Raw genomic sequence first — 144,179 nt, forward strand, 5'->3', positions numbered from 1 at the left:
TAATTTGGGGAAATAGCGTAGGAATTTTCCATAGCAACGTGAAAGCATCTCAGCCCCTGGTTAGGGTTGCGCAAAAGGTGATTATAACAGATCACGAAGGTATTGAAGGTCAGGACACTGCACGAAGTGACCTGCACGGAGATAGGCACAGTTGGACTAAATCAACACCTCAGACATCTCAAGGGTGCAAAAACTTGGTTCCAACATCCCCCCATACTACTTCAGGTGAGACTTTAGTTCGCGCTCCACGGGCTGATGTCGACAAGGCCAGTAGTGTACAGATTTCTTTGGCTAATTAACTCCGAACTTGGGTTAAGCCCCCTCAAGCAAACAAATGGTTCCGTTTTCAAGACTGAAATCTGCATAGAGATGTCCGATGTCGTATCATTGGAATCCAACTAAGAAGGAAATTGAAGGCTAGTTGGATAGAAGAATTCATGAGTTCGCAGCATAGGAGAATAGGAATCCATGACTGATAAAACAAGAGACGTTAGACTACTACCTGTACACAGAGATCCATGAAATCTTCTTTGTGTCTTTCCCTATTGAGTTGTACAAGTGGATCGCGAATCTGGCAGATAGCCAAGGAAGGTGGAAACTCGACAATCCTATTATGTGGACCCCATAGTTAGTGCGAAGGTTGGAAGCATCAGAGGATAAGATTGTGTGCGTCGTTGATCATTAGCTCGATTGGATTATAGGAGGATTCATTACTGAGCTCGCGGTCGACACCTCAGTCAGCTATAGTGAGGCAGAGCGATGCTTTCTCAAGGGTGTTATAGACATATTTGGGCACTGCAATCCCAATCTCATATGTCCATAAACCAAGGGCTTCTAAGCCCCTAAAAGTGTTGTTACACACCCTAAAGGAACAAGGTCAACTGATTACATCATCTCCCAGAAAAACTACTCAGAACTGGTCAAAACTTGACCATACAGACTGCTCAGTGCTAAGGGTGCAATGCATCTCACTTACTACATGCAGAAGGTGCGATACATACTGAAAATCCCTTCTGTAGGGTGCGATGAGCGAGAGAAGACAAATGGCAGAGGCAGTTGGCTAGGTGGAAACCTAAAGAATCTTCTAGAAACTGCTCATTTGACACTTGCCTCTCTGAATTCACCCAGGGATGAGTAAGAGATCATGAAATCTCCAAGTGGAACCAAAAACTATCATAGAAATGACAGTAATCAAAAACCTAGAAGCTGACTCACCCACCTGCAAATATCTATATATGGATCCCTCATCCTAGAGATCCAGAGGCTGGAATTTTGTATCTTGTAAAGAAGTGTTGTTGGTTTCTCTATGGAACATCATAGTGTTGGGTGATCTAGCTTTTCATGAGGTGAAGAGGGCTTTCATGTTGGGAAGGTGGCTCTGGGTCAGATCAATGGGTTGTAATCCTCTCTTCTACTACTTCTATCAATAAAGCTATTTGAATTTTCCTCCATATTCTTGTATATCTCTGAATCTTGTATTGATATATGCATTTGTATGGTTAATATATATCTGATCCTATATTTTTTATGGTTATAGATCTCTATGCTTTGACGATATTATGCTGCTTTGAATCTACAAGTGTTATTTGAAGCGGGACAAGTAAGGAAGGGGTGGCAAAGATCTGTCAAAGGGGAGAGGAAACAAGAAAGGAGCCAAGCGAAAGACTGAGGTTGGTACTCTCTGCTTCTCTCTCATCTATTTCTCATAAAGGAAAACACAAGTGACTTTAGTTTTTTTGTTTCTAAGATAGCTACCCGTGTTAGTGGGACTAATAGCTCTGAATGGACACTAGTTTTCCCTATAACAAAGGGACCGCGAGGTAAGACTTTGAACACTTGGATTAAAATGCTATTGTGCGAAAAAAGGGTTATGCAGTTACCTTGATGTTTGGGGCTACGATAAGTGAAAAAGCTTACAGGAATGAAGGAAGTAAGGGACCTGAAACTAGCCCCTTGATTTACCTTCGCGAGGGTATGAGGAAGAGCTTGCGAAGGTCTCACCGCGAAGTGTGATCATTCTGATAAGGCAAAGAATTCTGAGAATACCACCTCCACCCACACTGCCACCAGCTTCACCACTATCACCTCCATCTTCACCCGTACCACCTCCTCCACCACCGTGTTCAATATGGCAAGCACAATGAAGTTGCCTGTGTTCAAGGGTTTAGGAAATGAGGATCCGGACCAATTCTAGTTCATGGTAAGGGTTGCATGGGATGCGCAAGGAGTTACAGATGACAATATAAAGAAAGTGACACTGGTTAGCACCATGTAGGACTGTGCGCTGACCTGGTATATTAAGCACTCCAATGATAATCCAAATGCGGGAATCACGGATATCAAAGTAGTGCTAAACAGAGAATTTAGCAGGCCAAAGTCTGAAGCACATTCGATCATTGGATTCAAAGAGATCATGATGCTACCAAGTGAGACTCCTTGGGAGCTGGATCAGAGGATGAAATGTATGATTCACGAGGCCAATATGAATCTAATGAATGGACAACATCGCGAGTGGTTTGAAGCTTCGCTAACACCACATCTAAGGAGTGCACTATCGCAGCAGAACTTAACGACTCATGCATAGGCCTTAGAGATCGCGATGAGGCTGTATGAGACTCCGATGCAGGATCCTAACTTGGGAGTTCACACGATCCATGCGTAGCTGAAGAATTTATGCCTTGAGATGCAGAGTCTAAAACAGGACATGACAGCTCTACCAGAAGTGCATGAATAGGTGTGGTGCGTAAAATGCAAGGGTTAGGGTCATGATAAGGACCACTGCCCGGTTTTCGCAATTAACTTGCAAGAGGAGGACAGATGCCCTTAATACCGAAAGCACAAGGGGGACCTAGCGCAACACCTAATTTGTGGTACACGATCTGTTAAATAGTAGGAAAACATGCCACGGACAATTGTCACTTGTTACAAAAGTATATACAAAATTTGCAACAGTTGTTCTGCAAATTTTGTAGGTCGGTGGGACATGATGAGCATACTTGTAGAAGCTATGAGTTAATGATGGATAGAACTCCCACCTACAGATTTCGGGCCGAAACGTGGCCCCTTGACCAGAATGCAAGAATGGCGTAAATACGATTTCAAGGGTGCAGACAAGGCCGAGGCGGGGGAGGACTTGGAAGAGGTTGGCGTCAGTTGATATGCTACAATTGTGGAGGGCCAGGACATTATTCCCACGATTTCACAAATTCAACGCACCCATCATGTTTGTATTGCAACTTGTTTGATCATGAGACATAAGATTGTCCTACACTGATAGCTAGGATACGCGACAAAGGAGCGCTACCGCCTCCCCCAACTCAGAACCTGCAGATGATGAGGTCTGAGCCGTGTGAGGATGATCTGAATGTAAACATTGTGCTCCGAAGTGGAATTGCGACGAGAGATGACAAAGGAAAACAGCCAGAAGATGGTACTTGGGTTCGCAAAGCTCCGGTGAAAGAAGGGGAGTTTGATTTGGAGCGCACTCAGGAAACCTTCATGGAAGCTAAGAAGAACTTTGATGATGCCTCCACTTCAGGAATCAAAGATAGACCGGAGCCAGAGATGGACCCATCCATGCTCACAACGTTCTTTAAAACATGTATGAAGTTATTGCGCGACAGTAAGGCGGTGAAAGGGTTACAGGAACTCATTAACAGATGCGCTTGGACTGCACTAGGAAAACCAAGCGTAGTCCGGAAGATTGGAAAGCATAAGACAAAAATGGGAAGAGAAATGAGACTAACCGTGCAGATCGGAGAATATGAGATGGAGCAAGTCATCCTGGATTTAGGATCAGATGCGAATGTTCTGCCAAAGTAGACATGGGAGCAAATGGGGAGACCTACGTTGCAGTGGTCTCCTATTCAACTGCGAATGGAGAACCAACAGAAAATAATACCCATGGGGCGATTGCAAGGAATAACCGTGGACATTGAGGGAGCGAGTGCACTGGTAGACTTTGAAGTGATAGAGATTTTTGATGACATCAATCCCTACCCCACTCTCTTGGGAATTGATTGGGCTACTGACATGAATGGGGTGATTAATCCGAAAAAGAAAAAAATGATTTCTGAAAAGAAGTCACTACGCGTAATTATACCCCTGGGCCCTACTGAAGGATCACGCTATACGGAGCCAGTGCGTGACAATGAAAGTGATGATGATTTGGACTGCATCTATAAGATAACATCACCAAACCAGGACTGGGTGAATCCCACCATCGATGGGTAGATTGCATGTGAGCACGAAATCTCTTGTACTTTTGATTCAGACGAGGAGATGGAGCAATAGAAGAATCGTTTACATGAGGTAACTACACTGAATTGTAATATGATGACAAGGTCATTGCTATGTGTATCGATAGAATTAAGAGACCTACCTACTTATGATGGTCTAAGTGAGGTAGACACCTTATTGAATAAATTTGAAAGGAAGGTTCTGGAAAAGAAATGCTTCCATGCCTTAGATTGGGCATTGCGCGCTACGCCCTCGAGGTGGTGGGGTACGCACAAAGGGAGATTTGACGACTGGCGCGAATGTAGAAGAATGATGTGCACACAATTTGGGAAGCCTAGGGTGAGACTGACAGATAAATACAATGGATGGGATGATCCACACGCGTGTCTGGCCAAGTGGGTGCAGGCAAATCGAAAATGGCCTTCGCAGATGTGCATGAACTTCGCGTTGAACTGTATGGTCAATAAGCATGTGTTTGGGGGGGGGTGTGCAAATGGCTCTTAATGTTGGGGAAACTTTATGTAGGAAGAACAATTGCGCAGAAGGTTATCCATGCAGAAGCATTCAACAAGGTGTGCAATGTACTGAACAAGGTATGCAATGCGCAACGAAGTGATTGGGACATGTGCGTACCCGCAGTATTATGGGCTTATAGGATGACATGCAAAAAATTGATGGGACAGACACCTTTTAGGCTTGTCTATGGAGTGGAAGTTGTAATGCCTATGGAATAAATTGTGCCTAGTCTGCACATAGCAGCACTCACAAGTATGATGGATCACGAAGCCCTAGAGGAGAGGCTCGCGCAATTGGAGGAGCTCGAGGAAGAACGATTTTTGGTTGGATTTCACCAGCAGGTCCAAAAGCAACGCGAAAAGGCTTGGCACGATCGACATATTAAGTTGCGCAACTTCAAGGCAAATGATTTGGTGTTGTTGTATGATAGTAAGTTCGATAAATTCCCAGGGAAACTTAGAATGCATTGGCTGGGACCATATGTTATTAAGGAGATCACATATGGTGGCACGGTGCAGTTGGTAAAGTTAAATGGAGAACACTTCCCAGGAAAATTCAATGGCAGTCATTTGAAGGCATACATAGGTGGCCCGACCATCTGACTAGCTGACAGAAGCACAGTCTTAGCACTCCAGGCAGCTGAAAGGAGGTGCAGGACTATAAACTACTTTGCCCAGGGGCTGCGCGATGTCAGGTCTACGCACAGTAGCGAAGTGTCGCAGGGTCCGCGATAGCATGAGGGTAGTTGCACTGCCGTGTGGGTCAGCTGGAAAGTGACCGTTTCAATCACTATTCACAATGTGATTCTTGGTTTGAGACCACATGGAGCGGGCAGCAAGCATTTAAGGCGAACTTTATGGGCCAAATTCTTGAAAATCTGCCACCAAGTGAGCATTAATGGACCAAATTTGGGGGGAACGGTCAAATTCAAATTCAAAAGGTGCTATAAATTTCAAAGGGTTGTCCAACAAACAACACTTGGTAATTTAAGAACTGAGTTGTTGCGCGCCCATACATTCATGAACCCAGACTTGTTAGATTTGTTGAAGGCGAATTCGTTGTTTGAGAACTTACCCAAACCATTGAGAGAATTGTGGAATAGCACTATGGTCGCGCCTGAGGAAGCCATGGATACCGGATAAATGACCGTTGAGGAGGCTAAGCCGGCCATGACGGTAGGAGAAGCCCTAGGAAGTGTCGGGATAGTCACAGAAATCCCTAAATCGTCGCGCATGCTGAGACCCAAGAAAGACAAGCAGCCTATGGTATTGGTGCGCGTGTCCCCTAGGAATCCGTTAAGGACTAAAATTACCATAGAAAAAAAGCGGAAGGCGATCAATTTGGAAGCTGATGAGGAGGAAGACATTGAAGAAATCTTGGTAGAGGAGGAGGAGGATGTAGAGATGGAGGTAGGAACGCAGGGTGTGGACCCTCTAACCAGGGTTCTTGCATATGTTCCTCTGCGGAAGGGAAAAGCAAGGGTGCCCAAAGATCTCAACGAGAGCAAAAGCTCTCTGTAGACTCTGCTACTTCCTGACAACACAATTTTTGACAGAGCACACTTGGGGCAAGTGCCTGCGCTAAAATTTGAAGACTGGGATCTCGTGGACCACGAGAAGTTCCCACATTTGGCAACCGCGCATCTCATGTGCCAGAAGAAAGATGCGCCAACAAGAGTTATATAGTGGGAGCCGCGTAAGTGGCTGAGAGGTGTAGAAAAGGCTAGATTGTTAAACCTGCTCTAGGTGTCGCATTACCATTGCGCCCCAGTTACTATTTTTGTCATCAGGCAGCTGCTCTGCCTCGTGCATGATGGGTGCTTGTGGTTGGAGGAGCCCATCCCCATCACGGACCACTTAATTCACATAATTACTCAGTTCCCTTGCAAAGGGGAGGACCCAATGAACATCTCGGAGGGTAAAAGTGATGATTTGGGGATCGCGGAGACCATAGAGAAGAAGTTCAAGCTGGAGAAGAAGAAGAGAGAATACGTGATTTCCACCATCAAAAACACTGTGATCAAAGTAGCGACGCAAATATTGGCCAGAAAGGTTATGCAGAAGTGCGGCCAGATGAGGTTCCCGCGCCGGTGGTTGCACTTGCCGCATAATGCATAGAAGGGGTCCAGTTTAACTAGGCGAACTACTTGTGTAGAGAGTTCCTTGAGAACTGTCGCGAGGCACAGGAGTAGGGGAATACTTTTCATTATGCATGGTTTTTGTTGTCCAACGTGCCGGTGGCATGGGAATTTCCCGAGGACATCTAGTTCCCAACAATTGCGAAGGACCTTCTGGAGGCAGTGAAGTACGCTTCACTGTGGGAAACTAGAGATGCGCAAAGAATCAGGGACAGTAAGATATTATGGGTGTTCATGGAGATGAACATCAGAATGGGGATTAATTGCAAGCCGCGTTATCGCCCACAGCCTATAACAATCTGTAAAGCCTCACGGAGTTCAAGGTAGATTTCCACCATGTGTACATCAGGGCGAGGAAGGACCCCACAAAGACTTGGCATGAGCTCCCTTATCTGGCGACAAACAATGTCATATTCTTTGTCCTTGAGTCATGGCCATCGGAGTGGCATGCTCCAGCCAGCGTCGCGGTGGAAGCAGATAATTCCTCCGCACAGACGAAAAAGGATGAGGCAAAACTGCGGATGGTGCAGTTGGCAGAGAAGCGAAGGAACGAAGCAGCAGCAGCCAAGGCCTAGGAGGTGTGCGACACAGAAAAGGTGGCAGAAGAGCAGCAGAAGGCAGCAGAGGAGGAGCGCGAAGGCCAGAAGTTTCCTTTGCCCAAACTGGAAATAGATATAGAGCAAGGTGGCGTGGACCCACAGACAATATCCACACAGCTGAAACGACAACACCGAAGAGAGTAGGTAGGGCCGCAAAAGAAGTCAAAGGCTTCAAAAACTTCCTTCGACCCAATCACCCTCACTGAGGAGGATCTACATGACATTGGGGAGATGGTGAGGGACATCACCGCGAAGGCCCTCCAGCAGTTTGCGGAGGAAAACCAGATGGTGTTGGGGGCCCTCCGGGAACATATATAGGAGTTTCACATGCGCACTCCACAAGTTGGCACTCTGTCAACCAGCCTCGCAGTAGGCAAGTCCACGGCTGAGGAAATGTTGCGCGCCAGAATGACCAATGCTATAGTGCTGCCAAAGGGAGCACTCGTTACAGAAAATGAGGCCGACAGGCCTATGGTCAGTGGGCTGAAGGGGATCAGGATAAATATGGCTATGCTCCCTCGAGAGACGCTCTACATTTTGCAGGATGGAGTTACTGTAGAATTACGATCCAAGGAGGGCCGCGCACTCTAGGTCATGAGCGAGTAGCACATCAACATTGAACAGTTGAGCCTGCAGCGCGACAAGGTAGTCACATAGAACCGACAGCTAGTGTAGGTGGTCGAGGAAGCCTGCCAGATGGTCCCGGAGGTGGCCATCCAAGCAGAGGAACCAGTGGAGGCACGCATCCGGAAACTAGCAGTAGGGGTGCGCGAGGCAAAGGAAGAGATGGCTAAGGTTTAGTTGGAGTTGAACCTTCAGATAACGGAACTACAATTGAAGGCGCAATCTTAAATTCCACTAGAGGTTAAGGAACAGCACGCTAGCGCGATTACAGCAACAATAGCGAAGATCAACAATGCAGTGAAAGACTCCACAAAGCTGTTCGAGGAGTTGTTCGAAGTTGTCACCAAGCTACAGGAGGACCCGAACATACAGCACCTAGAAACATAGGCGTGTGAGCTACAACAAAAATATGATGAAGTAAAACAGATCGCGCAGATGATTTCCCTTACACAGAGGCTCGCACGGATGCAGTAGGTGAAAGCGCTCAAGGAGCAGGTGGATGCTGCTAGACATAAGGAAACAGTTTTGAAGGCGTGCTTACAACCTTGGATTGATGAGGCGTATGTCATTACAGCCTCTATTGAAGCAAAGCTCATGCAGATGCAAGGAACACAAGAACAGGTTCACGGAAGTAGTTCAGCTAGAGCGATTTCTGAACAATCCGTCCAAGAAGTACAACAGGTAGCCGCTCAGTGCGTTGTCGATCTTGCAGCGATCTAGGAAAACTTGGGAGGTCCTCACGTAAAGATCTCCACACCAACAGAGTGACTCGAGGGTGAGTCTCGATGTTTGTGTTGGGGGCCTGTTGGGTGCGGGATCCCCCAAGGGAAGTTTTGGGGCTTAGAGCCCAGATTTTGGTCAAAAGTTGTAACCCCGATGTAAAGACTCCACATTTTGTGGGCACGAAGCGCGTAGATTGTAAAAGAGTCATAGGGTTGTCCACCCTCAATTTTGTAATGTAATGTCGGCTGTAGAGATCTACCAATGGTCCGCGGACCATGGGATTGTATAAATAGAGTGAGGCTCTAAGTAGATCAATAAGAAAATGGAAGAATAATGATAAGGATGAAGAGTTGAGTCATATATGAACTGTAAAGTCTAGTTTTGGTTCGTAGAGTAGGAGAAGGCTCTGCAACTGAGTGCGCAGAGGCATGGTAATCTGCAGCTGACTGCACGGACCCCTGTAGCTGAGTGCGCAGGGCGAGTCGAGTCTATAACAGTTGGAGCATTAATAAAGAGAAGTTTCATATCCATTCTGCATATTTATTTCATGTTTTATGCATCTGTTACATTAAATATACATTGCACTTTTAATGCTTATATGATGCGCAAATATGTATGAATGTGTTGAATAAGTGAATGCAAGATAGAATATCTATTTACGCGAAGTTAACTAAGATATTTAAGAAGATAAGTAATATACGAGGTGTAATTTGGGGAAATAGCGCAGGACACTGCCATAGAAGCACTAAAGAATCTCAGCTCCTGGTTAGAGTTGTGCGAAAGGTGATTATAACAAATCGCGAAGGTATTGAAGGTTAGGACAGTGCGCGAAGTGACCTGCACAAAGATAGGCACAATTGGACTAAATCGACACCTCAGACATCTCAAGGGTGCGGAAACTTGCTTCCAACATCCCCCCATACTGCTTCGGGTGAGACTCCAGTCCGCGCTTTGCGCGTTGATGCCGAAAGGGCCAGTAGTGTATGGATTTGTTTGGCTAATTAACTCTGAACCTAGGTCAGGCCCCCTCAAGCCAATAGTACCTAGTTCTCATTTTTTTATAGGTTGCAAAAAATCATCTGATTTTGAAAAATGTTGATGCAAAACCAGCCATTTTTTGGAGCATATTTTTGACACTTACGATGTATTAAGTATGTACAATTTTTTTTATAGTGTTAGTGGTTGTCATGACAATTTTGAAAAATGTTGATACAACATCAACTCCTTTTTTTGACACTTATGATGTATTAAGTATGTACAATTTTTTTTAAAGTGTTAGTGATTTTCATGCCAATTTTGAAAAGTGTTGATGTGGCATCAACCCCCTTTTTTATGGGCTTATTTTTTACACTTTAAATTTTTTAATATATTAAATATGGATAAAAAAATTTAAATGTTGGTGATCTTCATGTGGATTTTGAAAAGCATTGATGCAACATCAACTTTTTTTTTGAGGGCACATTTTTGATACTTCAAATTTTCTTATGTCCTAAGTATACACATTTTTTTAAATGTTGGTTATTTAACCATTTTTCAAGTTGTCTTATTCATCTTCTTGTTTTTTTCTCTAAATGTTATGTTTTTTTAAGGTTTTTTAAAGCTTGTTCCTTTTGTTCTTCTTTGCAATATTTTTTTATAATGAAATTTTATTTTATTTTGCAAAGTTTAAAATAAATAATAAAATTAATATTTTGAAGTTATGAATTTTTATATATTCATATATCATGAATCAATATTTCAATACACTTAAAATAGGAGTTGTCTTTAAAGAGACTTTTTGGAAGCTTTTCCGGTGGGTTTTTCCGGTTAAACTCCGGTAGCAATTTATTGAAATCGCAAGTTTGATAGCTAATTTTTGCACAAGCAAAGCGTCCCAAGGGTTTTTCAGGGTGCTGAATCCAAATATGTAGTTAAAAAACCATTTTAAATTATACAAATCAATATTTAACCTCAATATTTTCCACCGGATTCCGTCACCGGAATCTCCAAAAAGTCGCACTAAAGACAACTCCCTTAAAATATTTGTCACTAAAAGAAAATAATTTTAAACATTTGAAAAAAATACACATTTTGCATATAGATATAATTAAAAGAGTGCATATCTCAGGACCTTTTTACTAAAAATGATGTTTTTTTTGTCAAGTGGTTTGATTTCATCAGAGATTACATCAGGCTTGACTTGTTGCTTGAGAAACTGCGGTCGAGAGTTATCTAAACCCGTCAAAATCACCCAGGCATTGCATCCAGCCTAGGCAACACCTGCCCTTAACATGATTGGATTTTTGCACACAGAGTTTTGAACCAGAGACCTTCACATCAATGAGTGACTTAACAGTACACCTCATCACTGTCTATTATATGCCCCATGGGCTGCTAAAAATGACATGTTAAATAAAGTATTTTTATGAAAAAAATAATGAATTAAAAAAAAATTGATAAATATCAAAATATATATATATGAATTTTATGTCCAAAGAAAATAAAATTTGAAGTTTTTTTTTTCCAAAAATAATGATTCACACAAAGTTTAAAGTAAAATAAACAAAACAAAAAAATGGGTCTGACCCCATATATATATAAAGTGGAGGAAATAATAATAATAATAATAATATCTAACAAAAAGGAAAATTATAAGTAAAAAATTAAAATATTATAATTATGTTAAAATCCAAATTTAATTTAAAAAAAAAAATGAAAGTTTAAAATATATATATATATAGATATATGTTAAAATTTGCATAAAAAAATATATTGATTAAAAAAAAACAAAAACAAACAAACTTAAAAGAAGACCATTAAAAAGGAATTAAAATAAAAACATTAAAAAGAAAAAAGAAAACACCCTTACCGCCTTACCCGCGGCCCTTTAACGTAAGGCCAAGGCAGCCACTCCGCCAAAACATGTTTCTAATATTTTTTAATTTTCCTTTTATGTCAAGTTGATTGTGTTCTTCCAGGGTTGACCTGTGGCTTGAGAAACTACGACCCACGGGCATCTAAGTAATCAAAGTCACCCAGGGATCGCACCCACCTTGGGCCACACAAACCCTAAGCTAACTGGATTTTAACGCGTCTTCTCCCCCTAGCACAGGTGCAAAAACTTCAATTAGGTTTGAACTTAGGTTGCCTTGTTAACGAGGCTCATCCTCAATTAGTTTTGCTAATAAGACTTAACTATATATATAGAGAATTTTAATTATTTTTTTCTTTAAATTTTTTAATGTTTTTTATAATCTATATATATAGATATATATAAAACATAAAACGTTTATGTTAATTAATTTTGATTTTTTTAATTAATTTTTAATGGTTTTTTAAATAATTTTTTGTTTATTTAGTTTTTATTTTAATGTTTTTTCTTTGAATTTTTTTAATGTTTTTTTTATTATTATGTTTTATTTATTTATTTTTATTTAATTTGTATTTTAATATTTTTTCCTTTAAAAAATTTTAATGTTTAAAAAAGTAAAAAAAAAATCATGTTTATATATTTTATTTATTTTTAAATGTTTTTTTTTTAAATTAATTTTTAATATTTTTTATTTTTCATTTGTTTGACTTCCTATTTATTATATTTTAAATAAGTGTTTTGTTATTTTTTAATATGTTTTTTATTTCTTTTGTTTTTTTAATTATCAATTTTGTTTTTTTTTTTTCTTAAATTATGTTTTTTAAGAGATATTTTCTTATTTATTCAATTATTTTTTTTTTTGTTAAGAAAATGTTAAATTATGTTTTTAATAGATAATTTTTTGTTCCCCGATCAGGATGCAAGCTTGAAGGTCCATGTCTCATACACACCAGTCTGTCATGATGAAGGTTGAAAGGCATCAATCCACCAGCCTCCACATGCACGAGGCACATGGAGCAGTGACCTTACGCATGCAACCATTTAATGTCAATAAGGAAGGTGGCAGGGCAATAACAGTGGCGAGGTTCTCTGGATTTTTCACTGGTGAGGTAAGTCAGTCTCCTGTCTGCAAAGGTAATTCAGAAAGGGTGTGGTTTGCGACAAACTGCAGCTTTGGGGAGGAACTCCTCTGGTCCTTCACCGAGTCTTGGTCGACGTACAGTCTACTCTAGTTGATTTTTTCAGGTCCTCTTGTCCATTGTGGTCCTAGGAGCATACAACTCATGGGTGTAGGCTTGCCTCGGGTCTGCTATCGGGGTTTGAGTCAGTTGCTGCTATCATTTTCAGTCACTCTCAAGCCATGGCTCGTGCTGCCTCTGGGAAGGGAAATCTCTCCAGGGGTTCCCACGGTCATGTTAAGCAACATATGGCATCTCCAGAGAGTTGTCAAGCCAATTCTCAGACTCATAAAACTCGTGGTTGAAAATCAGCCTCACGCATCATAAAAGAGGTTGCCACTACTAATCACAAGGGAAGCTTTGCCTAAGTTCGTCAACTTATAACCGAGTGGGAAGCATAGCTCAATCAGAAAGTTGGTGTTATGAAAATTGACTTAGGTGATTGGTAGGCCCTAGTGCCTGACCTCAGTCACTCTCGAGGTCGATCACCTCAGTATAAGAAAATTGTCCATTTGTATTGGATGATGAAGAACCTTCTAGCTAAAGCGTTGGCGTACATCCCTTCTGGCTCACCCTCATCCTCCCAAGGGCTCCCGAATTTTAGCAATGATCTACAGCAGATTCAGTTTCAACTTCAAATGCATAATCATTGTCTCATCTGCATCGAGCAACATATTCCTTGTATCCCGCAAACTGAACTTCCAGGCTCTAGTGTGAAGGATCCTACTCCCGTAGACTCAGCTAATGATTAGTAGTTTGATGGTTTAATCTATGTTTTGTATTTTATTATATGCAATAGTTACATACTTTATAACATGTTTACAGTTATAAGAGTATAGGAAGTATAAGGACACACAGACTTATCTAGCATGGTTTGACAGGCTTATAACATTTTTCTTTTGGCTGGCTAATCATGTAGTAGGTGGCCAACAGATTTAGTTTCCCTCTGGTCAAGTTGAGGCCACCTAACCATTTGATTCTGGTGTTAACTTGCCATTTTTTAAAGATAATGAATAGAAAGCTCCTGCCAAGCTTACAAAAAAAAAAAATATTTTTTGTTTATTCAATTATTTTTTTAATATTTTTGTTTGGTTATTTATTTAAATTTTTCTCCCTTATGAGTTGTTTTTTGTTTTCTTTTAAATTTTTATATGAATTTTTTATATATAATTTTTTATGCTTAATTTTATTTTTTCAAATTTTTCATTTGTTATTTTATTTTTAAATATTTTTTTGATGTTTTAATATATTTTTTATTTACTTGTTATTTTTTTTAAGTTTTTTTTTTTCTATTTTTTAAGTTATAACTTTTTTTAAATTTTTATTTGATTATTTTGTATTTTTCATTTGTATTTATTTATTATTTTATTTTATTTTATTTTTTCTGTAGGACCTGTGTCGATCATTGACTAGCTACTCAACCCCACTATGTGTCAATTTGATCATTGGTTTTAAAGTTTTTGCTATAATGGATCAAGTACACCCCCACAGTGTTCCAATTTTATGGTTGATTTTTAAGTTTTCATTCCAACGAGATCGAGTTCACCTCGACTATGTGTCAATTTGATGGTTGTTTTTTAAATTTTTATTGCAATGTGTCAAGTTGTCTTAGGCTAAGATTTTAAAATAATTATACTTTTAGCATTTAAAAAAAGAAATTACTCTTGGTTTAATGGCTCTTTCGATCAGGTGTCCATTTTTAAAGTTTTTTTAAGTCATAATTTGTCCATAATGTCATGGTAGAAATATGTTGAAAACTTAAGTTTTTTTGTAGTTGTGATATTTGGTTTTAATTTTATAGTTGAAAATTTGTCAAAATTTTAAGGTTTCCCTGAGTCGTGATATTTTATCTTTAATGTAATGGTTGAAAATCGTTATAATTTTAGGGTTTTTAGAGTCGTGATACTTTATACCATGGCTGAAAATTGTTGGAATTTTAAGACTTTTCAGAGACATGATATTTTATCTTTAACGTCATTGTTAAAATATGTTGAAAAATTACCTCAAAAAATAACATTGTTTCAGCCTCAACACTTTTTGTTTTCATGGTGTTTTTTCATGTTTTTTGCACACAAAAAATTGGTTTTTTCATGTTTTTTGCACACAAAAAATTGGTTCTCCAAAACAGTGATGTTGTGACTTGTTGAAATCTCGTAACCAAATTACTAAAAGCTTGATAACTATAACGCTCACTATTATATACAATGTTTGGGAAATTGAAGCCATGAGGAATATCTACAATAACTAGGGAATACTCCCTTTTAAGTATGAGTTTTGCAATGTCTTCACAATCACCTTATATTATTTGATATTGGATAATCTGGAGCCCATTCCAAATGAAATTATTAAGACTAGGGCAAAGTTCAACATTCCTAAGACGTCGTTTTCTCAACCTCTCCAACTTAATATTTTCAATAAAAGTTTTGAAACTATATAGTACTCCATTTGCACCCTTCTTCAACATCTTTAATGAAATAAACAAATATATGTATAAGTAATAAAATAAAAATAGTATACATATGAATAAAAATGAATGTATAAATCAACATACATTTTTGAATGCAAGATAAAAATCTTTTATTGTTGATTTAGAACTTGAATTTTGGTAATTACGTACAACATTATTCCAACTTTCTTCATTCAACAATTTAACCATTTGTTCTTGTATTTTCATATAAATCTTACGACTAAATAAATAAAGTAAAAAATGTTAATATAGTGATATGTATAACAAATACTACCAACAATATAAATATGTTATATTTAAAATAAAATTATAAACCAAAAATAAGTAAAAACAGTTCAACAAACTTACTTTTGAAATTTCTCGGACATTTATCTAATGATAATTCACCTGACTTCACACGAGATAATATTTATTTGAAATTTTGTCATCCTTCACTCCTTGCATTTTTCTCCAAGGCGTGATAGTCATATCATCTGAAAGGTGTTTGATTTCAGTATATGTCTTACTATTGGTACATATTAATGGTTTAGACATTTGAACCTTCTAGTTTTTTATGGCAATGTTCTCCCACATGACGAAAATATCATTAATCAATTCTCATATCTCTTCAGTTCTAAATGCCAACTGGAAAATGTTATCTATACCTCTGAATATAGCTTACATTACTTTGCCACCTTTTGAATTGATTTTTTCCTCAATTTGATAACCTATTTCCATACAGCATTCCTTCAAAAAGTTTAGAATAACCTTTGTCTTATCCCCACCACATTTTCTCCAAATTCACTATGAATAAATCTGGCCATTTGGATGAAAATCATAGACATCTTATACTCATTATCTGTTTTATGATCCCATACTAATAACTCTTCTTTTGTATCTATTAAACCAACATAAATGATACATTTCACTATTTCAAAAATCCAGTTATTGAGATATTCCTTTATTCATTGTCTTCTAGCCTCCGCATAATGGTTCCCCCCAATTACATAATATTCGTATTCAGAACATCTTGACCTATCAAATGCTTCTTTGTTGGGAACTTGAATTGGATCAACTAGAAGAACATAATCAATCATATGTGTATATGGATTGTACCTGATCAATGTTTTCAAGTTATGAACATGTAGGTGGTGTGGCTTTCTATTTTGATATCTAGATTCTCCTTCATTTGGCTTATATAATTGGCTAACATTAAGCTGAAATGTACAGTCCCCTCAGTTAAGTTTGTCTTCATCAACTGATTTCGAATAGAATTTTGTTTTGTTTTAATAATGTCATCCTCTAAATCAACACATGGTGTTATGATTTCTTTGTTGCAATTTGAGCTTTCATTATGATCTTCACTGCTACCCATGATTTTTCCAGAATGACCAACTTTTTATTTGTTCCTCCTATCGGTTATCATATTTTATTCTGTATAAGTAATCTCCTCGTCGTCAACTAGAAAAGAGACATTCTTGGACATTTTTGTTTCTGGTTTTTTATGGATTTTCTCCATTTCAACAATAGTTATAATCTCATTCTCAGTAATGACAACATATTCTTTAGATTTCAGCTTCCACACCTTCAAAAGTAACATACCTAGCTTTACTAGATTGATCCACCATAGGCATTCTTTGTTGATCCCTTGTATGTACTCTTGTAATTTCATGAAGTATTGTTCTTTACTTCTTTCTCTTATCTTCTTCTATCTATGTGTGGAAATAGTTTATCACATTCATAATATCTCGCTCTACATAATAAATTCCCTCAACATAATTGAAGACCCTTAGCAAAATTCTATCAAACAACATATAATATGTCAATAATAAATAATTTATAAAAATATAATGATACTTACAATAATGCAAAACATATAAATATAATTAAGCAAACTTGCAGTTCTTTCTGCAATGTTGTTTACGATTTCTTCACACATCTTTGTAGAATATTCATATGTGTCATACTTGATCATTAAGAAACGATATCTAACATTCTCACGTGACTTGGGTAGTTTTATAAGAACATAAACAATATCTGTATTCAACAAACATATGTCTTGTAGCTTGTCTGTCACCTCATAATTTCCACCATTGTAAATCATATTAGCATATAAATATATGTGCACATTTTCGTCGTTTTCTCAGTTCAGTTTCGTTCATCAGTGTTCATAGAGAGTCCAACTACAACTTTAGATAATATAATTGTTTCCCTTATTCCAAAAGCATTCACAAAGACTTTATTTGATAAAAATCCATATCTTAATTAAGCAAACATAACAAAAAATAAATAAAAATTAAATATATCCATTATAATTTAATTTTTTTTTAAACTCCAAATGTAAAAAAAACAACAACAAAAACAAATATAACAATTAAAATAATATTATAAAAAATAATTAAAATTTAATCTTGAAATTTTGAAATTAAAAATTTTAAAAGATAAAATAAAAGAATTGCGTCGGGCAAGCGCACTTGTGGCTTGCAGGCCCTTTGGGTGCAAAAAAAAATTTACTTTTTTAATTTTGAAAAAAAAAACTATTTTTTTAATATGTGTGTGTGTGTGTGTGTGTGTGTGTTAAAGGAATAATTGTTTTTTGGTATCCTGGAGGAGCCCAGCAGCCCGCCTCACACATATCTACTAATAAACCTTTGTGAGTTTACGACATGTCTTCCTTGTCGTAAATCGGTCACTTAAGGAGAATTTGAAACTGGGTTTGTCTTGTTTCAATAATTTCCGAAATTTTGAATTAATGAATTGAGCTACCCCCCATGACAAATAAAAAAATAAAAATAAAAATGTTGAGCACTGGTTTTTCCATTTCAAAACCCTAAACATATGATTTTTCTTATTTTTGTCCTAAAAATCCAACAAATATGAGCTTTTTTTTCGTATTTTTCCCTATAAAAATCTAAATAATTCGATTTTTAGTGTGGTTTTTCCCCTAAAATATATTTAAGAAAAAAAAAACTTCAAAAAAACAAAGAAAAACAGTAAAAAATTTCAACATAAAAACAACCTATTTTCCCCAAATTCATCTTTAAATGGTCAAAATAGAAGGAAAACTAACCTTTGAAGTGCGAAAAATCTCCTATTGAATGTCTTGTCATTAACAATGTAACTCCTCCACAAAATTTCTCCAAACTTTTTAATGAAACCTCAAGGCTTGATGTGATGTAACGAATAATAACAATGAAAGTTATTATATAGCGAAGATTATGACATTACTTTATCATTTCTTAAATGTGAGATTAAAATTAAAATTAAGAGAAAATAATATATATTTAATATTATAAGTTTACACTAACTTTTTTAAAAGTGGAATAAAAATACATTATACATTATAAAAATTAATTGATTACCTAGTTAATGTTAAATAATTTAAGTAAAAGATTTATTTTAATTTCAAAAGAATGTATTAAAGGAAAATTTGAATAGAAAGTACGGTCAAAATTTTCAAGACAAAATTTTAGTAAAATATTGTCAAATAAATTTTACAGAGAAATTTTGGAGGGAAATATTTCAAACGAAATTTTTGGAGGAAAAAATTTTGGGGGGGCATTTTGGAGGGAAATTTTCACTCTAAGCTAAAAATTGTCATTGAGAAAGTGTGCATTTGTATCATTCAACATCTTCTATTTGAAAGTCATGGATTCTTTTGATAGTCAAATTTCTCTTTTTGGAGCATCAACATCTTCCTCATGTAACAACTCTATTCATGTTGATGTAACATGAATTCTTTCGCTATGAATAGAGAGTTAAATCTTCCACTTAGTCCTAATCCTAAGGTGATCCGAACTTAAACAGGAACGCAACAAATTATAGAGATAACCATAAACATAGAGATGCAGCGGAAATAATACTTCATTTCATTAATGTAAAATATTGAAATATGCTTACAAACAGTGATGGAAATAAACCAGCTAAGGCGATGGTAGCTTATCTCTGAGAAGAGATGTGGTGGCTACATGCCTCTGAACTGTCTTACAATGAGGCCAAGGGCCTTTTTATTATTGAACAATAAGAGAAAACCCTAAACAACCAAAACCCTAACCTGAGGAGATGTAACACCAAGAGTTTGTGGGCCCCGTTGGGGTGAGTTAGACAGTCAACTTCTCGGGGTCGCGAATTGATCATATTATCTCCATTTGACGTGCATGATAGCCCATTGGAAAGATCTCTCCGAGGACTACGACGAAAAAGACGATTTTTTGATAGAAAAATCGTTGGGCGGTAGATTTCCCAAAAAACGTCGTTTAGGGCCTCAAAATGGCTCCAGAAGTTTAGGACCCGAAAACTGCTAAAAATAGTAAACTATGCTATAATTAAGGAAACTGAAAAAAAACAGAAAGAAGCACTGGAGGGGATCCAAGTGGAATTAGTGGGTGGCCACCAATATCCACCTAGATCATTCCTCCCCCCTTAGGAAGCAATGGTCCCCATTGCGTTGAGTTCCTCCATGAGATGAGGGAACTTCTGCTAAACTTGGTCCCTGGTGAGCCACTTGCCCTGGTGAAGGAGTTGTCCTGCTTTGACAACTCGATACAGTTGGTTATTCTACTGGCGAGTGTGCTTGATCTGTGTGTTCATGATCCGATCAGTTGTAGCTTGTTCCATGCAATGTGGATTTAACTTTGTGGGTGTGAGTTGTTCTACAATGTTGGACGTGTCTAGTAATGGTGGAAAGTATGGCCGAAGGCGGTCCACATTGAACACCGAGTGCAGGCCAAGGAATGGGGGAATGTTGAGCTCAAATGCATTGTCTCCCACAGCCTTGGTAATGGTGTAAGGACCATATCGAAGTGGTCTGAGTTTTTGATAAGCTCCGGTAAGGCGTTCCTTTTGCAAATGCAACCAGACTTTGTCACCCACCTGAAACTTGTGTGGCACCCAATGTTGTTCATGTCATTGCTTGTACTTAGCATTTGATTTCTCCAAAATGTCATAGACCTGCTGGCGAATATGTTGGATATGCTCAATGAAGTTGTTTGCCTTAACTATTTCGGACTGGACATGAGCAGAATCTGCGTGAGTAGCTGCAAATGGCATGGCCATATCGATGGGACATAGTCGCTGGAATCCCAAGCCCACCTGAAAAGGGTTGTGGCCAGTCGAGCTGTGGAGAGCCCGGTTGTAGCTGTGCTGAACATAGGGGAGGCTCTCGTCCCATGTGCATGGATGCTTTGAGTTGTACATGCGCAGAATGTGTACGATCATCCTGTTGACAACCTCTGTCTGGCCATCAGTTTGAGGATGGAAGGCTGTGGACTTAGTGAGTTTGGTGTCCAGCATCGACCAGAGACTGGACCAAAATGTATTGAGGAACCTGCTGTCCCGATATGAGATGATAGACTGTGGGATCCCAAAGTGTACCCACACTTGTTCAAAGAAGAGTTTAGCAGTGGCTTCTGTTGTGATATTCTTCTTGCAGGCCGCCATAATGGCCATCTTTGAGAACCTATCGACGACCACAAAAACACAGTCATTTCCATGCTTAGTGGAAGGAAGGGCTAACATGTAATCCATATAGATGGATTCCCAAGGTCGACTAGGGGTAGGCAGCGGGGTATAGAGGCCTTGCTTCTTGATGGTCGGTTTGGCAATGGCGCAAGCAGTGCATGATCTGATGTACTTCCCGACATCCTGTCGAAGATTCGGCCAATAGAAATACTTATGCAGTACTGCCACCATTTTTTCGACCCCAAAATTCCCAACAACCCGACTGTAGTGTGCTTCCCAAATCATCTTGGCACGCTCGCTTGAAGGAACACAAAGGTGACGCAGGTGGCATAACAGGTCGTCCTAGAGGTGAAAATCTGGAACATGCTGACCCTCTAAGAGGGTCTAGTATGTGTGGCCGAATTCCGAGTCGCTTTTGTAGAGCAGTGGCCAATCATAAGTCTCGTGCCCACAAGAGTTGAGCACGGTGGTTAACGCCATGGTCGGTGGTCGACTAAGGCAATCTGCAACATTATTAGTGCTGCCCTTCTTATACTTGATATTCAAATGGAACTGTTGCAGGTATGTGGACCACTTTTGATGGCGATCATTCTGCAATTTCCCTTGGGTCTGTATGAACTGCAGGGGTCGGTGGTCTGTGTGGATGACCGTTTCCTTCCCCAAAATGTAATGCTTCCATTGTCGGCAGGCCTGCACAATGGAATACATCTCTTTATCATAAGTGGGATACTTCCGGACTGTGTATGAAAGTGTTTCACTGTGATATGCCACTGGATGCCCATGTTGAGTAAGGACTGCCCCAATAGCATAGTCAGAGGCATCTGTCTCGACCTCAAATGGTTGTTGTAAATCTGGTAACTCGAGCACCGGTGTCGTGCAGAGGCGATCTTTCAATTCTATGAATGCCTTCTGTTGAGATTCAGACCAAAAGAATTTTGCTTTCACTCTTCCCTTGGTGACTTGACTCAAAGGCCAAGTGATATGAGAAAACCCCAACACGAACCTGCGGTAGAAGTTGGCAAGACCTAGAAAGCTGCGGAGCTCTATCAGAGTGGTTGGAGATGGCCAATCCCGAATGACTTGGATCTTCGCTGGATCCACATGCACTCCCTGTTCATCAATAATGTATCCCAGATACTGAACCTAGGTCATGCCAAAAGTGCATTTCTCCAAATTGGCACATAGCTTGTGGTGCCGCAGTGTTTGGAGAACCTGTCGGATGTGGTGGAGGTGCTCTTCCCAACTCTGGCTGAAGATCAAAATGTCATCCAAGTATACCACTACAAATGAGTTGGTGAATGGCCGCAAGATGTCATCCATTAGCCTCATGAAGGTTGCAGGAGAATTCGTCAACCCGAAAGGCATAACCAACCATTCGAAAAGGCCCTCCTTGGCTTTGAAGGCAGTCTTCCACACATCATAGGGTTCGATTGGTACCTGGTGATATTATGACTTCAGATCGATCTTGCTAAAATATTTTGCCTCCTTTAGTTGGTCCAGGAGGTCATCAATCCGTGGGATCGGGTACCTATTATGGACAGTGATCTTGTTCAGTGCCTGATAGTCAATACAGAGTCTCCAAGTCCCATCCTTCTTCTGTACCAACACAATTGGGCTCCCACAAGGTGATGAACTCGGATGGATGTGACCTTTCTACAGCAGCCCCTGAATCTACCTCTTGATTTCATCGTTCTCCAGAATGGAGCGCCGATAAATTGGTCCATTGGGTAGCAGCGCACCTGGGGTCAAATCGATGGAGTGCTTGACCTGACAGTGCAGAGGAACCCCTGCGGGGGAGGTGAAGATGTCCTCGTACTCCTCCACGACCTCGTCCATCTGTACTTGTCGTGCGGAGGGGCCCTATCTGGAGGCTCTGGCCACCGTCTTCTTCTTTCCTTGAGGGTGTATCATCAGAAAAACAAATTTCCCAGTTTTGGAAATGAGCTCACTGCATTGTTTTGCAGTAATCAAAGAGATGGCCGTAGGCGGTGCTACCTCTGGTATCCTGTACAACTTATTTCCCAATGTAATAATAACAGCACGGGGCCTTGATTCATACACAGCATGTCGCTTCCACAAGTCTGGTTGTCATAATAATAAATCACAAACTTCAAGGGGAGAAATGTCACATAATACCTCATCTGTGAAGGGCTTGATGTTGTATGGAAGGCGACACTGCTGGCTCACGCGAAGATCCCGTCCTTGGTGAAGCCACCTGATGGTGTATGGTTGTGGATGTGTTGTGGTCGGTAAGCCCAACCACTTCACGACCTCTGCCGAAATGAGGTTCTTTTGGCTCTCACTATCGACAATGAACTGTAGAGGGGAACCCTTTACCCACATCTGGGAGTGGAAGAGACGCTCCTCCTCCTCTGGATCTTCTGGTTCATTTTTCTGGATCTTGGCAGTAGCAACAGTGGTGTTGGGATCCACATCAATGATCTGCTTCCCTTTGTCATTCCCATTTTCGGGTTCGGACTCAAAGTTGGAACATGCATCTGATTCTGAAACCTTTAGCTCGGCCACCAGTGACTGCTTAGCCCGACACTCACTTGTGTTGTGAGTGGAGCTCTTATCGAACTCACACCATTTTCTCGTGTCCTTTTTCGGCTTTGTGGCACTGTTCTTTGCTTGCAGATTTGGTGGGTTGTCTTGGGCTGCCCCACCTTGGCTTTGTCCTTTGTTCTGTGGTTTAGGGGCACCTTTCCCTTGCTTCGGATTTGCAGATCCAAAGTCTCGCTTCTTTTGTTTAAACTTTTGCTTGATCTTGATGGCATATCGGTATGCTGTGCCGAGCGAGGAGATGTTAAGGAATTCTATTTCTTCCTGGATGTACTTGTGTAGGCAGCCGCGGTATTTGAGTATCAAATGTTGCTCTGAATCCTTGATACCCAACTAGTGCGAAGGGTATGGAAAAGATTGGTGAACTCCGGCACATCTTGGTCCCTTCCATGTCGCAGCATGGTCCACTTTATGTATTCATCCTCATAGCTTTCAACAGGGTAGTACTGCTCCTTAATGGCATCCTGGAATGAATTCCAGGTGGGCGCGGCTGAAAATAGTGACCCGGTATTTTCATCCTTCTGCTCGCAGTAGGTTTCCCACCAGTCCTTGATGTGGGGGGCTGCTTTGAGAAGAGCGAAAACAATCTTTTCCCGACTCGAAAATTCATGAACAGAAAAATAACCCTCTAGCAGATTTAACCATTTATCTATGGCATCTGCGTCTATCTGACCCTCGAATATGGGGATTTCAAAATTAACTTGTACCTTAAAGGGCGTGGCATTTCCAGAGCAGCTATTGGAAGCCGATGCTTCGCTTCTAGGTCCCCGCTGAAGGATCTGGGCAAAGTTGTCCATCATCGCGTTCCTTTATCGCTCGAGGGCTTCTTCGAGCAATATTTTGATAGGATCTCCTGCCCCCTCGTCTTTCTTCTCATCCGCCATGGGAGGCCGTTGAGATTTGCGAGGCTAGTCTTGCAAAGGTTCAACCAGTTCAAGCCCTAACTCCTTATATCCCAACCTCATTGGGGACATGCAAAGAAAAACAAAGAAAAAGCAGACCGCTCTGATACCACTGATCCAAACTTAAACAGGAACGCAACAAATTAAAGAGATAATCATAAACATAGAGATGCAGTGGAAATAATACTTCATTTCATTAATGTAAAATACTGAAATATGCTTACAAACAGTAATGGAAATAAACCAGCTAGGGCGATGGTAGCTTATCTCTGAGAAGAGATGTGGTGGCTACATGCCTCTGAATTGTCTTACAATGAGGCTCAAGGGCCTTTTTATTATTGAACAATAAGAGAAAACCCTAAACAACCAAAACCCTAACCCGAGGAGATGTAACACCAAGAGTTTGTGGGCCCCGTTGGGGTGAGTTGGACAGTCAACTTCCCGGGGTCGCGAATTGGTCATATTATCTCCGTTTGACGCACATGATAGCCCATTGGAAAGATCTCTCCGAGGACTACGACAGAAAAGACGATTTTTTGATAAAAAAATTGTTGAGCGGTAGATTTCCCAAAAAATGTCGTTTAGGGCCTCAAAATGGCTCCGGAAGTTTAGGACCCGAAAAACTGCTAAAAATAGTAAATTATGCTATAATTAAGGAAACTGAAAAAACTGAAAGAAGCACTGGATGGGATCCAAGTGGAATTAGCGGGTGGCCACCAATATCCACCTGGATCATAAAGACTATTAGATCAGCATTGACGAAGGGCGAGATGGAGAATTTCTTGTAAATAAAGATTCAAATTTTCCACTTGGGTCCTAATCCTAAGGACTATGACAGCAGCAATGATGAAGGGTAGGATGAAGAATTTCTTGTAAATAGAGAGTCAAATTTTCCACTTAGTCCTAATCTGAAGGACTATGAGAGCATCACTGACAAATGTAAATAGAGAGTCAAATTTTCCACTTAGTCCTAATCCTAAGGGCTATGACAGCAGCACTGACGAAGGGAAAAATGAAGAATTTCCAATAAATAGAGAGACAAATTTTCCACTTAGTCTTAATCCTAAGAACTATGAGAGCATCATTGACGAAGGGCAGGATGAATAATTTCTAGTAAATAGATAGGCAAATTTTTCACATAGTCCTAATCCTAAGGACTATGACAACAACACTAACGAAGGGCGGGATGGTGAATTTCCAATAAATAGAGAGTCAAATTTTCCACTTAGTCCTAATCCTAAGGATAATGATAGCACCACTAATGAAGGGGATGATGGAGAATTTCCAGTAAATAAAGAGTCACATTTTTCACTTAGTCCTAATCTTAAGGATTATGAAAGCACCATTGACGAATGGGAAGATGAAGAATTTTTTGCAAATGATAATTTTATTATGAACAGAGAGTTAAATCTTCCACTTAGTCCTAATCCTAAGGATTATGAGAGCACCACTCACGAAGGGGAGGATGAAGAATTTCTTCCAAATGATAATTTTAGAGGCACATATGTGAATAATGCATTTTCTTTGAGTCAGGATTTCAAAGGTGCTCATGGTGATGATGAATTTCCTCCAAGCGAGGATTTCAAAAGCAACGATGAGGATGGTGAAGAATTTCCTATAAGCAATGATTTGAAAGGCAAAAACAATGATGATAAAGTTCCTCCGAGCGAGGATTTCAAAAGCACTGATGAAGATGGTGAAGAATATCCTTCGAGTCAGTATCTCAAAAGCACAGATGATGGTAGTGAAGAATTTCCTGCAGGTGAGGATGGTAATGAATATTTTCCAAGCAATGATGGTGATGAATTTCCTAACTATATTCAAAATTATCATAGTGAGGATAATATTCCTCCTAATGATGATGAAAATATTTATAGAGAGGATGCTAAAATGATGGAGACATTGCCAGCAAATATTGTATCTAGGAGTAGGAGTAGACATTTTCATATCAATCCAAGATATTCCAATTATACAAGGGGTAGGGCAGAATATCTCACGAGAAGAAGTTTTATCAGTGATCTGATTTCAAGTGAATGTTGTCAAAATGATTGCTTGAAACATATGGATTTCAAGTTTGCATTTGAGAAAAGGAAGAAATATTTGTCAATGAATAAAAGCATGCAAAATTCGTATTTAGTGGGGTGCATACAATCTACATTGGCAGGTTATGATTATCATATTGGGAATTTATTGCTCTGTAGAAAGGCTTTCAAAATGTTTCATTCAATTGGACATTTTCGTCTATCAAAAGTCCAAGAAAAATGGAAAAATATCTCACATTTTATTCAGAAGTACGTCATAGACGAGAGTTTGGGCCATTAACAAATACTGCAATGTCGTGAATGCAATGCTTGCTTTCAAAGCATGAAGAGTGTATGCCAAATAAAGACAGAATACATATTCCAGATAATTTCTCAAGACGAGCAATCTACAACTTATACAAAGAATATGCAGAAGGTGTTGAAGGAGATGATAACTTTATTACATATCAATAGTTTGTGAAGATATGGAGGAAACAATTCAACAATGACTGTGTTTTTAAGAAGACAAAGATGGGGGTTTGCAGTACATGTGCTTCTTTTAAATCAAAAAGGGAAAAATGTCAAGGGGCAAAAATGGATATGCATTCTTAACATTATTTTTAAAAATTGTATAGTTATCAACTGTGAAAATGTATTTATTAATAGATTTCTTTTATGTTATGTGCATATTCCATTGTCAAAGCACTTCAAGAGCATCGCGGTTAGCAAACAAGTGAAAGGAAAAAGTTGTATAAGCATCGAAATAAGTATTATGATAATCCAAATAAATATTTGGGTTTGATAAATGATGGTATGGACCAGAGGAAAACACTTCTACAATATTTTGTCTGCACATAAAAAAAATAATAATAATAATAATAATAATAAATAAAACAAAATAAAATAAAAAAATAAAAATAAAATAAAATAAAATTATACAATTTCACTTGGTCAGTTGTATGGTCTTTAATGGGAAAATGTCGTCAAGGGTTTACTTCACAACTCCAAATATTCATAATGATACAAATCTAACCATAACCATAATCATGATGTGTTTTCTCATTGGTTTGGTAATCTTCCTGAAGTTTTGTATCTACAACTAGACAACATTTGTCGTGAAAACAAAAATCAAATTGTTTTTGGATATCTAAACATGCTTGTTGAATTGGGAACTTTTCAAAAGGTAAAAGTTGGTTTCCTTCTTGTTGGGCACACTCATGGCCATAGTGATCAAATGTTCAATCGTTTTTCGGTAACATTGAGGAGGAAGGATGTTTGGAGCTTGCCATCATTAATTGAATGTATTAATAAATCATACATTCCATAGCCTATTTTTCATATGTTAAAAGAAACTATTGACATGCGAAGTTTTTTTTTGGGATCGCGTGGTGAGGAGAAATGCATTGAACAACTTAATGACATTAGCTTCCAACATCAATTTTGTATCAAAAAATTGATGGGAAAACACTTATATGGGCAAGAAGTATTCAACTGCTGCAGAATGGGGGTTGTCATCAAGTTTGGAAGTTTTGAAATTCATTCCATATCATCCAATATTTGCATCAAATATATTGTTATTACAATCAATTGCTAAAATCCATAATGCACGAAGGCATGAGAGAGATAAATTATTATGAATGTTTGAAAGAAATTAAAAAATCTATTAGAGATACATATGAGTACTTTGATGTTGTTGATTCTGTTTGGTGGGAGTCTTTTTTCAATAATCAAAGTGATATCATTTCAAGATCAAGAAATGAAGATATATTTTTGAAGACTCCATTTATTTGGCTACAAAATGTGTCAAATGAACATGAGGAAATAAACATTGTTGAAAAGCAACAATCTCAAAGTATTATTAATTCTTCACAGGTAGATGAAAGAGAAACGTATATTGGTTCTAAAATATCATGTGAACAATGTGAAGCCATTGAAGACCTTTACAGGGGTTTTGTATAGGACGTTAAGGAGAGTTGCATGATCACAGTGTTAGCATATGGAGATCCACATGGCTATCCATTCTGGGTTTCCAAGGTTATAAAGGTCATTAAATAGAATGAAAATGTTACAGCTATTGAAGTACATTAGTATGCCACAAATACACACTCATTCAATGGTGTGTATAAGTCATAGATGGTAGTTGATAAACAAATTAGCAAAAAGAGAAAAAGAAAGGGTACAAATATAAATCGTCACTGCACAGACTTCTTAAAATTGGAGGATGTTGACATACTTGTTTATGACTTCAATTTAACAAAAAGATAAACTATTCACTTCAGGACCATAGAGATTTTGAAGAGGTTACTACCAGAAGAAGCAGTGTTAAGATGGGAGTCCGTTGAACCTAGTCGTAGATCTAAAAGAGTTTTGAAACCTAAAATGGTGGGCATGCATGTTTACTCAGATGGGGCACTAGTTGATGAAAGAGAAGAATATGGGTCATCTTCGTCTATATCCAATCCTTCATCTGAAGATTTCGTAGACTTTGATGGTGTGTGAGAACATCTGAGTGATTTTGAATAATTGTCTAAGACATTTTATGTAAATGATGTTTGCATGGTATCTTCAAATAAATATTTGAACTTCCTAATGGTCTTTGATCCAAATGGATCATAAAACACTCTCTAAAGTCTTCGAAACATACTTAAAATTGTTTAAAAGACCAAAAAAATCGCATGAGAAAACCTTTCAAAAAGGCGGAAAACACTATCGGCAGCCAAAATTATGAAACAGTGGAAAATGGGTTATCAGCAACTTTGCACAGTAGCCGTCAAATCTGGCCGATCAACGGTCCAGATCTAATCGGAGAATTGCAATCGGCGAATATCATATGTGTGTTGCGATAGCGATCGGCGGGGTTAACGAGGACAGTCGATCAAGCGCGCAGATCGACGGCCCACGTTGCACCGCCATATCGCAGCGACGGGTTCCAATAGAAGCACTTACCACGACCCGGGGCCCATGCGACATGCGACTGTGACTAATCGCATCACAAAGTCGCATCAGAGCCATGCAAAAGGGCACACACACACACACACACACATATATATATATACGCGACAGCCGAACCCGATAGAATTACAAACGGGATGCGATAAAGTTTCAAATCTATAGAAAGGGCATTTTAATGTATTTTCGCATGTTTCATTTATTAAACGAAATGCGAAGGATAAAGCGCCGATGCGATAAACCGGACCCGAAAGGGTTCGTGAATGAAAATTTATATTGTTTCAAGTCCAGAGGAAGCCATTTTTTACGTTATTTTCATAATTTTAACGTATTTTTTTAAATACAAAGGAACAGACCATTATGATATGCGACAGCAACTTGTGGGTGGACCCGATAGGAGTATAGACTGGATTTGAGGACTTTTGAAGTATGATACATAGTGTTTTGGCAGATTTGCTCAGTTTTGAATACATTTCTCTGTGTTAATAGAGTGTGGTTGGTTCAGGGGTTCCAAAGGCTCGAGGCACTCTTATGTTGCAGAATAGGTGGCCACCTCCCCTTTATGCATTATGCAATGATTGTGTAACACTGGAAGAGGGACTCGAGCGGACAGAGGCCGGGAGATAAAAAGCCGAGATGGAGAAACGAACAAGCAGCCCAGATTGGCTTTAAAGCCATAGACAGAGAGCAAACAGAGGGAGGCAGTATTACAAGCAGTGCCAAGACAGAGAACAAAGACAGACACAGAGAGTGATTGAGAGAGTCTGTGTACTCAAAAAAGCTTGAGAGGTTCAAGCAAACTCTTATTGTGTATCTGTTGTGTGTTGAGACTCAAGTTGAGCTCACACTGTTTTAATACTCTGTTCCGAAGACATAATAGAGAGGTCACCACTGAAAGCTGGACCAAGGGATGTAGCCCAGGAGTATTGGGTGAACTCCTCATTAAACTTGTTGTGTTTATATGTGTTTGTCTATTATGATCTTTTACTGCTTCATTGTCTATGTATTTCGCAATCTTATCGATCCATTGCATAAAATAACATAGGCACATCCAAGCACATGAGTCTGTAATACCTTATTAATTGTCTTAGATCTCATTTTCATATCAATCTTACATGAAGTTATGAGTCATTTCTATGTTTGTTGGATTATATGTTTTAATTATGAAGAATTCATTTGTTTAGAATATCCACAATGCAACAATAACTTAGAGAAATAATTTATGTTTCATTCAATCTACAAGTATTGATATTTTGATTAAAAGTAAAAAAATATTAGAAATTAATGTTGAATTTTTAAATTATACAATGATATCATCATGATATTATGTATTGTTATCATTTGATATACCATAGCTAAAAAAAATGTTGCAATTTTAATGCCTCATTAAAAGGGGATACTTCATTTAGATGGTTGATTTGTAGGTTTTTGTTGCAATGGGATAAGTTGTCATAGGCTAAGATTTGAAAAAGCTATACTTTTAGCCTTTAAAATAAAAATTACTTTTGGAATAATGACTCTTTCATTCAGGTGTTCATTTTTTAGGTTTTTTTAGTCATATAATTTGTTCATAATGTCATGGTTGAAATGTATTGAAAACTTAAGGTTTTTAATTCCATGGTTGAAAAATTGTCAAAAATTTAAGGTTTTTCTGAGTTATGATATTGTATCTTTAATGTTATGGCTGAAAACAGTTAGAATTTTAGGGCATTTTAGAGTCATGATATTCTATCTTTAACAACATGGATGAAAATTGTTGGAATTTTAAGGTTTTTCATAAACATGATATTTTATCTTTAACATCATGCTCAAAAATTATTGGAATTTTAAGGTTTTTAAGAGTCCCGATATTTTTTCTTTAACGTCATCGCTAAAAAAATGTTGAAATTCTACCCCGAAGTAAAAAAAACAATATATATATATATATATATATATGGCATCAACACATTTCGTTTTCATTGTGTTTTTTTCATCTTTTTTGCATTAAAATTTTGGTTTTTTACTGTCATTTTTAAAAAATGTGGAAACTTTACCCTAAAAAAAACATCGTTCTGGCATACATATTTCTCAAAATGTTTTTCATGTTTTTTAAGGATTTTTTTCTAGACTCAATTCTCGTTTGATAGTTTACTTTGTTTGATTATCATGATAATGACAAGGATGATAAAGACGAAGGTGGTTAGAATGAAATTGATGATGATGACGACGCTAATGACTTTGGCCAATCTTCCCAATTTTTAAATGTCGTCATTGTCATAATCATAATCATTATATTTGGCGTCGTCATTCAATTTATCATCATCTAGTCGTCATTATCATCATTCTCATCTAGGTTATTATCAACAACAATAATGGCATGAATAATGTGTTAAGTTTGTAGCTTGGAAACTACTTATAGCCTTCTGCCTTGACTAGATGGACCTTGATTTACCTCTTTAGGAGCTTGCATGCGACATGCAGAGTATGCAAGTGAGTTGCGTGCATGTGAATGTGTTACAAGTGACATGCATGAGATGTGCATGTAAAGTAAGATAAATTTATGACTTGTACTTAAGTTAAAGTAAAGAAAGCTAAAGATAGGATAGTTAACTAAACTAAAGTCACTTATCTTCAGTTAACTTAACAAGCTAATTTTGGTCGTCAATCTTGGCTTAGGAAAGTTATAAATTGAGTCTAAGGTGAGGAGCTAAGACACAACAACAACACAAGGTTGAGAGAGGCTTCTTAGTGAGTGTGTGTTGCATCTGAGAGAGTGTTGTGACGCTGTTGTTCAGTTTTGTATTTTCTTAGCTAGGACATTATTCTTGTTACGGGAGCCCAAGTAAGTTCTACGATTAATTTATTAATGAATAATTGTTGATTGAGCATAATTTTGTTTGTGTGTGTGATTCAGATCGAGTAATTTTTGCTTCCACTATATTTTTTGTGTTAGAAATATAGTTGTGTATTCATTCCGCTAATAATTGTTGGGAATCAAATATAGAGTGTTGGGTTCGAAAATTCTAGCATGGTATCAGAGTCAAAACTTTGAATCGATCTCAGAATTATAGGTCAAGATTCCTATCAAATCACCAAAGCTAGGTTGGTTGGAATCATATGAGCGGATAAAAAAATAAAATAAAATAAAATAAAAAATAAAAAAGTTGTGACAATTTTTGTTTATTGGGGCCGAGAGAAGTTTTTTTTATGGGCAATTTTTTTTCCGAGTTGTGAAAAAGAAGGAAAAAAAAAGATTAAAAAAGGCAAAAACAAAAGAAGGGGGCTCGATGCAGTATATATATATATATATATATATATATATATATATATATATATATATATATATAATTTGGTTTTCAACTAGCAGGGCCAGCCAACCGCCAGCGGACCCACTAGCTATCAGTGGTAGCCACGAGGGGCAATCGGGCAAGCCAACCGCTAGTCGAGCCACTAGATATCGACAGTAGCTGCGAGGAGCAGTCGTCGCTAGGTAGTTGGTTGTCAGTCAACTAACCGGCACAGTCTCAGTCGTGGCAGTCAAACAACAAACAAACCTCGCACAAAGAAACATGACCAAACCAGATCGAGGGTTGTGGATTGGGACACATATAGTTCGAGGCGGCAAGGTGACAAGATCGTTTTTTGCAGACAATCGAGACGCAACGAATCGAGGGCATGGACAACGAATGGGCCTAACATAGAGGTCGATAGGAACAGTCAAGCCAGGAAACAAAGAGCAGGGATAGGTGGAGTTTGAAGTTGGGGCCGAGAGCTAATAGCACTCAATGGAGACCGAAAAAAATAGAGCTGCCAGAGATAGTCGAGCCGAGAGGCACCCCAATAGTGGACAGTAACGCAAGCAAATGATCATGAGAGGGCAGAGGCAGACTGTTGGTTAGGGTGAAGGAATTTTTTTTTAACTCTAGAATCGCAGTTTATATAGCCTACTATGAGGCGATTGCAGTAAGTCGAGGCCATAGTTCATGCTTTTGTGGCTATGCCAAGCGCTAGAGCCGACTGGTACAGCATAGAGCCTATAGTTGTGTAAAGTGTTTGAAGCCTATGAAGTGACACTGAACTGGGAGTGGCTCATAAGCTGTCGTCCGGATCGACGAGAGTGCAGTGATTGGGTCAGCATTGGATGCAGAGGGCATCAAACCTAGGCAGCGTACAGAAGGTGAAAATTTAGTTGTTGGTCAGTTTGACAAAGATGGCTACTGGCTACGTTACAAGGACAGGTTGGACGGGGAAAAAGAATTAACTCATGGAAGGAGCGGAATGTTTTCTTATTTGAGGAGGAGTTGTGGGACATCGTGAAGAAGGCCATCCCAATTCCTGCAAATCCTACACAGATGGTTGTGTTTAATAAGATAAACATGAAGGCCAAGAGAATAATCCTCGACTCCATTAGAGACCATCTTATACCTCATGTGACAAGGAAGAAGTGTGCCTATGAGATGTGGGCATCCTTGACCAAGTTGTACCAGAGTACAAACCAAAATAGGAAGATGTCGTTGAAGGAGAAACTGAGAAATTCCATGTCTAAAACTGACACAGTTGCATCATACCTAACCAAGATTACTCGGGTCATATATTACTTAGCAGCAGTGGGGAAAACTATTGACAATCAAGAGTTGGTCAGATCGTCCTTAAGTGGATTTCCTCTTAAGTGGGATGCCTTTGTTGATAGGATCGTCACATGGGAGACTCTGACCAATTAGGATATATTGTGGGATGACTTCGTACATGAGGAGACAAGGAAACGTTCCAAAATTGTAGGCCAACATGATGGAAAGGATGATGAGGAGAATTTGGCTCTTGCTGGAAAGGGAAAAGTTAAAGTAAAGGGAAGTGGGGGATTTGTTTCTATGAAGGACATCAGCGAAGTGGAGTGTTTTGCATGTCACAAGACTAGTCACTATGTGAGCCAATGTCCACACAAGGAGGAGGGGGAGGAGAATCAAGTGGTTGCATAAGCATCAACTAAGATTGATGACTTTACAAATAAATTCGAGAAGGAATTTTCTCTAATTCGTTGTGTTTCTAACAATTGCATTGTTGTGTATGAGGACGGCTAGTGGATAATAGAGCCTCCAGTCACATGGCAAAGATGAGGTCAATGTTTCGCAACATTTAACAGACAGGCTCAGACTGCAGTGTGTTTTGTGGGACTAGTACCATGTGTATATTGAAGGGGGTTGTATGTGTCAGGGTCCAGCAAGAGTCAGAAGGATTTTTGGAGGTGACAGGGATGTTGGATGTTCCAAGGTTGATGGTACATTTCCTCTTAGTATCAACCTTGGAGGATGTTGGATATAGATTTAGGGAACTACCTTGGATGCAAATGTAGTGCTTGGCATCGGACAGGGGCAGTCATACAGGTTGTTGGAACAACGTATAGGTATATCCAAGGGGATCTTGGATACGAGAACAGTGTCAGTTACTAAGATGGAGCATGTGGCAAGGAAGAGTGACTCTTCAGATACTGCCAAGAGCCTCAATTGGTATGATATGACATTTTTAGATGCTTGGGAGCAGGATCCCAGGAGCATAATTGGAAGGAACAGGGCTTCAAAACGAATTTTGAAGCAGGTAGCAGGGAAGTCTTCTAATTCAGAGGGAGTGACTACCGCAGCAGATGACATGTTGATGTTGGAGATAGATCGAGGTGGAGGAGGTTCTTCCAGAAGTACCTCCCTCGCTAAGAGGGAGTGTTGAGTTTTGTAGCTTGGAAGGTACTTCTAGCCTTGTGTGTTGACTAAAAGGACCTTGATTTGCCTCTTCAAGAGTTTTCATGTGACATGCAAAGTGTGCAAGTGAGTTGCACACATGCAAATTTGTTACATGTGACATGCATGAGATGTGCATGCAAAGCAAGCTAAATTTATGACTTGTACTTGAGTTAAAGTGGAGAACGCTAAAGATATGATAGCTAACTAAAGTAAAGTCACTTATCTTCAGTTCACTTGACGAGCTATTTTTGGTCGTCAATCTTAGCTTAGGAAATTTATAAATTGAGCCTAAAGTGAGGAGCTAAGACACAATAGCAGCACAAGATTGAGAGAGGCTTCTCAGTGAGTGTATGTTAGGTCTGAAAGAGTGCAGTGAGGTTGGTGATAAGTATTGTATTTTCTCAGTTGGTCCATTATCCTGGGTACGGAATTCCAAGTAAGTTTCATGATTAATTTATTAATGAAGAATTGTTGATTGGCCAGAAATCGATGTATGTGTGTGATTCAAATCATGTAATTTTTGCTTCCGCTATATTTGGTGTTAGGAATCTAGTTGTGTATTCGTTCTGCTAATAATTATTGGGAATTGAATATTGAGTGTTGGGTTCGGAAAGTCTAACATGATGATGACGATGCCAATGATGACGGTGTCCATGACAACGATGACAACAATGATGATAGAAATTACATATAACGATAATGACGATGATAATGGTGGTGATGTATAATTCAAACTTTAAATATTATTTTTCAATTTGGGAAGCCCAAAATTATATAGTAAATGATTCTAAAATGACTACAATAATAATTATTTTGCGTACCAATTACTTCTTGAACACCATTAGTTTGAGGCTTTTCTACATCTATGATATCGGATGCACATTCTTCATCCCAAAATTGTGGACCATCTTCAAAATCTTTATCAAGGAATTCACATAGGAAGAAAAATGTTTCATTTAGTACATACCCTTCAGTCATGCAACCATCTAGATTTCTATTCTGTCAGACATATTTTTAGGGTTTTCATGTATCTCTCAAATAAAAACATCCATCTCATTGAAACGATAATTGCCATTTCAATGTCATTGACTAGATGTATAAGTAAATGGACCTATAGGTCCATGAAACTTGTAGGGAGCTCCTTTTCAAATACAAAATTCCCATGATTTCTTTCTTCCATCTTGGCACTTCATACCCATGGATCTCTTTAGAGGTCACTCACCTAATTTGATATTGTCACTAAGTTAGTACGAATTTTTAGTGGCATTTAGAATGAGATATAATATATCATTGTATAACATAGAGGAACATTTCATACCACGTCAACCCTTGTAAATATCAACGAACCACATACCTCATAAATGTTGACAATCAACATAAGGCATTCCTCAAGTCAGTTGTAAGGCATGAATTCCCTCTAATTTCCAATGGCGTGATATGTTATCAAACCAATTTATTATAGTTCATTTTACATGAATTCCCTCTAATTTCCAATGGCGTGATATGTTATCAAACCAATTTATTATAATTCATTAGTACTGATTTATAATATATTGAAATATTTTTTAACAAGTAAATGGTAAGAATAACAATTAATTGATGTTAATACCTTCATAAAATTATGATAATCATGTTTTTGAATCCTATGATATGTCCCTCCACTGTAAAAGCTTTATTCAGTGACGATCCATCGCTAGTGGGTGTTCTTATTGAATGAGTCACATTTTTTAGTTGATCTAACTCTTTCTTTTTAATATCCATGAAACTTCTAGATATTATTCATTTTCCTTATTTGGCCACAACTGTCTTCTATCAGATTTGGTACGTGAAATAGCAATATCTCCTCTTGATGATAAGGTTTCTTTAACTTTGTTTGATAATAAAATCAAAAACATTTTTGAAGTTATGCATAGGATCTAATAAATGAGATATTAATAGATCCTTCCAATAAGGGAGATCATAAATATGGATTTACTTTTCATTCTTTTTGGCATTTCAACCATAACTTGTTCTAGTTCCTCAATTGAATGATTATGACGAAAAAAATGGTTCCAAGCTTTTGATTCAACATCTTCATACATTTTAAGCCATTCAATTGGACCCATCACCTTGGGAGGAGCTTTATTTTCAATTTTTCCATCAAATTGATTCTTTAGGCAATTTCTGAACTTATGTTCCGATAGTAGAAAAATCTTGTTGTTTACATAAATAACTGTGTAAGTCTTTAGAATATCACCCTTGAAATTGTTTTGTGCATCTTGGACACGCAAAATTTCCTTTTGCTTGAAGCCATGTAATTAAATAGCTAGTTTACATAAGAAAATAATAATGTAATATTTATATACAAGTTGAATTAAAAATAAATTATGATGTATTGCAAATATGTAGATTATCTGATCTCTTACCAAAACAAACACCAAGTCCTGGGAAATCATGAATTGTCCAACGTAGTATGCCACAAAACATGAAGGAACTATTTGATGGAGTGTGTGATATGTCATACATTTTTATGTCTTTCCATAACAGTTACATCTCATTAATAAAAGGCGCAATGTAAACATCAAGTTTTTTCACTTGATGTTTTCCTGAAAAGATAAGAGTTAGCATAAGGTGTTCATTTTTAACACATCCATGGGGAAATATTGTATACTACCAGTGCAACTAACCAAACACTATAATATGAACCTAGGAAAGAGAAAGGGCACACTCCATTCATTGCAAGTCCTAACCTAATACTGTGAGGTTCATCTTGAATTTCTTGGCCATTTTTCTTCTATATGTTTCATTGCTTTGGAGTCCATAGGAATTTGCATGAATCCGTCTTTATTCTTGTTCTTTGTGTGTCAGTGCATTAATTGTACAATAGATTTACAACGAAACGTTTAATGTAGTCTCAGAATAATTGGCATGCGCCATAAAACCTTATTTGGAATGGTAGGACCTTATACATATGTACGATATCTTTTCTCTTTGCAAAGAGAGCATTCTTCATTGTTTTTATTTTGATCTCTATATAAGATAGAATCATTTTTACATGCATGAATTTGCTTATATTCAATCCCCAACTCAACCAACAATTGATGTGCTTCTCTACAACTTGACCACAACACATTTTTCAAACCCACGTGTTAGAAATGTCATTTATAGGCACTGTTTATAGACCATAATTTAAAATCCACCAAAAATAAATTTAATTGAAGTTAATACTTAAATTCTAATTGAGGACAAAAATTGACAATGCAAAACTAGAAAAATAATTCAAATTGCTTTAGCAAGGTAGTGAAGCTCTTGCCTGACCAACCAAATAATGACTTGATTTCCAATGTGCATGAAAGCTTGGACGTTTTACTCGCCCCCAATTTGAGCACGATTGACCAACCAAATAATGACTTGATTTCCAATGTGCATGAAAGCTTGGATGTTTTACTTGCCCCAATTTGAGCACGATTGTCTTGTTGCTTGCTTAATTGATTCATTAATGTTGATATCATCATAATTATGTTGATGGTACTTTCCCTCTATCTACATCATCATTATTATGCATAGGATCATCACCCTCATCATTGTTTCCTTCCCCAAATAAACTTGTGAGCATTTCGTTCAATCCTTCTTCATGCATTACATTTCCATCAGCATCTCCACTATGAACCATGTATGGCATGTCATCAATGTATGTTAATTTCATCAATTCTTCAAATATTTCATTTCGTAGTGCTTTCCTCAATGCTTCTCTTCTTCTCCTAGTATGGTTTAAAGGATGAATTGGATCATCCCGTTGTATCCTTAACAATCCAGTTGGATCTTGATCATAAGTAGGTGTATCATCAACATTATTGACCTATAATTAAATATAGCCATTATTTAATGTTAAATAGCAATTATTGGATAAAACACATATCGTTTTCAAAGATATATGCAATAAATTACTCAACAAAACAACATTAAATATACATTTATACAATAACTAAAAAATGTTATTTTTAAATAAATTGTTATAAAAACATGCCACAACAATTTCATATTCTTGGATTTTCTACCTCAGGAACATCCACAAACAACAATTCTCTCAAAGTATTCATCCAAGCATGTAGTATGATTCATGTAGTATAGTCATGACCAACCTCTTATTCATTGTGTTGATTTTTTATTATATCTACAAGCTCCATTGCCATATCCTTTTCCACCCATTGCTTTTTGCATGATGTAATTACATAAGGTAGGCCACGTCCATATGCAGATATTTGCATTGGTCTATCAAAATGACTAAACTCCTCATTTGTTCTGATTGCATTGTCAACCTAAAATAATTGATACATGCATTATTTTTTCAAGGTTAGAAAATAGACTATATATCTATGGTTGAATTGATTTATAACACCCACAAGTTATAACAATTGTATCAAAGTATTCGTCCTATGTTTTATCATCATGACTAATCTCTTGTTCATTACCACCCGTTTCTATTGAATTTTCAAACTCAACTATCATTTCTTCCACCCACTTTGTCATGCAACGTGCTTTAATAGTATGAGGTCCACCCTTGTGTACATATTTTGGTTGTTTTCTTGTAAAAAGGTTCAACTTTGTATTTGTTGCAAACCATTTTCCACCTAAAATACTCAACCTATAATATTTTCTCTCAAGTTTGAATAATAAACTATATATAAACTACTAGGTTTATGAAAAAACAAATGGTACACTAAATTTCATTTGATTGATATTTCATAAATTAATGTGATATTTAAATACTTGACCTCCCAAATCATATTGTTTGTCTTCATTGGAAATAACTTCATTTGTTTCTGTGGCATCCCCTAGCTCTAGGTCCTACAATACACAACAATGATAGCAATTTTTATTGAAGTCATCTATAAGATTGTTATAATTTTACTTCATTTGTTTCTGTGGCCTCCCCTAGCTCTAGCTCCTACAATACACAACAATGATAGCAATTTTTATTGAAGTCATCTATAAGATTGTTATAATTTTATTTCTTATTCTGTTATTTTAATCATTCTAATTCTAATTTTCATGTTAGCCATTCTTCTGACACTCTTAAGATAGGACACTCTTAAGATAGGAGACCATAGTTGATCAATCCAAGCTATTTTGGGGAATTAGGGTTGTATATGGACAAAAAATTCCCAAAATCCTTGTGATAGATTTAGACACAAATAAGCATAATGTTTTTTAGTACATAGGCATCCATATAACATTGACATCAAGGAAAGAAGGCATATAAACAAATGAGCAAGTAATGGCTTCAGTTATATTAAACAATGTAAACCAAATGAACAAGGCTCAAAAAGTTCCTAAGGCTTACTAGGGCAGGTGCCTTATCAAGATCAATCCCAATCTCGTGCTTGGATACAATGAAACCTAGTAATCTCCCCGCTTCCACCAAAAATACACCTTTGTGTGGATTCAACCAAATGTTGTAGTAACGACACCGAAAGAATATATCACAAAGATAAACAAGATGGTCACCTCGATGCCGTGATGAGCTCGAGATCGTCGACTTGATACAACGAAACCTAGTAATCTCCCCGCTTCCACCAAAAATACACCATTCAACCAAATGTTGTAGTAACGACACCGAAAGAATATATCACAAAGATAAACAAGATGGTCACCTCGATGCCGCGAATGAGCAAAGAGATCATCCATGTAGGCATGAACAATATGTTTTATCATTTATGTCGAGGAAAGCATAGGCCATAGCCTACTGGAAAATCGCCCCAGCATTTTTTAGACCAAAAGGCAACTTACAATAGGCAAAAGTACCTCAAGGACAAATGAAAGTCGTCTTATGTTGGTCACTTGTTTTGATCGTTATTTGATTATAGCTAGAGAAGTCATCCATAAAAGAGAATGCCCCTTATACAATGCAATCATCGATAATTTGATCGATAAGGGGGTTGGATAGTTGTCTTTTGGACAAGTTGCATTTAAATCCCTATGATCAACGTAAACATGTAAGGTCCCTTACTTTTTGACAACTGGGACTAAATTGGAGACACAATCAGCCAGAAGAACTGAATATATAGAACCAACTTTGAACGGTTTTTAGACTTCAACCTTGGTGGCTGTTGCTTTTCGAGGGTGGACTGGCCAGAGTTTCTATCGAAATGACTTGGCTCCACGTTAAGTCTTAATCTCATGTTTGACGATTTTAGGATCAATGCCAGTGATTTCTTTGTAGGACCAGGCAAACATATCACAGAATTCCCAAAATAGATGCTTATAACTAAAAATCTTAGTAGTATTGTCACCCATATCGACATTTTCCATGATACATGGTTTAACTGAGATATCAACAACAATGGTCTTTGAGATATTCCCCAAGTTCCTTTAAACTTCGTCAGATGAAATAGGGTTCGAGGATGGACTTATTACTTGATCTATATAGCTATATATAGAAACACACACAATCCACGTTGGATCTTAAGCAAACACAATTCATCCTCTACAACAAAATCTTTTTTTACCAAATACAAGACAAGTTTTTTATGATCTTAACTCGGAGAAAGCTATACATATTACATAGCTATACCTTCCTGGAATGTTCTGGTTATGCTAGCATCTAGGTCGCGGCAAGAAACTGTGCCATCTCGATTTCTGCTCTTAACACTGTAGAGTGGAAAGTCACACTGGGAAATTTTCCTTTACAATGTGTGTAATGCTACAATTGGTTCAATAGTTAAAGTTTGGTAATGAATGAGATTAACATGAGGTACTGGAAGGAAAATATGCAAAAGAAGGAAAAATTAAAAATGTATTGTCATAGCAAAATCTACAACATACAATGCAAACGATCATTTTTCCTGTTAAACAAAAGTATTATTCGCATGGGCACATTAATCTCTCTAATTCTCAAGCTTCACGCTATTCTAATACCAAGTCAAATGGATATACAAAGTAAAACAATCATTGTTTATCGCTTACTCTGGTGATTACAAATAGAAATTTTCTTTTAGTGCCTTACATTTCCTCTATGGTCAATTTTTCTGTAAACAAATCAAGCTCACTTGAACCAAAACATCAAGCATAGATCTCTTGGATATTAGGCCAAAACATCTACTATCAAATCAAAAAACTGATCATTAGAGCTTTGAAATAATAGCTTACTAAAGTTCATCGCAACTGAATTTCTGCTCCAACTCTAGTGTTTGTTTTTCTTCACTCTTGGCATCCGGCCTATCAATCCAACTGACCAGTTTGCCATCCATCATATATGATCTTCAGTTTGGTTTGCACACAGATAACCGCATCTCAACCCAAATAGTCTCTCTAACTATTTGTTCTTCTCTCATTTGCATTTGCGTCAATGGAACTATCTAAATTATCCGCAACTTCTAAACTTTAATATACACGGACCTTTTCCCACCATTCCCTTCTATACATAGATCCCCTATCTCTTGAATTATAGAATGTAACTTACGATTACCATATTTTACCAGAGAAATTTTTTTCCTGAAGGCCTTCTCATAACTGGATGCGATACGTTTAAGGCATAACTTTCCTCCGTTCATAGAAACAACCCTCACGATCTCATCCTTAAAAGCATTGATGTCCTCGGTCTGCCTTGGGGACTCTGAATCTATTATTTTTTCTTCAGAGCACAAACCTTGTTTATCCGCATCTGCAAGCAACAATTTCTGAACTGATCACATAAACAAAGATTAAACATGACAGTAATTATTTTCTGTTTTAGGTCTATTACAATACTAAACATATTTACCTAGTAATATAGAACATCTATTGAAACCGCAGAAGTTGAAACTTCATTGAAACCCCCATTTTATAGACAAGATCCTGGGAGCAGATTTGAAAACTTCTACTCTACCTGGTAATTTACCTATTGTAAAACAGCTGTAGCCTTTGATTACTTTGTCATTCAAATTAAAACCACGCTATATTTTTTGGGCATATTTACAAAATGTTTCCTTGAAAGAACAGTGCAATTTGTTGTAGAAGACTGTTTCATAACTAGCTCAATTAACCTCTAAATTTTGGTTCCCTAATACACAGTTCTTGTTGTGAAGCCTAAACATTTTTGTAGTCGTCTGAAAACATGTTCAAAACTCTTAAGATTTATAATGCTTATCTGACCAAACAATACTTCAAATGGACATTAAAAATTGCTGTGTTGAAACTCAGCGGCTGAAATTGTTCCCTGGATAGGGTTGTCAAAACTTCTGAAAACAGTGGCTGACACTGTTTCCTGAATAGTGTCGTCAAAACTTCTGAAAACATATTCTATACATCGCATTTTCCTTTGGTATTTATGTGAATGGGCATTCCTTGTGGTGGTCCCCTGCCATTCTTGGTGCAAACCTCTATGGCTTTCACCCTTTCACCTTGGTATCTTCTCTCCTAAAGCCAAGGACAATATTCCCTATAATCAACTGAAGCAAACTTTTAATCTGAGTAATTCAAATAAATTATTTTTGTAAGATTTAGACTTATTTGAAACCATTGTTGCAAAACTCATACTTGGGAACAACTCGATCAAGGTCAAAGAATGATTCCAAAAAATGACAAATAATAATAAAAAGCAGAAAATCCCAAGTCACTGGATTTGACACCCTGGGGTGGTAAACCAGTTTCAGGTGTAAATTAGAATGTATATTTGTCAATCTACATTGGAATCTCAAAATCTTAAGTTACCAAATTCGACACCCTAGAGTGGCAAATCGACTTCCAGTTCAGATTAAAATTGCAAAAATGTCAATCTACTTGGAATACTCATGATCTGACAGCATTTGTTGCCCTATCCACTTTGGGCATCTCAAGCAATGTTTCCTTTAACAAAGAACAACTCATGCAAAAGAAAAAATGCAAGAAAAAATCTTGCATTTTCAAGGGGAGAGAAAGGGGGAGTCACATGGCCTGACCACAATCAATGGATGCTTGGTATCCCTACTGTTTTCTCTTTTTAAATCTAGCTCTCTACAAAACCACATGAAAACCCTAATTCCTCTCATTTTGCAGTTCCATACTTTGGAGAGCAAAACTTTGAATAGCAGAGCAACACTTCGGAGAGAATATTTGGAATGCTCCATTGTTAAGATATAAATAATGCGTCAAAAAATGACCCAAACAATTAGGTCAATGAGATTGAAAGGTATATCAACAACGATGAGCAGTGAGATTACTAAAGCAACTCTTGAAAGCTTGAAGCTCAAAGCTGGCAAGTACAGAAAGAAGCTACATAATAGCAGAAGCACAAGAAAATGACTATATCCATCAATACAATGCAGGAGTGGCCTACTCCATAGTCGCAATAGTAGCAAAGATAGAGGAAGAAGAAGAAGCCGCCTCAAGACCTTCATCAGGTGAAGATACCATTGTATCAAAGAAGTAAACTCCAAACTCTATGTCTACCACAAAGATGAGGCCTGTGCACTACCAGAGAATATCCTCGAGAAAAAATCCAAAGGTAAACCTTCAAACAACTAGATGAAACTCTCCTATTACTTGAGGCTACTAGGAGACATTTGGTGATAAAGCATTGAGTGCCAATAATAGGTCAACCAACCAGACTCGTCGACCTCATGGCATTGTTTGGCAACTAAGAGGAAATGCATAGTCTCATTGATCCAATGCCAAATGTGTTTAGGGCCTCAACATGCCTCTTTGCCACAAACAATAGTTGTGATAATAAAATACAATGAAATAATATGCTTGATACGATTAGGCCTACGAGGGTAGTTACATCAAGCGTAAAGTCACCTTCCATACAAAGGAACCATGCATCTCCAATCAAGACATTATAAGACAGAAGTGAGGGAATCCTATGATACTTAGTATAAGGAATGACAACATGCTCAAATCTCATAGTGTAGACAAACCCCTTAATAAAGTGCTCCTTTGATTAACCTCATACAAATGGCATAACTAATAAATCCTATCAAGGAACAAGATGTGATGGACAAACCTATAGTTGACGAAAGAGGAATATAAAAGCCATGTGCTCAATGCTCTCAAGTATTCACAGGTTAGACAACAAGACCATCCCTCAATTACATGAAATGCTCTAGGTAGAAATATATCCTAGAACTAGGGGCAATCCAAATAACTAAAAAGTATCAATAGTGATATCTTCTTTGACCCACCCAATTCAACACATGCTTCGGAGGTTAAAGATGATCAGGAGCATTTGAAGTAACAAAGGTCTAAAAATCAATATCGACTTCACCCAGTACTATTGATTTGGTAGCTTCGAAAGGTCGTTTTCATAGGCTTGCGTCTAGCATGCAGGAGAAGAAGTCCTCTTTAGGTGGTTGTTCAAGAGGAACAACTAATATGATTTCTTTCCTAGGTCTAACTTAGGAAAAGCACATAAATTAATTGAATTGATTAACGCTGCCTAATTGATTAGTGTTGGCTGATTGGGGAAATTTCCAAGGATAAATATTTAATTATTTAAGTGACATAGATCTAATTTCAGCCATTGATCTAAGTGGGTTAGGAATTAATCATAGTCGTCTATCAATTTGGAGATTGAGAGTTAGGGATTTTGCTCAATTTGAAATTATAAAAGAGCCTAAGGGAGAGGATGACGACACAATTGTTTAGGAGAGAATCCAACAGATTTGCAAGAACTTATTGCATGTTTGTGACAAGCTGAAGAAATCAAAGATGAGAGACAAGGGAGAGCAAGGGTTTTTTGAAAGGGAAATTAGTTGAGGCCGATATTTAGAGAGAGGCCAAGTTCTCAAAGCAGGCCGAATTCGTGGAGTGAGGCAGAGTTTCAAACCAGCAGCCGCGTGGAGAAAGGGATGTCGAATTCTCCCAATGCACTGGCCATGTAGGCGAGGGGGACTGAAATTCACAAGTGGAGGCCGAGATCTGCTAGGGCCGAGTTGACTCTAAGGAGGCTGAATTTCTCTTGGGCCAAGAATCCAGTGGGATTTTTCCAAATTCTATTATTGATGTTTTCCTGTATATTTCTAAGGGCCACTTTCTCATGACCGAAGCCCTGAATTTTCCAAAGAAAGTTTAATGAAGGAAAATTTGCTTGGGGCAAATTTACTGTATTTTTCGTGGCTGTTTTTTGACTAATTTTTTGAATATTTCCATTGCAAAATTAGTGAGTTAAAAGTACCAAAGTATTGATGTTTTATAATTTGCAAATTTTATGTTACAACAGAAAATTTAATCGCTGAGTTAAACTAATTTCTAGGGATAGAGTAGTTGTAGGAAACTTAAATCTGAACCTAGTACTTAGAAATTAACACGGTATCAGAGCATTAGAAACTCTAAAGAAAAAATCAGTAGCACAAGCATTATGACAACAAAGTCTATTTAGCAAATTCCATTTTCAGCAAGGGTTTTGTGGCTAAAAGTTTGATTTGGACAAAATGATCTCGAGTAGGTTGAGATTTGAAGACCAGCTCGAAAGGGCATTCTAATTTCAGTTCATGGAAGGAAAGGATCACGATAATTCTCATGGAGAACAGCTTGTGGGAGTTTGCTAAGACCGATACCCAACCTCTTTCTAATGCTGCAGCACAAACCGCTCCTAAATTGAAGGATGTGAAAGTTAGATGCATCACTTTGGATGCCGTGAAGGATCGCGCGATCCCTCACATATCAAGCAAGAAGACAACCCATAGCATGTGGACAGTCTTGACAACATTGCACCAAAGCAATAACCAGAACTGGAAGACGGTGTTGAGAGAGAAGTTGAAAAACACAAAAATGCACAGATCAAACATAGTGGCTTCATACCTCACCAAGATTCAATGAGTTTGAGATGAGCTTGCAGCTGTTGGTGAAGTTGTGCAAGAGGATGAACTTGTTAAGATAGCCTTGAGTGGTTTCTCTAGACAATGGGCTACCTGTGTGTCAAGAATCCTTGCACATGACAAACTTCCTGATTGGACTAAACTATGGGACAATTTCACCCAAAAGGAGATTTAGGAGGAGATTTAGCAAGCAAAAAAGGCAAGGCGAAGGCCAAGAAGAACTCAAGTGGAGGAGCATCTTTAAACAAGAGGAAGGACATAGGCAAAAGTCAAGTGCTTTGCATTTCATAAATATGGATACCATGCAGGTCAATGTGTAAATAAGAAGAAGGGCAAGGGGAAGACACCTATCGCTTCATCTGCATAGATGGATGAGTTAGCCAATAAGTTTGAGAAGGAATTTTCCTTGGTGTCTTGTCTTTCTAGCACCATTACATGTGGGATGTGGTTTGTGGATACTGCAGCATCTTGTCACATAATAGGATCTCATGACCTATTCACCAGTATGGCCAAGGAGCACAAGGACCTACATGTGGAGCTTGGTGACAATGCCAAGTATGCAGTAGAGGGTGTGGGAAACACATCATTTAAGTTGGAGGTGAGTGAATTGTTGTATGTACCAAGGCTTGAAAAGTACTTACACTCAGTTAGCGAGGGAAGACAAGGGGCATGAGCTCAACTTTACGAGAGGACAAGTACTTGTCAGGCCGAAGGGATCTGATCCTAGCATGAGATGAGTAATTGGAGGCAAAGAGGGTAATTTGTATTTACTGAGAGGACAATCAGTAGAAGCCCAAGTGCATGACAGTGACAACCTTTGTGCACTATAGCACAAAAGAATGGGTCACTTGCACTATAGAGCTTTACCATTGTTATGGGAGATGGTCATTGGTCTTCCAAAGTTCAATGTAGAGTTTGAGAGTGCAACGGATGTGCACTTGGCAAGTACGCCAAGGCCGCTTTTCCAAGTAGCAAAAGTAGGTCCAAGGGTGTGTTGGACTTGATTCATTTCTATGTGTGGTCCTATGTCAATGGAATCTATGACTAGATATTGCTATTATGTGACATTTATAAATGATTTCTCTAGAAGGACATGGATATACTTCCTAAAGGCCAAGTATGAGGTCTCTGGTCGGTTCCAAGAGTTCAAAGCTCTTGTGGAGAACGAGATGAGGAAGAAGATCAAAGTTCTCAAATCAAACAATGGGGTGGGAGTATACCTCCAACAAGTTTAAGAATTTTTACAAGGAGGCGGGAATCAAAAAGGAGCTGGCAATGCGATATAATCTGTAGCAGAATGGACTAGCAAAGAGAAAGAACAAGGCTATCATCAAAGTGGCCAAGGCCATGATACATGATCAAGATTTACTTATGTGCTTGTGGGCAAAGGTGTTTGATACAGTTGCGTATTTGCAGAATAGGAGTCCTCAAAAGGTATTGGGAGCATAGTTTTAAAAACCGGCCACAAAAACCGGTAACCGGTCTAACCGGCCGGTTAGAGGCCTGGCCGGTCCGAACCGGCCTAAAAACCGGGTTAGATGCCTCATGTGACCGAAATCTGGCCCTAACCGGTCAAAACCGGCCGGTTCCGTCCTAAACCGGCCGGTTTATGGACAGCCCACCGAATTATGACAAAAAGCACTGTGGTTTTGTGGTTTAGGGGTTTTGGGGGTGAGGGAAAGGTATTTTCCCTCCAAAAACACCCTCACACTTGCTATAAGAGACCCCTCTCACTCTCATTTGTCTCACACAACTGATTTGGAGTGTTTGTGAGTTTGTTTGTGAGCTTGGAGAGTGTGGAGTTTTTGCTGAAGTAGTCATCTTGGAGTTGGAGTTGGAGCTATTTTGGAGATAGTGTGTAGCTGTCAGTGGAGTTGCCATCTTCAAGAGGAGGCTAAGGGAGCTAGTTTGCATTTCCAGGTAAGGATTTGCACTTGATAATTCCTCATTTGAGTCTGTTGTCCATGAATTTTTTTTTGTGTTATAAACTTCTCACTTCTATTATCTACCATCCAGGGAGTCATCATGCCTCCAAAAGCCGAAGATACTGCATGGGCTCATTGTGATATGATTGATGGCAAAATGATCTGCAAATATTGCCAAAAATCCATTCAAGGAGGGGGTATTAACAGGTTCAAGCAACACTTGGCTGGGATAGGAGGCCATGTAAAGCCATGTGGAGCACCAAATGAAATAATAGGGCATATTAGGGCAGAATACCTTCAGAAGTTTGAGACTCAAGTCATTGAACCAATAGAGAAGTTTGTGGCTACACAGTTTGGGAGTCGAGACTCAACCAACTGAGTTTGATCATGATGACTGAGACTCATGAGAAGTTTCAACTTCAAGTGATAATGTTGATCACTAATAACTATTATAGTATTACTATTATCATATATGTAGAGTCTAGACTGAAGTCTTGTAGTAGGCCACTGGCCCCATAGTTTGTAGGCTTTATTTTTGCACTCTAGTGGCCATTTAGAGCCTCATTGCTTATGTATTTTGTCGATGATATGTATTGCACTCGGTGCCATTTTGATATATTCACCTTTAAGGCTTTACATGGTATACCAATGAGCAATCTTTGCAAATTTTGTCTCTATTGGCTCGGAATCATGGTTTTAAATCTTAAAAATAGTTTTTTTTCATTAAAAAATAATTATTTAATGTATTTTTCTAAAACCGGTTCGTTTAGACCAAACCAGTCCCGGTTAGACCGGTTCTGGTTGGTAAACCGATTCATTAGGTGGACCGGTCCGGTCACCGGTTCCGGTTTTAAAAACTATGATTGGGAGACAATACTCCTGAGGAGGCTTCCACAGGAGTGAAACTAGAGGTGAGCCACCTTCGCATCTTTGGTAGTTCAGTTTATATCCACATACCATCAGAGAAAAGGACTAAGCTGGAACCCTCAACAAAAAATGGCATCTTTGCTAGATACAACGAGACTTCAAAAGCCCACGGGTTCTACATTCTAGTGCAAAGGAAGACAATGGTCAAAAGGGATGTTAAATTCAAAGAGGGTAGGGCATTTAAGAAGTCACATGGGTCGAATCTAGCAGTGGCAAAGGATTGGGAGCGAGAGGCTCTGAAGATTGAGGAGGGACCAACAACACCAGCAGTAGAGAGGCAGTCTTCTGATTAGGAAGAGGATAGATTTATTCCTTGGAGCTCTATCAAAAGGAGGCCGAGATGGGCCAAGCAAATTTTGAGGGATGCTAAGGAGCATGTGGAGGCTCCTAGCAGCACTTTCGAGGAGAGTAGATCATCGAGGAGATTTTCCAATTACATGGCCTTAATGAGCAGCATCAGTGAGTCTAATCCTTCTATTTTTGAGGAGGAAGCAGACCAACAGGTTTGGAGGGATGCTATGGTGGAAGAGTTGGAAGAGTACATGTTGAAATTGGCAACTAGGGCCAAACTCAATGTGGATCATCTTATTAATGGCAGCTGATATTTTTCTTGGATCCCACTCATCGAGAGGTGTAGGATTGATCTAAAGATCATCCGATTCCGATAAGTATTCATGGAGATATGATTTTATTTGTGTTATGGGACAATTCGTCAAGGTGGGCCAGCAACCAAATCAATCCCACATGCGCTCAACATTTTAGTATAAAAAGAGATGACTTGAGAGTCATTTCCATCACACACTCTTGTGATCTCTCTTCATTCTGTTTTGGGTTTGACGAAGAAGAGATCTAGAGGGAGTGCCCTAGGATATACATTGGCCTAATGATGCCCTAACGCTGCCATAAAGAGCCCTAGACGTGGAGAAGAAAAAGGTCTTCTAGAAGCACCTACGCTGCCCTATTACAGTCAATGAAGCCAACCCTATGGACGTTGCCCTAGAGGAGAATTATCTCATTGAAGAGAAGCACCTACGTTGCCCTAAAGGAGGTTCCTAGCCGCAGAGGAAGAAGGGTTTTATCAACAACTAGCCGCAGGACCTAAAGGGAGATCCTAGCCGCAGTAAGGATGAGCCTTAGCCGCAGAGATCAAGCCGCTATCCTAGAGAAGAACCCTTGCCCTAAACATTGTCTAATGGAGCTACAATGCACAGCCTAGAAGTGTCCCCAAATCTGCAATCTATGGGACACTTCATCTACTGTCAAGTCAAGCTCTAAAGGAGCCCTAAACATAGGTCTGTAAATCACCTTCTATCTGCTGTCAAGGAAGCCCTATCTGCAGGAGGTTTCCTAAAGCTGTATGTTGGAGGCTCTGCTGAGACCTAGAAGGAAGCCCTAATCCGCATCTATTAATGAAACTAATCTGTTGTTATATATGGTTCAGATGAAGCCCTAAAACGCTGTAAATAGAGGTCATTATGTTAAGCCTGAATTAGTCCTAAAGAAGCACTCATTAGTAGATATGTTCACAGCAAAGGTGGCTGTAAGGAAACATCCTATCACAGCATTAATACATGTTTGTTGTAGGTGACTATGGGATGAAGGGAGCTGGTATAATCATGTCCTGATGACTGTTAGATTCAGAATTGCTATGTGCTACACCATAGGCCATAGCATCATAACAAGGGTTTATTAAGAACTGATCCATTGAGATTAGTGCCCTCATCAGATCAGCTTCATAGTGATAATGAAGTGAAGCATGGACAGCAGCAAGCATGGTGAACATGGACAACAGAAAGTACATTGGGACAGCAGTATGGTACTTGGTGCAGCAAGTACACAAAGCAGCAATGGTGCAGCAAACTCATGGGTGACAGCATGGTGCAGCAAGGTACAGCAGTGCTAAACACCGGGACAGCAGTGCAGCATAAGGTCCAGCATTGTGATGATGGGTGCAGCATGGTACAACACGGTGAGGTGCACCGTGATGACGAGATGTAGCACAATGATAGGTGAAGGAGTCACCTTGGAGAATCAGTGGAAGCAGCATGTCTTCAATTGATCTCCTGTATCATCTTCTTAGAGATGATCTATGCTCTTATTTAGATAAGTCAAATTGTTGACTGCTGTTGTATATGTACTATCTCTCTCTCTCATCGCTGAACTATTGAAGAACATATCAGAAGAATTGATCAAGGGTTTCCCCACATTGGGTTTTGTCCCTGGCTAGCACCACATCTTGTGTCCTCTTGTCTTGGCTTGTCTTGTCTTCTGCGATTTATGTTTATGTTCTATCTGCAATTTACTTTAATGTTGATGTGATTGCTAATCTGGAAAAGATATTGAGCTAATTGTGAAAGTTGAAATAAAGTACTCTAAGCATAGAACATACCTAAAATTAACATGGTATTAGAGTTGAGGTGAAGAGAATGCCCAAGCAAGAGTGAAAGAGCAATCACCGAAGACAGTTGGGAAAGGACAAAAGGATCAATGGATTCCTCATCCCTCTTCAAATTCACCAAGGGTGAAATCGAAGCAGAGAATATTATCAGAATGGCACAACGGAAGCTTCTTATGGCCTACCTAAAGATCACTTCATTGGGAAGTCCGGATCTAAGGGAGGAAGGAAAGGCAGATGCCTTGTTTGTAAATAAGTTTGGCCATTATGCGAAGGAGTGTCTGAAGGGCAGGGACACATCACTTGATGATGATAACAATCATTCCAGGGACATCTTCAATGATCAAAGGAATGACAAGTAATGCAGGTCATCAAGGAAACGACCGACTCTTCAAAGAAAGCAAGGAACCCCATGTATGAAGAATCAAATATTGTTTCTGATAAGATAAAGAAGCGTTATCTTGTATTGGCCCTCCCCTTTAGATTCTTTGGGAATCTGGCTTATTGATTGTAGTGCTTCAAGGCACTTCATCGGATAGAAGGGTGCTCTCTCTAATTTAGTAGAGATGGAAACAATCATGGGATTATACTTGGAGTCGATGCCACCTATCCCGGAAAGGGTGTAGGGAATGTTACCCCTCAATTGAAAGAGGGTAACTCGATTCATTTACAAGAATCTCTTTTGTGTACCTGAACGCTAGAAGAACCTGGTGTCCATTTTGGCAATGGAAGTCAAAGGTTTCAGGGTGGCATTCATTGATGGAAAGGTACGTATTTGAAAATGAATTTTTCATAGATGCTTTTACTCATGGGTTCAAGGTTGGAAATGTGTATCTAGTTGCAGGATGGTCCATTGGGGACCATGTCAGTTGACACATCTCATCTATAGCACCGGAGATCTACTTATTATGGGGCCCTACCCAATGTGAGTCAGATGGTGATAGGGATGTCTGAATTCAAAAAGAGCATGAAGGTACATGTCTGAGATGTACCAAAGGCCAATTTTCCAAAGGGACCATTCCCCTCTTGTAGCAGGTCCATAGGTTCGAAACAACCCGGGGGGTTTGAGATTCATGATCGGGAATCTCATGTATGCAGGTGGAAGAAAGCCCTCTATGGCTTGAAGCAAAACACCAAGGGCGTAGTATGAGAGGATTGATAGCTGTATGATGAAGCTGAGATTCACTAGGAGTGAAGCTGATCCAAACCATTGCTTGAAGGTTGTGGATGATAGACCTCTCATACCAGCACGTTCTGAGGACGACCTATTTCTGACAGGTGCAGACCCTCTCATTTGCAGAAGTTAGAGGGAGTTGGATTCCGGATGTGGAATGGTAAACTGCAAGCCCGTGACTACCTCGAGGATCTTAACTTTCAGAAGTTAAATAGTAGTGATGTCGGACCAGATTTGGGAAATGCCTCTAAGTTTCATAAACTCATTCGCGTTGATGTTCTTGGTGAACTTCAGTCCGGCCATATGATTTGCAGTTAGTATGTTGGGCTCATATTTGGTTGAGCCTCACTGGATTGGTGCTAAGAATCTTCTTAGATATCTTCAGGGCACAATCTCTCATGAATTGAGATACACTGCCGGAAATGTGAAGTTGCATTTTCGAATGCTGACTGGGCAAGCAATGTGGAGGATCACAAGAGCACTTCCCAGTGTTGGTTCTCTTTGGGTTCTGCTTTGATATCATGGATGAGCAGGAAGCAGAAGTCGATTTCTATAAGCACCATCGAGACCGAATACATAGCTACGAGTATGATCTCGTATGAAGCTGCCCAGTTGTGGAAGCTCTTCAATGAGCTGTTTGGACACATGATGAATACCACTGTGATCCTCTGTGACAACTAGGGGGGATTCGATTGTTGAGGAATTCTGTATTCGATGATTGCTCCAGTAGATAAACATCAGATACTACCTTATCTGGGATATGGTACGTCGATGAGTGAGGAGGCTCCATCGCATTGACACTGATGTACAAGTCGCAGACATTTTGTCAAAGCCCTAGGGAAAGGTCAAATCTGTGACTTTCCAAAACGACTTGGAGTCGTTGAGAGACCTTCTTATAAGGGTCATGCATGTTGCAATTCATTGAGCTCTGGGAGCTCCGGGGGGCTTGGGGTACTTACTAGAGCAACACACGACCATAGGGCGACTCACCCTCCCCTAATGGTGCGCTGTGTACAGGATGAATAGCTCAACCTTCCCCTGTGATACTCCGAGGCGACTTAGGGACAGGATGATTGGTTCTCCCGTCGAGGCATCCTACCCATGCAGTCTGGGACTCATGGGAAGCACCTCTCATCTGATCAATGAGCAAGGAAATGGGGTTAGGGACCATAGTAGTACTATCGATGGACGCATCGTTGTATCTACCATACTCCCTATGCTAGGATGACCTCCACTGATCTGGGATCAATGAAACTGATATGGGATCAGTATGAGTGATTTGACACACTCTCTTGTGATATTGATCTGGGATCAATAACACTAACTTCGGGTCAGTAGAGAATGGTATGAGACGTTCTCGATCAATTCTTCTTCTTCATGGTTCAACAGAGCAGAGCTCAACAGAGCAGAACAGAGCAAAGCAGTGCAGGGCACCAATGGCAGAGATAGTACAGTCGGACATATGGATCAACGGATGTAGTTCTCCCCAGTTGAGAGGGAGTGATAAAATTGGAAACTAGGACCAAACTCCATGTGAGTCATCTTATTAATAGCAGCTGATATTTTTCTTGGATCCCTCTCATCGAGAGGTGTAGGATTGATCTAAATATCATACGATTCCGATAAGTATTCATGGAGATATGAATTTATTTGTGTTATGGGACAATTCGTCAAGGTGGGCCAGCAACCAAATCAACCCCACATGCGCTCAACGTTTTAGTATAAAAAGAGATGACTTGAGAGTCATTTCCATCACACACTCTTGTGATCTCTCTTCATTCTGTTTTGGGTTTGATGAAGAAGAGATCTAGAGGGAGTGCCCTAGGATATATGTTGGCCTAATGATGCCCTAACGCTGCCATAAAGAGCCCTAGACGTGGAGAAGAAAAAGGTCTTCTAGAAGCACCTACGCTGCCCTATTACAGTCAATGAAGCCAGCCCTATGGATGTTGTCCTAGAGGAGAATTATCTCATCGAAGAGAAGCACCTACGCTACCCTAAAGGAGGTTCCTAGCCGTAGAGGAAGAAGGGTTTTATCCACAGCTAGCTGCAGTCCTAAAGGGAGATCCTAGCCGCAGTAAGGATGAGCCTTAGCCACAGAGATCAGGTCGCTATCCTAGAGAAGAACCCTTGCCCTAAATGTTGTCTAAGGGAGCTACAATGCACAGCCTAAAAGGGTCCCCGAATCCGCAGTCTATGGGACACTTCATCCGTTGTCAAGTCAAGCTCTAAAGGAGCCCTAAACGCAGGTCTATAAATCACCTTCTATCCGTTGTCAAGGAAGCCCTATCTGCAGGAGGTTTCCTAAAGCTGTATGTTGTAGGCTCTACTGAGACCTAGAAGGAAGCCCTAATCCGCATCTATTAATGAAACTAATCTGTTGTTATATATGGTTCAGATGAAGCCCTAAAATGCTATAAATAGAGGTCATTATGTTCAGCCTGAATTAGTCCTAAAGAAGCACTCATTAATAGATATGTTCACAGCAAAGGTGGTTGTAAGGAAACATCCTATCACAGCATTAATACATGTTTGTTGTAGGTGACTATGGGATGAAGGGAGCTAGTATAATCATGTCCTAAGAATTGTTCGATTCAGAATTGCTATGTGCTAGGCCATAGGCCATAGCATCATAGCAAGGGTTTATTAAGAACTGATCCATTGAGATTAGTGTCCTCATTAGATCAGCTTCATAGTGATAATGAAGTGAAGCATGGACAACAGCAAGCATGGTGAAGCATGCACAGTAGCAAGTACATTGGGACATCAGTATGGTACTTGGTGCAACAACTACACAAAGCAACAATGGTGCAGCAAGCTCATGGGTGACAACATGGTGCAACAAGGTACAACAGTGCTAAATACTGGGACATCATTGCAGCATAAGGTCCAGCGTTGTGATGATGGGTGTAGCATGGTGTAGCACAGTGTAGCACGGTGAGGTGCAACATGATGATGAGATGCCGCACAATGATAGGTGAAGGAGTCACCCTGGAGAATCAATTGAAGCAGCATGTCTTCAACTGATCTCATGTATCATCTTCCTAGAGATGATCTATGCTCTTATTTAGATAAGTCAAACTGTTGACTTATGTTGTATATGTACTATCTCTCTCTCTCTCTGTTGAACTATTGAAGAACATATAAGAAGAATTGATCAAGGGTTTCCCCATATTGGGGTTTGTCCCTGGCTAGCGCCACATCTTGTTTCCTCTTGTCTTGGCTTGTCTTCTGCGATTTATGTTTATGTTCTATCTGCAATTTACTTTAATGCTGATGTGATTGCTAATCTGGAAAAGATATTGAGCTAATTGTGAAAATTGAAATAAAGTGTTCTAAGCATAGAACATACCTAAAATTAACAGTGCAACTACATCATGAAGAATGATGTCTAGAAAATTGTACCAAGGCCTGAGTGGAAGTCGATGGTCACTTCTTGATGGATCTATAAGATAAAACATGCAACAAATGGCAATGTTGAGAAGTGTAAGGCGAAGTTCATGGTGAGAGGGTACTCCCGAGAGGAAGAAGCAATGTTATCAAAACCAACTGGCTTGACTCGTTGGACGGCAAAACCAATTCGAACCAACAAACCAAACAGTTTTTGGCCAGTTCAATACTAAACCGATGTTTTTTCATTGAACCAACCAATTTTGTACAATGTTATCAAGGGCCCTTTGAATGCAATTGTTTTTCAAAAAAGCAATGATTTATGACTAGGGAAGCCTAGCATTTGACCATATCACCCTACTAATGTTATGCAATTAATGGTAATGTTATATTCTTAAAGTAAAAATGGCATTCTCCTTTATCCTTCATTTTCATCCTTTTACTTAAATTCTTAACATTACCATTAATTGACTTGGGATGTTTGAGAGTGGTTCTGAACTCATTGGATTTCTTTTCTTTCTTTTTTTCACATGTGGTTCATAGACACCCGCGGTCACTGGGTGGCCGCTACGTCCACGGAAATATCTGAGCTTGATCAAGGATATCAAGCCCCACAGCGAATAGCTAGGCCTAACCCCAAGGACTTCGGGGAGAATTGACCCTGTGACCTCCCGAACGGCAAGGCACTTATTTGACCAGTTGAGCTAACCCTTAGGGCTGTGAACTCATTGGATTTCATATGGAGAAAGTAGAATTTTGGATCCCACTCAAAATCCAGTAGACTTAACAGTTTTTTAGGATATCTGGATTAGGGGCACTGCAATCTTTCCATTGGATTTTGTCATGTACGAGGGTATGGAACTACCATTTAATCAAGAGCACCAACCCCTCTATGTACCTTGATGTTAGTGGCATTGATTGTTGAACTCCTTTATCATGATCATACTAAAAATGTACCCATCACTCAAACAAAATCTTGAGTTGCCATGCTAAGTTTTTTCTATCATATTTTAATGCTTAAGAGGGCGATATTGATGACGAAGATCCTAATATAGGCAAAAAATTTGATGATATGTATATATTTGTTGTAGCATTATTTTTTTGGATGGTAGAGGCCATGTAGGGTATGTTTGTTGATGTATTTTCAACTCAAAGATGGATTGCACTCGGTGTTATTTTGGTTATGTGCACCCCTTACATCATGCTATATAAATGAGAACTTTTGCTTATTTGTATATAAATGGTTTGGATTAATATGGATGCACATATATATATATATATTTGTGTGTGTGTGTGTGTTTCTTTAAAATTTGAATATTTTGTGTCTTTGGTTGACCGGGTTTTGGTCCGGTTTCTTCACCGATTCCAGTTCAGGGTCTACCGATTTGATGACCGATCTAATTCTAATAACATTGGGAAGGAGTAGACTATGAGGAGACTTTTGCTCTTGTCCCTAGATATGCATTGATCAGGGTAGTCATTTCCATTGCTTCAGTGATGGAGTCGAGGATACATTAGATGGATGTGAAGACTGCCTTCCTCAATAGGTTAATTGAGGAAGAGGTGTATATTGAGCAACCTTAGGGATTTGAGGTGCATGGGAGAGAGTCCCACATATGCAGGTTGAAGAGGGCATTGTATGGACTTAAGTGGGCACCTCGAGCATGGTACTCGAGGATTGATGGGTACTTTCTTGGCTTGAGCTTCACCAAGAGAGGCAAATTCCAACTTGTACTATGTACTTAATGGTGAATTGCTCATCTTGGTGCTCTATGTGGATGATCTCTTTCTGACGAGATCTAAGAAGCTCATAGAGATGTGAAATGAGGACCTTTCTTTGAAGTTCGAGATGAAGGACAAAGGGATGATGCACTACTTTTTGGGATTGGAGGTGTGGCAACAGTTAAAAGAGATATTCCTTAGACAGGTAAAACTATGCAGTTGATATCCTGAAGAGATTCGGGATGGAGGATTGCAGGTCGATGTCGACACCTATGATTACCAACTCCAGGAAGCTTAACACTTATGAGGGTGAGTTGGCAAATCCCACCTTGTACACGCAGTTGATAGGGTCCTTCATGTATCTAGTCAATACCAAACCAAATATTGTTTTGTTGTGAGCACACTAAGCCAATTCACGATGGAGCCAAGGAGCATTCATTGGGTGGCAACAAAACATGTGCTCAAGTATCTTCAAGGTATAATGCAGTATGGACTGAGCTACGTCATGGTTGGTAGACTGCAATTGTAGGGCTACATAGATTCAAATTGTGTTGGGACTACAATGGACAAGCAGAGTACTTCAAGTTGTTGCTTCAACTTGGGATCAACTATGATCTCATGGTTTAGCAAGAAACAACGCTCAATGGCACTTAGCTCAATATAAGCATAGTACCTGGTTGCAAGTTTGGCGACTTGTGAGGCCATATGGCTTCGCAAAATGTTCTAGAGTTATTTGGTCTTGGTTGTATCAAGCTTTCAAAGAATCCAATGTTTCGTAATAGGGCCAACCACATAGAGATCAGGTACCACTTCATCATAGACAAGGCCTAGAGAGGTGCTATGGGATTGCAGTAGATATCCGCAGATGAGCAAGTGGCAGATATTCACCAAGCCCCCAGTGAAGGGGCAGCTTGTGAGCACACTAAGCCAATTCACGATGGAGCATTCATTGGTGGCAACAAAACATGTGCTCAAGTATCTTCAAGGTATAATGCAGTATGGACTGAGCTACGTCATGGTTGGTAGACTGCAATTGTAGGGCTACACAGATTCAAATTGTGTTGGGACTACAATGGACAAGCAGAGTACTTCAAGTTGTTGCTTCAACTTGGGATCAACTATGATCTCATGGTTTAGCAAGAAACAACGCTCAATGGCACTTAGCTCAATATAAGCATAGTACCTGGTTGCAAGTTTGGCGAGTTGTGAGGCCATATGGCTTCGCAAAATGTTCTAGGGTTATTTGGCCTTGGTTGTATCAAGCTTTCAAAGAATCCAATGTTTCGTCATAGGGCCAACCACATAGAGATCAGGTACCACTTCATCATAGACAAGGCCTAGAGAGGTGCTATGGGATTGCAGTAGATATCCGCAGATGAGCAAGTGGCAAATATTCTCACCAAGCCCCCAGTGAAGGGGCAGCTTGTGTTCTATACCAACAAGCTTCGAGTGGCAGAGAATCCCTTCCTTGCTAGGAGGGGGTGTTGATCTTGTAGGGAGGAAGGTCTTTTGCATAGGCTTGAGTCTAGCATGCAAGAGAAGAATTCCTCTTTAGGTGATTGTTCAAGAGGAACAACTAATATGATTTCTTTCCTAAGTCTAACTTAGGAAAGTCACATTAATTACTTTAATTGATTAATGTTGGCTAATTGCACAAATTGCGAAGGATAAATATTTAATTATTTAAGTGACTTAAATCTAATCTCAACCATTGATCTAAGTGGTTAGGATTTAATCCTAGCAGTCTAACACTTCAAAGATTGAGGGTTAGGGATTATGCTCAATTTGAAATTATAAAAAGAGCCTAAAGAAGAGGATGAAGGCAATTGTTCTGGAGGGATTCCAGCAAATTTGTATGAGCTTATTGCAGGTTTGTGACAAGCTGAAGAAATCAGAAAATAAGCAATAGGGGCCAATAAGGGGGTTTTCCAAAAGGAAAATTAGGTCGAGATTTGGAGAGGGTGAGTTTTTTGACTAAGCCAAATTTGTAGAGTGAGGTTGAGTTTCTAGCCAGGGGTCGCATGGAGCAAGGGAGGCTGAATTTTTTCCAATGCGCAGGTTGTGTAGGTGAGGAGACTGAAATTCACAAGTAGAGGTTTCGTTTTGACAGGGCCAAATTTGACTCCAAGAGGGGCCAAATTTCTCTCGGGTCAGAAATCCAGTGAGTTTTTTCTAGGTTCTATTATTATTGTTTTTAAATTTTTGTGTATTTTTGAGGGCCCTAAATATTCTAAGGAAATTTAATTAAGTAAAATTTGCTTGGAGCAAATTTACTATGTGTTTTAATGGTTGGTTTGTGATTAATTTTTTGAATATTTCCGCCGCAAATTTATTGAGTTAAAAGTACCAGAGTATTTATGTTTTACATTTTTCAAATTTTATTTTACAACAAAAAAAATATTTGTTGGGTTAAAGTAATTTATGGGGATTAAATAGTTGTAGGAAACTTAAATCTAAACTTGGTATTTAGAGGTTAAAGATGATTGGGAGCATATAGAGAATATTGAAAAGGAGGTGCTCAATATAGCTATCAAAGGTATGAAGCAATGAAGAAGCCTCTAAAAACCAACATCGAATTCACCCAGTATTAGCAGTAGCAATCTCTACCAATAAGCAAAGGGCCAAATATGGACATCCCTCTCTCCCTAACAATGAGGCATCCTAAGTATGAATCCTATGGAAGAAGAAGACCAAACTAAAAATGCCCAAGACATGGAGGATGGGCCCCAAACTCTACATGGATGATGGCCTACAGAAATGTCCATTTGCAATGAACCATATCTTGTCATAGGGGAGTCAAAACTCTCTCAATCCTATCCCAATTACATGTTAGCGAGTTAGGTTCTCAGGTCTCAGAACCATGAAGAATAATAAATTTAATGATTGTGCCCAAGATATTCATCCTATATAAGATGTCCTAGAAGTGTAGATGAAAACATTATTGCTTTGGAAAAGAGCGTGAATTATATCCTTAAACCTTTGCTAAGTTAGGGATGAACAGCATGCCTCAAACTAAACCAAGGAACTAAAAACTATACCTGTAGATGTCTAGGTTGTAGTGATCTCAATATCAATTCCTTTGAAGTAAAAGTAGTAGTCAAACAAACAGATCTTGGACACATTGAAACTGGTGACCTTAGTTTTATTAATATTAACCACCAAGTGTCTAAGATCACAAAAATTGGGAAACACATCAATATGTCGTTGAATCATCTTATGGGAGGAGGTTCAGAGGATTACATTGTCAACAAATAACTACAAGGTAATCAAGATGTGATGTGGGAGACAATCTTCCCCCTCCTATATTTGATCCCAATGGAACTGCTAAGAAAAAATTGAAGTGGGCATACTTGGAAAAACAACATTATCATTCATCAATTTTGGAAAGCAGTTGCAAACAAAATTGAGAAAAACTGTTTTTTGTGACAAGTAATCTGAATAACATTCAAAATAGCCTCATTTATTCTTTTATTTCCCTCTTATTTTCCTATTTAATTCTCATTGCCTCACATTCATCAGATCATAGAGGCACTGCTTGTGGAAATCACGGTGGGAGAAGTGACGGAGGGAGAAAGTGTTGATTTTTCTAGGGCACGTGGTAGAATTAAGTTTTTCTTCAACAGATAATTACTTCAATGATCAATTAAACATTAGTTTCATGTGGTACTAAATTCAATATTATTTAGACAGATATACAAAAGAAAAACATCAACTTAATAAACATGAAAGAGCAGTAAAATAACCATGAAACAATGAGACAAGAGACAAAAATTAGGCCTGAGGCCAAGGCAAAACACACAAGGGGAAAACCCAAAAATGCTTTCCTTGTGAGAGAGAGAGACAGAGAGTTCCAGATTCATCAATACAACAGAAATAACCATAACAATATAATAGCCAAACCAATAACCAAGATCATGATCAAGTATCGTGTCAAAAACCAAGTTCCTGAAATTTCAGCCCTCCCTAGAATTTCGGCATCCCCCTAAAATTTCGGCCCTGCTGTAATTTCGCTAGATCATTATGTGTATGAGACAAAATTGATGTTTCCAAATAAGGAGAAATTATCTCCTTTATATATCCTTCAAGTGGGGGTCGACTGGGTGCCTCTTGGGGGCCTAGTCGACCTAAAACATCATGAGGCTGACTTGAAATAAATTTGGAGGCAAATTTCCCATTTCTTTTCCAAAATGAAAATACACCATGGCTACCATATTTTCCAACATTCCCTCTTAGCCAAGGAGATACTTTTCATTCTCTCTTGCAAGATCAATCTTCTCGACCAATCATAGGTCTCACAATCCACAGCCTAAGGAAGAGATCACAAATACAAACCTCTCTCTCTATCAGGATCAATCTCCCTGACCAATCATAAGTTTCATAGCCCATAGCCTAAGGGAGAGATCACCAACCTCATCATAAGTAAAGATACATAGCATCCAACTCATCTCAATGCATCTCCCTAACCACAAAGTCCCATAGCACACAGCCTAAGGGAGGAATTACCAAATCAATGCATCTCTCAGAGCACAAGGTCTCACAGCACACAACCTATAGGAGGATCACCAAATCAATACATCTCCTGTGTTGAGAAATTGGGAGGCTTGTAGTTTAAATTAAATTTCTCTTTCTTTGATAACTGCTTGTGAAATTTTGTGGCCTTTTATTCATTTAATTATGTTCTTATTCATCAAACAATTATCAAATGTAAAAACATGAAGATCATAGTACACAAAAAACACAAGATATAGGCTGCAAGCCAGGGCAAAACCCCTCCAAGGGGAAAATCCAAAAAAAATCATCTTCTTATAAAATCATACCAAAGTGAGATATCCAAGACCCATGACCAACCTTCTAGATGCCTAGTCAAACCCTCCTTTTTCACAGCAAATCCATCAATAGCAAGAGACTAGCAAAAAATCTTCAACAAGAGACATGATGAGGCAAAACTTCCACAAACCCTTCTTCAATTTCAGACTTCGACCCTCCTTCCTCTGTGAAATTTCATAACCAATTAAAAGAATTGTGTATCCAAATGAGCTCAAATCATCTTATATTTATACTGTCCAGAGGGGTGTGAACAGACATGTCCTTTGGGGCAAGGACAACTTGGCATCTAGAGGGGGTTTTGACCCAAATTACATATTTTAAAATTCCTTTTCCTTTTTCTTTACAATAGGTCCAAATAGGACTTTGACTTTTTGAATCAATAGATCCTAGAAGCACGAAGAACGTGCTTATCTAATAAAAATAATAACAATAAAATATTTTTCTTCTTTTTCTTTTACATAAAATATACAATGATAAAAGTACAAAGATCATTATGAAGACCGAACCTAGTTACATTTTCTAACATCCTAGACCACAAGTTCTCACAACACAACCTACGGGAGTAATCATCAAATCAATGCATCTCCCTGACCACAAGTTCTCACAACACAACCTACGAGAGTAATCATCAAATCAATGCATCTCCCGGACCACAAAGTCTCACAACACATAGCCTACGAGAGACCCAATCTTCCGGACCAATCCATTGGTCTCACAGCACAGCCTACGGGAGTAATCATCAAATCAATGCATCTCTTGGACCACAAGTTCTCACAGCACAACCTACCGGAGTAATCATCAAATCAATGCATCTCCCAGACCACTAGTTCTCACAGCACAGCCTACGGGAGTAATCATCAAATCAATGCATCTCCCGGACCACAAGGTCTCACAGCACATAGCCTACGGGAATGACAATCCTCTAGACCAATCAATTGGTCTCACAGTCGCAACCTAAGGAATATTTAGGATGCTATGTAATCAATGTTCCCCCTCCAAAGGGATTCTTAGTCATTCTCATTTCTTCATATAAACATCAACAACCAGCTCAACATCCAAAATGTAGAGATGGTGGATCTCAATACTTTATCAAACACAACAACATCATGTTTCTTCATATAAACATCAACAACCAGCTCAACATCAAAAATGTAGCCATGGTGGATCTTAGTACTTTATCAAACACAATATTCATTTGTTCATTCAACTTCAGCCAAGGCTTCTCTCAGACGCAAACATCAAATTCAGACCATAATCAAATTCAGCAGACAATAAATGGCTTCAATGGAAACAAACATCATCAGATAGATCAACGAACCAATTAGAGAATCAACCAAGTTAATATCAAAGTTTTGCAGCTTCCTCAATCATTCATCAGGGAGATGTCGATGGACCTACAATCCATTGTGCCAAAGATATCACCAAGCTCATGCCTTTACAAAAGCAACTCCCTCTTACACAGAAGTCCTCTACATAGCAAAAAAATCATGGGCTCATCATTAGCATAACTAGATCAGCATTGGTCTTCTAAAAACTTTTGGCCACCTTCACGCTTCAATCAATGTTTTAAAACTCCGACTCTGACTCGGAAACGGCCGAGGGTCGACTCCGACTCCGACTCGGAAACGGCCGAGGGTCGACTCCGACTCCGACTCCGATTCGGTATCGAGTCGGCCGGTTTGATTTCAATGACTTGGTCGTTGTGTAAAATACATTAAATATTTTTTTTATAAAAAAAACATAACTTTAAAGATTTTCATTCATATTTCGAAACACAAAGCTTTAGAATATAGAGAGAAGACAAAATATGATCAAAGTAGGCTCATGAATATATCCATTATATCAAAATGGCACCCAGTGCACTGTCCAATACAAAGTTCATACTTAGCCACCAATGCCAGGATTCTTTTCTGCCTCAACCTAAGGACAATCACTAGACTACAACAACAATAATACCAATTCTCTGCCCCTAATGAAGTCTCAAAACCCTTGATTTAATTCTGGTCAAACTCCAGAACAATCAATGGTAAATATGTATTTATTAGTCCATTGCAAGAACGTTTGGGATGTTAAACACACATGGACAGCAAGAGAGATATGAAAGATAAAACATGCAATACAATTTTTATTAACAAGAGATATACATTTATAGTACATGTGGTGACCGTTGGGTTTCACATCCCAAGGTCTCTTGGACTCCTTTTGTCCATTCGGCTTCCACACTAACCCATTGAGGATTAGGTGTCCAACATTCCCCCCCTTAATCCGAAGGGTTATGTATGAGTCCAAGAAGAGAGCTGTAATACAAAATGTGCAAATATGCATGGCAGCACTAGGCTGAATGTGCTCTATGAAATGTTGGTATAAAGGGCGGTGGTTTAAGGATGACCACCAACACTGGAACGCTTAGTGCAGTTCCCGGAACTCTTCCAAAACTGGCAAGAAACTGAAGTTTTCTGCTAGAGGAAGTGATCCTATTGTTTTAAAGAGGGAAACTTTCAACCATACAAGGGAGGTCTCACCCTGCATAAAAGGTAAAACTTCAACCTGAAAAGGGAAGTCTCAACCTGTGATGGTTTAAGGATAACCAACAACTCTGGAATGCTTAATGCAATTCCTGGAACTCTTCCAAAACTGGCAAGAAGTTGGTGTCTTCTGCTAGAGGAAGTGTTCTCAATTGTGTTCCTGGAATTCTTCCAAAACTGGCAAGAAGCTGAAGTCTTCTGCTAGAGTAAGTGTCCCAAATTCAGATTGCCAACTGAAGGCATGTTCACGGGCATCTTTGTTGCTGGCTACAACTCTGAAACTGGTGTGGCAAGTTGTGGCTCAGGCTCGCTTGATGTGGCTTTGAAGCTTGTAGATGACCATCATTTCCCCCCCTGTCAGATACAAGGTGAGATGATGGAGAAAACTCAACTGCAAGACTTTTCAATACTTTGGAACAAGTTCTGACATGTGTTTGGAATATCTTCTTGGTTGTTGATGCCCATTGCCAAGAAGCGATCCATCCAAGATGAATCTTTGTTCTTGCAAGACGTTTGTTTCTGAAGCATCTGTGTGAAGAATGGTTGGTTTTATGACAGTGCTTACATGGATGAAGATCAAAACAGTGATCTTTCAGATGGCCAACTCGATCACAGTGTTGGCATTTTACAATTTGTTGTTGTTGTTGTTGCTGCTGCTGTGGAAGAGGGGCAGAGTCTGGAACAGCTGAAGCTGAACTGTCATGAGGAGCAAGTGAACTGTCATGAATTAATCCAGCACTCTGAAAGTGAATGGGCTTTGAGTAGTCTGGAATATGAAAGGACAAGTCCTTGTCATATCCAAGACCAGTTCTGTGCTTGTTGTGGACAAGTTGTTCCCAAGGTCTGACGATGGGCTTGGGGAGTGCAGATTGAGTTTCTGCATCTGCATGTACAACTGCTACTTTATTGGGTACTAAATCTGAATCAACTGTAACATTATTGACTTGCTTCTGATGGGTTGCAGTCTCAGTGTTCTGAACAGAAACATGTTCAGAATGACCCCTCTGTTTTAATTCTTCTTGCTGTAGCTGAGATTCAAGCTGCAAAAATTCAATATTTTCCTGTACATTATGCAGGCATGTCTGAATGTCTGAATGTCATAGAGAGTGTCTTTCCTGATTTGCACTGTGTTGTCAGCAGTTGATACGATTAGAGTTCTCAATAACTCCAATAATCGATGAATTTTTGTCATTATTTAAACAACTCAAGTCAACAAATGATCACAAATGTACTTGTAAAGGCAAATTGCTAATAATGCAATATTCTTCAAAATTAAATGTGCCCGATGATAAGAGGGAAATCTACTCAATTGATAATCCTTTGCAAGAAATAAATATTTCCTTGAAAATTGATTCTCCTTTATGTCCGGCTGTCAAATAAATTCCTCTATTGTATGCCAACAAACAATAAGTACATTGGAAGAGTTCAAGCTGACAATACAGTTCAGATAATGTTCATTTGTCCATTGTCTCAAATAATCACCTTATTCTACCAATTTCAAGCTATCCCATCCTCTTTCACTAATGTTGGAAACTTGACTCCTCCAACTGCTAATAACAAATCGATGGGATAGAGAAACACGTGCTGGAAGGTAAATATCAGATATCAAGCAATGTCAAAGTGATGTCACTTGTTAGGGTTTTTGTGTTGTCTCTATAGGTTAGAGCTCACAATGACAATCAACGCACCATTAAAACATATCAAAAAAGGAAACAACACATGGCCATAAAAACTATATCAGCCCAATATACAGACTTATGTAAAACACCTCATCCATAATGCCATCCAAATATAATGCACAGTCCAGTGTTCAAAACTACTTCCTTGATGCAATTCGAATTGCTATTTTCCAACGCTTTTTCTGAAGTGTGTAATTTGACACACAAGACAACGCCTCACTGGAGTGTTAAATCATGAACGTCCAGGCTGAAGAAAGGTCGTGTTTCTCTGCTGCTTGATTTCGGTACCTCCGGTCGCAGGATGCACTTCGTGCTGTGGTACCAAATGTGTCAAAGATGGATAAAGCTTCATTACTTGGGGATGTCGTGTCCTATATTAATGAACTTCAAAGCAGAGTTCAAGAGATTGAAGCTGAGAAGAAGGAGCTTCAAGCCCAAATAGAAGTTACCAAGAAGGAATTCTCACTCTGCTTTCTCTGGTACCAATTTGGGATTCATCAAGGACCAGTCTGGTTCATCTCAAAAGCCTGATGTCAAAAGATTTGGCACAAAGGAATGTTCTGCGCTAGATTTGGAAGTTCGAATCCTTGGTCCAGAAGCCATGATCAGAATTCAGTCTGCTAAGAAGAATCATCCGGCAGCCAGATTGATGACATCACTGCAAGACCTAGATCTTGAAGTTCATCATGCTAGTGTCTCAACAGTGGACGAGTTAATGCTTCAAAACGTGATTGTCAAGTTACCAAGTAGTTTATATACAGAAGAACAGCTCAATGCCGTTCTCTTGAAGAAATTATCAGATCCAAAATTTAAGTAGCCAGATATCAACGAAGAGTGAGTTCTCTCCCACCTGTGTGCTGTCCATACATCATCAAACAGGGGCCTCGGGTCACGGTTGAAGAATGATCTCGAAAATTATACCGTCTTTTCAATATATATTGAACAACATATTATATACAAGATTTCTAGCTATACGATCAAGGAGATCGTGTATATACTGCAAACTGTTCCACCACTTCAAATGAACCATAGGTATCGCAACACAGGTCACGAACTATCGATTCATTTCAGCGCCGAGAGCAACGTATCGCAACACAAGTGTATATATATGTGAAAGAAGAGTCACGGTTAGTCTCCACACCTCCACGCATATCAATTATTATAACCAAAATAACCACGCATACCAGTCTTCAAATACACCAACGCAACAAATCATACAGTGTATTCAGCAAAATTAATATTATACAGTGTATACTGCTGTACGAACAATGGGTTGTATTTGGGTTGACAAAAACACAGATATTTGTGTGATCCGCTACAAAGATGCCTCAAGGATGATGATCCTTATGTGCGAAAGACGGCTGCTATATGTGTTGCTAAACTTTATGATATTAATGCTGAACTGGTGGAGGATAGAGGGTTTCTAGAGACTCTTAAGGACTTGATTTCAGACAGCAATCCCATGGTTGTAGCGAATGTCGTGGCAGCACTGGCAGAGATCCAAGAAAACAGTAGTAGAGCAATATTTGAAATTACTAGTCACACACTTTTTAAACTTTTGGCAGCGCTCAATGAATGCACTGAATGGGGTCAAGTGTTTATACTAGATGCTCTTTCAAAATACAAGGCAAGTGATGCCCGAGATGCAGAGAACATTGTTGAACGTGTAACTCCTCGTCTTCAGCATGCCAACTGTGCAGTTGTACTTTCAGCTGTCAAGGTGATTCTGCAGCAAATGGAGCTTATTACAAGCACTGATGTTGTTAGAAACCTCTGTAAGAAAATATCTCCAAAATATCTAACAAGGCGACGCCCATTTACATTGTTAGTATATGCTAGGCAGTGATAATATTTATATATCTGTTACAGAGAGTGTGTCTCTCAAACAACTCTACAATGGACGATTCATGACGGTTAACTCCCACACGACCAGCAACTGTAAGAAACCCGCAAAGAACCAATGCAGAAACAACTGGGAAAGGTGAAAATTCTCAACACGAATACACAGTCAATCCAACAGTGTTTTCATTTCAATTCAGCGCATACAATAATGCAGTAAACACAATACAGTTAAACGCATCAATACCAATACCATAACACAGCGTTTCAACCAGCATTGATGTCAGAGCAGCATTGATGGAGATTCGAACCTCGACTATTCAGTTTCCATGCGGTCAGAGACAAGCTGCGACTTATGAGAGACAGATGTGTTATAGAGCGTTATGGACAGAGCGCAGTGGTGACAGAGGCGTTGATGACAGAGGCGTCAAAACAATTAGCCCAGAGCGACCAGCGGAACCGATGGGGAGAGCGATAGGCTGAGTGTTAGACTGAGAAGGCAGGCAAGTTTTGCAGAGTTGACAGACTCTTAAAATACCTAGGCCTCTATTTTCAGATTGCTGGAATGTACGTTACATCCATAATAGCAGCACTGACAATTATATGAATGTACATGACTTGCAGGTAAGAAAGGCCACAGAAAACAAGTGGCTCATATTAATTATGCAGGGCAGGAATACGCCTGCTCTGATACCATGTTAAACACACATGGACAGCAAGAGAGATATGAAAGATAAAACATGCAATACAATTTTTATTAACAAGAGATATACATTTATAGTACATGTGGTGACCGTTGGGTTTCACATCCCAAGGTCTCTTGGACTCCTTTTGTCCATTCGGCTTCCACACTAACCCATTGAGGATTAGGTGTCCAACACTTAAAAACATTGTATGGCTCAATGCATTGTTTCAGTTTTCTAATTCATGCCACTAGGATAACCATACTTCGGCCTTGTAATTTTCAAAACTTTCTCACATCGATAGATTACTTTAGGGCTATAAATATGCAATAAAAAACCACCCAACCATTGATATGTAGGAGGCGAAACAACTTTTGACAAATGTGCTTCAGGATTTTTGTCAAAGAGCCCAGCCGACCGAGTTGTTACCGAGCCGAGCCGCATCATTACCGAGTCGGTCGAGTTGTTACCGAGTCGACCGATTCAATGACTGGCTCGGTAACAACCCGGCCAGTCGTTCCGTTTTAGCCACCGAGCCGACCCGGCCAGCCATTCCGTTTCGGCCACCTAGCCGACCCGACCAGGCATTGGCTCGGTCTGACTCGACCGAGTCGGAGTCGACTCGGTCGTTTTTTAAAACAATGGCTTCAATCAGGTTGATCTTGTTTGCTCCCTCTGAGTACAGATCCTATCACGAGTCTTTGTGGGAGAAGTCATCCACACAAAAAAATGCATAGTATAAGTATCCTCCCAATGATGTTATAGGCAACATACCAGATAGGTCAGAATAGACCAATTGAAGAATATCGGAAGTTTGACTTTCACTTGAAGGGAATGGTCCCGTTGTAAATTTCACAATTGCACAACCCTGACAAACTCCTTCATGATTAATGTTCAACTCAAGCATACCTGTGACCATCTTCCTGACCCCAAGTAAGGCTTTGCCATAATTCAAATTGAAGAGAAGTATCGCAAGTCAAGGCTCCCAAAGGACATCCTCCAATTTGATAGACCTTCAACCCTAAATCCAAATATAAAAGCATCTTTAGGGTTTCTTTGCCAAATATGTACCTTTCCATCAATGAATGCTACCTTGAAGCCCTTATCTTCCATTGCAAAAATAAACACCAGGTTCTTCTTCAAATCAGACACATACAACACTTCTTGTAGATGAATGGTTTGACCTTGATTCAAGTGAAGAGTGACAATACTTATTCCTTTCACGGGATAGGTGGCATTATCTCCAAGTATGATTTCCAAATTAGTCTTTTTTTCAACCAAATTTGAGAGGGCCTCCTTGTACCCAGTGAAGTGCCTTGAGGCTCCACTATCAATCAACCAATGATCCAAAGTATCCGAAGGAGAGGCAGTAGATAGAGCAAAAATAAGATTAAAAAAAAATTGTTTTCCTACAACATTACTTTCCTCGTACCTAGAATTTCTCATCCTTTTGGGAGGTCGACCATTTCCATCTCCAGCAAGAGCATTCCTCTTTTTCTTTATTGTTGAACCTATTGTTCCTTTGATTGACATTGCCTTTGTAGTTGTTGTGATTGTTGTTGTCATCATCTCTTGGAGTATCCTTCTTGCAAGGACACTCTCTAGCATAATGGCCAAACCTGTTGCAATTGTAGCACCTTCCTTTTCTTCCTTCTTTGAATCTTTGCTTGAATCATTGACCCTGTTTTCTTGGGCCAGCATTATTCTTCCTCTTAGCATGAGGAGAGAAGGCAGTGGGATCATTTCCATTTGAGGGCTTGTCTCTCTCTATCATCCCTGTCTCTTCTTGAGTGCATCAAGCCAAAGTTCATCGAAACTAGAAACCCTGTCATTGTTAAGAATGGTTGTGTTAAACACATCCCATGATCTTGGAAGACCTCCAAGTGAAATGAGAGTGAGCTCCTTGTCAACAATAACTTATCCAATAGATAGAAGGTTATTCTTGATTTGTGTGATCCTCATGAAGTAGGATTGGATAGACTCCCCTTTATCCATCTTGATGTCCTTCAACTCGTTCTTGAGAAAGAAGATTTGATTTGCATTGTTCACTTTCAACATCCCAACCAGCTTATCGTACATCTCCTTAGATGTTCCCAAATCAGAAATATAAGCAACCAAATGCTTTTGAATGGAGTCTATAATAACTTTTTTAGCTTTGACTTCACCTTTCTTGTATTTTGTCTTTGCAGCAGCAGGTGCATTTGAAGGAAGCTCCACCACTCTTCCCTTCACATAGTCCATGGCATCATGCTCTTCCAAATTAAGTCCAAAGTCATTTTCCATGCATGATAGTCAGATTTGTCCTTGAGCTTATCCTCAGAATTGAAGTAAGATGTAGTAGCCATTGAAGCTAGACCAATAATCTTGACCAACAGAACTCTCTTAGGGATTGCTTCTCTCTCTTGTTTGGGCTTTATCTTCACCTGAGCTCTGATACCATGTTAAATTTAGATAACAGTGGTATGTTTTAAGCTTAGCACAATTAATTTAGTTTTTCAATAGCAATCACATTAACCATTAATCACATTGACAGTGAAAGTAGATAGAATATGAAACAAAAATGCAGAAGACAAGCCAAGACGAGAGGACACCAGATTTGGCGAATGCCAGGGAAAAACCCCAATGTGGGGAAAACCCTTTGATCAATTCTTCTTATTATTATATCAAATGTTCAGCACACAGAGAGAGAGTACAAGAAGTCAAAATTGACTTGCCAATAGATGATCAAAACAACCTTGTCAAAGTTCTACTATATTGTCCCAGTCAACAGCAGTCAAAACAGCCCTAACCAAAAAGTCATAGATCGTCAACGCAATAGTCAAACTTCTCCTTTGAAGCTCAATCAAAGGCAGTCAAACTCAGCCTCCAACAGTGGTCAAAGTTAGCCCAAAATAGTCCTAAAATTTGCAATCAAACTTGGTCAACCTGAGGTCAAACAGGCATGCGATCAACGCAGGTCAAAGTCCTCCTTTTGCCTCGATTCTTGTGCCCAAAAATGCGGCGTGCTAAGACAAAAATCCACCCTGAAAATCGAAGTTAAAGGATGCCCAAAAAGTCGAAGTCAACGCTGGTCAAACTACAGAAATTTCTAAGATTTTCAGCCCTGCAATTATATCCTGTAATTCGACCTCCTTGTGCCACACGTGAGAGAGAGAGAACACCCAATATTGTACGAATCAATGAGAGGAGGAGAGAAAATGTGTGAGTGATGATGATGCCAAATGAGGTAAGGGGTCACTTGTATTTATACAAGTCATTGAGGGTGAAGAGTCATGTCCATTGGGCTCCATGAGCCTACATGATGATGTGGCCGACTTGAACAATTTGCGCATGTGGGGGCATAAATTCAAAATCACACTTTTGCTTGTCCAAATTAGATGTGATCTTTATACCAATTTTGGTCCTCTCAAAAACAGGAATTTAATGCAATCATCACCTCCATCCAATGAGTTGTCCCAAGGTGGAATTTGGCCCTAGTTGCCAATTTTAACAAAGGGTAAGGTAAGGCTCCAAACAAATAAAAGGAGGTGGTCAATGGCTAAAAAAAATTTACGCATGAAAAATGACACATCTTACAGTATGTCCATGAAGAGTAACACGGGCAAAGATTAACCCCAAAGTCTTTCTTTATTATTCAAAAAAAATATTACACGAGAGCTTTTCACTTAGCACAGGACACAAAGATCGGATGGATCAACTGACCAATGACCTCCTATTTAAAGATAAATCTTCCAACAGTTAGTTTGAGTGATCCTCATCAAAGCAATCTCAACCGTTGATGAGGATTAAAATTTCTTTTAATCTCATCCGTCGAAATATTAAATTCTTGGGGAAATTCGAATTTTTCAACTAAATGCATTTTAATTAACTCAAAAATAAAATAAAATAAAAAATTGAGTTTATTTCCTCAAAAATTTGACTTTGACTTAACCCCCAAGGACTAAATGCTTAAAATTTAGCAAAATAATTAATTTACCTTAATCCTGGGACCTTTTAAATTTTGATTTTTAAGCACCAACGAATTTTGCCTTTGGAGAATTTAAATTTACCTAAGACCTAGAATTAATTAAATTTTTGGCTTAGGATTTTAATTAATTTTTGCCCAAAAAATTTCATTAATTAACCTATGCGGAAATAAATTATTTTTCCAACCCTCAAGACACTTTACATCATAATTTCCATATTTTCTTACAACATAAAGGGAAAAACCCATCTGTAATAGACCCTAACAGACTACCCATTTCTGCGACACAAATATAATCTAGCAGACCAAGCAATTTGTAATAAAATAACCTAACCAAATAGTTAGGATTATTCCCAAATCACTTTTACATAGACTCAATCTATAACGCTAGGGCTTGCCTAAGATCCCAGTGACAAAAGACATCCTAGCTTTGGGGTGGGACTTAAGGAAAACTCTGCCAACCATCCGAAAATGGATCGGTGAGACAAAAAACCTCCCAGAATGCAGATCATCACCAGAAAAATAGGTTTACCTAGGTAATTACATACATGACACGGGTTTGCTGAGATTATTTACATCATATACATGCAGAATGGGTTTACATAATAACATGACGATCAAGCTGATGATGATAGCTGAACGACACAGACACATCGATCAGGCGTTATCCCTTTTGCGAAAAAAATGGGTGTACTGGTCAACACTCCCCAATGTATGAAGATGTTTGCAGATAAAATTTGTTGGACTCTTCATCCTCCAATATAACAATCAACCAATGCTACTTCTACTGCCAATCCTATCATCATCTACTCACCGTTGCTACCACTGCTCAATCACTTTCATTGTAGCCCCTTTCCAAGTTGTTGCTCCTGTGACACCCTCTATCAACACATTGCCACTCACTACTTCCATTGGTCACTCTATTACATCTCTTCTTACACTTTCGTTGTTCACTTTACCACTAATCCTCTGTTCATTGTTGTCTTCTACCCCTTAGTGTTGCTGCTGCCACAACCATTACTACTGCAATTGTCAGTCGTTGCTCCTACACACTGTTAAGAAGGGACAGTCATAATCTCACTACTTTGTTACTATCATCATCACTCAAAGCCTATTGCTCCATTACTTGTTGCAGTCACACAAGATCACTATCATGTCCACTCACTTGCTGCCAAGTCACTGTCATATTGTATCAACAATACTACATCTGTCAGGATTATATGGGAGTCACTGTTGTTGTCATGGATCAAAACAATCTTGCACAATATAGATCAGAATTACATGCCATAGAGTTGATTCACTCGTCAAGAGCATTGCCATACACATTAATATCCTTGCCACTTCAAATTGAGGTTCTTGATGAATTCGATGATGTAGCTCTGTCAAGCTTCCACACAATACAGTCTTCAAGCTAAGTTGTTGTTTATGTCAGCTGTCAGCTTCACACTAACAAGTATATATATATATATATATTGTTGGGCATTGAATAATTCAATGCCCCCATGTGTTTCACAACATGTGCTTAACCGCCTCTCGAGGATCCGTTAACTCTGGTGATGTGTTTGTTTACTAACAACTGCGGGTTTTAGTGTAATGGTAATTGTGATTCCAACAAGTGGTAACAAAGCTAAAGGTCTCAAGTTCGCAACACCCCCGGCTTGCATTTGGGGGGGAGGGGAGGAGATTGTTGGGCATTGGATAATCCAACGCTCCCTGTGTGTTTCGCGACATGTGCTTAACCACCTCTCGAGGATTCGTTAACTCTGACGATGTGTTTGTTTACTAACACCTATGAGTTTTGATGTAACAGTAATCGTGATTCCAACATATATTTCTTCACTACTTCTAAGCAATAGATAATTGAATTTGACAATGTTTCTAACCACAGGTTTGTACAAATAGAGATAAGACCGCAAAGAATGGTGGACAAAGTCAATCATTGGATTAGGGCATATTGATACTTGAAGTAGTTCAACTTAACATGTCAAGTCAAGTTTTCCTTGAATAATCCTTAGAAAACTCTAAGTCTTTGTTCTCTTTCACTGATGTCTAGAGGTCAAATCTCAGAAGTGTTAATAATTGGAACTTTGCCATAGCAGAGAAGAAGTGCCCATACATACACCTTGCCTACCTTCACCAAAATTTGATGCCTAGAAACAGATGTTAGTACCTTGAATGATGTCCTAAAGAAAGGGCTAGCTCATAATATAAGCATTGAAGTTCTTGAAGTGTGTGCCCTACCGGCTGGAATATTTAGGCCGCAACAGAGAGAATGAACCTTCCATGCCATATGCATTTGTGATGGATCAGTGTTGCAAAGGTAAACGTTGCTCATAAAGCCTCAAAACAATTCTCCCTTTCACCCATTTTCCATTACAAAGGTGTAACTGATTAGGCCGCAACTTTAAGTTGATATTGTTCAAGCATAAGGCTTAACTCATCACTGCGTGTTTTGTCTCAAGTCAGCGCAGGTCTCATGGATGACCGCAGAGATCTAATGAAATTTGATCATTGTTCAGAACGTATACATAAAAGGTCTCCTCATCCATTCCTCAGGGCAACACGGAGATTTTTATGTAACAGACACACACAGGATAAACGCAGACAAATGCCTCCATGAAAAACTCGAATACTGCCTCAAGAAATCTCGTATAAGCCTCACAAATTCATCCGAGACAGTGGCAAGGGACAGACTGCACATAGATCAAGGAAAAGACAACAGGTTGACTAACCCAAGTTTTAGGCAACCAAAGTCTGTCTTAAGGCCTGAATGATCTATGTGCTAGGAGAGAACAGGTTGACTAACCCAAGTTTTAGGCAGCCAAAGTTCACTAAGAGAGAAGCTTCCAAAAGTCTGAGTTTCTAGGCTTAGAGGGTTGAACAAGGAGAATTGGCAAAGGTTCAGAAATCAAGCTAAAAGTGGACTTACAGTGGCAATTTTCCCAAGGGAGAGATAAGTATAAATTTCTTGTTGTATTAATGGTTGTAATTTGTGTTGCATGGGTTCGAGAACCCCACAGTGGCACTCTTCCCAAAGGAGAGATAAGTATAAATTTCTTGTTGTATTAATGGTTGTAATTTGTGTTACATGGGTTCGCGAACCCGAGGGTGGGGTTCTCGAACCCGTCCCGGGTCCCCATCTCCAAGAAACGAGTGTTGGAAAGGGTACCTCTCAAAAGAACCAGTGGATTCCCATAAGAACCCAGTACTCAGTATCTTCAAGTTGGGTTATTTTGCGTAAACGAGTTCGCTAAAACCCCAAAATGGGTGTGTGAACCCCAAAAGCAGGTGCGTGAGGGGTTTTTTACTGTGTTTTTCCTTTGTCCAGAAACCCTTTTCTTCTCACATTCCACATAATGGCTTGTTGCTGGGTTGAATAAGTTCATGGAAGTTCAAAATTCCAATATCAAACAAATGATAGAGAAATGATTTGGGTATCAGATATCCATATGATATATCAGATGGAAGATAATCTCCTCCTACCCAAGAGTAGCTTACAAATAACTTAATAAGTTTAATGCATCCTTAATTAACCAATTCACTATAATGAAATTTTTACAGTTGAAGTTGGGTTTTAAAGATTGTCAGGTTCATGCAGCCATATCGTTGTACTGTACTTTTATTTGAATATGGTAGAATTATACTAGAAGGGTTGTTATGTTATTTTCAGTGCAAAACCTATTCTCAGCCTTCATAGTTTATTGGGATGTTGTTAAAATTGGCAACTAAGGCCAAACTCCATGTGAGTCATCTTATTTATGGCAGCTGATATTTTTCTTGGATCCCTCTCATCCAAAGGTGTAGGATTGATCTAAAGATCATCCTATTCTGATAAGTATTTATGAAGATATGAATTTATTTTGATTATGGACAAATTGTCAAGTCGGCCAGCAACCTATGTAGGCTCAGAAGCCCAACAATCATGTCTATTCAACCTCTACGTTTTAGTATAAATAGAAGAGGACTTGAAGTCATTTGTCACACAAACACTCACTCTTGTGATCTCACTTCATCCTATTTTAGGTTTTGATGAAGAGGAGAGCTAGAGGGAGTGCCCTAGGGTATACACTGCCCTAAATCTAAATGCAGTCATGGGAGAATAAGCTCTACGTTGCTCAAAAAGCCGGATCTATCGAAACTGTCAGAAAAGCCGTAACTGCCAACACTGCCAGAAAAGCCGGAACTGCCGGAAAAGACAGAACTTCCAGAAAGCCGAAAAGCCGGCACTGCCGGAAAAACCGAAACTGCAGGAAAAGCCGGAACTGTCGGAAAGCCTGGAACTGTCGGAAAAGTCGGAAGACAGAACTGCAAGAAAAGTCGGAACTGCCAAAAAGTCGGAACTGCCAAAAAAGCCGGAACTGCCAAAAAGCAGGAACTGTCGAAAAAGCCGGAACTGGCTGAAAAGCTAGAAAAGCTAGAACTACCAAAAAAGCCAAAACTACGGAACTGCCGAGAACTGCCGAAGCATCTTTCTCCAAAGGAGGGCAGCATGCAAGGGACAACTAACTAACATTAGGACAATTGTATGTTAATTAGCAACAAATACACCAAGCATGCAATGTTACAGCTAGCATGCAAGGGACAACAAGCATGCTAAGGACAACAAGCAAGTTAGGGTCAATAAGCAAGTAAGGTGCAGCCAACACATAGGTCAGGATGGCAACATGGTACAGCAATGGCACATAATGCAATACAGTGATAGGTATAGTCATGATTAATGAAGCATGATGAAATGCAGCGTAGCAGTCATTGAGTGCAGATCAGCGATGAGTACAACATTGGGTGCAGATCCGTGATAAGAGCAGCTCAATGATTGAAGCAGCACAGTAACAAGAGCAGCAACATGAAGTGCATAGCATGGTCATTGAGGTCCAGCACTATGATGATAAGTACAACATGGTGCAGCACGGTGAGGTGCAGCAAGTGGACGAGATGGAGGAGTCACCTTGGAGAATCAGTTGAAGCAACATGTCTTCAACTGATCTCATGTAGATATAGAAAGTCAAAATGTTGACTTCTGTTGTAAATGTACTATCTCTCTCTCTCTGCTAAACTATTGAAGAACATAGAAGAAGAATTTATCAAGGGTTTCCCCACATTGGGGTTTGTCCTTGGCTAGCGCCACATCTTGTGTCCTCTTGTCTTGGCTTGTCTTCTGCGATTTATATTTATGTTCTATTTGCAGTTTACTTTAATGCTGATGTGATTGCTAATCTGGAAAAGATATTGAGCTAACTGTGAAAATTGAAATAAATTGCTCTAAGCATAGAACATACCTAAAATTAACATGGTATCAGAGCTGAGGTGAAGACAATGCCCAAGCAAGAGTGAAAGAGCAATCACCAAAGACAGTTGGGAAAGGACAAAAGGATCAGTGGATTCCTCATCCCTCTTCAAATTCACCGAGGGTGAAGTCGAAGCAGAGAATATTATCAGAATGGCACAGCGGAAGTTTCTGATGGCCTACCTAAAAATCACTTCATTGGGAAGTTCGGATCTAAGGGTGGAAGGAAAGGCGGATACCTTGGTTGCAATAAACTCGGCCATTATGTGAAGGAGTGTCTGAATGGCAGAGACACATCTCTTGATGAAGATAACAATCATTCCAGGGACATCTTCAATGATCAAAGGAATGACAGGTAATGCAGGTCATCAAGGAAATGGTCGACTCTTCAAAGAAAGCAAGGAACCCCAGGTATGAAGAATCAAATGTTGTTTCTGATAAGATAAAGAAGCATTATCTTGTATTGGCCCTCTCCTTCAGATTCTTTGGGAATCTGGCTTATTGATTGTAGTGCTTCAAGGCACTTCATCGGATAGATGGGTGCACTCTCTAATTTGGTAGAGATGGAAACAATCATGGGATTATACTTGGAGTCGATGCCACCTATCCCGGAAAGGGTGTAGGGAATGTTATCCCTCAATTGAATGAGGGTAACTCAATTCATTTACAGAATCTCTTTTATGTACTTGATCGCAATAAGAACCTGGTGTCCATTTCAGCAATGGAAGTCAAAGGTTTCATGGTGGCATTCATCGATGGAAAGGTACGTGTTTGAAAATAGAATTTTCAAAGATGTTTTTGAGTTCAGGGTTTTATCAAGTTACAGGAAGTCCACTGGGGACCATGTCCATTGACACAGCACCGAAGGTCTGTGAGTCCGATGGGGACAGGGATGCCTGAATTCAAAAAGAGCATGAAAGTACATGTCTAAGATGTACCAGAGGAAATCTTACAAAGGGACCATTCCCCACATGTGGCAGTTCCACAGGTTTGGAACAACCCGAGGAGTTTGAGATTCATGATCGGGAATCTCATGTATACAGGTGGAAGAAAGCCCTCTATGGCTTGAAGCAAAACACCCCGGGCGTAGTATGAGAGGATTGATAGCTGTCTAATGAAGCTAAGATTCACTAGGAGTGAAATCGATCCAAACCATTACCTGAAGGTTGTGGATGATAGACCTCTCATACCGGCACCTTATGAGGACGACCTATTTCTGACAGGTGCAAACCCTCTCATTTGCAAAAGTAAGAGGGAGTTGGATTCCGAATGTGGAATGATAAATTGCAAGCCTATGACTACCTCAAGGATCTTAACTTTCAGAAGTTATATGGTAGTGATGTCAGACCAGATTTGGGAAATGCCTCTGAGTTTCATAAACTCATTCGCATTGATGTTCTTGGTGAACTTCCATCCGGACATATGTTTAGCAATTAGCATGGTGAGCTCATATTTGATTGAGCCTCACTGGATTGGTGCCAAGAATCTTCTAAGATATCTTCGGGGCACAATCTCTCATGGATTCAAATACACTACCGGAAATATGAAACTGCATGATTATTCGAATGCTAAGTGGGCAGGCAGCGTGGAGGATCACTAGAGCACTTCTTAGTGCTGGTTCTCTTTGGATTCTGCTTCGATATCATGGATGAGCAGGAAGCAGAAATCAGTTGCTCTAAGCACCGCCAAGATCGAATACACAGCTACGAGTATGATCTCATGTGATGCTGCATGGTTGCAGAAGCCCTTAAGTGAGCTGTTTGTACACATGATGAATACCACTGTGATTCTCTATGACAACCAGAGGTGGGATTCGATTATTGAGGAATCTCGTATTCGATGATTGCTCCAACAGATAGACATCAGATACTGCCTTATTTGGGACATGATAAGTCGATGAGCGAGGAGGCTCCATCACATTAAGACTGATGTACAGGTCGCAGACATTTTGTAAAAGCCTCGGGGAAAGGTCAAATCTATGACATTCCCGAACGACTTGGAATCGTTGAGAGACCTTCTTATAAGGGTCCTGCATGTTGCATGCATTGAGCTCTGGGAGCTCTGGGGGGCTTGAGGTACTTACTGGAGCAACATACGACCACAGGGCGACTCACCCTCCCCTGGTGGTGCGCTATGAACAGGATGATTCATTCTCCTGTGGGCCAGGATGATTCGTTCTCCGTGGCGACTATGGAACAGGATGATTCATTCTCCTGTGGGCCAGGATGATTCGTTCTCCGTGGCGACTGTGGAACAGGATGATTCGTTCTCCTGTGGGCCAGGATGATTCGTTCTCCATGGCATCCACTAACAGGATGATTCGTTCTCCTGTGGACAGGATGATTCATTCTCCTGTCAAGGCATCCCACCCATGCAGTCTAGGACTCATGGGAAGTACCTCTCATCTGATCAATGAGCAGGGAAATGAGGATAAGGACCATAGTAGTTCTATCGATGGACGCATCATTGTATCTACCGTACTCCCTATGCTAGGATGACCTCCATTGATCTAGGATCAGTATGAGTGGTTTGAGACACTCTCTTGTGATATTGATCTGGGATCAATAAAACTGACTTCGGGTCAGTAAGAGTGATGTGACACACTCTCTTTAGATGAAATTGACTTCAGGTCAGTAGAGAATGGTATGAAACATTCTCGATCAATTCTTCTTCTTCATGGTTTAGCAGAGCAGAACAGAGCAGAGCTCAGCAGATCAGAGCAGAGCAGTGCAAGGCACTGATGGCAGAGATAGTACAGTCGAACGTATGGATCAGCGGATGGAGTTCTCCCTAGTTGAGAGGGAGTGTTAAAATTGGCAACTAAGGCCAAACTCCATGTGGGTCATCTTATTTATGGCAGCTGATATTTTTCTTGGATCCCTGTCATCCAAAGGTGTAGGATTGATCTAAAGATCATCCGATTCCGATAAGTATTTATGAAGATATGAATTTATTTTGATTATGGACAAATTGTCAAGTCGACCAGCAACTTAGGTAGGCTCAGAAGCCCAACAGTCATGTCTATTCAACCTCTATGTTTTAGTATAAATAGAAGAGGACTTGAAGTCATTTGTCACACACACACTCACTCTTGTGATCTCACTTCATCCTGTTTTGGGTTTGATGAAGATGAGAGCTAGAGGGAGTGCCCTAGGGTGTACGCTGCCCTAGATAGCATGCCCTAGATCTAAATGCAGTCATGGGAGAATAAACTCTACGTCGCTCAAAAAGCCGGAAAAGCCAAAACTGTCGAAAAAGCCGAAACTGCCGAAAAAGCCGAAACTGTCGGAACTCTCAGAAAAGCCGGAAGATGGAACTACTGGAACTGCCAAAAAGCCGGAACTGTCGGAAAAGCCGGAACTGCCGAAAAAGCCGGAACTGCCTGAAAAGCCGAAAAAGCCGTAACTGCCGAAAAAGCCAGAACTGCCTGAAAAGCCGAAAAATCCAGAACTGCCGAGAATTGCCGGAACAGCTGAAGCATCTTTCTCCAAAGGAGGGCAGCATGCAAGGGACAGCTAACTAACATTGGGACAGTTGTATGGTACTTAGCAGCAAATACACCAAGCATGCAATGTTACAGCTAGCATGCAAGGGACAACTAGCATGAAACAACAAGCATGCTAAGGACAACAAGCAAGCTAGGGACAATAAGCAAGGTGCAGCCAACACATAGGTCAGGATGGCAACATGGTGCAGCAATGGCACATAATGCAGTACAGTGATAGGTATAGTCATGATTAATGAAGCATGATGAAATGCAGCATAGCAGTCATTGAGTGCAGATCAGCGATGAGTACAACATTGGGTGCAGATCCGTGATAAGAGCAGCTCAATGATTGAAGCAGCACAGTAACAGGAGCAACAACATGAAGTGCATAGCATGGTCATTAAGGTCCAGCACTGTGATGATAAGTACACATGGTGAGGTGCAGCAAGTGGACAAGATGCAGCACTGTGATGGGTGAAGGAGTCACCTTGGAGAATCAGTTGAAGCAACATGTCTTCAACTGATCTCATGTAGATATAGAAAGTCAAAATGTTGACTTCTGTTGTAAATGTACTATCTCTCTCTCTGCTAAACTATTGAAGAACATAGAAGAAGAATTTATCAAAGGTTTCCCCCCATTGGGGTTTGTCCCTAGCTAGCGCCACATCTTGTGTCCTCTTGTCTTGGCTTGTCTTCTGCGATTTATATTTATGTTCTATCTGCAGTTTACTTTAATGCTGATGTGATTGCTAATCTGGAAAAGATATTGAGCTAGCTATGAAAATTGAAATAAATTGCTCTAAGCATAGAACATACCTAAAATTAACATATGTAGTTAGTAGGTCACTGAAGATTGTAGCTAAAGTGTTGTTCATCAAACGATTGGTAGAAGGATGGCATTATGTTATCTGGAAACATTCTTTGAGGGATTGATAGCAATGAATTTCCGAGAGGTCAGGCTTCATATATAGGTATTCTTTCACTAATAGAAATCAAATCGTCTTTTATATCATGAATTTGTCGTCCATGTCATTAACTTTATTATAGACCTTAACAGCATTGTGTTTCAACTTAATAACGAAGTGTATGTGTATTTTAAAAGGATTTTAGTCTGCTAACCAGTGCCATATATGAGTATCAGATTGTTAGGTTTCAAGTTTCAACTTAAACAATTGTTAACATGCATATTGTTAGGTTTCAACTTAAACAATTGTTAATTTGTAAGTTGGAAGATTTCAAAATTTATATATATATTATAATATATATATAAATTATAATATACCCCCGACAAATCCATATACCTTGTTTCAAAAAGTGACACACCTGTCCCCGCACCCGTCATGTATGTTTCAAGTTAATTAGCATTATCATTTTTTATATCAGCTAACACTTTAGGGTTGTGGGCATTAAATATTATGCTAAAAACTTGAAACTGGGTGGGCTACACATTTGTAAAAAAAATTACACAAATTCTACCAAATCAATGTCATCGAATGCAAATTGACCACACGAATCTCAAAATTGGATCATAATAAAAAACAAATAGGAATTGTCGCATGCAAATTATCACATGTTTTGATCTTTTGATGTCCAAGCATGTGGACAGCTATTGAGGTAGTGCTTCACTGTCTACCTCACATATATGGATAAAGGTTGGTTAGAAACCACTTATGAGCATATTGTATTCTTTGAGAACATGGATTGTAGTTAATGGTTTAGAGGCTTCCTTCTCCTATAAAAAACACTCCTCATTTTGTTGGGATTGAGATTAATAAAAGAATTTATTTGCAACAAGGTGTTGGTTAGAGTATTATTTCCTGTTGGAGAACGTATCTAGTTTCGGTCTTAATAATTGTCATTTGACTCATGTCAGGATGTAATGATGTAAAAAACAAATGAAAATTATTTATGTAAAGCATGGGTTTCATGTTCAAGTCATTTGTCAGTAGTTAAAGCATCCATTGAATGCTCCTAGGGTTTACATGAGTCAAAGTGTCTTTGTCATATTGTAAAAGTCCCAATCGGACATTTGTATCAAAAGAAGAAAATTATTTTGTGTTTTTGAAACGTCTAGAAGGCTCCCAAGACAAATTCGGCCAGCCTATGTGAAGTCGGCCTAGATAGGGCTAATGGAGCCTCTTGGAAGGCGATAAAAAGGAAGAACTTTGACCTCTTTTGGGACACGTCAAGCACACATCTTTTGGATTCAATCTGCAATTAGAATAGGTATGTGAAGGTCCTAGAAGACTAGAAGAGCCTAACAAAGAAGGAATCGAGCCTTAATTTGTTCGAAAGTCTATATTATCTCTATAGTTGCTCTCTCGTGCAAGAAACCTAGGGTTTCTGAGCTCTCCACAGATCTAAAATTGCAGGAAGGTATTGCAAACTATTTTAGTGAGAACGAAAGGCTAGAAGAGCTATCATCTTGAAGAAATTTTGCTTCGCTTCCCCTAGAGGCTTTGTCTTGCATTGAAGAAGGAAGATTGGTTGGTTGGCTTGGTTCTCGATGGTTGCCATGGTCTTGTTTTTGGTCTTGGAAGTCTCCTTTGAATTAATTCAATAAGAAGAGAAGTTATTTTTGGGGTTCCCCCTTGAAGGGATTTTGCTCTGACTTGGAGCCTATATCATGTGTTCATCTTTGTATGATTGTGATTTTCATTGTTTGGCAATTGTCTTGATGATAAGAACACAATACTAAAGAAGAAGAAGTAATAAGAACATCACAAAAAATCGTCAAGGAAAATCAAATTAATTAAAAAAAGCCTTGATGTTGTCCTAATCGTTTTTCCAACATGGTATCAAAGCTAAGATCAAAGGCATAGGTAGCTAGAAGATCGTTGTTGTTTGAAGGAAAGGGTTTCAAGTCCAACAAAAAGGGATTTTCTACATTATTCTTGAAGACTGAGCCATCTAGAAATAAATCCAATCAAGAGAAGGTCATTTTTTTAGCATCTCTCTTATAGGACAAGACTCTAAAAAGTAGATCAAAGTCCTGTACAATATTGTACATGAGACCAAGGGTTTTGAAGAGGCCGAAAAAGTTCACCTCAAGCAGCATCCTCGTCATTTTAGGAGATCCGAGAACAGCCTTAAAGCCAGTGAAGAAGTCTCCTTAAAAAACAGAAAGAACCACAATTTTTGAAGGTATTTTAGGCCTATTTGTGACGCCTTTTCAAGGGTTATCAAAGCCCTAACCAAAGGGTCGAAGTCATCATATAAACTTCAAAAATAATGAGACCTATAAAGCTCGATTTTGAGAGAAATCCAAGACTAGAAGTAGCCTTACAGTCTAGCAAAGTATGGCATCTTGAAGAGGACACAAGTCTGCATCTTTTGGAGGAGTGTTAGACCTATTTTAAAAGATCATTTTTGTGCTTACTGGAAGCCCTAGTTTGAGGGTTGAGACTACAGTGAGAACTTCAAGAGTTCTGATCTGAAAGTGTGTAATAAATGCTAGACCTATTGTTTAAGACAATGATTTAAGAAAAAAATTGTTGTGTCTCATTCAAGGAATTTTGAAGCTAGTAGAAGTATAGAAGTAGAGCTTGAAGGACTGTAGCAGTAACTAGTTCAAAGTCAAGTAAAGGCAAAAATTAAGTATTTTGTCTTGGCATCTTTGGAAGCTTAAGGCAATTCTGAAGGAAGTATCTAACAACGAATGGAAGAATCCTTGAAGGCACCTCCAAAATCAAGTATTGTTTCTCTTTATGTCTCAATAATCTAATTCAATAAGTTTGTTCTGCTAAAAGAGCAATAAGCTCGATGGGACATCTAAGTTCCAAACATGGAAGAAGAAGATAGACCTTCTTCTAATAAAGAATGATATCATGGAATGTGTTAAAGGCAAAGTTGTAGAACTAGATAAGAGCAATACAAAGGATTGGAATAAGTACTTCAAGGATGAGATTAGAACACAAAGGATCTGTTAAATTTGGCAACTAGGGCCAAACTTCACCTTGGATAGCTCATATGAGGCCGCTGATATTTATATTGGATTCCTCTCTCCGAGAGGTGTAGGATTGATCTAAAGATCATCCCATTCTGACATGTACAAATGGAATTATGAATTTATTTTGATTATGGACAAATTATCAAGGTCGGCCAACTATCTAATTTGCAACCTCAAGCCCACAACGTTGCATATAAATACAAGGAGCCTCCTCCTCATTTTGTCATCTCATCTCACACTCATTCTTCTCTCTCCTTCGTTGATTGGGTACGAATTTCAAAGGCATCTCTCCACACATGCGAAGAAAAGGATTTTATGTTCCAGTCGTTGACCAGCGTTGACCGAAATTGTAGGAAGTTGTTTTGACTTGCGTTGACCAGCGTTGACCTGTTTTGACTGCGGTTTTGGGTGGAGGATCTCTGTTTGGGTAGGTCGCATTTCTGGGCACAGAAACAAAGGTTGTTTGACCATAGTTTGACCAGCGTTGACTGCAGAAGGGTTTGCTGCAACGTTGACTTTCATTGACCAGATTTGACTAGACTTTTTCGAATTGTTTTTGGGCTTATTTGACTAGCTGTTGGAGGCCGAGTTGACCGAGTTTGACCGAGCTGTTTTGGAGGTCAAAATATGCCATGTTGACCAGCGTTGACTTTCTGGTTAGGGCTTTCTATTATTGTTGTTTGACTAGTCAAATTTCACTTTGATTGGGCAAGTGAAAATTGTATATTGTACTCTCTCTCTCTCTGTGCTAAACTTTTGAAGAATTATAAGAAGAATTGATCAAGGGTTTCCCCACATTAGGGTTTGTCCCTGGTTGGTGCCATATCTTGTGTCCTCTTGTCTTGGCTTGTCTTCTACTATTATTGTTTATGTTCTATCTGCATTTTACTATCATGTTGAAGTGATTGCTAAACTGGATATTGATATTGGGCTAATAAGAAAATTGAAGTAAAATTGCTCTTAAACATAGAACATACCATTGTTACCTAAAATTAACATGGTATCGGAGCTGAGGTGAAGACAAAGCCCAAGCAAGAGTGAGAAGAGCAATCATTAAGAGGAGCAATCATTGATCAAGGACAAGATTCAATGGCCTCCACATCCTACTTCAAGTCTGAAGATAAGCTCCATGATAAGTCTAATTATCATGCATGGAAGATGTCTCTTGATTTAACTTTAGAAGAGTAAGATATTATGGATTATGTGCAGGGAAAGATTTCAGAACCTTCTTCAAATGCACCGACTGCTGCTAAGACAAAGTACAAGAAGGGTGAAGTCAAAGCAAAGAAGATCATTAGGGATTCTATTCATAAGCATTTAGTTGCTTACATCTCCGATTTGAACACATCAAAGGAGATATATGACAGGTTGGTTGGCATGTTCAAATCTAGCAATGCAAACCAAGTTCTCTTTCTCAAAAACAAGTTGAAGGATATAAAGAAGGGAAGAAATGAAGACATTCAATCCTACTTCATGAGGATTACTGAGATCGAAAATGATCTTCTTTCGATTGGAGAAGTTATCGCTGATAGGGAGCTTACTCTCATTGCCCTTGGAGGACTCCCTTGTGAATGGCACGTGTTCAACACCACCACTATTATAAACAATGACATGATTCCAGGTTTTGAAGAATCGTTGACTAGATGTTCTCAAGAAGAAACAAGAATGATGGAACTAGATATGCCTTCAAATAGGAATGATCCTACTGCATTCTCCGCTAATGCTAAAAAGAAGAACAATGCAAGTTCAAAGAAACAATGTCAAGGAAGGTCGGGTTTCAAAAATGGAAGGAAGGGAAGATGCTTCATTTGCAACAAGTTTAGCCACTATGCTAGGGAGTGTCCTAATAGAAGGGATACACCTCATGATGATGACAAGTTACAACCACAACAACAACAATTTCAGGGGCAACAACAATCAAAGGAATGGCAGATTCAACAACCAAGGGAAATGGAATGCTCCCGCTCCTCGTCAAGGAAATGGTTGCACTCCCAAGAGATCAAGAAACATCAGGTATGATGAATCAAATGTTGTTGATAACAAGCAAAAAGAATTATATCTTATATTTTCCCTCTCCACTGCATCTCCTCTGTACACTCTAGGAAATTGGTTCACTGATAGTGGTGCCTCAAGGCACTTCACTGGGTATAAGGAAGCTCTTTCAAATCTGATTGAAAGGGATACAAATTTGGAAATTATCCTTGGAGACAATGCCACCTATCCCGTGAAGGGAGTTGGGAATGTTACTCTTCAATTGAATCAAGGTAACACCATTCATCTACAAGAAGTACTATATGTACCCGATCTAAAGAAGAACTCGGTAAATATCTTGGGGATGGAAGACAAAGGATTCAAGGTGGCATTCATCGATGGAAAGGTATGCGTGTGGAATTAAAATTTCAAAGATGCATTTACACTTGGCTTCAGGGTTGATAGCCTATATCAAGTTGGAGGAAGTCCACTAGGAGCTATGTCTTGCGACACATCACTTCAATCCGAATTATGGCACCGGAGATTTGCTCATCTTCATTATAAGGCTCTACCCGATGTGAGGAAGATGAAAACAGGTATGCCCGAATCTAAGTTGCACGAAACGGGGAAACAGATACAAGTTTCCAAAACGGGCACGGGTACGAAACGTGACCCCCCCCCCCCAAATTTTGGAAACGGGGATTGAACATATTTCTTAAATGTCTTTATATATATATATATATATATATATTAGGACATTTAAGAAATATGTGCAATCATAAAGCATATATATGATACATTCTAATTTATTACATTATGATTAAATTGTCAATTGTCAATGCATAAACTATAAGTCTCTAAATTTACATCACATTTACTCATGAATGATCACATAATGAAATTAGCAATATCCAAAATCAGCCACAAGAAATTTCTAATTTCTTGTCTCATGCTTGATTAGGAGTCTCTTCCTACATAGTCGAACGACCTTAGTGCTCTTGATTAAATACAAGTTCCATACCCTAGTACCCTACGTGCTCTTGATTATTGGGAGTCTCCCCTGCATAGAGGGCTTAGTTCTCTTGATTAAATACAAGTTCCATAACCTTGTACAAGAAAAATCCAATGGGAACATTGCAATCCCCCCAATCCTGAAATCCTGAAAAATAGATAAGTCTGTTGGATTTTGAGTGAGATCTAAAATTCTAGTTTCTCCATATGAAATCCAATGAGGGCAAAACCACTCTCAAACATCCTGAGTCATTTCATGGTAATGTTAGAAATTTAAGTAAAATGATGAAAATGAAAAATAAAGGAGAATGTCACTTTTACTTTAAGAATTTAAGGTTACCATGAACTGCATATCAACACTAGGGCCATAGGCTTGAACATTAGGCTGTCCCACTAAAAAAAATCCTCTTTTTTATAACTTGAGAGGCATCTAGAAGCATCCAGAAGATATTTTAGTTAAAAAAAAAATACAAGAAAAAGTCAATTTAGAAGAGAAAACTCCACCATATGGCCTGGAAACTCGTTTCCGACCATGTTGGACACGTTTCCTCCTCAAGAAACGGGCCAATACGGCCGAAAACGAGTTTCCTCGTTTCTGTTTCGTTTCCAACCGAAAACGGACCCTTCTCCAACATTTCCTGCAACTTAGGCTCGAATTTAAAGTAGAACATGAAGGTGTTTGTCAAGGGTGTGCCGAAGGAAAGCATACAAGGGGGCCATTATCCTCAAGTGATAGCAAGACTACCGACATATTGCAATTGATTCATTCTGATCTATCTGGTATGATGCCCGTGAACTCATTGGGAGGATATTTATATTATGTTATCTTTATGGATGATTTCTCTCGCAAGACTTGGATATATTTCTTGAAGAAGAAGGACGAAGTATTCTCATGGTTTTGTTCTTTCAAAGCTTTGGTCAAAAATCAAACTGGGAAGAAGATCCAAAATATTAAGAACCGATAATGGAACCGAATATGAATCAAATGAGTTCATTAAGAGGGAGACTACCACTGCATATACTCTTGAGCAAAATGGTGTTGTTGAAAGGAAGAATTGTTCTATCGTAGAAGCCACTCATGCCATGCTTCATGATCAAAGCCTTCTGAAGTTCTTATGGGCCGAAGCTACAATCACCATCGTGTATGTTAAAAATAAATGCCCTCATCAAGCGTTGGACTCCAAAACTCCTGAAGAAATTTTCACCATTAAGAAACCTGATGTTTCTCACTTTAGAATTTTTGGTAGTCCCGTATATTTTCATGTGTCGAAAGAAAAGAGAAGCAAATTGGATGCTTCTGGGAAGAAAGGAACATTTGTGGGCTACAGTGAAACTTCTAAGGCATATAGAATCTATGTGCCTGGTCAAAGAGAAGTGGAGATAAGTCATGATGTCACCTTTGATGAGGATGTTGCCCTTGGGAAGATTAGTAACCTTTCTCTTCCAAGGAAGGGCAAAGAAGCAGATTCGAGAGCAGGGAGAACCGCAGGATGAGTCAATGCTCGATGCTAAAGGACCAATGGATCCCATTGATCCACCCCCTCATGAGCCTTCCTTCTCAAAAAGGAGAACCTCGTGGCTTAAGGAGACTCTCAAAGATGCCGAGAGACATGTTGCACCTAGGGGGGCATTTCGTGAAAGCAAGAAGCCGAATAGGTACCAAGGATACTTAACTGCAATGAGCAACATCATTCAATCTTAACCTTGCACATTAGAAGAAGCTGCAAAGCACCAAATTTGGAAGGATGCAATGAACGAAGAATATGAGTCGATTATGAAGAATGATGTCTGGGATTTGATCCCTAGACCCAAGGACAAATCCGTTGTCACCTCGAAATGGCTCTACAAGATCAAGCATGGAGCTAATGGAAGTGTTGAAAAGTTCAAGGCCAGATTTGTTGCTCGAGGCTTCTCTCAAAAGGAAGGTGTAGATTATGATGAGATATTTGCACCAGTTGCCCGCTACACCACCATCCATTCGATTATAGCCCTTGTTGCCTCGCAAGGATGGAATCTACACCAGATGGATGTCAAGACTGCCTTCTTGCATGGATCACTTAAGGAGGAAGTCTATGTAGAACAATCTGAGGGGTTCGAAGTTCAAGATCGTCAGACACATGTATGCAAGTTGAAGAAAAGCCTCTGTGGGTTGAAGCAAGCATCCCGGGCTTGGTATGAGAGGATCGATCGCTATCTAATGAAGCTGGGATTTACAAGAAGTGAAGTTGATCTGAACTTTTACTTTAAGGTTGAGAATGATAGACCTCTCATCTTGGTACTCTATGTGGACGATCTATTTCTGACAGGTGCAGACCCTCTTATTCATCAATGTAATAGAAAGTTGGCTTCCGAATTTGAAATGAAGGACCTAAGACTAATGCATTATTTCATAGGGTTAGAGGTCTGGCAAAAGCCAAGTGAGATTTTTCTTTCTCAAAGAAAATATATTGTGAAGATACTTGAAAGATTTGGGATGGTAGACTGGAAATTCGTGACTACTCCGATGGAGCTTAACTTCAAGAAGTTATGTGGAAGTGTTGTTGGGCCCAATTTGGGAAATCCTTCTAAGTATCATCAACTCGTGGGGGCCCTGATGTTCTTGGTCAACTCTAGTCCGAACATATGCTTTGCAATGAATACGTTGAGTCAATTTATGGTTGAGCCTCATCACATACATTGGATTGCTGCCAAGAATCTCTTGAGATATCTTCGAGGCACAATCACTTATGGACTGAGATACACTACTGGGAATGTGAGGCTCCATGGTTACTCTAATGCAAACTGGGCTAGCAGTGTGGAGGATCGTAAAAGCACATCTGGATGTTGCTTCTCTCTAGGTTCTGCTTAGATATCATGGATGAGCAAGAAGCAAAATTCGATTGCCTTGAGCATCGCTAAGGCTGAACACATTGCTGCTGGTATGGCCTCATGTGAAGATGTTTCGTTGAGGAAGCTCTTTAGTGAGTTGTTTGGACATGTGTTGGATACCACCGTGATCTTCTACGACAACCAGATTGGGATTCGTCTTTCTAAGAATCCTATGTTTCATGACCGCTCCAAGCACATTGATATCAGGTACCACTTTATCCGAGATATGGTACAAGGGGGAGCAATAAGGCTCCAACACATCGGGATTGATGATTAGGTCGTTGATATTCTTACGAAGCCCCTAGGGAAGGTCAAATTATTCACCTTCCGTGAACGACATGGAGTCATAGAGAGACCCTCCTATGAGGGTCCCGTATGAGATGGATGTTGAGCTCTGGGAGCACCAGGGGGCTTGGTGTACTTCTTGGAGCGATGAGCGACCATAAGGTGAGTGGTTTACCTTCCCTTAATGGTGCGGGATACACAGGGTGAGTGGTTCACCTTCCCCTGTGATATCCCATGGTGACGTATGCATAGGTTGAGTGGTTCACCTTCTCCTATGGCATATGAGCAGGATGAGTGGTTCACCTTCTCTTGTCAGCACATCCTACCCATGCAATCCGAGACTCATGGGAAGTACCTCTCATATGGCCAATGAGTAGGGAAATGAGGATAGGGCCCATAGTACTACCGATGGACGCATCGTGTACTACCGTACTCCCTATGCTAGGATGTTGATATTGATCTAGATCAATGGAAACTGACTTCGGGTCAGTTACGAGTGATATGACACACTCTCTATTATTGGAGACTAACTTCGGATCAATGGAGAATGGTATGATACATTCTCGATCATTTCTTCTTTCTTCATAGTTCAGTAGAACAAAGTAGAGCAGGGCAGAGACAGGGATGGTACAGATTGTCAGACAGTTTGGTAGGTGAAGTTTTCCCTAGCTAAGAGGGAGGGTTAAATTTGGCAACTAGGGCCAAGCTTCACCTTGGATAGCTCATATGACGCAGGTGATATTTTTATTGGATTCCTCTCTCTGATAGGTGTAGGATTGATCTAAAGATCATCCCATTCTAACATGTACAAATGGAATTATGAATTTATTTTGATTATGGACAAATTGTCAAGGTCGGCCAGCCATCTAATTTGCACCCTCAAGCCCTCAACGTTGCATATAAATACAAGGAGCCTCCTCATTTTGTCATCTCATCTCACACTCATTCTTCTCTCTCCTTCATTGATTGGGTACGAATTTCAGAGGCAGCTCTCCACACGTGCGAAGAAGAGAAGGGTTTTTTGTTCTAGCCATTGACCAGAGTTGACCGAAATTGCAGGAGGTTGTTTTGACTTGCGTTGACTAGCATTGACCTGTTTTGACTACGGTTTTGGGTGGAAGATCTCTGTTTGGGTAGGTCGCATTTTTGGGCACAAAAAACCGAGGTTGTTTGACCACTATTTGACCAGCGCTAACTGCATAAGGGTTCGCTGCAGTGTTGACTTTCGTTGACAGATTTGTTTGGACTTTTTCAAACTGTTTTTGGGCTGATTTGACTAGCTCTTAGAGGTCGAGTTGACCGAGTTTGACTGAGCTGTTTTGGAGGTCAAAACCTGCCCTGTTGACCAACGTTGACTTTTTGGTTAAGGCTTTCTGTTACTGTTGTTTGACTAGTCAGATTTCACTTTGATTGGGCAAGTGAAAATTATATATTGTACTCTCTCTCTCTCTCTCTGTTGAACTTTTGAAGAATTATAAGGAGAATTGATCAAGGGTTCCCCACATTTGGGATTGTCCCTGACTGGTGCCATATCTTGTGTCCTCTTGTCTTGGCATGTCTTCTACTGTTATTGTTTATGTTCTATCTGCATTTTACTATCATGTTGATGTGATTGCTAAACTGGATATTGATATTGGGCTAACAAGAAAATTGAAGTAAAATTGCTCCTAAGCATAGGACATATCATTGTTACCTAAAATTAACAGGATCCTTATTGAATCAATTAAGGATCACCTCATTCCATTTGTGGCAACGTTGGACAAATGATATCTATGATAGATTGACAAAGTTGTATGCAGTAAGCACCTCAAGACAAAAAATATCCTTATAAAGTCGATTGTACAAGACAAGGGGATCCTTTGATGAAGACATTAATTCATATCTTGTGAAGGTATCTCAGTTGAGGGATCAACTACATGCACTTGGTGAAACAATGCTCTGCCTCCTAAATAGAAGTCGTTTGTATTCCAAACTTTGATGACTTGTAGTCTCAATGTGTTTTGGAAGAGACCAGGTTGAAAGTAAAGGACGATACTGATTCTAATGGAAAGCATCAAGCCTTTGCTGCTAAAGCGAATAAGTTAAAGAGAGGAAAGTTTGGGAAGTTTGAGCCTCATCAAAAAGGTAGACATGTCCTGGATACAATTTTTTGAATGCAACAAGTATGGACACCTTAAGAAAGATTTTCCTAGGAATCCTCAACATAAGAGAGGTAATAAAAGAAAGGAAAGGGATGGAGCTCACATATCCAAAGATAATCAAGAACATGAAAAGAAACCAAAGGAAGAAGATCCTAGGGATCTCTTCTATTGAGTAGCTCCATTATAATGAAGTCTTTGCAGAAAAGGGTAGGACATGTAGATGCTTCGGTAGAAGCATTGATGTTGGCATCATATATAGCAACTTGCAAATTTAGAAGAATTCATTGTAAACAAATCCGTTGCATTGAAGCAATCATCTAGGAAGCAAAAGGTAGAAGAATTCATGCAGCAACTTGACAACATTAAGTCATGATGATGAAGGATCTCATAGATTCTCTTTGAATGGAATCATGGGAAGATTTCTACATCTAGTAGAAGAAGGACCATGATAACATTCTACAATTTCAAATTATAGAGCAAGCTTCCTAGAAGTTTGCAGGTACAGTTGCAGCATGAAGGAAGTCTCATCTTCAAGATGAGAAGAAGTGAACCAGATGACAGGTTGAAGAGAGAGGTTGCAAGAATATGCCTAGTTGCATGAGCATGTTATGCCTTGCTAAAGTTTGGACTCTTTCAGTTGAAGACACGATTTCAGTGATCAATATCCAATATGGTCTCTTGAAGTTTGTAAGTTCGCTAACTTGAGAAGTCGTAGAAATTTTGTTCGATGTGACAAAGACTCTAGTTGACTGATAACTAGATACATGAAGGTGGACCATGATGAAGGATGTTGATAACTGATGAAGCAAGACATGACATCTTGTGGAGAAGCTATCATGACTTGGTAACTCTGATATTGATTAGACATTGATGATTTTATATGACTTTGCTACCTAAAAGAATATGTTGCAGGAATTGATGTGACAAGTTAGGAACTGTCTTATTGCAACTCAATTATATGCTTGCATAGATTGAGTGGATAACTTTGGCATATGGCCCAAAGGATTGTATACATCATGCTAGCAAAAAAGGTAGTAGGACACAAGATAGCTCGATGGTCATGTTTTGAAAGATCACTTTCCCAATGTTTAGAGGGAGCTATGTCTAAGCTCTACATTGATTAGTTCTTAAAGATATAGCTGATAACGATTGATGATATGGAAAGTGATGGTATGCACCCTGTCTTATAGAAAAGTTGTGAAAGAAAGGCCGAAATTCACAAAGGATATGATGGTGCAAAAAGTAGGAGCCCTGGTAGCTACTACTATGATATCCATGGAAGAATTGGTAGCTTATGGTGGACACATCTCCCTAGTTGGGAGGGAGCTTGGATATATTCCCTTTGTGTGGGGGGGAATGAGTTTGTCCTCCCTGGTTGAGAGGGAGTGATGATGGACATAGTTCTCTACTTCATGTGTCATGCACTAGGCCAGGACTAACAGTTGTACGTCTAGTGAAGGCCATGGAGAGAGAATGGGGTCCAAAGGATTGGGTAAGCATCTGAGATTAGTACTCCTTGAGGATTTGGAATCCAAGATAGGGAAGTGGTCTCGTGGACCAACACTCTTTGAGGATTGGACAAGGTATCCAAGACAAGAGTGGTCGAAGATGACCGATATTCTTTGAGGATTGGAAATTCAAGACAAGAACAGTCCTAGAAGGATATACCTTGTGAACATCTAGATGGCGTATATGCCTTGAGAGGTAGTGTGGTGTCCCACATAAAGCCTCCCAGCATTGTGCTCTGATCTTATGGAGAGATAGAGCTTGTTAGTCAAGGCCTTGCTATGTTGACAATGTTGGTTATGATGATATGATGTTGATGCTTAAGGATGGCTTACTAATCCGACTCTTCTTATAAGAACTTTTCAAAGTGAGTCCTATCTTTGTACCGATTGGACAATTGTCAATACCTCCCTAGTTAAGAGGGAGTGTTGGATAATGTAACTAGTTTCGGTCTTCATAATTGTCATTTGACTCATGTCATGATGTAATGATGTTTAGAACAAAAGAAAAGTATTTATGTAAAGCATGGGTTTCATGCTCAAGTCATTTGTCAGTAGGTCAAGCATCCATTAAATGCTCTTAGGGTCTACATGAGTCAAAGTGTCTTTGACATATTGTAAAAGTCCCCTTCAGACATTTGTATCAAAAGAAGAAAATTATTTTGTGTTTTCAAAATGTCTAGAAGGCTCCTAAGACCAAGTTGGCCAGCTTATGTGAAGTTGGCCTAGAGAGGGCTAATGGAGCTTCTTGGAAGGCTATAAAAAAGAAGAACTTTGACCTATTTTGGGACACATCAAGCACATATATTTTGGATTTGGTATGCAATTAGAATAGGCATACGAAGGTCCTAGAACGCTAGAAGAGCCTAACAAAGAAAGAATCAAGCCCTAATCTATATGGAAGTTTATATTATATCAATAGTTTACTCTCTCGTGTAAGAAACCTAGGGTTTCTGAGCTCTCCACAGATCTGAAATTGTAGGAAGGTGTTGTAGACTATTTTAGTGAGAACGTAAGGCTAGAAGAGCCATCATCTTGAAAAAAAATTGCTTCGCTACCTTTGGAGGCTTTGTCTTGCATTGGAGAAGGAAGATTGGTTGGATGGCTTGGTTCTTGGTGGTTGCCATGGTCTTGGTTTTGGTCTTGGAAGTATCCTTTGAATTAATTCTATAAGAAGAAAAGTTATTTCTAGGTTTTCCCCTTGGAGGGGTTTTGCCCTGGCTTGGAGCCTATATCTTGTGTTCATCTTTGTATGGTTGTGATTTTCATTGTTTAGCAATTGTCTTGAAGATAAGAACACAATAATAAAGAAGAAGAAGTAATAAGAACATCACAAGAAATTGTCAAGTTAAGGAAAATCAAATTAATTAAAAAAACTTCATGTTGCCCTAATCGATTTTCCAACATTTCCTTTGTTCCTTTAGTAATTTTTGAAGTGAGTTCCATACGCCTTTGTCACAGTAAGGAGAGAGTCAAGCCTTTCAAGTAAAAATTTCAAAGGGTATGTTTTGCACTACCCTCTACTTTATTTTATTGAATTTATGTTGAAATATTAAAGTAATTATCCATTGTGAATTTCCTTTTTATATCGCTCAGACACCCCCCGCCCCCAAGGTGGGGGAGGCATGTCCCCCACAATTTCCACACTTCAAGGATGAGGGGCACGTGGGGAATTGTTTCCCCACATTCCCCTTTGGGGAAAACTCTAGGAAACACATAAGGAAATGTTTCATTGGTCTAGGAGATGCATTTCCCCATGGGGTGTGTCTGGGTGCTCGCCCCCCCCCAAATCTCGCAAGAAGGAGAGCACTCAGCTCTATCCTTTTACTTAAATTTTGAGCGTTATCAATAATTGTTTTGAGATGTTTGAGAGCAATTCGAACCTCATCTATGGAGAGAGTATAATTTCATATCCCATTTAAAATTCAACAAACTTAACAATTTTCAAAATTTTAGGATTGGCAGGATTACAACATTTCCACTAGATCGCATAATGATGAATTTGAATGGAATGAATTGTTATTGTTAAGATTTTAACATTATTATTTTTATTTTTATAATTTGAAAGATGAGGAGTCCCCTTGAATTTTGACATCTCCCTTGAATTTCCCTAAAATTTGAGGGCACTCCTACATGTCCCCCATGTGCATCTCCCCGCTCTTGCATTTGTTGATTTTGGGTAGCATCGGATGTGCTCTAGCTCCGAAATTTTGTGGAGGGGCTAGAACACATGAGATCTCCAAGACCCAAAAATCGTTTGGAGAAATTCCACCCGGATTGTATTTTATTAAAATAATTAATATTTTTAATGGGGTTCCTAAGTCTAAACTTAGGAAAATTAAAATATTAATAGGTATTACTGAAAACATGGGTGAGAAGCTTCTAAGAGACGAGGATCAAGTCTAATGAAAATTAAAATATTAATAGGTATTAATGAAAACATGGGTGAGAAGCTTCTAAGAGACGAGGATCAAGTCTAATTTAATCTTAACCATTGATTAGAGATTAGATCACGACCATTGATTTCTCAACAGGAAAAATATAAATGGAGGCTTGGGTTCAATGGAGAAGACACAGAGAGAGATTGAGGAAATCGATTTTCTCAGGTGAGAAGTTCTCAGGACGGAAATCGATTGGGGAGATCTTGTCGCTAAGGGACAATGATAGTTCGGAAATACAGACAGAGAGGCGGAGAGAAGCTTGTGGAGGCAGCACAGTAGCCAGGATTGTTGACATTGGGCCAGTCTGGGCCCATACAGCCTTGACGCAGAGCCAGAAAGGCCAACGCAGAGGGGAAGAGTTGCCTTGCACACAGAGTGTCAGAACTGTCGGAAACTGTCGGAACAACCGGGGAAAGTTGATGCAGTGGGCAAAAGAGCTAACGCAGAGCCTCAGAGAGCTCCACGCAGGCCCATGCAGTTACTACGAAGGGGCAGCGCAGTTGTAGCCGGGGCCAGTGAGATTTGCTACCAGATCAACCGGAATCTGCCAGGTGAAGTGAGGTAAAACTCACTCAGGTTTTCCGCCATTGTATTTCTATGCCACTGGTTTGCTGGGAGGGCAACCAGCGTTTGTATTCAAAACTTCTGCTTAACAATAGAAAAACCTCAGAGTTGTTGCATCGGTTTTCGCGCCTTCGGTTTTTTCGGGGACGTTGAGTCCAAAAATAAGTGTGTCCTTTGTGTGATTGTCTCATTTATTTTTTAGTACTTGATTTGTATATTGGTGTAGGTTGCAGTGTATTTGCATTTAATATTTTCTGAATATTTATGCAAATAACTTGTTGAAGAACACAAGTATGTAATGCAAATCAGTTTACTGCAATAGGATTTCTGGTTTGTTAGGTTCAGAAATTTTCACAGCATTCCACTATCCTTACTATCCTAAAAACTTGGTGGAACATTGTAGTTTTTCTACACATGTGAAATTTGAATCTTGGTTGTTATCAAGCTAGTGGCTCTAGCTCTTTCAATCCGGTAGAGCCCACTAAAAATATGGAATCTAAAACATAAAATACCGTGGACCAATTTATAATTTTTTAACCAAAGACTGAACATCTATGTATATGAATCATGATTTCATATTTACATTGAAAAGTTTCCATTGTAATATAAATGAGGATGTACATTTATGTGTTACCAATATGAATGAGGACAAGCATTCATGTATTTGGATATTTGTATAGCAAACTGTCCATGATAAGTATGAATGAGGATGGTCCAATTTTGTTATGAATATGAAATTTCTCTCTTTGAATATGTACCTGTGGAATTTTGAAAGACTAGAGAGAGAGAGAGAGAGAGTACATATTCAAAGAGAAATAGAATATGTACTTTCTATATGACTTGCCATGCATAATCAATAATAACAAATTAAAAATTAAACCTTAAGAACCCTATAATGATACTAGTGGGAAAACCTGAGAAATTTTGTATCACCAACCATACTCATTTGTCTTTCTCATTTCTGTGAGCACTGCCTTAAAGCACTTCAACAAATAATAACACACTTAAAAATAATCGCATCATAATAACACACTTAAAAATAATCACATCTAGAGGCGACTTGCTCTATTGCTCTACAGCTTAGGGGGTGAGCAATCGATAAAAAAAGTAATCACACGAAGACAAACGAATTGTTCTACAGCTCAAATGGGGATGAGCGCTCGATCCACACTTCGTCTAACAGTGCAATGAATCTACAAACAGAGAATGCGGGTTTGGTGTATACGGTATAGACTGTAGCACAGACCCATCTCTCTGATATGGATTTCAAGTTCGTGAAACTCGAGAATGCAAAATCTCGAATTCAGCTCATGCTGCTCCCTTGTATGATACCGGTGATTTATAGAGGGACGCTGTCTGGTATGTCATTTAGTCTATAGAGAGGTCATCCAGGCTAAGCCAGTTGATGTTTGTTCTAAGTACTAGTTTTTTTCTACTTGCCCTTGCTTGTGGATGTTTGCACACTTTTAAATGTTTTTTTCAATAGAGTTTAAAAGAAAGTAGTTTCAAATAAAAAAGTTTGAAATTCGAGATTTGCAAACTTAAGCTTCAAAACTCCAGAGTTTAGAGTTCAGGAGGTATAAGATATAGGTTTAGATGAGTTTGTACTAAGAATAACAGCATTTTTTACTGTAAGTACTAGTTTTTTCTACTTGCCCTTGCTTGTGGATGTCTGCACACTTTTAAATGTTTTTTTCAATAGAGTTTAAAAGAAAGTAATTTCAAATAAAAAAGTTTGAAATTCGAGATTTGCAAACTTAAGCTTCAAAACTCCAGAGTTTAGAGTTCAGAGGGTATAAGATACAGGTTTAGATGAGTTTGTACTAAGAATAACAGCTATCAAACAGAGCTTACTGGATAAAGAGAGTAAACAAAATGAGCAAATACACACCATTGGCATTCGCTGGTTCTGGCTGATGACCTTGACATTCTCCTCCATTCAAGGAGCTCTTGGGAAAATTTTCTGCCATGATATCCAGATTGAATCTCGAAATCGACCCAAGACTATTATTGCTGGCCATATTATGCCAATCCCACACAAATTTCCCGGCGTTTGAGAGCGCAGAATGCACTTTTACCCTAGGCAGCGCAACCGCGATAGTGTAACCCCGCTGTCGCAACTTATGCAAAGCGGGAGCAAAGTCCACATCGCCAGAAATCAAAAGAATCAGAGCAGGAGGCCTATTGTCCAGAGCAAACAAAAACATGTCAATCAGTATGGCCTTGTCGGCCGCATCTTTATACCCACTGGGGACATCAATGAGATTGATGCCGGTATTCTGGCAGCCCCGTCTGATCTCCTTGGACAGACGGCTGTAATCTCCGTATGCAGAGAAGGTAGTGATGCCTCCCTTCACTCCGCCATGAACCATCAGTGAGTTTCTAACATTTCCTGAGACATCCATTGGAGGGACTCCCGCCGGTATAGGGCAGTTTTCTATGTCCCACAGAATGGCCACTGGCCCTTCCGTGTCAAGGTCATCCATTTCATCCGCTGCTTCTGCGTTGCCCATATCTAGGCGCCCTGTGCGTGTTTTCCTCCTCTTTCGGCTCCCCATTCCGTTCTTCTCAGACATTGAAACCAGGTTAAAGCAAACCAGTTTAAAGCAGAGACAAGGAAACGCTCCAAAGAAACGTAGGTATTCATGTTTAAGTGCAAATGAGCATGGGCAGATGATAGGTGGGTTTAGGTTTTAAATTGGTTCCAGTGAGTCGGGGAGATGGTCAGAGAGTTTCGAGTCCACGTGGCATCAAGTGTTAATAAGCCCACTAGCATGTTGGGCAAGGGCTAACGACCCTGTCATATGCTGTCATATGGCATTAAATGTCTGCTCAGCTGCAAGCTCGTTAGCCATATCTAACACGCGTGTCCGGTGACTTTCGGAACACTCCGTCCCCACCTCTTGATTATCCGAACACTCCGTCCCCACCTTGTGTTTTATGGCTAATGAGCTTGCAACTGAGCGGCATTTAATGCCCTATGGCAGGCTCGTTAGCCCTTGCTAGCATGTTGAGAGAAGAGTTGACATGTTATATGTTTTAGATGGTGGTACAAAGTCATTTTATTAATGTCCACGAGGTTAAAATAGTTTATGGGACAAATTGTTTCTATATCTAATTCTTTTATTTAGTGTTTTTCCCTGAAGCCTCACAATAAACACTTCCAATTTCTCAACAAAACTTTCGCTGAATAAATTATCTCAATACCTAGTTATAAGAATATATGCATAACTTTCTCCTATGTCTTTGAAGGCCTCTCATTCTAAAATGAAATGGTTTTTTGTTTCCACTTTTCCCCCACACTTCTTTTGGCCTTTTCCAGCGTCGTCCTTCACAACATAGTTGATGAGAATTAGTCCTTAACTGTGCAATAAGAATTTTAGCTCTCCAAGAAATATTGGCCCCTATGTACGTTTTTTTTGTTGATGATTATGAGTGGGATTAAACTCTTCAATATAGTACTTTTTCTTTCTCCCTAGTACGCTTGTGAAACTTATCCATAACAAAAGATTTTATCTCTTTACTTTTTATGGGACACATGTTCAAGCAAATACCTCATTTACTAAACCATTTGTTATTTTTTCGTATCCAAGTCTTCTTTCTTTCGCACAAAATGTCATTAAAGACAACCTTAGGCCATTTGTCATCTTCCATTTGCTCAGTTTTCTTTAAATACCTTATGACTCGCACCATAGCAATTGCTTCAATAGAAGCAGCCCTTATTTCATTTAACAAGATATCATAAGGAACTACATTTTTAATTTTGAATTTGTTTATAATCAAATGCTTCTGAAATTTCTTAATTTGTTTTCACTATATGTCGGATGTATTGTTGGCCCATGGCTCAAAACCGTAGTGAATCATCAGAATCACTAAAAGCCCAAAAAGAGTTTGAGTGGTTTTCCGGTCCCATAACTCTACCTCTCTACACCTATTTTGAAAAGCATAAAATGTTTTCCAACCCCCCAAAATTCTTTTCTTTCTACAGTCATCCCAGGTTAGATTTATGTTGAAGTCAATTTCAAGGTACCTGTAATTTGAAACTTCTTTGAGAGTGTTGCCTTCAAAATAGAACTTATGTTGGTTATGTTTTCTTTTGTTAGAGAAAACCACTATTTTTGTTTTGCTAATATTGACTTGCATCCCCACCTTTCTATAAACATGTTAAAGGGAGAGTAAGTGCTCTTGCAAACCAAGAGCATATTTAGCAATCAGAATAAGGGCATCTGCATACAAAAGAAGCCTTATAACAAACTTGCCCAAATGGATATCATCGCTCCCTTGCGAATTTAGCCACTCTTCAAGCTTGTCGATATATAAACCAAAAAAGGTAGGAGACAATGGGCAACCTTGCTTGACCCTGATATCACTTCTAAAACTTTCAGAAATCTCTGTTGAAGTTCTAATTTTGGCTTTCACCTCTTTATATAGCGGCTCTCAAATGCCTAGGAACCCCAAGTTCCTCCATTTTGTGCCAAAGCTTATCCCTAGGAACTATGTCAAAGACTTTTCTGAAATCATAAGAGCAACAAACGACTTCTTCCTTTTCTCCCGAGATTTTTCAATGTTGTGCCTTAAAGTTATACCATGATCAAGTGTGGAATGTTTAGGTCTAAATCTGTTTTGTCCTTTAGCACATTTATCTCTTTCTTCTACCCACTTGTTGATTTTGTTTTCTAGCATGCTTCCAAATAACTTTGCAAACAAGGGGTTTGTCATTATGGTCCTATAATTGGAGGGATTATTGACGCCATCACTTTTGAAAAGAGGTATTGCCAAACTTGTCATTCAATCTGTGGGGAACCCCTATTATATGATGTTGTTGAATTTTTTTGTAATGTGAGGTGCAAGAATTTTAAGCCCCACTTTAGATACTCTACTTGGAGTTCAGCTAAGTCTTTTGCTTTTCCAACACCCAACTTCTTGATACTCATCTCTACCTCTTGCACTGTGAAGAGTTCAATATTAGTGTTGACCAAGGGAGGAGGATCAACCTTGGGATCTTGCTCATAAAGTTGTCTTGCGTAGTTGAACCATTTAGAAGTTGTAATATTATTTTCAGTTTGCCTCTTTCTCGGTTGGAGCTCCTTCCAAAACAATTTGGGGTTATTTTTCCCAAGGAAAATTAGTTCTTCGCTCCTTGAAACTATGAAAACAGTGTTTTTCTTTCTTAATATCTACTTGTAAGCTTTGAGCTTTATGTTATCCTTGTTTGATTCTTTCCACAATCTCCTTGCTTTTTTGCATTCCTCATCAAACCAAGCGTTAACCAAAAAGCAATTTGTTTCATATTTCTTAATTTTTGCTCTTTTGCACTCTGCAAGTATGCTTTGAATTAAATGTGTTAATTCATGACAGTGAAGACCGTGAAATGGGATTTTCTCCTTCTCGAAGAGCCTCTTTAACATTATTTTGAAGGTATTATAATTTTCTGGAGTCAAAAGAATTCTACCCTTTAGGAGGTTTTGTTGAACACACTGAATCTTTTACCCTAATTGCTTCTTTCCAATCCAAGAGAAGCTTATATAAATTGCCTTGCGATCTAATTTTAAGTCCCAAAGTTGGTCTCCAATCAAAACTTCCTCCATTTTCTTACACAAACCATGCAAGCAAATTACATAATCTACTACACTTGCTCCATTGTAAGTATTGCAAGTGAAATTACTGTACTTTGCCCATCTATTCAAACCATTACAAATGACTAAATTGAATGACCCACATAATTAAGCAATTGTTCACCAAAGAGATTGCAGTGCTTGTCCTCTGAAATCCTTTACAGCAAAGAATGTTAGCTTGTCCACTTGCAATCCTAGCATTGAAATCACCCACTATAAGGACTTCACCTAGCTAAGAATATGTTGCGATATTTGTGTTTAAGGTTGCAAAGGAATCTTTGTGGTCAAGCCCTCTACTTTTGTAGATTTTTTAAACTTGCGACGCAAAATAACATGATGCAATTCTGATGTGATTTCCATTTTCTAATATTTTAAACCAAATGAATTGTTTATTTGAGACTTCTTTTACTAACTAAATGAAACGACCTTCTTTTTCCCTCACTAATACCATAATACCCTCGTGTCCTTTGTCATTCCTTGTTGCCTTGTTCCACATTGCCATCTTTCAGTACCCTTCAAACAAATGTGTCTTGCACCCTTCATGCTCTTGTGTTTCTATGAGGCAGATTATGTCTCTATCTTCTGCAATAGGCCCTAACCCAAGTCCTCGTCTCCATGGATAACCTTTGCAGTTCCAACAAACGAATCTTAAGGAAACAGGGGTATGACTTGATTGCTATTTGTTTTGACATGCAATATTCATAGTTGAGTCTTTGATCCTACTTGTTCATACTGACCTTGCTTCTTGGTTTCTTGCTAAAGAGTCTGTTGCCTCTTCTTTATTACCATCTTATTGATCTGATTTGGAAGGAGGTCCAAATCACACTCTCACAACTTTACCTTTATAAATCCATGCTCTCTTGTCCTCGTCCCTTGCCCTAACCTTTGACATTTCCTCCCTTCTTTCCTCTTGTTGTCTTATAGTTAAATCTTCTTATAGAAAAAAGTGAGAACCCCTCAAGAGCTGCTCTTGCTTAAAATGATATATTTATCACACAAGCTAGGCATGATGACTTTTATGGGCCTGGCTCTCTCACTATTAAACTTGCCCATCCTCCATGTTTGGCATATTTGTCCTTGCCATATCAGTTTGTCTTTCAGGAAGTCCATCACAAGGTCAAGAGTACATTTATTTTTCCCATGGTCTTTCAACCCTTTAATAATTATGTTTGTTGCTCTATCTTGCTTTTCCTTGCTTTCTCTATCTTGCATGTTTTCAACCCAAATGTATGCTTCTCCTTCCCTATTAGCAAAATTGCTAATAACTTAAACCCAAGTTTTGGAAACTTTTGTGGAACCTCCTTTTCTTTCTTCTCTTGATTTCTCTTCATGGTTGTCTATTTGGGAAATCGCTTTCCCTTTATCCTAGGATGGTTTCGCATTCACCACCTCTATACTTTCCATTACAAATTTCCTCAAGTTTTGCACATCCGCCTTCATGTGTTGCCATTATGTCTTCCCTATCAGGAGAGCTTCGTGTAGCAATGCCACTTGCTCTTTCAAAACTTTATTATTTTCCACTAAAACATGGTATGTTGCAAGTGGGTTGAATGTTTGATGAATTGCATACTATAAGTATGTCTTCAAGTGATTATGCTTTAAGATGATTGTACTAACACATATATGTTGAGACAATTGATATGTACTTGTGTGTAAGTAAGTGATAGTTGTAGCATTATGTCTAACGACTATGAGTTAACTATGGATTATGACATGATTGTTAGTCTTGCTAAATGTTGATTTCAAATTGATAGATTTGATTGTCTTTATATTTGGAACATGTGGGTGACATGTGTGAGAAGTTGCAGGAAGCATGCTGGTATTAGCCTGACAAGATAATAGTTGATATGTTTACATAACTAACGGTTGGGTGATGTGACAGTATATAGTAAGCCTCGATTACAACAAGGTAACAAGGTAAAAGAAAGAAATTAGGAAAGAATTCATGTGGCTATGTCTGAAAACGCTAATTCCAAACGAATGAGTGCTTTACACACATGGAGTCTTCTTAACCTTGATTTGTATGAAATTACATGGATATGTGTTATATTCATGGACATGTATTTGACAAGTATATTAGCTAGTCTCTAGTTACAAGTGGATTTGTCAAGGGGATTGGAGTCCCTTGAGAGATGGCATGGACATGTTCAGCTACAAAGCAACGTGATTGGCACAACAAGGTAAGGTAACTAGTGTATTGTTATCTTCATTTATGCACTGACATTATGTGTTTATGGCAGTATGATGCAGGGGATTTGCATGGCAAGAGATATGCCATGAATTTGAAGAAGGCTCAGGTTGATCTTTCCTTGGGAACCATGGGGATTGAGTCATGGTGCTTGTTGTTAGTCTTGTGCTTTTGGTCTTTTGTGGTTGTTGCACTTGATTTATGATTTTGATTGTGTCTAGTGCATAGCTAGGCCACTTGTTGCGGTGTCGTATTGCTTTTGGTTTTCATGGTCTTGTTGTTGTTGTTTATGTTCTTGCCTTTTATTGTTTTGAGTATTGGGAATTGATTGGGAAATATGAAAGTTAATCGAGGTTGGGGAGAGCTATGTGGTACCCAACACACAATGTAAGACATAGATGAAGCTCTGTGCATGAGTAAGTGCAGCGGAAGGTAAGACTATGACAATCAATTGGACTGACTGGGTCCATTGCAGTAAATGGACGGTTGCAGTAATGTCATGAGAAATGTAACCAAAAGGGTAAAGTAAATGGATCTGAGGCGTCAGATGCCTTGGCTATGTTGGGAATGACTATTCTTAATTTTGTCCATGTGTTGCATGAATAAAGAAAGTTCTCTTAAACCTTGACCTTGATATATGGTAATTGTGTTATTATCATCATTATGTTGATGTTTAGATATGTATACATGTAGGTGTGTATGTATGTCATGTTTGACAAGGTTGTCATGGATCATGACTATTAACACTAATATTTATGTGTATATATATGTATGTATGCATATCGTTGTGTGACAATATCATGATTGTTTATGCTAATATTTATGTATATGTATGTATATATCCATGTATTTATGTCATTGTCCGACAGATCATCAAGAATCATTCTTATGGCAGAATGATTGCTTATGCAGGCGAATGGCATGAAGAAGTTATTGGCTATGAGGAATCAAATGGGAAGTGTAGTCATGACAAATATATGAGGTCAGTATCATGTGAATATGGATTTATATTGTATGCTTGTATTATGCCTATGCTTATGTTTTGGACAAATTACACTGAAGGATACATCAACAAAATGAAAGCAGTGTGGTCTGTGACATGCTAGGATAAGCATGGATAAGACACTGGAAACAAGGTTTCTTGGTAAGGACAATGTGGTTTTGGATGTGTGGTAACTACTGTTGTGCATAGGTTGTACATGTTGCATCTATAATGTGTGCACATGTGGTGTTGTGTATATATTTTGTTTATGCAATGTTATGTACAATATGGTATATATAGTGTTGTGCGAATATTGCATATGGCGTTGTGTGAATGATTGGATATGCAGTGTTGTGTGCAGATGATGTTATGTACATGTTGGATATGCAGTGTTATGTACAGGTGGTGTTGCGTGCATATTGTACATGTGGCTATGTACATATGGTGTTGTTTGCATTATTGTAGAAGTGGTGTTGTGTACATGTTGTACAAGTGGCATTGTGTGTAGGCAGTATTGTGTACATGCTGTGCATGTGGTGTTGTGTACAGGCGGTATTGTGTACATGTCATGCATGTGGTGCGTATCTGACGTGCGTGTGGTACTATGTACATTTGGTATTGTGTACACATTGTAGAGTGGTGTAGTGTACATGAGGCGTTGTGTACATGTTATGCAAGTGGGATTGAGTGCATGTCGTACATGTTGTGTTGCGGGCATGCAGTACTATGTATGTGCATTATGTAGTCATGGTATCGTGACATATGCATTCATTATGTTGGACTCTATATACTTATTTGTGTTCTATTATACATCAGTGTAGGTGTATGTGTTGTACGCAGTGTGTGATTGTATCTGTGTGATGCACACTATGTGTATATGCACATGGTTGAGGAGAAGGCACCGATGTTTGTCAAGTGTGGCAACCGATCCAGAGTGCGTATGGAATAAAGACAAAAGTAGAAACTAAGGGTTGATGAAAGGATAAGTATCAACATGTTATTTTCGTTTTATTATGCATGTGATTTATGACTATGGTATATGATGATTATATGTGATCTATGATTCTAGTTTATGATGGTTACATGTGATTTATGATGTTGATCTGAGATGGTTATGTTTTGAGTTAACCTGATGTGATATGTTTATACATGGTGATTTGGTCAAAGATGTTAGTTTGACTTGTTGTGATTGGAAGTAAACAAGATTGCAAGTATACTTTATTGACAAGCTACCAATGAGGTATGATGTGAATTTATTTCAATTTATTTGAATCTAATGGAAGTTAAGTGCTTGGTACAGGAAGCACAAAAATTCTTAGTTGGATGATTAAAATCGACTGCAAGAATTAGCAGCGGCAGTGAAAGAAATTGGAATGGACAGTAGTATGCTAGTAAAGCACTTCGGGAGCAGGGCCATTGTGGGACACTGGTACCCAATAGTTTCCATTGATTTCCATGAGCATGCTATGACCGATATGATGATTTGTGGAAGTTATATGCCTTGCTTGTTGATATTCTGATGCGAGGACGTCTTGCCAAGGGATGGATCACCTCGGTTAGGGGATTTTGAGAAACTTGGAAGGTGAGTGACTACACAGAAGGGGGTGACTGGATTTCCCGAGAAGGGAAGGTCATGGATATATTGGTTTTGGTCATTAGCATTACCAGATGGAATCATATGCAAATTGGGAGTGCTCCTTGGAACAATGAGTCGGTAACTGTTCACGGATAGGGCAAGTGGTGCAAGATTATAACGCAAGGCATTAGATGCAGCTTTGACTGTGACAATGGATACTAGACTTCCTGGGAAGGATGTGAATCCTGATCTTACTTTGAGGGTGGCGATTTGAGCCTCTGGACCCCTTGTTGATTGATACGGGCATCGTATCCTTTTATTTTTTGGTTTAGAAAATGTGCATATGTGTATATGTGGTTATTATGAATATTGTAATGAGATGTATTATAAAGTTCCAATATGTGGTATGGTTGTTATCTGGTCATGTTGTCATGATGTTTTACTTTTAAGCTGGTCATTTGTTGTAAATACTGCAACGATCTATGTTATAAATCTCCGTGGGCAATATGTTTTCTTTTCATTAGTCTTGTTGAGGTCTTGGTATGGTTTAACACCGATGACAGTGTTCCCCCAAGGGGGAGGGTTCTGTAACAACCCTGGTAAAAAATCCATGTAAACATATATAAGACCACAGATGATGGGGCACATATTCCAAGCTGAATGTTGGGCAAGACATCCTAGGGGGTGTTCATTTGGTTGTTTATGGCTAAGGAAATTGGCAAAGGCAATGGCTAAGGCTTTGGAAAGGCAAAATGGCATTTTGGGCACATTTATTTATGAAAATAATGGAAATTAGTAGAAAAGGAAGGTGAAATGTCACAGGTTGCATGTGAGGAGGAAATTGAAGGAAAATACTAGAAAATGAAGAAAATAGAGGCCTCATTGATAAAAAGGCTTATGAGGATCAGTTGGCAAGCTTGGTCAGTTAACCTTTTGTGACTTGAGTTTTTGAGCTCTCTCATTATTCTCTCTCTCTCTCATACTCTTGGACACTTAGAGTTTCTTCGAGCAATTTTGGCATTGGATAAAGAAAGGCAAAGAAGGCAAGAGGAAGCAAAGATCAAGCAGGGAAAGGCAGGATCAAGCAACTATAGTAGGCTTCATTGGAGGTATCAACTTGCATGTGTATTTTCCTTGCTAGATTTGGCATGCATAGCATTGCATGTGGTTCTTTTCTATCATGGCATAGGTTTTTCCAGTGTGATAGTGTTTTCAACCTAGCCTTGCCATTTCCAGGAAGCCAATGTGTGATGGGGTTCTCATGTTTTGGTTGAGCTGGATTGTCGGATGGATTTGAAGTTTAGTGGGGTGGATCTCCGAATGATAGAGCACATGGCCTAGTGGTCCCTCAACCAAATTGTGGATCATGGTAAAGCCACTGGCCCAGTAACCCCTGAGTCAGACTGTGAATTGCGGTAAAGCCATGATTGCATTGCCTCAATGGGCTTAGTAATCCATGACGGTGAATGGCGGGATATATGCTAAATCCAAGAGGTGGATTTCTCTCCGTTGGGCCTAGTAATCTCGGGTTTGGGATATGCGGTAAAGCCTAGAGAGTGGGTCTCAATTTAGGGCCTAGTGATCTGGGTTTGGGATATGCGGTAAAGCCTGGAGAGTGGGTCTCAATTTAGGGCCTAGTGATCTGAGTTTGGATTGTGGTAAAGTCTGAGAGACTAGGAGACATGAAAATTCTTCATAGTGTCGGTGGAGAAATTTGGTGACATCTAGGCTTGTTTGGCCGAGTGATCGGGTGGAGATCACGGTAAAGCCTGTTATGATGTGTTCATTGTGTTGGCCTAGTGACCTGGGATGGATTACTGTAAAGTCTGGTTTCTATTGATGAGGGTGAGGTGGTTTACCCTCGGTATTCCCTAGTTCGTTCTTTTGGTTTGAGTCCCACATTCATGCTTGGAATATGGTACAAGGGTGAATAGACGAAGAGAGATTTTGCAAAACCATTCTATGGTCGGATGGAACGTGGTAGTCCCATTTCTGGTTGGTTTATTGCATTCATTAATGAGAAATTCATTCCCTTGATTTTCATGTGCAAATGTATTGATGTATATGTGGATTTCAATGTCTGATATGTTTATTGGTATTTTTGTTCCTATTATGTTGGTTATATGTATATTTAATGACAACATTTATGTATGAATCTCAACATGTTTTTACTTGTAAATGAATGGATAATGTATCTATGGTCTAATATATGATAATGTAGCAAATGACATGAGGAAACAATGGTTCATAATGATTCTCAAATAAGTATGAGATCCCTAGACTTAATTATGTTGTTTACACCTATAGGTTACATGTTGATGATATGTTTGACGAAATGTTTGGCATGGCTACTAGGGGTCTAGTTATGGTATTGTTCAGATTATTGCTTTTGCATCATTATTTCCATGTATTTTTAATGATTTCAAGCTATCACTCCATTCTAGGCAGTGGCCTGGGCTCTAGGCCTGAAAAAGTGGCTTAAATCATGAGGTTGTTGGCATAGAATTGGCAATTTTGGTTCCTAGTCGTTGGCAGGAAAGCCAGTGAGAGCGACTTTAGGTTGTTGGTCGCTCCCTTGCCCATAGCATGAGAGCGACTATGGCCTAAAAGATCCATAACAATAATGGGACCCAAGGATAAGTTGTTAAGTGGCTTATTTATCTCCTGAGGGTTCTGTTGATTATGTTGGATGACTGTGTGTGATGTTTTTGTCGATTCCACTTACTTAAGATCACATAGGAGGTCGAATCAGATCATAATAGCCTCTCGTATCATGTTTACCCCTGTTGGCATGGTTACTTGGGTGGATGTGGGAGGAGGGTGTTACAGGTTACAACAAAGTAATGTACAGGTACTAGTACGTGTAGTGGTACAAGTACAGGTGTAGGTGCACAAGATGTGGACTATTGTCTTACAACAGATGGATTGGTTATATTTAGGGACATGATATATGTGCCAGACAGTAGTGAGCCCAAGAAGGTGACCTTGAGGGAGTTTCATGCGAAACAATATTCAAGTCACCCAGGCTACCAGAAGACGTTGACCACAATGAAGAATTTTTATTGTTGGTCAAATCTGAAGAAGGATGTAGCAGAGTTTGTGGCTAGGTGTTTCGATTGTTAATGTGTGAAGGCAGAGTGTAAGCATCCAGGTGGACTGCTATAGCTAATTTCGATTCCAGAATGAAAATGGGAGGTCATTTCCATGGAATTTATTACAAGTTTACCGAGGACAGTGAGACAACATGATTCCATCATGGTTGTTGTGGATAGGTTGACAAAGGTTGCACACTTCATTCCAGTGAAGTCTACATTCTCAGCTAGCGATGTAGCATAGGTATTCATCATAACTGTGGTCAAATTGCATGGTATTCCAAAGAAGATTGTGTCAGACATGGATTCAAAGTTCACTCCAAGTTCTAGAAGGAGTTGTTTGCAGGTTTCGGCATAGAGTTGGCCTTCAGTACAACTTATCATCCACAGACATATGGACAGACTAAGAGGGTCATCTGGATATTGGAGAACATGTTGAGGATGTACGTGATGCATCCACAACGAAAGTGGGAAGAGTATCTTCCACTAGTAGAGTTTGCTTACAAAAATGGGTATCAAGAATCTTTGAAGATGAGTTCGTTTGAGGCATTGTATGGGTGGAGTTGCAATACTCCCATCAGTTGGAGCGATCTAGTTAACAGGGTGTTGATTGGACTAGACATGTTGGTGGACATGGAACAGGAAATGCAAGTTATAAAGAAGAATCTAAAGGCAGCACAAGATAGGCAGAAAAGTTATGCAGATCAAAACAGGTTGTTCAAGAAGTTTCAGGTTGGGGAACAGGTGTACTTGCGCATCAAACCAAAGAAGAGCTCCTTACGAATTGGATCACGTGCCAAGTTGGCACCACAGTTTTGTGGACCCTTCAGTGTTATTGAGAGGATTGGGCCAGTAGCCTATCGACTTGAACTGCCTTCGACAGTGAAATTCCATGTGTCATTGCTTAAGAAGTATGTTAAAGATGCTGATAATGTGATTGACTGGTATGTATTGTCGGCGGAGCTAGATGGAGAATTCCAGTCGAAGCCTCAGTGTATATTGCAGAAAAAGGTGCTCATGCTCCAGAATCGAGCAAGTTAAGGTGTAATGGAAGCACTTTGGGCTCGATGAAGCTACATGAGAGATGGAAAATCAAATGCGGGCTATGTATACTTCATTGTTTGCCGATTGAGCCAAAGCAGTTTTGGTATGTTGTTTTGGATAATGTTTGATGATGTTTTGATATATGTACATATGTATATGGATGTAAATACCACCATGAGCTATGTTATAAAGGTCCAATAAGTGGTATGGGTGTCATGTCATTTATAGTTTTCTTGTTGTTATGTTTTCATGTTGGTTTGCTTCTCAGCAGGGTGATCATTGTAAATACTACATCGAGCTATGTTATAAAGCTCTATGGGTATTACATTTGTTTGCAATGGTTTTGTTGAGGTATAGATGCGGTTGAATGATGCAGGAGCATGTGACTTAGAGGAAAAAAATCTTCGAACGTATTCCAAGAATCCAAAAAAATCTACAGGCAAGGGAGTGGGTTCCTTTAGCCAACAATTTTCATGCTTTCCTAGTTTAAGATAAGAATAGATTAAGAATAAATCATGCTAAAATAATCGCTTATGGATAAGTTGTAACAAAGCTTTACGCTTTAAATCACTCTATGTAAAAGCATGCTTTTGTAAAGGATAATGGCGAGAAGGCTTTATCTATTAATTATAAATAAGAAACAATGGGACTCTAAGAAGATAGAGCCGAAAGCATTATCATTTGCAAACACCTCTCTCTGTTCATCTGAATTAATGGTTCTCTGTTAATTGATAATTGTATGCGTGTATCTGTTCAATTGCTTTCTTCTGAGTTCAATATCGATTAATTAGCCTTATTTTCCAATTGATGCTTAGACTGAAGCTTTTAGAATCGTTTTTCCTTCATATCGGCGAGCGCAGGCTTCTTGAATCGTTTTTATAGAGTTTCGCGGCCAAACTCTGTTTTACACAGAGAAATCGTGAAAATCACTTAGCTGGAACATAGTTCTGGACCTGAAATTCTATTAGATTTGGTTCATACCCGTGTTGGGTCCGAACCGATATCGCATCGGAGAATCGCAAGTGGAGTGGAAAGCCCTTTGGAACCACCGAGTGCCGAAACCCTGATAGTCCGAACCCGAAACATTATAGAGAAGGGTGGAAAGGGATGTCGGGTCCGCGAGGATTATTGCATCGCAAACTCGAAGCGAAAGGAACCAAGTATAGGGGCATTGGAGGTCGCCGATAGCGATTGCCGAGAGCACGTGTTATCGCATCAGAGGTAAGAGTGTTTGAAAGCTCGATTATAAACCGTCGATAGTGTTATTTGCAGTTAATACAAAGTCTTTGAAATAAAGCACCGATAGTGTAATTCCTTTGGAATTACACCAAGACTATTTGAAGTCATGATAGTGTTTTTGAAAGCGTTGATAGTGTATTGTATGAACTCCATACTAAAAAACCGCCGATAGTGTTTTTGTGTAAATCCTATGGATTTACAGTTCCAATAGGAACATAGCCGATTTGTTAATTATAACCAAGGTAGGGGTGATTGGGGAAAAATCCATGTGGCTGTCAGTTTTACCGTTAGATGACTGATACGCAACCAGAAGCAAAAAGGAGATTCAGCCTGAAATTGAAGAATTTATAGCCAGATTTGAGAGGTTGTCTTTATCGCCTGCACCCAGGCCACCATTAGTGGTATCAGAGCAGCCAGTTGACATTGGATTGAATCTCAGAAGCAGGAGAAGGAAAGTTACTATGGCTTTCAGATTTGGAAGAGGACGAGGACGTGGTGGAAGAGGACGGCCTGTTGCAAATGCTGAAGTAATGGAAGTTGTGCAACAGATGCAAGCTAGATTGGATGCATTAACAACAGGCAGAAACATAGATGATGGAGATGTTAGTGAACCTGAGATTGAAGTTGCAGAGGAGGAAGTTGTAGCAGTTACTCCTGAGATGAGGTTCTTCCAGTCAGTGTTGAGATCCATGACCGGGTCAAAGACCGAGGTATCAATATATGAAGGAGGACTAAATCCATAAGAATTAATAGACTGGATTAATGGCATGGAGAAATTCTTCGACTATGAAGAAACAGAAGATGAGAAGAAAGCGAAGTTTGATGTCACCAAGCTAAAAGGCCATGCAGCGCTTTGGTGGGATGGTGTGCAGGCAGAAAGGAAGAGACTTGGCAAGAAACCAATCAAGAATTGGAGCAGGATGGTAGCAAAGCTAAGAGGCAAGTTTCTGCCAAGTAATTATCAGTAAACCTTGTTCAGACAGATGCAGAATCTTAGATAGAGGTCTATGACAGCGAAAGAATATATAGAGGAGTTCTACAAGGTAAGCATAAGAGCTGGAGAAGCCCAGGATACAGATGAGAAGGTGGCTGGATATATGAATGGCCTCAGGATGGAAATTGAAGATGAGATAAGTCTATTGTCTCCTAAAACAGTAGAGGAATTACCGATTTGCTGGATCCCCAGTAATCTGATATAAATAGATTTTAATGATACGTCTCTCTCCTAGAAAAACCTTGAAAATTCAAACCATCCGCGATCGATCCCTCGACACCCGATACAGGACCAGTCTCGCATATTCCTACCATGTCCAAAGTCGTGATTGCTCTGCGATCTTTAATACTACTGCACTAGCCTCGCAGGATCAAAATACTAAAACCATAAATTATAGTGGCCTCTGCTGATTACTCCCCTCCTGGCATCTGATGGCACAACCAATAACACCCACTCAAGTCTTCAAAGAATCTACAGTCCACCTCACATGCTCTGGTCTAGAACTTATTAGAAGCTAAGATCTAAATATTACATGCCATTTAAAACACATCTCAACAAGCTGCCTTAATGCATAGAGAGAGAGAAGAAAATGCGCAACTTGTAGTTATGCGAGATATTCAGACGAGGGCGACAAAAATATAGAGACTGAACGCACATTACTCCATCTCAGCAAAAAATCTCCATTCTTACTTTCTCGTTATGGCAAACTTAACTTGACACCAGCCCCCGAGATTACATTCTCTGCGAAAGCGTCTACCATCCTTGGAATGTTGTGCATCAGCTTACAAAGGGAGTTTGTCCATCCGATACCACCTATTTTCCACACAACAAACTTCCTCATATCAACAATCTCTGCATCACATAACAATACAGTATCAACAACATCAAACACCAGGTCATTTACAATTTTTTTTACCTCGAGGATAAAAGAAGTTATTTGAATAATGACGTGAAAGTGATGAGGCAAGTATATGAAGAAGAGAGAAGATTAAGGGGAAAAAGGAAATTATTGAATTAACGTGAAAATTAATGGCACGTAAAGGTAATAATATTAATAAATTTTGGTTAATATTAATAAATTTTGGTTAAAAACATGTTTTTCCAGGCTTGACATGTGACTTGAGAAACCACTACCAATAGATTTGAGAGTGTTTCCTCCAACCTTTGTGAGGTTTGATCCTAGGTTGTCTTGCTAAGGATGCCCATCCTCAACCAATTGTGCTAATGGGAATTGACAACCAAAATTAGAAATTAGTATTAAAAAAAATAGAAATAAAATTTTAATATATATGTCTGTGTGTGATGATGATAACTTAATATAAACAATATAAAGAAGGTAAAAGAGGAAAAAGGTAAATAATAACAATTAAATTAATAAATTTGTTTAAGTTAAAAGAAAATTAAATGATTAAATTGATTTAAATGAAAAAATAAATAAATTAGAATATACTAGACAATGAATATTAACAAAGATTAAAGGAAGTTTAAAAAGTACAAAAAGACTTAGGATTTAAAAAGAGAGAAAGAAAATAACCTAAAGAAAGGAAGTGAAATTTATAAAGAAGGGGAATTGGAAAGGGGAATAAATAGAGAAATTTAAAAAAGAAGAGAGAAAGGAGTGGGAAGATTTATGAAGGAGGGGGGAAAGTATCACCAAGTTAGAAAAGGGAAAGGTGGGGTAAAATGAAAAATTAAGGAATGACATAGAGATAGCCAAAGGGAAAGAGAAAAAGAAAAAATTAAAGAGGGAAAGAATAGACAAGAAAGGAGGAAAATAATCACATGAGGGAGGAGGACACTGGGGGAAGGTGTTAAATAGGGGAAATGAGGAGGGTACAGAAGAGGAGGATGAAAAGGATGAGGAGAAGGGTAGGGAGAGGAGAGGGATCAAGAAGAAAAACCTAAGAATGAAATATATGAATGACAAGCTTATACAACTGGCTTAACTTGTAACTGTCTTCCTTATTAAAGTTGTTTGGGTGCTTTTCAATTTCAATAGCTTCCCATAATTTACGAGAATGGTAACAAGCATTAGGGGCCAAAATTTTGCCCCATTTAAGGAAAATCAAGTGTTTAAAATTATGATAGCGATCAATAATAAGTAATTTGGATTTATGGTTACGATGAGTGTCAACGATGTGTTCTTTGAGATGGGCTTTGAAGGAATGACTTGTTTACCAATGTAATATTTACCATAGGAGCAAGAAATATGGTATACACTAGGACCTTTGCTAGAGGAGGACAAGGGATAGAAGGAACATAATTAAGGTTATTTTAGGCACGAAAAGCTTTCGGGATTTGGGTTAATGATTACCATTTAGCTTTAAAGGATTTATTAAGGTGGCCTTTCCTTGATCAAGGAATTGCGGCACAAGAGGCTCAAATAACCAACATTTTGAGGACAACAACTTTTCGTGTACGACGATGATGGGAATGAACATGAAGATATTTATTTTTACGAGTCTTCTTTCTATAAATGTGATGAATAAGGATATCAACCTTCTTTCTATAAATTTGATGAGTAAGGATGTCATGACACGAAATAAGGTCATTGAGGAAGGGAGGGGAATTTTTCTCCTGGTTTTCCATGGTAAATTGGATGTAAGGGCATTGGTTGTTAAGATGGGTAAGGAAAGAGTCTAGAGAGGCGACCATGAGGCAAAATTATAAAGATGTTATTTATGAAATGAAACCAACATTTGAATATAAGGGGAGAAGAATTCAAGTTGATCTTTTATTTTTTTTTAAATTATATATCCATCTATCTATGTATATCATCAATGCTATACATATCATATTAAAAAAATAAATTATAAAAATTATAAAATATGTCAAAGAAAAATGGTGCACATATATATAACTATATGTATTATCAGAATTTTAATAAAATTAAAAATGATAATATTTTTGTATACAAAGAGGTGAAATTTACATAAACATAAATAATATTTTTAAGAACCAACATCGATTCATCTTAACTTCGAATATACCAATCAAATCTCAAAAGATACAAAAAGTTTCTCAAATTTTACCTTCAAATTTTTTTTTAACATATTTGATCCTTCTAAATCTTTAATAATTTTGAAACTAAAATAAATCTATACTCATTATAATAATTTTATGTATTAAACTAATACCAAAACTTTATTAACATATTATAAAAAATCATTTAAATTTATAAATTTGAATGTGCAAAATGTATATTTATTTTTTCATAAATATACAATTAAAAAAATTAAAACAAACCTAAACCATATAACTAAACTTTGTGAAGGATATAATATGTACAAGTGATTAGTAAAATCAGTGACTGGGATCTATATAGTGCTTAATCATTCGACCATTGACTGGTCCTCCTTCTAATTCTGCACCATCCAATTCCTTCAGAAAATAAGCATTATTACCTATAAAAGCATAAATAATGTAAGGACCTTTCCATAAGAAGTCAAACTTACCATGTTTCCCTTTATCTTCCCTTCTTGAGTCCCATTTCAAAACTTTATATCCTAGATAGAAATCTTCTACCTTGGTTCTCTTGTCAAATGCTTTCTTGATTCTCTCCTGCACAACTTGGGACCTGATGTACACTTTCTCCCTGGTTTGCTGCAAATGAATTGTTTGGTTGATCCTTCTCTAAATATTGTTTGGCTCAACCTAGGATTCTTGGAGTAATTTCATCACTGGAGTTCCCAAAGAAGAGGGGAAGACAACCTCCATTCCATAGACTAGCTGATAGGGATTGGTACCAATATATTTCTTTGTGGTCAGCCTGTTTGCCCACAAGGCATTCACTAGTTTCTTGTTCCAGGTTTTCTTATTATCTTCCAACAATTTTTTGATAATATTCATTAAGCTTTTATTGGATGACTCTGCAAGTCCATTTCCTTGGGGATAGTAGGTTGTGGAGTGACCAAGGGTTATGTGATATTTGATGCAGAAATCAATCATCCTCTTTGATTTAAATGCTGTTGCATTATCTGTGATGATTTTGGTGGGGCAACCAAATATAGATAGAATGTTGGCCTCAAGAAAACCTATTATGACAGTATCAGTGGCTTATCTTGAGGGTATGGCTTCTATCCACTTTGTAAAATAATCTGTGGCAATTAAGATCCATCTATGTTGGGTAGAGGAAGGGTGATGAATTTCACCAATGAAGTCGAGACCCCATTGTTCAAATGGTGTTTCGGTAGATATAGGTTTCAAAGGTAATGGCAGTAGTTTTCTTTTTCCTTCAAAAATTTGACATTTGTGTCATGAGGTTACAAACTTCTTTACATCAGCAAATAGAGTGGGCCAGTAAAAACTAGCCCTTAAGATCTTATCAGCTGTTGTCTTCCAATAGAGATGTCCCTCACAGTCACCTGCATGAAACTCTTGCAAAAATTTATCAGATTCTTCCTTCAACAAACAATTTAGAAAGATGCCTTCATGATTTTTCCAAAATAGAGCCTTGTCAATTATGCAAAACTTTAGAGTTTTCATCTTTAAGAACCTACTTTTAGTCCTGGATAACTCTCAAGGAGCTTGAAGGTTTTGTAGAACGTATATTATGTCAGCATACCATGGTGAATCTGTAAAGGCTTGGTTGATCTGTGGAGTCACCATCTCGTCCTCGTTATCCAGTTCTGCAATGAATTTTATGTCTAGGGCCTAGTAGTTTGATTCAGCCATGAGCCTGGCTAAACCTTGGCCTTTAATTAATTTTGTAGGTTTAAAAATCATACTCTAATATTGTAGCTATCCACTTCCCTCTCTTTCCATCAGGTCCATCCTGTGTTAGAATGTCTTTGACTACAACATTGGGAACATAAGCTACTATATGAGAGTACAAGATCTAAACTCTGAAATCTTTAATAGCTTTAACTAGAGAAAAAGCCTGCTTCTCCATTATATTATACTTTAAAGGTGCATCTCTAAGAGCTTTACTAAAGAAATCTATTGGTTGTTAAAAACCCTGACCATTTTTCTGAAAGAGGACTGCAATAATTGTGTTCTGAAGCAAAAGAAAATATGATGAATTCCCTATCAAACATTGGACTGATGAGAACTGGTGTTTGTGTCAAGGCTAACTTTATATCTTCAAATGACTTTTTAGCCTCTAGGCTCCATTTAATAGTCGAATCTTTCTTTAACATTTTGTTTAGTAATCTAATTAACTCAGCTAAATTAGAAATAAATCTTCTCAAAAAGTTTATTTTGCCTAAAAATGCTTAAAGTTCTTTGATGTTTCTGGGGTGTGGTATCTACAAAATGGCTTCAATTCTTGTTGGGTCAATCCTGATACCATCTTTGGAGATAATGTGGCCTAGTACTTTCCCTTCTTCCAACCCAAATAAAGAATTTTTAGAATTCAGAGAAATTCCATATTTCCTGCATTTGGTAACAACTTGCCTAAGATGATCCAGGTGTTGTTGATTTGATTTAGAGAATATTATGATATCATCAAGGTATATTACCAGGAACTCATGGATTTCCTTAGCAAAGGCTATGTCCATTGCTCTTTGAAAGGTGGCCCCTGCATTTTTTAACCCAAATGGCATTTTCACATACATGAAAGTGCCCCATGGGGTAGTGAATGCAGTCTTTGCCTAATCATCTGGGTGGACTAGGATTTGGTTATAACTAGAGAACCCATCTAGTAGTGAAATTCTAGTGGAACCTACTACCCTCTGTAATATGTGATCCATTTTGGGAGAGGATAATTATCTTAAGTGAAACTTTATTCAAATTCCTAAGGTCAACACACAACCTAATTTCGCATGTTTTCCTTCTTGTAGAAACCAAATTAGAAACCCAGTCCGAGAACCTAATTGGTGCAATAATCTTAGCTTCATATATTCTTTTGATCTCCTTTTCAATAGAAGGCCATAAAACAAGGTTGATTCTTCTGAGCTTCTGTTTAAAAGGCTTTTGATTTTCTTTTAAGGGAATAGTGTGTTGTATTATGCTGGTATCATAGGATTTCAGGTCCTCATAATTCCAGGCAAAAACATCTTGGAATTCCTTTGGCAGTTCCATATATTTTACTTTTTCATTGGGAGGCAATGATTTTGAAAGTTTTATCAGTTTGGGATCTTCTTCAGAGCCTATATTACATTCCTCAATGTCTGATTTTAAGGGTTCCATTTTAGCTTTTTAGGAATATCGTTTGAATCAAATAAGTCCTCCAAACGAGTTAATCCTTTGGGTAGAAAATTGTCTTTAAGGTTGATGACTTCAGACTCTTCATCTGTTGCTTCATCAATTTCCATTTGTTTTAGGTTTCGAATATCTGATTTTGTAAACTTTGTGGGATAAAATCTATCTATCTTATCACCTTCTACTTTGTTAATATCTACTTCGTCAGAGTAATCAAAATCCAATTCTATGTCTGTGTCTGTGTTGCTATTTACAAATTCATTATCTAAATTTAAAAAATTGTTAATTTGTTGATCATTCTCAAATACTTGCCAGTTCTTTAAGTTGTATGAAATGGAAGGTCTGTGCATAACCTCAGCATTGTACTGATGGTTGGGCTGAAATGGCAGCTTGCAAGTACTAGCAAACATGGCTAAGCTGTGAGCTTGCATGTTGTGTTTTCTTGGAATGATAGCAAGTTTGGTTTCTAAAAAAGTATTTAGTATCTCTACAACTGTTCCTCTATAAAATCCTAGCCTAGGATCCCTAGTCATATAAACAGCATTAACTTGTTTTATTACCAACTCGGAATCCCCCATAATAGAGACCCTTATGGTTCCTAATCTTTTGACTAGTTTCAGACCTAATAGAAGTGCTTCATATTCGGTCACGTTGTTTGTACATTTAAAGTTCAATATGTAGGCATGACCCTCTGAATGATCATTTTCTAAGTTGTAAATCCATACACTTGCTCCTACACCTAGTTTGTTGAATGACCCATCAAATTCAAGATTCCAAAGAATTTCGTGTTCATAATTCTTACTATCTGGGGCCACAAAATCTTCTTTGACTAAGGGATCTAGGTCTTATTTGTTATCTAAAATCTCATGAATTTTGACATTTTGATTTTTTCTTAATGCTACAATTTTTTTTGGTTATGCTATTATGTTGCTTGAGGTGTCTTCTTGATTAGTTTCAGCATTGTAAAGTATGAAAGAATCAATATCAGAATGTATTGAATATATAGGAAAGTTCTGAGGTCTCTCAAGGGTACTCACTACATACTTCATTAGAGTCTCTCTATACAGTTTCTTGGGATGTCCAAAGACTGATATGGTAGCATATGACATGTCCAGTTGCAGAGATCCTTGGAGTTTAGCACCCCAAGATCTAGACAACAACATACCATACTTAGGTGGTATATCAACAAAAACTATGTCCATAAGTATGGTCTTAGCAGGGTACTGCACTAGGGAAACACATAAATCTTTTATCAGTCCTAAGCACTTAACTTGGCTTGAATCAAAGGAAAACAGATCCTTGTAAGGCCTAGTGATATCCAAGTTTAGTTTCTCCATTACAGACTTAGGCATAAGATTGTGTGAGGCCCCAGAGTCTAGCATGGCATTATGCAGGATTTTATCGTGGATGTTAAGGTTGATATATAAGGGTGGTATCCCTCCTTCAACTGGTTTTCCATTAACATCAGGTCCAAAAATTAACTCAGGTTGATCATCAAATAGATTCACAGAGTCTTCATTTTCAACGAAGTTTAAATATTTACTAATTTGAGATCTGTAAGTTTCATGTTTGACCAATTCATCAGAGGCACTGAGATTTTGAGTTTGGCCACCTCTGCTCCCAAATTGAAAGGCAGAGGGGATTTGTCTGTTGGAATATTTGAAATCTTAGCACCAAGGTTCTGAGTAGTCTTTTCTTCTTTTTCATTGTCTAGAGTGCTTTTATTTGCATTTTCTAATATGATTTCTAGAGGTTGTTCCATTGTTCCCTTGAGGGGGACTGAAGTGGAAGGTTGCTCATTAGAAGGTTGGTGATCAGTTACATCTTCAATGGTGGGGTTGGGAGAGTTTTGATGTGGTCTAGAAAGGATTTGTAAGGTTTTTGTAACTTGAGGATTCTGATTTGCAGCTTTTACTTTCTTAGGCTGGTTAGGTACTGCTTTTTTATTCCGATCAGGAACATCAGTGTTCTTTTTGCTTCTTGAATTGTACTGTTTATGCACTTCGAAAATAACAGAGTCATACCCTTGCTTATAGTTGAAAGATTCTCCAGTTTGAGTCTGTAACTGTTGAAGCATACATAGTTCTTGATCATCCTGGGTTAGAAAAACAGTTTCTTCATCATCTAAGCCCATAAAGTTGATTTTCGTGTCTATCTCAAGGTCTTGTTGGTGGGAAGTTTCAGCATAATTTTCTTGGAAAGGCGGTCTAATGTTCTGATCAGGCCCATTTTTACTAGTGTTTTGGTTTTGGTTTTTCCTAAAGATTGGATTCCTTACTGGGTTAGCCTATTGGTTATCCCAATGAGGTTTCCTTTCAATGACTTCTATTCTATCCATCAACCTTTCCATTCCTTTAGCTATTGCATCCATTTTTTTTATCAAAGGGTGAAGTTTCATCTTTCAGAGGTGTTCTTCTCTCGTTTCTAACCATAACCATTTTGGATAACATATTAGCTTCTACAATAACTGCTACGCTTTGCATATCTTCAAGTGTAGGTGGATTCCTTTCTCTAAGTTGAAAAGCCATATCTGTGTCAAATCCATCTGGAAACTTAATCAGGGCTAAGCCAAGGGGAGGCCTAAGGTCAAGCAGGATTGCATTATACACATTGTTAAACCTGGTACAGTAGTCTTGAACAACTTTGTTTGGTCCCCTTTTAAGGTTTTCATATTCAGATAAAATTTGAAGGGGGTTATTTTTCTTCTCCCACTTATTTAAAAATTGTTGGTAAAGAACTTCTAAACTATCTATACTCTGAGGAGGCAAATATCTAAACCATGTTCTTACTTCTTCAGCTAGAGTTTGGACAAAAATTCTCATTTGGAATCTCCTATGTCAATCTCATGCAATTCAAAATAATCTGTCATTTTCTTAGTGTGTTGCTGTGCTGTGTAGGTTCCAGTGCCATCGAATAAGGTAATTTTACTCTGATAATCTACTGGTAGGGCACCTTGAGGAGCAGGTATCACAAGGGGAGCATATCTGAGTGCCATAACTCTAAGTTGAACAGGATTGACAACAGGAGTTGGGGTAACTGGAGGATTTGGAACAACAAGGGGAGTTGGGGTAACAGGGGTAATGGGTGTTTGAAGGGTATTGATGGGTTAATGAGGAAGGGAAGGTATGAATGGAGATGAGGAGTGATCTTCAAAGGTGTGGGGAAACGATGGTGAGCTAAAAGATGTTTAAGCTGTTTCAGAAAGTTTAGGGAGTCTATCAATGGTAAGGGATGACTGAGGGGAGCTTAGAAGGTACTGATCAATTAGCAAATTGGCTCGTTGGACTTCAAGTTCTCTTGTGAATTCTGGATCTATAACTGTTTTCACACGTTCACTCTCAGACTTAGTTCTAAACAGAGAGAGGTCAAAATACTCATCAAAAGGGATGTATTCAATGGATAACCACTCAGAAGGGCATGAATTGGATCTAAAAATAGGTCTAGGGCTTACTGAACTTTCCTGTCTTCTGATTATTCTCGGAATAAGGTTGGCATTTTCAAATACAGGGGGAGGATTTGGATCAGGGTTGGCCCTGGTATAGTGAGTTCTCCCTGAAGCCAGATTTCGAGATGTTTATGATTATTTTACTTTTTTATGATATTTTTCGAAATAACTTCTAATAATCCTTTAAGATGCTTAAAAATAAAAAATTTGAATTTCTCAAAGGTTTATTAAGATTGAGGGTTTTGAATCCCTAGTATGGTCGCCATTATGTTATCACTTAGATTTTTTCCTCAGAAGTTATCAAAGAAGGAATAGTCTGAGGTAACCACAAGCCTAATCCTTTAGACTCAGGTTCTAGCCAACCTAAGTCTAGAGAGGGCTCTTTATTTATGATTTAACTTTGTTTGAATAAGATATTAGGCTAGTTCTTAATGTTCATGATTGTTTTGTTTTGATTGGGTGGTGGAATTAGAAGGACAGATGGGTGGAGCAAGTATTTAGGCCATTGGGCTGTGGAGTCAATCAAGAAAGGCTTAACTAGATTTGATCTATCATTAAGGTAAGAGTCCACAAGGTAGGCTAGCACAACAAAAGCAAATCTGCAGGTTTGAATGGATGAAGTAGTCCTAACCAGGGCAAAGGGCATTGAAGAATCCTTAACTGGGATTAAGATGAAGAAAGGAAGGATGATCAATAGTAAAGGGTAATGAAGAATCCTTTACTAGGGATCAAAGGTGGGGTAAACTATGGAAGTAAGGGAGCAATCAACAATTCCTAGACCAAGGCAGTTTAGTAGAAAACATAAAAAAAGCAAACAGTTAAAACAGAGAGAAATTAAGCTAATTTTGATGAATTCCTTGTTTGCTTTATAGATTTAATGAGAAACACATATGAATATTCATAACAGGAAGAGAATACAATATTTAAACATGGAAATATGATACTTATTTGTTCCAACTGTGCACAAGAATCTAGTGAAATGTCCTTAGATTTATTTCATTTCCAGCAACACCAATCTAGTCTTGAGTACAATAGCTCCTTGTCTCAAAAATAAAATGTCTACAGAAATGTATTTTAATCCACCTTAATTACTTCAATTTGTGAAGTATTTATACAGAAATTGATACAAAATATCTCATAACCATATCATAATTATTCTAGGAAACAAGAATATCTTCAACACGAAGATAGAGATAGATGGAGAACTGTCTTCTAGCTGTCCCTTTTATTGTCACTGTGTTGGTTGTTGTAACTTGGATTTGGCTCTTTCAGTTGATTTGTAGTTATGTGCTGGAATCACTTTCTATCTTCTACCTACTGATACTCTTTATCTGTTCTGCTTTGATCCTGTCTTGCCTGTATTACCTGTTTTACCTGGCAGCCATGTTTTACCATGTAGATTTACTGCAGTAACTTATAGTAAATCTGTAAGTTTGGTCCACCATTCACTGTTAGGTAATTTCATCCTTATCATTTTCCTGTAATTATCATCAGCTTCTATGTACTTGGAAAAATTTGGCTTGCTTGCAAACAAGTGCTTTACTTCATGCTCTATGTAGAACAGATTCTCCAAGCTGTCATAAAGTACCTTTCCAGTGGGCAAAGATTTCACCCCTGAAGTACTGCTTGGCTTCTAGCCAGCTTGTTTAATCTTTCATTGTAATCTTCCTGGGTCATCAGCTTGTCATTTATTACCATAGGACTGGGAAGTCCTTTTCTCTTAAGATGCCATACTTTAGCATAAAACAATTAATGTCTGCTTGGATGCTCTGACATCTTTTCTCCAGATTTAGCATTAGGTTCCTTTTAGTGATAGCCTTTTTTGATTTCTATGATTGTTGTTGTTATGTCTTCTATATCTAATTCATCAAGCTGAATCTATTTTTGCTGTTCAAAAATGTGATCAACTAATTGGCTTCTTCAGGTTTATTTCCCAATTCCTCCACTGTCTTGTGGATTGCTTCTGTGGCTGCTTTAACTAATTCAGTTTGTTCAAAAATAATATGAATAGAGGCCAAACATCATTGATGTAATCAATGATGTTGGCCCAAAGGATTTCTTTCATGTCTCCCAATGGCTCTTGTAATGTTAAGTCCTTTTCAAGGACTTTTATCCTTTCTACCATCCTCTGGTTCTTCTGAGCTTCTTCCTTCTGTTGTATTTGAGAAAGTTTACAATTGGTCTCTAAATTTGTCACTTGTTCTCTGAGTTTTTTAAGCTCAGTGGCTTGGATACTCATTTCTTCCATGGCCTTAATTAATTCTGCAGTCTTCTCTATTGGTGTCTCTGTGTTGGTTGATGTAGATGTGCCTGCTGAAGTACCTATTACTGGCAACGTTGTAGCTAGTGGAAGTGTGGGTGCCAAGGCAGCTGCCAAGGTGGAGGGCACTGCTGTGGAAACTGTGGGTATTACAGTCTGAGGAGTGGTGGCCAACTCACTTTGCTTGGACTGTATCAAAGTATCTAATTATTTTTCAGTTTCCTTCAATTGGTCATTCAACTTAAGGACTAGGTCCATAAGTTCTTCCTCGTTTCTGGTTTCCATTACTTCAACTGTTTGAGGATGATGAAGAGAAGGAATATTAAGCTGCTTCTTCAGTGCAGCTATGTCGTCGTTTTTCTTCTTGATAAGCTTCTCTGCAGCTTTCACACCCTTGGGATCATGTCCAAGTTCTATGACCAAGTCCTCTAAGGACTTTATCCGGGTGTCTTTGGCCTGTGAAGAGGCCTTCTCCAACTAGAATTGTGCTAACATGTTATTCAGTGAATTCTGAAGTTGGTGGGCTGCTATTGCTTTGTTGGTCAAAGTGGAGTATACCATTTCACCAGTTTGCTTATGTAACTCAATTTGGCCAATAGGATGGATATCCTTTACCAGTACCTCAAAATCCGTTTTAAGATAATCTACCATTGATTTGCGTTGTTGTATGGTTGGCTTCAAAAAGCTCATCTACATTTTCCCTTCTTTTATATCAAAGGCTGACATTAGCCTTGTTTGGTTTGTTGGAGCCATTTTTAGGTAATGTGCATAGCTTTGCACCTTTAGCCTTTCATTCCTTGCTTTGATTTCCTTGTATTTTTCTTTGATATCTTGGCTCTGTCCAGGAGGAGCCCTGAAGGAGGATAGTTCCACACTATGCTGCCTTTCTAGCATATGAGCCTGTGAGGTGGAAGGTTCTTATGTCCCTCCTGAAGGAGTAGTGTCCCTGCTTTCTGTCCTTTCTACTCCTGAAGTTCATTGTCTCCTCAGTATATTCTTGATCTACAAATGGACTCAACCTTTGCCTTTTAGCATAGGTTTGGGCAGCAGGTCTGCTAGAAGGAGTGGCCTCCTCTCTGTCTCTTTTGAGATTTCTCTCCTCATTTAGAGGAGTCTGAAAAATAGGAGGATTGCTCATGATTTGTTTAGGTTGAGCAAGCTCCTCTGAAATCTTAGGTTGCTCTGATTCTTCTGGTTGTTCTAATGTCTTTGGTTTCCCTGATGGCTCTGGTTGCCCTGATGGCCCTGCCTACCTTGATGGCTTGGGTCGCCCTGATGGCTGTCCACTATGTCCCTGTGATTGTCTCTGAGATTGAGACTCTCCTAGCAACTGTACAAAGGGATCCTCATCAAGCCTTTTGTTTAAGTCTATTAATACAATATCAACAACAACCTCTGTGCTATCTCGATCTATCAAAGTGCCTTCCACCCATTCAGATTGATTATCATATTGTTCAATTTCAGGGATTCTATGGTGGATGTAAGGAGACAATTTATTATTTTGTCTCCTATTACAAATGAAGTCTAAGGGGTCATAATTCCATATAAAACTCAGTTTCAGTTTCAACCTTTGGAGGATTTCATCAGCTTCCTTTCCTGCTTCCCTACTGTTACAAATAAATGGGCCCAACTGATCTTTTATTCTGAGTTGGGATTTCTTCTTGGCTTTCACAAAATGCACCTCATCTGAATTGATCATTTCCTATAGTACTCCAGAGAAAATAATCTCATGGGGAGGTATCTAGGTAGTTTGTAGGGAGCCAGCTCACATCCATAGATTCTGATTTCAGTGTGGTTTTGGTATAAATACCAATCCCCCACTTTATATTGCTTAGACAACTGTAGGACCCTCCTGATGTCTGCACTGATCTTGGGGGGAGGGCTTCCTAGCAGCATAGTTGTCACAAGGTACATAAAGAGATCTGTGAAGTCGATATAAGAATATTGAGAGTCAAACTAATGGATTAATGAAGCCCAGAAGATCATTGATCTAGGGTTGCCTTTGGTATCAAGCTTTTGGAGGGTAATTGGAAATCTATCAGCTTGATAATACAAGAATAAATGATATAGAACTAAGGAATATTTAAACACTCTTTCATTTTCCAATCTCTTGAATTGATCATGCATTTTGTCAGCAATAAAATTAGCATAGTCAAACATGATGGCTAGTGGTTGGCCAGGAGAGTAGATGGACATAAAGGATATTATGATTTCATCAACAAATTCACTGGTGGTGTAGCCCAGCACATCGGATATCATGTCTATGATGTCTCGGCCGAGGTTGGAGAATATAGTCCACAGATAAGGGGGAGAGTCCTTTGGGGTTTTCTGTTCTTCTCTGTGAAGGACTGGTACAACAGAGCAAGTCTAATTGAAGAAAGGGCAGGGTATCTGTTCAGCATATCTCCAATGGAAAGAGGAGTGAGACTATGGCTTGTTTGTAATTGTAGCATTTGGTTAATAGATTCAGCAGTGATAGTAAACAAAACAGAGTGGTCAGGGGTTCTCACTGCCCTTTGGATAGGATCATAGTTCATGTGGCAATAATGTACTATCTCCGGGAAGATATGAACTCTGGGGAACTGGTATTTGGGTAAACTTGATTCCCACAGTCCAATTTGGTCTTCATGGTTCAGGTAATAGTCTCTGTACTTGCAGAATAGTTTCAAAGGGGATTTTGAGACAAAGGTATCGTTTATCTAGAAATATTTACCTGCAAGTGGGAGATGGTCTAAATCCCTGTGAGGAGTCGTAATGGGCATGATATTTAATGCAATTGGGGCATCCATCCTTGCTACTTTTGGATTCAAGGATAGGGGCAACGGGTTTACAGTGAATTATGGGATAAACTGGTCCAATTTGGGTACTTTAAGAGTCACTAGGCAACTTATCTAACTAAATTGCTTAGTATTTAAAGCAATTTAGTTCAGGTTTGGCAAGAAAATAGGGTTTATCGGTGAAATTGGGGTAAATATGTTAGGCCCCTATACTACTAGTGTAACCCCTTATTGTTATTAGTAAAACCCACTTATTATATTGATGTACCCATGTAGTGCCCATATTGTTACTAATGTGCCCCATAGAAGCCCACTATTGTTATTATTGTGCCCTTACATTATTATTGTTATGTCGGCTATGATTATGTTATAACCCCTCAGACTCCTATATATAGAAAGAAGGTCTTTTCATTTGTATCATCCAAGAATTGTTCATTTATGTAATGTAAAGGAGGTTGCCCCCTCGAAGAGGCTGAAATCTAAGGCGTTGATCTATCTATCTTTTCTTGAGCTAGTTTCATAACATTTGGTATCAGAGCTTTGGATATTAGGATTTCGCTGCTCCAAACAGGTCATCGTGGAATTTTCGCTATAACATTTTTTCTATGACGTTTCAGAAGTCGCAAAAAAACCCATTTGAGAAGAAATTGCACTGAACCTTGCGTCCGAATTTCAGATCTTTTCGCGCGATATTTGCGGAGATATGATCTGAGGAAGTTGGTCTTTTTTCAGACTCCTGAATTACATTCCAAACAAGTGACCTGGGGAAAATCGTCATAACTTTCTTTCTGAGCATCGGATTGAAATTTCGCAAGAAGGTACAGAAAGAGGACAGACTGTAGTTTTCTTTTATATAATTTTTAGAGTCAAAGCTTGAAACAGTGACACGTGGCACTTCATACAAGTGCGCTTTACTGAACTAGTCTACAATCAGGTCACTACGAGAGATTGTGCATAACTCTTTCTTGGAGAATCCAATTTGGATCAGGCTAGTGGCATTGGAAAGAGGACACAGAAGGCTACTACAGGTTGCAATTTCAGAACTTAAAGATCGAAAAGTACATAGTTACAGTCATTTCAAGGTCGAGCTCTTAAAATCAAGAAAAAGCAAGATGAGGAAGTTTGATGGCAAGGATCCGGTAAATTGGATACTTCAAATGGAGCAATATTTTGATCTACATGGTGTACAATTGTTACAAAAGGTATGTATTGCATCTTCATATTTAGAACCAGATCCATTTTTATGGTACAAAGGGCTTTGTTCTCGTAAACAACTTGTTACGTGGTCAATTTTCACGGAGGAAATGATAGCACATTATGAGGATACAAAGAGCAACACATTCTTTAGAGCAACACCACAACAATTGGAAAGAGTAAAAGGGCTTTGTGACATAGTGAAAAGCAAAATTATGGAAACCAGGAGGCGTACCCCTCACAACTATAAAGATGGAAGTGTTGTTTCTCCTAGCCTTCCACAACCTACAAGGGTTACACCACAACAACTGGAAGAAAAAAGAGAAAAAGGGCTTTGTTACAATTGTGATAGCAAATGCACTAAAGGTCATAAGTGTGCTGAGAAGAAATTATTTTACATAGAGTACGAAGAGGAGGAAGAAAAGGATCAAGAAACATCAAAAGAAGAGGATATTTGCCAGGACCCGACCCCAGAGAAAGAAGAAATGAATCAGAACATATCTTGTAAACTATTGGCAAGAATGACCACTCCTCAAACTCTCAAGATAGAAGGACATATCAAGAAGAAAAAGGTGCAAGAAGTGAAAGATCACATCACGAAAGAAGAAATGAATCCAACCATATCTTGTAATTCACTGGTCGGAATTACCATCCTCAAACTCTAAATATAGAAGGACATATCAAGAAGAAAAATGTTCAAGCAATGAAATATCACATCGAGCATCAACAACAAGTTCTCCAACTTTTAAAGGATAACGCCACTTCGGTGCAAAATCAAATGAAACAACAAGTAGATCAACATCATAGTGAAAAATGTTTTGATGTAGGCAATTGTGTATTTTTACTGCTACATCTAAAGCAAGCTATTTATGAGAAGGAAATGTTGGCAATACTACATGCACTTAAAAAATGGCGACCTTACCGAATGGGAAGACTCTTCAAGGATGAGGATGTGGAAGCATTGTTTTGTGCTATTTCTATTATCCAACCAGATTGGATAAAGAAAGCAAGGGATGAATGGAAGAAGGACAAAGAAGTATGGCCACTTATTCAAAAGTCGCAAAATATCCCAATTCAAACAATATTGCCAAATATTGAAAAGGAAGGAAAAATCATATTGGAACCTGGAGCAGTCACAGAAACAAGAACCTGACAACTACGAAATCGATCAATTTCAGAGTATCTCATCAAGTGGAAGAACTTACCCGCTGAAGATTCCACATGGGAGGACAAGAATTTTATACAGAAGCATCAAGAACTACTCAAACGTTGAGGACAACGCTTTTTGAAGGAGAGGGGCATGTTAGGGCCCTATACTACTAGTGTAACCCCTTATTGTTATTAGTAAAACCCACTTATTATATTGATGTACCCATGTAGTGCCCATATTGTTACTAATGTGCCCCATAGAAGCCCACTATTGTTATTATTGTGCCCTTACATTATTATTGTTATGTCCGTTGTGATTATGTTATAACCCCTTAGACTCCTATATATAGAAAGGAGGTCTTTTCATTTGTATCATCCAAGAATTTTTCATTTATGTAATGTAAAGGAGGTTGCCCCCTCGAAGAGGCTGAATTCTAAGGCGTTGATCTATCTTTTCTTGAGCTGGTTTCATAACAAAATACCTGGTTTCAGCTGTTGAACGAAGTAATGGCGATTATGCACTGTATGCAGGAAGCGCATGGGTCTGCAAGGTGGTCTGGAGTTCAGCAGCTTTGGTAAGTTGGTGGTTGATAGCAAGTTTGATAGTTGAACATACTCCGTGCTTTGCATGGAAATCAGAATGTTTTTTTCGCGATAAAATGAAAAACTATAAGCTTTTTGGTTTTATGTGTAAAGTCAATGACTTTGGCGGGTACATTGGGAAAAGGACAGTTGGCACCAATCGAGGGATATGACGTTTTGGCGTGTAGCGGAGGTGGTAAGCAGAATCCATCGCACTGTTTTTTAGGATAAGTGGTTTTTGAGGGAAGGTCGCCCGATGCCATTCATCGGGCGCCACGTAGTGCCGGGATGAACAGTGAAACCGCTCACATCAAGCGGGTACAGGTCGAATTTCAGAGGCCGCCTGATATGAGTGTCGACCGTTGGATCTGAAGGGGTCAGATCACATAGTGATCAAGGCAATGATTTAGTCAGAGGTTTAATGGAGGGGTCTGACAGAGTTTTAATGAGAAGAAGGGTTAATTGAAGCAGATTAGGGAGGCTTAATGACGTCGGGGGTGATTTGATTGGCGGGGACAGATTTAATTAATCACTGATTGACTAATTACTCTTTTTATTCGACGGAGGGTTATGGTTCTTAATTGGCCACTGATCTACTAATTAATCCATTTAATTAATTTATTAATAAGGTTTATGTTTCAAACCTTGGGGGCGAGATATTAACATATGGGTTTTAATAAAATATATAGGGAGGGGTTTATTTTCGGGAGTTAATAAATATAATTAAGATTAAAGGTTAATATGAAATGAAAGCGGAAAAGTGATTTTTTGTGCTAAGCATAATGTGTTTGACGTTTATTTACATATTCGCATTTACACATTATAACTTAGGCTAAATTCTTTTTGTGGGTTTTTTGTGAAAAAAAGGGTTATGCTTGGGGGGATTACTTTTCCTAGGCAAATGGTGATTCCACCTTTGGAAAATGGATTTTTTAGATGAAATGAATGAATTATGGAGGGGATGAATGTTGGTAAGTGGCTTTAGTACTTAAACCCTATAAGTTATTGGGCTGAGGGTCTGGTCCCTCTAGAAGTCAGAGAAATGCTCTTAGCCCCTTTAACTTAAGGTTTTAGGTACTTCTATCATTGCTTATGGGAAATTAGTGAAATTAAAGGTAAAATGAATGGGGAAATTAATCACTTGACTTTGTAAATGTTCTATTATCATCCACACTCTTAGAAACTTGATGATGAAAGTAAATGATATGATTTTATCCAATCAATCACCATAATTCTGCAACCATCCAACTACTTACCCATCTACTCATCTTACCGTTTTTTCTACTTTTTATTAGGGTGCACTTAAACTGGCAAACCCTTATCAAAACATTTTTCTTTTTTTTTACAAGAGAAATCTATCTAAGTCTATCCTTATTACATCCAAAGGCTCAGATTAAACTGTTGAGCTCCTTTTATTTCCTCTACCTATGTACTTATCTGCCAAGATTAAACAGTTTGGTCAGATTTTATTCTCTATCTCTAAGCATGAAATTCAAAACATAGAATAGTCAAGATTAAACTGTTTGGTTACCATGAATTGTGGCATAAATAACAAGTTGCACACAATCATTATTATGCAGAAACATAAATAGTAGTGACATTGGGACTTGCACACTTTCATGGTCTTTTTTGTTTTTCATTGGAGTTCATTTTTCATCTATTTTGACCTTTTTCATTCTTTTTGTCCTTTGATTTTTCTTTTATGACATACCCTCTTTACATTTATTTTTTTTATTTTTTTTTATTTTTTGAATATGAAAAAACATTTGCAGAAAAAGCAAAGGTATGTACATATTACAGTTTTGATCTCATCCATTCAAAAATTATGACACCTATTGGTATAGGTACATAACAGAATTAATGAAAAAATAATAATATAAGAATAATAAAATTAAAAATAAGAGATTTAATTTAATACAATATATTTTTAATAACATTATCAATAGGGAAAACCAATATTAAATAATAATAATTTAGTATTAATGTTATTTTTCTTTTAAATAAAATATATATAAATATTAGTATTAATAATTATAAAATTTAATTAGAGTGAAGTATTATGATAATTGTGTTAAAAATTAATATTATTAGTTAGATATTTCTTATTGGTGGTTACAAATTTTTTGGAGTTCGGTCAATAATATTTTAATGAAAATATGTATTTTATTATTCAAATTTTTTTACTCTCAATTTCTCGATTTAAGTTTTATAAGTCTTGCAAGTGCATTTCTTTTTATACTGAAATAACAATAAAACTATGTAAAAAAACAAATAAATATTAAAAGAAAACTAGAAATGGTGCCCTTGAAGGGCTTCAATTTTCAAGTCGACTTTGTCTCAGTGTTGCATGCTTGCATTTCCACTTCAATGTCAATTATATGGATGATTTGCCTATATTATCCACCAACTCTCATTTGGGAGAAACCATGATGCCCATATCCTCCTCAATTGCATAAAAAAAATTGTAGAGAGAGGATTCCTTGAACGTTGTAGAAGTTAAAGGAAGACCAAATGAAATAGCCTCTTGGGGAAGGTTAAAGTGGGTCAATATCCTAGCAACCAAATATTAAAGAGAACTAATTTTTTATTTTATCTTGAGGTATTTCTAGCGGCAAACCTACATGAGTGTAATCACTTCTTTCTCCAATTCTTTAAGCTCTAGAAATTGAGTTGACCTTGTTCTTTGCCTTGAAGTTCCTATCACATTTCTAATTCTTTAAGCTCTAGAAGTTGTGTTGACCTTGTTCCTTGTCTTGAATTTCCCATCTCATTCTTCTTGGAAGCGATTTGAATAAATGGTGGAATCTATCATACTACATTAAGCTTCAACAACCTCAGGCTCGAAATGTTTAAACCCCTATTGATCCTTCTTTATCGCACACAACATGCAACACTTAATTTTGCAATGATGATGGGCCATTTTTACATTGGACTTAAGCAGAGTGCAAACAACCTTTTCCCTAACTAGATATTTTCCTCTTTGGATTTGTGCAAAGACCTACCGAGTGAAACCCAAACCATAGCATCCTAATCCAATTCCAAACTCATGCACTATTAGGGTCCAAGAGTAGACATGGTGATAATGGAATTGACAAGAACCATAAAACTACACACAAACATCAATTTATTAATCCTATTGCCCATAAATACATGTGTTAGAAAAATAAGGTAAAATGAATGGTAGGGGAACCTTTATTCCCCATCCCTTTATGCCTATATTATGAGACACCTATTATAATATGACATAATCATCATGATGAGTGGCTATTTCAGGGGATGGGCATGAAATATATAGGTCTTTCATTTGCCTTGTATAATCCTTTATTCATCTTAGTTCCAAGGTTGTCCTACTTTCAATCTGTTCAATATACTTAATATATCAAAGACTTTCTATTTTCTCACAAAGTCTAATAAGTCAAGTCAAGCCAATCGAAGAATCAATCTCTCAGCAGGCCAATAAATAAAGAATATGAACAGCCTCCATCCCTACACCATGGTGCCCCCTGAGCTCAGTCGTGTCCCTGAAGGCATTTTAGAGCTATTCACCGAAGGCATTTGTGTAAGCACTTTATCTAAGCAACTCCGAAGATTATCTGAGGCAGTTTTTATTGGGAAAGTGTCAACCTCCTCATTTTGATTTCTCAAAATTGTTGGATGATGTAAATTTTTGCAATGTTTTGAGCTAATGTAATGATCTTGTGGTTTAGTCTAAAGGATCTATAGTTTTAGAGAAGAGTTTGGTAGAATAAGGACACTAATCATTCTTCTTTTCCACCATTTTCCAACTGTTTGCAATGCCTTGTAACCAGAAATTTTGAAAGCAATAAAAGTTCAATTTTGTGGCTTCACTTCTTCTTTGTTTCGCGGTGTCCTGGTCTTTTGATTGAATAACAGTTTCCTTTACCATTTTTATTCATAGTTATTCTTGTATATATTTGCAGTTCGTTCTAATAACAATCGTTTCCTCTAGTCTTGAGGGTTAACTCAATTGGTCAAGTACCCATCGTATAAGCACCTCACTATGAGAGGTCACAGTTTCAATTCTCCTCGACACCATCAAGGTTAGGGTCTTAAATGACCTAGTGGGACTGATCCATTGAGGGATCTACCCGGGACCGTTCGTAGACGTAGCAGTCACCAATCTTCTCCGAAATTCATAAATCACATTTAAAAAAGAAAAAAGAAAAAAAACTAGTGGGACTAATTCATTCGAGGATCTACTAGGACCGTTTCTATAGAAATAGTAGCGATCAATCTCTGAAATTTGTAAATCACATTTAAAGAAAAAAACTAGCAGAATTGATCCATTCGGGGATCTACCGGGACCGTTTCTGTAGACGCAGACCGTTGCCATAGATGTATCAGTCACCAATCTCCAAAATTCGTAAATCACATTAAAAAAAAACTAGCGGGACTGATCCATTCGAGAATCTACCCGAGACCATTTCTGTAGACGTAGCAGCCACCAATCTCTGAAATTCGTAAATCATATTTAAAAAAAAAAAAGGAAGAAAAAAAACTGATCCATTCGAGAATCTACTCGAGAACATTTCCATAGCAATCACCAATCTCCAATCGCAATAAATCATATATATATATATATATATATATATATATATTTCTTTTTCCACATATATCTGTCTTTTATTATTTTGTACCGTTTTAATCTTCCACTTATGTAAAATAGCCATGAGGTTTCTCGACCTCCGTCAAAGTCTTTACTCATTTTCTTTCATGTGTTTAAATTACATCAAGAAAGCACATATTTCAAAGAAATCCACGACCGCGGTCAAAGGCTTTATTCGTTTTCTTTCTTGTGTTTAAATTAGATTAAGAAAGCATATTTTTCAAAGAGTGTTTAAATTATATGAGGAAAGCATATCTTTCAAAGAGTGTTTAAATTATATTAAGAAAATATCTCTTTCAAAGAAAGCCAAAATATTGTGTTTCCGTTTCATTCACTATATTTCAAAGAAAGCCAATGCAGTATATAAAATATTGTGTTTCCGTTTTATTCACTATATATAAACGAGTAATTGTAGTGAGAGGTGCAAAGGAATTTCAATAAGAGGAGTGGATTGGTCATATTAAGTCTGGCGTGGATTGTTCATATTAAGAGTGGATTGTTCAGATTATATATATTATTAGAAAATTGATTTATTGTTTATTATTATTCGATTTATGTATTTTTGTTTTTTAATTTATATGGTTAAGGAAATTTTATATAATTTTTATGGGTTAGTTGAAGCCCGAAGAAAAGGCCCTAAGCTTCAAAAGTTTCACTATCAATAAGTATCAATAAAGCAGTAAAGTAAAAGGAAAGTTGCACAGTAAAATCACAAAAATTCAGAAGGCCATTGATCTACTAGTTCTTGACATTTCACCAAGAAATGCCATCCCCAAGTGGAGCCACTGTTATGTTCCTATACCAACAGGTGTCATAATTTTTGAAGGGATGAGATCAAAACTGTAATATGTACATACCTTTTGCTTTCTGCAAATGTTTTCCATATTCAAAAAATAATAATAAAAAAAAATGTAAAGAGGGTATGTCCAAAAAGAAAAATAAAAGGACAAAAATAATGAAAAAGGTCAAAAAAGACGAAAAATGAACCCCAATGAAAAACAAAAAAGACCATGAAAGTGTGCAAGTCCAAATGCCACTACTATTTAATTTTCTGCATAATAATGATTGTGTGCAACTTGTTCTTTATGCCACAATCCATGGTAACCAAACAATTTAATCTTGGCTATTCCATGTTTTGAATTTCATGCTTAGAGATAGAGAACAAAATCTGACCAAACTGTTTAATCTTGGCAGATAAGTAGATAGGTAGAGGAAATAAAAGGAGCTCAACAGTTTAATCTGAGCCCTTGGATGTAATAAGGATAGACTTAGATAGATTTCTATTGTAAGAGAAAGAAAAATGTTTTGATAAGGGTTTGCGAGTTTAAGTGCACCCTAATAAAGAGTAGAAAAAACGGTAGGATGAGTAAATGGGTAAGTAGTTGGATGGTTGCAGAATTATGGTGATTGATTGGATAAAATCATATCATTTACTTTCATCATCAAGTTGCTAAGAGTGTGGATGATAATGGGACATTTCCAAAGTAAAGAGATTAATTTCCCCATTCATTTTACCTTTAATTTCACTAATTTCCCATAAGCAATGATAGAAGTACCTAAAAACTTAAGTTAAAGGGGCTCAGAGCATTTCTCTGACTTCTGGAGGGATCGGACCCTCGGCCCAATAACTTATAGGTCTAAGTACTAAAGCCCCTTACCAACATTCACCCCCTCCATAAATCATTCATTTCATCTAAAAAATCCCTTTTCCTAAGGTGAAATCACCATTTGCCTAGGAAAAGTAATCCCCCCAAGCAAAACCCTTTTTTCACAAAAAAACCCACAAAAAGAATTTAGCCTAAGTTATAATGTGTAAATGCGAGTATGTAAATAAATGTCAAACACTTTATGCTTAGCGCAAAAAATCACTTTTCTGCTTTCATTTCATATTAACCTTTAATCTTAATTTTACTTATTAACTCCTGAAAATAAACCCTTCGCCGTATATTTTATTAAAACCCATATGTTAATATCATGCCCCCAAGGTTTCAAACATAAACCTTATTAATAAATTAATTAAATGGATTAATTAGTCGATCAACGACCAATTAAAAACCATAACTCTATTTCGAATAAAAAGAGTAATTAGTCAATCAATGATTAATTAAATATTTCCCCGCCAATCAAATCACCCTGACGTCATTAAGCCTCCCTAATCTGCTTTAATTAACCCTTATGCTCATTAAAACCCCGTCAAGCCCCTCCATTAAACCTCTGATTAAATCATTAACCCGATCACCATGCAATATGACCCCTTTAGATCCAACCGTTGACACTCATATCAGGCGGTCTCCGAAAGCTGTCCTTTACCCGCCCAATGTCAGTGGTTTCACTGTTCAACCCGTCGCTACTTGGCGCTCGATGAATGGCATCGGGCAACCTCCCCCCAAACCACTTATCCAAAAAAGTGGTGCGATGGATTCTACTTACCGCCTCCGCTACACGCCAAAATGTCACATCCCTCGATTGGCGCTAATTGTCCTTTTCCCAATGTACCCGCCAAAGTCATTGACTTTACACTTAAAACCAAAAAACTTATAGTTTTTCGTTTTATCGCGAAAAGAACGTTCTGATTTCCATGCAAAACACGGAGTATGTTCAACTGTCAAACCTGCTATCAACAACCAACTTACCAAAGCTGTTGAACTCCAGACCATCTTGTAGACCCGTGCACTTCCTGCATACAGTGCACAGTTGCCATTACTCCGTTCAACAACTGAAACTAGGTATTTACCCCAATTTCACCGAGAAACCCTGTTTTCTTGCCAAACCTGAACTAAATTTCTTTAAATACTAAGTAATTTAGTTAGATAAGTTTCCTGGTGACTCTTAAAGTACCCAAATTGGACCAGTTTACCCCAGAATTCACTGTAAACCCTTTGTCCCCATCCTTGAATCCACAAGAACCAAGGATGGACTCCCCAATTGCATTGAATATCATGCCCATTACGACTCCTCACAGGGATTTAGACCATCTCCCACTTGCGGAAAAAGATTTCCAGATTAAAGATACCTCTGTCCCAAAATCCACTTCGAAACTATTCTGCAAGTATAGAGACCAATACCTAAACCATGAAGACCAAATTGGACTATGGAAATCAGGTTTACCCAAATACCAGTTCCCCAAAGTTCATATCTTCCTGGAGATAGTACATTATTGGCACATGAACTATGATCCTATCCAAAGGGCAGTGAGAATCCCTGGCCAGTCTGTTATGTTTACTATCACTGCTGAATCTATTAAACAAATGCTACAATTATAGCCAAGCCATAGTCTCACTCCTCTTTCCATTGGAGATATGTTGAACAGATACCCTATCCTTTCTTCAATTAGACATGCTTGGTTGTACTAGACCTTCATCAGAGAAGAAAAGTACACCCCAAAGGACTCTCCCCCTTATCTGTGGACTATATTCTTCAACCTCGGTCGACACATCATAGACATGATATCTGGTGTGCTGGGCTACACCACCAGTGAATTTGTTGCTGAAATCATAATATCCTTTATGTCCATATACTCTCCTGGCCAACCACCAGCCATCATGTTTGACTATGCTAAGTTTATTGCTGACAAAATGCATGATCAATTCATGAGATTGGAAAGTGAAAGAGTGTTTAAATATTCCTCAGTTCTATATCATTTATTGTTGTATTATCAAGCTGATAGATTTCCAATTACCCTCAAAAGCTTGATACCAAAGGCAAACCCAGATCAATGATCTTCTGGACTTCATTAATCCATTAGTTTGACTCTCAATATTCTTATACCGACTTCATAGATCTCTTTGTGTACCCTGTGACAACTATGCTGCTAGGAAGCCCTCCCCCCCAGAATCAGTGTAGACATCAGGAGGTTCCTATAGTTGTCTAAGAATATAAAGTGGGGGATAGGTATTAATACCAAAACCACACTGAAATCAGAATATATGGATGTGATCTAGCTCCCTACAAACTGCCTAGATACCTCCCCATGAGATTATTTGCTTTGGAGTACAACAGGAAATGATCAATTCAGATGAGGTGCATTTTGTGAAAGCCAAGAAGAAATCCCAACTCAGAATAAAAGATCAACTGGGCCCATTTATTTGTAACAGTAGGGAAGCAGGAAAGGCAACAGATGAAATCCTCCAAAGGTTGAAACTGAAACAGAGTTTTATATGGAATTATGACCCCTTAGACTTCATTTGTAATATGAGACAAAAGAATAAATTATCTCCTTACATCCACCATAGAATCCTTGAAATTGAACAATATGCTAATCAATCTAAATGGGTGGAAGGCACTTTGATAGATTGAGATAGCACAAACTTTGTTGTTGATAATGTATTAATAGACTTAGACAAAAGGCTTGATGATGATTCCTCTGTATAGGTGCCAGGAGAGTCTCAATCTCAGAGATAATCACAAGGACACAATGGACAACCATTAAGGCAACTAGACCCATCAGGGAAACCAGAGCCATTAGGGCAAGCAGGGCCATCAGGGCAACCAGAGCCATGAGGGCAACTAGAGCCATCAGAACAGCCAGAAGAATTAGAGCAACTTGAGATTTCAGTGGAGCTTGCTCATCCTGAACAAATCATGAGCAATCCTCCTATTTTGTAGACTCCTCTAAATCAGGAGAGGAACCTCAAAAGAGACAAAGAGGAGGCCACTCCTTCAAGCAGACCTGCTGCCCAAACCTATGCTAAAAGGCAAAGGTTGAATCCATTTGCAGAGCAAGAATATACTGAGGAGACAATGAACTTCAGGAGCAGAAAGGATAGAAAGACGCCACATTATTCCTTCAGGAGGGACACACGAACCTTCCACCTCACAAGATCATATGCTAGAAAGGCAGCAAAGTGTGGAAGTATCCTCCTTCAGGTTGCTCCTAGACAAAGCCAAGATATCAAAGAAAAATACAAGGAAATCAAAGCAAGGAATGAAAGGGTAAAGGTGCAAAGCTATGCACATTATCTGAAAATGGCTCCAACAAACCAAACAAGTCTAATGTCAGCCTTTGATATAAAAGAAGGGAAAATGTAGATGAGTTTTTTGAAGCCAACCATACAACAACCCAAATCGATGGCAGATTATCTTAAAATAGATTTTGAGGTACTGGCAAAGGATATCCATCCTATTGACCAAATTGAGTTACATAAGCAAATTGGTGAAATGGTCTACTCCACTTTGACCAACAAAGCAATAGCAGCCAACCAACTTCAGAATTCACTGAATAACATGTCAGCACAATTCCATTTGGAGAAGGCCTCTTCACAGGCCAAAGACACCAGGATAAAGTCCTTAGAGGACTTGGTCATAGAACTGGGATATGATCCCAAGGATGTGAAAGCTGCAGGGAAGCTTATCAAGAAGAAAAATTATGACATAACTTCACTGAAGAAGCAACTGAAGATTCTTCCTCTTAATCATCCTCAAACAAATGAAGTAATGGAAACCAGAAAGGAGGAAGAACTTATGGACCTAGTCCTTAAGTTGAATGACCAATTGAAGGAAACTGAAAAATAATTAGATAATTTGATACAATCCAAGCAGAGTGAGTTGGCCACCACTCTTCAGACTGTAATACCCACAATTTCCACAGCAGTGCCCTCCACCTTGGTAGTTTCCTTGGCACCCACACTTCCACCAGCGACAACGTTGCTAGTAATAGGTACTTCAGCAGGAACATCTACATCAAACAGCACAAAAACACCAACAGAGAAGACTGCAGAATTAATTAAGGCCATGGAAGAAATGAGTATCCAGGCCCCTAAGCTTAAATAACTCAGAGAACAAATGACAAGTTTAGAGACCAATTGTAAACTTGCTCAAATACAACACAAGGAAGAAGCTCAGAAGAACCATAGGATGGTAGAAAGGATAAAAGTCCTTGAAAAGGACTTAACATTACAAGAGCCATTGGGAGACATGAAAGAAATCCTTTGGGCCAACATCATTGATTCCATCAATGATGTTTGGCCTTCTATTCAGATTATTTTTGAACAAACTGAATTAGTTAAAGCAGCCACAGAAGCAATCCACAAGACAGTGGAGGAATTGGG

At 38.6% G+C, this 144,179-nt stretch overlaps 1 protein-coding gene and 1 pseudogene across 3 annotated transcripts; one reads left to right on the forward strand and one right to left on the reverse strand.

Annotated features, from left to right (window-relative positions):
* Nucleotides 1-41,828: 41,828 nt before the first annotated feature.
* Nucleotides 41,829-101,900, reverse strand: LOC149266344 (uncharacterized). 3 transcript variants are annotated; one of them, XM_089430341.1, is made up of 2 exons: nucleotides 101,119-101,900; nucleotides 41,829-42,581 (listed from the first exon to the last, which is right to left on the reverse strand). In XM_089430341.1, exons 1-2 carry the CDS (start codon nucleotides 101,801-101,803, stop codon nucleotides 42,274-42,276), a joined length of 993 nt encoding a protein of 330 aa, XP_089286467.1. In that variant the 5' UTR covers nucleotides 101,804-101,900; the 3' UTR covers nucleotides 41,829-42,273. The 3 variants fall into 3 exon arrangements, with proteins under 3 accessions (XP_089286467.1, XP_089286470.1, XP_089286471.1); XM_089430344.1 differs by having other exon boundaries at nucleotides 41,829-42,560; nucleotides 101,119-101,899; XM_089430345.1 differs by having other exon boundaries at nucleotides 42,500-42,576; nucleotides 101,119-101,899.
* LOC149266345 (transcription factor MYC1 pseudogene) lies at nucleotides 51,280-68,052 on the forward strand (annotated as a pseudogene).
* Nucleotides 101,901-144,179: the final 42,279 nt, after the last annotated feature.

This window comes from Pinus tabuliformis, chromosome 6 (genome assembly GCF_031772625.1).
Source record: "Pinus tabuliformis cultivar Carrire ecotype Pingquan chromosome 6, CPIR1, whole genome shotgun sequence".
Taxonomy (NCBI): Eukaryota; Viridiplantae; Streptophyta; class Pinopsida; order Pinales; family Pinaceae; genus Pinus; species Pinus tabuliformis.

Bases quoted from the DNA above. Each gene is read 5' to 3' on its own strand.
- LOC149266344 (XM_089430341.1), bottom strand. From the start codon at position 101,803: ATGTCTGAGAAGAACGGAATGGGGAGCCGAAAGAGGAGGAAAACACGC. The intron at 42,582-101,118 runs GTGTGTATTTGC...TTATGTGATCAG, and splicing joins AGAACCAGCGAATGCCAATG to TTCAGAAATTGTTGCTTGCA.